Source organism: Caloenas nicobarica, chromosome Z (genome assembly GCF_036013445.1).
Source record: "Caloenas nicobarica isolate bCalNic1 chromosome Z, bCalNic1.hap1, whole genome shotgun sequence".
Classification (NCBI taxonomy): domain Eukaryota; kingdom Metazoa; phylum Chordata; class Aves; order Columbiformes; family Columbidae; genus Caloenas; species Caloenas nicobarica.
Window position 1 is genome coordinate 6032598 of NC_088284.1, and position 144179 is coordinate 6176776.

Sequence of the window (144179 nt, forward strand, 5' to 3'; positions counted from 1 at the left end):
TGAAATAATACCACATGTGGCAGAAGAATTTTTAGGGTCATATGTAGGGATGATAAGAAGAAACTGAGAAAGGGATAATATCAGAGAGAAAAATTCTTAATCTCTGTTAGACCCTGAGGTCATATTCATGTCTAATTTTAAACTGGATATTTGTATAGATGGGGATGAGTGAACTGGTTGGTACTGGGCAGCACAAATTAATAAGGTTTTCCATGTCTAGTTCCTCTCATATTCTCCCATATATTTAAGATACTTCTGTTTCATGCGTTATAATATTTCTTGGCTCCATGTTCTAACCAAAAAGGTAATAGTACAGCACCCACCACATGACAGTACTTTTCAGCAAGTTCTGAGTGTTGTTATAGTAGAAAGAAAAGAATAAGGATCTAACTTTGCTATTTATCCAGCGTATGCAGGAAAAAGAAAAGGAAACAAAAAAAAAGAAAAAAGAAGGAAAAATCAGAAAAAATCCAAGTAAAGAGCAAAACACTGAAGCGCCATCCAATGTAAATCAAGTAGAAGAAAACCGACATACTTTTCTGGTTCCGTCTTTAATATAACCTGCTTTATACACTTCAATTTCCTTTCGTATTCCTTCCCTTTCCGATCCAGTTTAGTTGCAGGGCTTCTCTAAGTACTACATAAAGGTACTAACCAAGTGACTCAAAGCATATAGGGTTTTCTGCAGATTGAAACCAGTCCTTCATTTCAGCAATACCACAATAATCTCTACCAGTGGAGGTTTAAAGTCATAATGGGTATAGCTTTGGCCCTGTCACCTTTTTCATGGATAACTGTTGATAGAAAAGGTCTGAATTTATTGACTTATTTCACTGAAGAACAGAGGACTGTAAAAATAACACTATTGTGTAAAAAATACAGTTTACTTTTTTTTTTTAATAAAGAAGTTTAAAAAATAAACATTTACAGTGAAGCAAAGCTTTCAAAAGATACTTAGAAATACTTGTACCAGATTGTTAGACTACATGTTATTCAGAATTCTCTTTTCAAGCCGAAATTGAAATGGAAACATAAGTAGTATTTTTTTTTTTAAATTTTATTTTATTTTCACAAAAGAGATATAGTTTTCCCTACCTAGGATTTTTGATGCCTACTTAACTACTGTCATCCTCTTCCTCATGTAAGTCTTAGAGAGATTCTTTTAGGAAGCTGTTTGTCTCCTTACCACATCAAGCAACCAGAAGGAGATATTATTAACACATATTACACTGGAGGTGATCTTTGCTCAGCTGTCTCCTCACAAAGGGCATCCCTCAATGCCTGTTTAGTAAAACTTGTGAAGGGTATTTGGAAAACAGGTATGGGTTGGAGGAGGTCAGGAAATCCATCTCCTTGACAAACATTAAACAGTGTATTCCAGTCCGGGACATCTTCAACGAGATCAGGCTGCTTAGAGCCCCATCCAGCCTAGCCTTGAATGTTTAATATTTTTTTCTTCTCCCTAATGTTTGCTGCCTGATCTGGTAATTTGTCATATACAGAGAGGAAAAACATGACGCCCACCCAGTTTATTCTCAAAAGTATAAAAAGCAGAAACTGTTAAGAAGAAAGCCTGATGCATAACCTCCCCTTCCCACTCTTTTCTTCCCAATCTCCGTGTCACATAATCCCTCACAAAATCAAAGGTAATGGATATAGTTGTCGCAGTTAACGTGTCTCTGCATCTTAAGATCCTCAAGTTTGTGCACAACTTACTTGTGCAGTTGATGAAGAGAAAGCTTTCTTTGAATACCTGCAGGCAGAAATGCTGTCAGACTTATTTAGTGCTTAAGTGTAAGCACAAAGTAGCGTAAAGTTAGTTGACTCCATCAGCTACCCTCAGTTGCACCCAATGTTCTCGAGTCATAGAAGGAGTGGTCTGATTTGGTAGCTAATTCCAAAATTTCAGTTTTGAGCCAGGCACTAACCCAAAACATGGCCTTGGGCATGTTACTTAAACTATCGTTGCCTCTGTGCTACTATCAACAAAATGAGATCTTCCTTCTCTGGGGGAACTGTGAGAATTAATTAGCTTGCATTTGCCAGAACTTCTGAAGTGCTAAACAAATGCTGATTAGAATAATTTTACAGGCTTCAGAGGACCGCATATCTCAAGGGATCATGTGGAGAACTCTCGATGGGGAAGTAATGCAGCACACTCAAAAATGCATTTGCAAGACTTTAGTCTATGTTTCACTTGAGTGGATTCATATTTTAAAATCTTATGGCTCTATTCTTTCTAACCCTGCATACTTCATATCGACTTGTGTTTAATCTTGCATGCAGAAGGTGAGGAAACTGTCTATAGAGCGGCCTTCCTCGCACCCCTAAGGAATAATCTATGCTCATTGACATGGCATGTAACTGCAAAGACCAAAATAGCCGTGTAAAGAAAAGAATGTTAAGACTTCCCATGGGGAGATGAAATGGGGAAGAGTAAAGTCTTGACCAGAGCGCATGGGGTTATGGATGTGGTCACCTATGAAAGGGCAGAGAAGCTACTGTTGATTTTTGTGTTTTTGCAGTGCGAGGCTGGCCTCGGAGAGCATCTCAATTGCTCAGCATTTCCTCCCGCTTCCATCAGGCTTCTTTGCTCATACAGTCCTAACAAAGGAAGGCTTATTAGCTCAGACTGCGGAGCAGTGCCATCACGGGCCTTTGGGCATGAGCTGGATGACATCTGGCAAACTCTGAGTGGGGACAAGGCAGGCTGGGCCTCCCTGGGTGCGCCAGCGCAGGTCCACCCCAGTGCACCCAGCAGCCTTGGAAAGCACGGGCAGGAACCAGCACCATCACACGCCGCAATCATCGAGACTCTCTGGGAGCTACTTTTTTTCTTTTTTTTTTTTTTCCTTTTTAAGTAAAATTAAACCATAGTAGACTTTTGAAGTTACCTAAATTCGAATTAAATATAGCCATTTACTTCATTCTTCTAAACCACCTCTGTATTGCTTCTCTTAGCCTGGTTATTTTTCCAGCTCTCTAAAGGTCTGGGTTTGGAGAGTCAGGACTTTTGAGTCATTGAACACTATGGGATTTTTGGGTTTCCCATAGCATAAGTTGGGGATCAGAACTTGCCCTTACAAATTAATTTAAGAACATGCTTTTAAATATCTGTCTATTACTTTCATTTCTTAAAAGGAAGTTACCCATGGCTTTCCAGAATCCAGCTTGTCTACTTTGTGCCCACCCTCTCCTCAAACTGCAGGGGTAGGACTGTCCAAGATGTAAGATTCAAATGTGAGACACTGGAGAATCAGAATCATTCCCAGGTTCTGCTGTAATCAGCCAGCTGCAGGTTTGCCGAGTCCCTTAATCTCTCTCTGCCTTGATCTTTGATCTGCAAAATCTGAACAACAGTGCTTTCCTTCCTCACAGACCTAGTGATTAATTCAGAAGAATTCTAAAATTGTAAATTGTTAAAATGCTGTAGAAGTTTAAATGACTGTGGTTTTTTATTTTTTCTTTGTTCTAAGTAATATTTTTTTCCAAATGCAACAACTTGTTAATAGTGAAAGTGACTAAAAAAGGCAAATGCAATATCCTTTATTAAAAACAAACAAAAAACCCCCACAAACCTCAAACACTTTCCTAACTATAAGTTTTGTAATAACTCAAGCTTTATGTATGAGCTTAGTCTAACACTCACAGAAAAGAATGGACATCTTCCCACTTGTTCAGGATCAAGCTCTGGGAAAACAAAAATCATGCTACCTAAATAAATAATCTTATTTGTGGTTCATTCGTAGACATTTTCTAATTTTCCTTAAAGAACAGGAAGATTTCCATGAAGAAGAGAAATTCAGTCCTTGCTTTATTGTACTTACAGGCTCAGGAGTGAAAATTCTTTTTTCAGGCACAATGTGGATCTGTAGTCACTACCCAAGAGGCTAATGGGATGACACACACCCTGCTGTAACCAAGAATAAAATTCATCCCCACATTTTTAACAAGTTTTTTTCTGAAGAATCGTTAGTATTCATACCCCAGAGCTGCTATTCCTTCCTTCTCTCCCCCTTCCAGCCTTCAGCTGCTCAGTACATGATAACTTGTCCAGTGTCTCTTGAAAAACAGCCTTTAGACCTTGCAGTCTCCTTTCATGTATATTTGTTGGTTGTTTTTTCTTCTTTTTTTGGAAAGTTCCTCCTTAATGAATTTTACTTACAAATAATTAATTAGAAATTTAGGAAAGCAGCCCAAATCATTCTTGAGAAGTCTCCTCTGCTGTTGTGTCAGAATGGCCTCTGGGTGAATGTTACACCTGCATTTTATTTCGATAAATTGTGCTGAGCTGTATGTGCACCTTAAAAGACGATGTGCTTTGCAAGTTGCGAATGAGCCCTTACGCATGGAGGGCGGCAGGGAAAAAAAATTAGTCCTCCTCTTTCTTCTCTGTGACTTATTTGACCTTGAGACTTATAATGGCATCTCAGACAAAATGAACATAATCTAATGGACAGCGGGGAAGAGGGAACGGCTGGGTACATCTGTCGTATTACTGGGCTGTCTGAACAGTCAATGAAGCAGGTCCAAACCATAAGAGGCCTGTTCAGTTTAGCTCCAGGGTCTGCAGACAAGGAGCACAATCATTTATCTTTATTTACTGAACTCTGCTTTCTGTTTAAAAAAAAAAAAAAAGAAAAAAAAAAAAAGAATTGACAGGTTGACAAAAACCCAACTTGGCGATGCCCACTGCACTGAGATAAATGCTATTCATGCTGTGCAAAGACAAGGACAGCTTCTCATGCCCTTTCTCCTGTTCCAGTAGGCACCTATTATACAACGAATAAAAGCAGCACAAGACACCTGTATACTGCTCGCTGTACTCGGCTAGTTCAGCTGCTCTAGGAACAATGTTGTTGGGCTTTTTTTGTTTGCTTGCTATTCTTCTTTGTGTTTCTTTGGGAGATACACATAGAAATATCAGAGCAACTGATATTTCAGAAACTTAGGGTTTCACTTTTTTTTCTTTTTCTCTCTTATTTTTCTTTCACTTTCTATTTCTATCTTTTCCTCTTTCTTTCTTTCTCTCTCTATGTCTCCTTCTTTCTCTCTTTCTTTTTTTCCTCTCTACTTGCAAATAGATCAGAACAGAGAGATGCATCCCACAGAGACTCGCTGTAATAGATAAAAGGAGCACAAACCTCGGGGGAGGACGGTGGGCTCTCTTACAGATGCTGCATTAAAGACCAGTCAAAAATTCTGCTTAATGACCTATGGTGCTGGTTTCACCTGTATTTTTGTTTGCTGTTGACAAAACATAAAAGTAAAGACATGAAGGTTGTAGAGTCAATTCTGCTCTTGACTAAGGAGATGAAAATCCTTTGACTGCCACCCTACTTCTCCTTCTTCAGACCATTATAATTAAGACCAGAAGAGAATCACAGAGATTTATATTCAGGAGGGAGGTGGCAGTTTTTAGCACTTATATTCTGAGGGGGAGATTTCCCACGGTAATGGGAGACATGAGGCATTCAGCGCTCACTGACCTTCGCTAGAAGTTGGGTATCCAGCCAGTTTTTCTGTATTTCAACCTCCCCCTCCCCCAGGGTGATTGATGGCTACCTGGATAACTAAATTCATGCCTGATTTTCTGACTCTGCCACAGGTGACTTTTATGACCTTCCGTAAGTCACTTCATCTCTGCAAGCCACATTTTCTGTTCTAAAAATGGACATTGGCAGGCCATTGACTATGGGCCAGCATCACCCCAGACCTGTGTTGGTGAGCAGTTGTTCCTACTCATCATCTCACAGGCTTCAGTGGGACACAACTCATTACTGCCACATCATGTCCCCGGGCATGGGTAGATGTTCAATCTGCCTGTCTGGCTCTTTGGTGCTGCCAGATCGATTATTTCCAGGTTTGTAGAATTTCTCCAAGTCTTTAATCTTATAACACCCTTGTAAACATGATATAGTTTTTCATCATTGTTATTATTTAAGTATACAGTACTCCACATCATGAATGTTTAGTAAATATGCATTTACAGCTGACTTATTTGCAAGTTGCCCCTAGTAAGCCTGAAAGAGGCTTGGAGGCTGTGATGAGCCTCCTTGAAAGAGTTAATTTTGCAGGCAATATGGCTTGCAATAATTCAGTTTATTTTTTTATTTTTGCCAGGCAGGATGTTTCTCTCCCACCTCCTTCTTTCCTTCGTCCATTTCCCCCTGCTTCTCTTTCCTCCAACCCTGATTCATATGGAGCTGGGAAGAGACAGCTGGGAAGAGTTTGAGCAGAGAGGTAGGATATGTATCTGAAACTAATTTGAATAGTTTGTGAACCGTGGTGTCCATAGGTTTGTGATGCCTGGCTGTGTCAGCTGTGTCAGGTTATGTCATGTTGTGGAGCTCGGTTTGACTGATGCAGCTGGATGGGACCAGGCTCCAGCCGACATTGCAACAACCCAGGAAAACTGAAGAGGTAATTTTCTGAGAGTGCGCCTGAAAAACTAGGAACTCTTCATGAATCCAAACGAGTAAATATTTCTGGTTTGCCTGAGCTAAAAGGGAAGCAGCAGCACACTGGCAAGCTCTGTCCACTCAGAGCCAGTTACAGAGGGCATTGCCAGGCAGTTTAGCTCATGTAGAGCTGTGATTTACCCCCTGGTCAGCATCATGGGCCTCCCTGAGCAAGTCCTGGGCATGGGGCTGACAACCTTGCCCCGGCGGAACAAAGCTGCATGCGGAACAGCTCCCTCGTTTCTGTTGTGTGGGTATTTTTCAGCATTTGGCAGCTGATTTTAGAGAGCATTGAACTTCTGTACAGAAGCAAAGAACATGTCCCAGCAGGCAGCACCTAAAAAGAAATAAATAAATGAGAGAGTCATCTACTCCATATAGCAAACCCCATTTTCATGAGGAGCTATGTTTCTAACAGAAAGGAACATTTAATACCTTTTATTTACACTTGAGTAACACCCAGTAGCCTCTGTCACGGAATCAAAGATTTGAACGTGACTTGAAGCCATTGTTGCAAAAGGCAGGGTGCTTCCTTCTATGGGAAGTGATGTGTTTACTGGTCTTCACTCAGATTCAGTAGAGTTTGCAGGAAAGACTATTACTTGTCAAGGACAAGACAGAATGCTCTAAATGTGTAATTTCCTATTTTGTTATAATATAGGGGGTGTTGAAAGGGTGATGAGAAAGAGTTCAACAAAACCCCTCTGCATAGCCATGTCTCCATTTCTGCATCTGTAAAATGCTAAATGAATAATACCAGCAGGATACGAGAGAAAATTATTAAGTTCAGTCTGTTTGCTAGCAAGCCTGACTCCACAAGTTTCAGTGAAATTATCCCCCTCTACAACAAAGCAGTATGCAATTCAAACACATCCCCAAAGCAAGCATAGAACTGAGGAGCAGTAAATATCTCATAACAGAAACCTTCCATATATTCCTACAAAAGAGAGTGCAGACTGGGCTGTCACTCATTTCCTCTTTAGATATACAGCATATCTGGCAATGGACTAAAAAAGAAAGGAATAGAGCATACTTTACCTATTTATAGCTGCCTTTAAACCCTTGGTCATTAGAGCATTGAGAGAAAGGGAGAGAACAATAGTAAAATATTTTTGAAATTCAAATTTATATTTTAAGAATGTTTTTTCCACAGATAAATAAAATTATTTCATTTTCCTCATACTGTTAAAGATAATTTTAACAGCCTCACCCTAGCAGAAACAAAACACTTCACAGAACAAGACCCTCTAGAGACAGGTAACACATATCTACAGTTATTAATCTTCTATAATTTGATATAGATATTTGACGTATATATATATATCTCTACAATTACAGCTATGCTCATTTTAAGAAGAAAAGAGTGTTTTCATTTGTTAATGTCTTTTGCCCATGCAGAGTCTCCAAGGATAAAGATTTTAGCATCTGTAGGTAAATCTGATTCTATTATCATGTGCCCTTCAGTTCTGAGTCAATCTCCCTGATAATCTCTCTAAAGCTGCCAGTTCCTGTTCGTGATGCAAAGCAAAGATGAGAGAACTCAGGCAGGCTGTGGATGGAGCCAAAATCATGAAGAAACATTAAGAAGAGGTTTTTCTCTTGCCAGGATATGGCTCTGATTGAGCAAATTGGTTAAGCATGTGCTTAACTTCAAATACATCAGATATCCTTTTGCACTTAACTATGCACCAGCTTAAAGTTAAGCACATTTTCAAGTGTCTTTATGAAGGGTACATGAAAGGGGAGGGACAGCACTGATGTCTAGTTGAGACAGACATTCCTAATGAGCCATTAGATCTCAACTAGCACTGGAAACTTTTTCCTTCCTGTGAAGCTTAAGGATTTATGTGAAGATTTTTTTTTCCCTTAGTAATTAATTTGGACCCCAACAGCGTGAAGATAGAAAGAAAAGGACCCTATTAAGACTTGATATTAAGTTAATAGCAGGTGACAGTGACTTCATCAAAAGCCCTGTGCAAAACATCAAGTAGATGGAAATTTCAGTTCTGGTACATTACTCAGCTGAGTATCATCAGACCTGCTTATCAGGGTCACAAAGATTATTTGTACATTATAAAAAGGACCTGTCCATCAAAGCCAGCTTAAAAAAAAATGCTGCTTTCCATTTCAGATTAATACAATCAGACTCAACTAGGGGATGATCAAACTAAATAAGGGGACATTTTCCTAATCCCGCTAATGAAACTAACCTTTCTTTCAGGGTTCACATCCATTAAAGGATGCCTCTTGGGTGTGGGGTTCAGATACTGAACACTGAGCATTTCACCTGCTTATGTACTCTTGCGGTAAAGGAAAATTGAGCAACTGGGAAAAAGCTTTGCTGAGTATCCTAAGAAGAAATGCAAAAGGCTGAAGCAGCCATCAAAAGCAGAATGGAAACTTGTCTTTACTCTGACACATTCAGTCTTTAGGAGTAACTGGTAAAGGCAGTGACTTAGAATTAAACACTACTGTTGGTTTTAAATTCTAATATGTAAAAAGGATTCCTCAGGTTATTAGTCAAAAATGGCAATTCTTTAAGAACTGCGTTAGAAAATTTCAAGCTACTTCAGAAACACAGCTGTTCTGCAGTCAGTCCTTGCTGCTCCACTAAGTCCGGTGGTTGAGAGCGTTCTGCTTCTGCCCTGGAGATGTGCAGCCCTGCTCAGCTCAGTGCCCACCTCTGCTCCTCCTTGCCTCTTCTGGGCAAGACAAAAGTGACTTTGAAGAGTTTGGCCTCTTCTTGGCACATGCGCTGAGCACGCCGCCTCTGGCAAACCTGGATGTCAGTCCATGGTGGCACATCTCCACAAGCAACTCGTCCCTCTGTTGGGGCTATTCCCAGCCCAGTTCCAAATGTGCTGGTACGGCAGTGTGGTGGTGAGCCTGAGCAGTCCTGAGGCTCTCACTAGTTCATGTGTACTGAGCACCCTGTGGAATGACACGAAGTTATAATTGAAAAATTCTCTCACTTGGAGAGAGCCTGAATATCTCTGTATATTTTAATGTATTGTCCTGTGCAGACACCCCCATCCTACCCAGACTTTTCAGAAGGAGTCCATCCAAGAAGAAGTGCACCCAACTCCAGGAGTTTTTTCCCTTAAGGCACCAATTAATGCAAACATATTTTGCAATATTTGACTTCTTGCTACTTTGGTTCCTTTTTGTCCTGTGCAACTCACTTATTGTCATCTCACAGAACCTGTAGCAATTTCCTGACCTTCCCTTTTATTTTCTGGTCTCAAAAACAATTTAGGTTTGTTGAAAATGTTAATTCTTGGAGAAGGATGGTTTTCATCTGTGTTTGTGTGTCCCCTCATGCCACAAGGTCCTGTACATACACCTGGAGTCCTGGATACCCTCATATTAGCACTTTGCCTTGCTGGCTGTCATTTTTGATAGCTTCGCATATTACCCTTTCTTCCAATTCTTGCAAATGGATTATTGTTGAAAGGCATTGGGCTCGATGGACTTCTGGGCTGATATCTGCTAAGGCTGTTCTAGTGTTTTGACCTCTGTGTGTGCCATATTGCAAAGTGAACACAAAAAAATGTCACAGGGCTCTGTTAAATATGGCATATCTTTATCTCTATCTTGCTTCTGCCCTTCTGTGTCACACAGAAGCCAATAGGACAGTTCTGATTAATACAGTAATTATGTGGTTATTAAAAACAGTAATCATCCAGGAATTATCCAGTGCTGTAAAAATCCCATAGACAGAAAATATATGAACATTTTTAAATTGAGCATTACAATTGTCTGCATATGCAAGAAGCAAAATGACACATAAAGAATTTTTAAGATCCCAAGGAAGCACTCTGAACATGTTAAGAGAAAATGGTCTCCTCAATCAGGATGGAAGTTAGCACTGTGCAAGGAGCCAGATCCAGATTCGTCCTCTTGAAGGATGTTAGTGGTTAAGTAGCAGCTTTTAATGAAGAGCACCAATTTATAGCACATGTGTCGGATAGACTTGCACAAAATAGGGGCCATCTGAGGAGTTTATTCATCCTTGCATAGCTCCTTCATTTCCAATTTCTGAGCCTGTTTTAATTTGTTACCGAAGTAATCGCTTGCTCCAGCTGGAGTCAGCAGTGTGTTTTGTTGTCTATGGGCCTGGCAGACTGTTCACTTTGCATAGCATTCTGTAAAGATCACCTGTTCTGCATCTGTGATGGTTTTCCAGGTGCCAGGAGGTACTGTTTTCAGATGAGAAACAGCAAAAGGAATATGCAGACAATGCGGTTCTGCAGCTTTTCAGATCTGCATGGGTTTCATCAGCCACAAGCAACAGACAAAGGGAAAAAAGAAACAACCACGGTGAGTTAAGAAACGTAACAATGCAGCAAAATAATCTAGTTGCTCCTAAACAACAAAGTAATGTTAACTCAGCCATTTCTCAGATAGCCTGAGTTCTGAAAGGAACAACACGATCTCTATTGCCATATATTTAAATATGTATGAATTTCACACACTTCTACATAATTATAGATATTTGCATGCATGAAATACCTGTGCAAAACAACCTGTTTACTGGTTAGTTTTGAATTTAATTTAGGTCTAGCACAACTCCAATTACAGATCAATGGAGTGCGAGTCTACAAATAGCTTCAAAATAGATAAAAGAAACACTTTGCGTGGTCTTGCACAGGGTAGACCCTGAAAGCTATGCTACGGAGGACTTCAGTATAAAGATTGTAATCACCTTCCAGGTGAGGGAGAGAATGGGTCCCTGTCCTCAAGGATGGAGGGATGTCACTCCCCCTCTGAAGCAGGGAACTGATTGACAGTGACCTGAGTTTTATTTAGGAGGGGGTGAAGCTCTGTTTATCTTGAAACACAGCTTATCTGCACGATGTTGTGCGATGATCCCAGAGGAGGGGCTGCAGAAGCCCCATGTGGACACAGCAGCCAGCTGAAGGATTGTGTGGAGGGCAGCATGCGAATGTGGCTGGGCCAGTTCAGGGGTCAAGGCAGAGGAAAACAAGCCCCAGAGCAGCTGGGCTGGCTCAGGAGCTGCAGCAAAGGTTTTAACTGTGAGGAAACCAGTCTGAGGCAGGGGTTTTGGCAGAGTAGTTTGGGTGGGCTGAACCAGGAGGCCCAGACCAGCTCTGGATACCCACGCAGCAGGTGTGGAGCTCAGCTTTCGTTCAGTTTACTGTGTGTACCGCTGTCGCTGAAAGCACAGATGTGGACAGGCTGTGTCAGCTTCACATTCGCCATCCATCACTTCCATCAGCAAATCTCTGGAAGAACAAGAACGTATTTTGAAGGAATTTAGCCCCTGCTGAGCAGGCATGTCACAGGACAATCTTCATGACATTAGGAGCAAAAGAACTTTTGTAGGCAGACAATGCCATCAAGTGACCAGGTCATGCCTTTTAGGGTGTGTGTTGCTCTTCTAAGTTGATGAATTGTCATCAGTAAGGTCTAACTCTTGCATTCCAGTTGTGCTGTTTCTACAGATCCCCAGAAAGCTGACTATTCTGAGGATACAAGGAGCATTAGTACAGCTATCTGATAAGAAGCACATCTGAGAAAATGTCTTGGATGACTGGAGAGATCTGCTGTTCCTCAGCTCCAGAGGAAGATGCAGGATTTTATTTCTGACCTCGTGACACTAGCTTTGTATTAGTTTTTGAAATTTTAAAAATCAACCAAACAAAATAAAAGTGAGACTTCTTGGTGGTTTGATTTTGTATAGTCCCACAAAACAGGATCTGGACAGGAGACAGAAGCCATACAGGGCCTATGACTTTGTTTCTGAGGTGCCATTGCACCTAACAAAGGAGGCTGCTCAAGCCTGGGTCATTAAAACCTGAAAGAGCGGAAAAACAAGTCTGGGTATGCCCTTAATGACAGAATTTCAGTTACTTGCAGCTGACCTGATAGATTAGTTGGGAACTGACTACAGCATCTAGTCCTCCAGATGGTACTGGGTCCCACAACATTATCGTGCTGGCAGTCATGACTGTATCTCATGAAAAGTACAGATTTTTCAAGCTCTGTTTCTGAGGAGGAGCACAGGTAAAAAATTATATTTGAACACCTATGTGAACGACGCTGTGTAACAAACAGTTCCAGGGCTGGCCCTCTTGGTTCCTCTGTTGTCCACTTTCAGACCCTACCCAAACTATGGTACTCACAGTGCCTGATAGGGGCACCAAAGGACTAGAAACACAAGGAACAAATAGGATAACTGACATAGTTAAAATGAGTACATGTGGTCAGTCGCACCCACGGTGCTGGCAAGTTATGCCACTTTTGTCTTTGGACTAATTGCTCAATGGTTACTTGTCTTATGAAATCCACCAGGCAAGAATCATGCCCACTTTGAAGGTTGCATCTCTTTTCATAAAACAGGTTTTTCTAGAAAACACTGAGATGGACTAATGGCTGGCAGGTCCACAAGTTTTCACTGGCGAAACAAAAAATCTTGTGCAGTACACTATTTGGCATGAGTGTTTGAATAAATCACATATAGTGAGAGTGAGTATATGGAGAATGCAATAGCACCTTTATATTTGGTGAAGCTAACGGTTAAGCACTGCTTTGTAGGCATGTGATAAGTGGAAGAGGAAGATAACCCTCGAGTGGAAAAGCCATAAGTGAGTTTTCAGGTCTGTCCTCACACCTGAAGAGAAAGGTCAGAAGACAGAACAGCTATCAGCTGGTACACACCATAAACATTGTTTTTCTGTGTAAAGGTCTGCTGTATCAACTCTCAGACACCTCCTTAAGGGATTATTTCTTCTGTTTCTTTTTTTTTTTTTTTTTTTACAACCCACCATTTAAGCAGACGTCATGTTTTTTGAATAGGAGAGCTGCACAATTGGCGTGCTGGTCTTTTCAGACTCTCCTTACCTTCCTCGTCGCTCATTCTGTGTTGCTTTCAGCAGAGCTTCCGTCTCCACCCTCCCCTCTGTGGCTGCACCAGAGGGATCCATCCTCCACCCTTCCCTCCTGCCCAGGTTTAATCTCATTTAAAAAGCAGAAATTCAGGTCTCTTCTCTGCAGTGACAGAAAACAACTCTTCCTCCCCCTCCAAATCACTAGAGCTGGCTCAGATTTGGTCATTCAGAACAGAGGTAAAGTAGACAATAATAGATAAATGATATATAAGTAACTGATAATACTAATTAGGACTATTGTCGTTCAACCTCAGGCTGCGTCTCCAATATTTCCAATAGTTTATTGAATGCCAGAGCTTAACCAACACTTCAAATTTGCCCCAAAGTTTCTCTTTCTCTCCAGCTTCTCAGGTCACTACTGCCTGACACACGGTACATCAAAACAAAGCTGTTGTCTTCTCTTACCACAGAAGATTAAAGAAAGGGAATTTGGGCATTTTATTCTTTTATTTCTTTTATTCACCATTTTGAAATTGGCCTTGCTACTGAAATTTAGACATCCTTAATTTTAGAAACACTGAAATGCTTAAATTTGATAAAATAAAATGCTTAATTTCAAGAATACCAGAATCTGGCAGATGCTATAAGCTGTATTAAATAGAAAATAATAATACAATCATGGCAATATGGAATTATAAAGAAATATAGATGAAATATATAAGAAAGCATTTTGTTTCAGTACCTGCCTTTTGAGAGTGTTGCAGTTTTTACACTTTCCCAGAACACTTCTGATTTACAATGCAACTTTTTTTATGATAAGAAATTATTCTGTTGAAAATATCTGGCCCAGTTCCTGCCTGCAGGATAGAATCGTGAAGATAATCCATACTCTTGCTGGCAATTATATCTGAAGTAGGAAGAAATGACCAGGCATTGAGGCTGAAGTGCTGCTACCACCAGAAATAATTTTTCCAGGTTAAATTTGAGACACTTTGAGAGGACAGCATGGCAGAAATTGGCATTATTTTCATCCATACTGTGCAAGTTCTGTAGTTTGATAGAAGACTTCAATTTCTGAGGCTGTCATTTCAGCACCATTCATGAGTATCAGATTCATTAAAGTATTTTAACAGGTACCACAACTGCCTCTGAACACAATCCAATGAAGAGCAGCAAAGACATGCTTTGGTGAATTCGGCCAGGCATCATATGTCGGTAGTACATTTAGTCAGAAGCAGAAAATCGACTTCCTTCCCCTTGAAGTAAACACGCACCACATACACTGGTGATTGTAGCAAATTAAAGTCCTAATAGTGCCTGCCGGGTGGGCTTGTGAACTTGTAACCTTGTTGTTTATTTATCCAACTCCTACGACTCTCAATTTCTATCCACTCTTATTTTCAGGGAGCTTTACTCGTCTTCCTCCTTCCTGCTCCTCTTGCTGAGAGGCATCATTTTTCCCACTTTTGATGTGTTTATTCTCCTATTTGGTTAGAAATTGTTCCTCTATTTTTCTGTATAGTGTTGTGTATTTTTTAGCACATAAAATTAATTGAATATAGAAAGAAAACATTTTTTTTAGTCCAGCCTGAACTTCAGCCTTTAGAGGGACCAAAGCACAACTCATCTCTTTATTCCTCCTTCCCTTTGTTTTGAGAAGTGAAAAGTTAAGGTTAAAAATTTCTCCTCAAAGAAGGAATATTTTTGTTGGTTCTAATGTGAATTTACCACTACTCCAAACTCTAAGAAACCCGGAAATAGAATGAAATTCTGAAATAGTGTGTATTAATAAGATCCCTTGCCTGATATTTCAGGCCAAAATGATTGCAGTAAGTCCAAATATCACATGGTTACAGATAACACATGGTTACAGATATCACATGGTTACAAGGCTGTAGCTGAAACTAAACTTAATTTTTAATGTCAATAAATTTTTCAACCTTCTTGCAACATGAACAAACAGACCCCAATTCAACTATATTCTCAGACAAAAAACAGTGCTCATGCTCCCTGAATACACCCTGTGTGGCTGCAAGGAGACATTAACAGGCGAAGTGTGAACACATCTGAGGTTAGATCAGAATGTAGATTAAGCTGGGAGCTCTCGTAATTTCCTTTTTTCTTCAGAATATTGAAGAAGAGGAATGCAGTGACAACAAAGCCTTTTTCAGACTTTTTTTTTTTTTTTTCAGTCTCTGATGCATATTCCTTCACTTAAATAAAGGGAAAAGGGTGTGTGGGAACAGTATAAATCCTCCCTTAAATTAAACTGGGAACCAGTTAATATGGACAGAGGAGATGGTGCCTTATCTCCTGTGCTGAGGGGCTACAAAGCTTCACCATAGAAGTACTAAATACTCCCTGACTCTCTGAAGCACCAGTTGGTACGGAGGAAGCTTCCAGGACTGATAATGAAGAACTGTTCTTTTTAATGGTATTGGCTTAAATCAAAGGTTACAATGCCAACGCTGTTGAGTCACTTGTGCCAGCCACTGAAGTAGGGAATTTTTTGTCTGAACTCGCCAGAAAAAGGGTTAAACTGTGATGTGGCTGTGCACAGGAGGAGTTTTTGCGCCAAATAACTGTGTTTTGTAAGTGGTTCAGGGCAAAAGTAAGAAGAGAAACTCTCAGTTCCTTTCCAATTTTATGATAAAACTAATTTTATCCTTACACCTGCAAGCTTTCCCCCCTACCAGGTCTCCATTCCCTAGGCGGAGAGCTAGCAGTGCTCATAAATGTCTCTTAAAATAAAAATTTCTGTTCCATTAAACATATGAAAAATATGTTGCATTGAATACAGTTGGTTTGGGAAATCTGTTTTTATCCATTCTAACCAATCGTCCATACGAACTGCAGCTGCCACCAGTGGCATGGAATCTATTTTCTGCTGCAAGGTTTAGGAACAGCGATTTTCTTCCAGAAAATGTGGCCTGGAGATAACCAGCATGCTGCTCCCAGGTCATCAGAAGCCACACGTCAAATTCAGATTTTGTCTTGGTAAGCCCTCTCTTCCCTAGAAAATGACTTTAGGTTACCAAGACTGTATGACCTGGTCAACCTTTTAGAGAGTGGTTACAAAGAATCATAGCAAATCTGGGGAGACAGCTGACAGACATCCCAGAACGGGAAAATTCTGGCAGCCTTGGAAGTACCAAGCTGTGATGTCTATGGCCATGTGTCTGTCAAGGATAGCAAATTTTGAAGCTACAGCTGTGATGCACAACTTTCTTAGTTATTCTAATCTTGCTTTAAATGCACTGTTTTCTCTGTGATCTTACCAAATGCTTTTGATACTTTGAGTCATTTTGGAAAAAAAAAAACGTGTCATATTAGTTTTGCTTCAGACGTGGACGTCATCAGCCATACTTACCAGACACAAAGCAGCCATAACACACCGATGTCAGTGAAGTTGCCTCATGTATTTTTGCCAAATAAATGTTCAATATTGTTCAATATTTGCAAAGAGCTTTGAAGACAAAAAGAGGTCTTAGGTTTCTATGACAGATGTGTACTCTGCACAAATCCGATGCAAAGCTCAGGTTCCTGATAAATTACCAACTCTAGTTCTAGGGCAGCATTTCTCTACTCCTTACAAAAAGAGTGCAGCAAATTTGTTGTGTTTTATCAGAACAGCAAGGATCAACAGACAACTAGATACAGTGCCTGTCTTTTAAACAGTGAGATTGCTGAGTGACATTTTAGGCTCTATCATTTACTATTTTTAAATGATAATGAAATGAGAATGTCAGTGTAATCTTATACCAGAAATGACCATGAAAATGGTCTCAGAATTGACATCCCCCTTGAGAAAACACTTCTATTTCAATCAAGGTATTTAAAAATAGAGGTTTTCCTGAGATGCCAAGGACCCCTCATGTTCCATTGACTAGAAAGGAATACGAAGGCTCGAGCACTTCAAGTTTGTTCCAAAGTCACCAGGGTCCACCCAGGTTAAAAAGAATGAGACTTATCCTTCAGTCTTTGTTCTTCTGAAGGAAAAAGTAATCATCCCATATTTATATCTATTTTAGAACCTAGATTGAGTTGTTTTCAATTGCATCCCTGACAGCCTTCCTATAGAAGCCAAGGGCTAAACCGTGAGTGCTTTCTCAGCACTTAGGTACTCTCTTCTGGCACCTCAATGACTACAATGACTCCTCAGCCGCATGCTTTTGTGAGAGGTACATCTGCGAATGCGGATAGAACTGGGGTTTCTTCATCTTTAGTTATGAGTGCCATAAACTACTGAATCCCCTTCCTAAAAAAGACTGTTTTTACAACTGCAGACTTAAGCACTTCTCTCTTCCTAAATAAGAAATGATACAATTTGAGGCAGTTATAGCTGACGTACTGCTGTATCCATCATCACATGCTCTGCTGTGTAAGAACTTGGAGGGAAGAATCAAAAGAAATTGGCAAATAACACCTTCGAACCAGTCTGAAAGAGGTGGTTGTACACCTGATTGGCATATAATCTTTAGAACTCCTTGCCATAAGATATTATGGATGTTAAATATTTCCAAGGTTTCAAGAAGTTATTGGAAAAGTTTCTGTTTTCCAACAAGTGTTGGAAATACCTGTCAGTGCTCAAGGGGCATCTAGACAACATTGTCGTCATATGGTTTAGTTTTGAATAGTTTTGTAAGGAGAAGGGAGTTGGACTTGATGATCCTTATGAGTCCCTTCTGACTTGAGGTATTCTATGATTCCGTGATTCTAAGTGCAAACTGAACAGTAAATCGCAGGCGACAAGGGAGCTACTCTGAAGAAGTGTTACTATATGCTTGCTATATTTCTTCACTTCTTCCCAGGTATCTTCTGTTATCCCATATCACTCTATTATCCTATTCCATCATCCTCTGTTATCTGATACTGAGCTAGATGGATCCTTGACCTGATCCAGAATGGCCACTTTTATGTTCATGCCATCTAAATGTACATATCTGTAAAGACAATGTATGTGCTAGTTTCTTATGCAGGGACAAACTCAAACCAGAGGCTCTAGAAAAGGTTAAAAGTAAAAAAAAAAAAAAAAAAAGAAGTAATATATTTGCGTATATATATATTTTTTTTTCTTAGCTTGGTGACCCACTCCTAGCCATTTCTACTAGCAGGGTGTTTTTCATGTCAGCTGCCTTCTCCAAGCTTGGAGAACTGTCCTGATCTTTGTATCAAGCTTTCCACTGTGGGGTCCAGAGCAGCAGCAACAGCTGCAGGACTTTATGGAAAAAGACTGCGTGTTACTGAATGCCCCTGAAACTCTTCCTCAGGGCCAGAAAGGTGTTTCTTCAAGCTCCCTGAATAGTTACGCAGAAGTCTGGCCTCTTCTGAAATATTTTTCAGAGCCTGACTTCCCTTCCTTCCTCCCTGCAAAGACACCCACTTTCTCCTTGCTCTGGAAGGTGCCAAGGAAACATGGTTTTATCAATAATGGATAGAACTGTCACCTGCACCTGCTCTGCACCCTTGACGAATGTCTTGCAAGGCAGAAACCATGGCCATTGCTCCCCCACCTACTCAAGGCGGAAGGGGAACAGCAGAGCATAATGTCTTCTCACTCCTAATACCTCCTGATATTGATTCAAGGCCTGGGTTGTGCAAGGGTAGTTCCTCCTCTATACAGGGGGCAGGGATATAGTGTAATCACAGCACAAGCTGCTGAGAGTAACTAGTCATTTCTGTTTTAAAAAACACAGTCATTCTGTTGTCAGGGATTTAGTTGAATGCTTTCGGGGGAAAAAAGAACACAAACTTAGAACACTCATTAGTATCTAAACCACTGGGGCTTTCAGGGAAATTAAGAGACAAACCATTGACTTATACTAAAAATGGCAGCCATCCAGTGGGCATTCTTGAACCATTCTTTACAGTTCCTCACTCTGGATAGAAAAAACCTGATAATTCACTGTGGAAAATGCAGCTTTTTCTGTTCTTTGCTAGAGGATTTTACTCTCACAATGTCTTGTCAAACGTGCTTTCCATCACTGGAAAAGGGGTTAAAGTTTTCTGTTCTCCATTCAATCACAGAGGTTTATGAAATAGGAAAATCAAGGAAGAAAAGATGGGGGAGATCTATTAGGTTATTTTGTGCATCCCTTTGCCAAGGCAGGATTGCTCCCTGGAGTATATTCCAAAGTGCTTTGTCTAGTCCAGTTTTAAATGACTCAAGAAACCAGGCTTTCACCACTTCCCTTGGGAGACTATTCTGCAGTCTAATAGCCCTCACTGCTAGGAAAGGCTTTTTTCCCTAAACGTCAGCCTTTTCTTTCCTTAAATTCATCCCATTTGTCCTAGTTATAGTCTCTTTGAGTAGCTTAAAATTCCTTTTCGTGCTTAAAGTTTAAATTCTACCAGTGCTAGACAGTAGTGTGCTTACTCCTTCCCTGTTTATCTACATTAAATGTCTCTTAAAGCTAGAAAGACAATTGTGATGGCAGAGAACTAACTTCTAATCTTCACACAGTGAATTGTGCCTGGTATGACTTTCAGCAATCTACTTAGACCTTAATTTTACTCCCATTGGAATGAATAGATTTTTCTCATTGATTTTATCTCATACAAGGTGGCCAACACGTGTTATAATTTTGACATGAAGATGACAAGGTGCTCAATGAGCACAAGATATTCATAGCAGAGATCCAAATGGATCTTCAATTTCTTTATTTCCTTGTCTGTAAAAAAAAAAAAAAAAGGGCACAAAAGAAAACTCAAGAAATTATTCTATTTATTCTTTTTCCATTTCCTCATTAGCATTTTGCGTTCTCAAAGAGCCTGCAAAGGAAAATGAATGCAATGTCTATAAAAGTCTATAAATGCTTTTCTAAGAACTTCAGAATTTACTGAGATCCTGTAATAGACACTCGTGTGGAAGGAGAAAGTATTATCCTTATTAACCTATCCTCCTGAGGAAAGTTAGTGAAGAAAGAAGCCATGCAGGGAAAACTATTTTAAATATGCTTTAGGGTGAAATTCATGCGCCATGTAAATCCCTTTTAAGCTCAATATTGCTGGTCCTCTGCACAGAGGTGAATATCACCCCAAGGCCTTGTCTATCAGGGGACATCACACTGGTTTAACCAGAATCGGTTTTAAACTGGGTACATTTCAACCTACACAAAGACTTATATTGATATATGTGGACTTACCAGTCTCAGGTTACCTTAAGCTGACTTTAAACACTCCTTTAAACTGAAAATGAAACTGTCATACAGTGTTTTGCACCACTTTTAATCTAAACTTTAAGTTACATGTGCATGACTTGTCTGTATAGATATTGCTTTAGTTGGAAATTCAGAAAATAGGGAAGATTTCTTATCTCACCTCACCTGAAAGTAAATGTCATATGTGGTTTTAATAAAAAGAAGCTTTATGATAGATTTTATGACCAGAATCTTCGCCCTCATCAGCTTGAGCCTTCTTTTACAACATTTGTTTTTTGCCCTTTCTAAAAAATGAGCAATGCAACCCATTTCAGGTTTGCAGTAAGCTCTTGATTCTTATTTTGGTTACCCCGTGTATATCCAAAGTCATTTCACAGGCTTCAATCACAGATAGAGTCCAAAAAACATCCTTAGGTCATTTATTCTGTAAATGAAACTACAGTTTTTCCTAGTTTTTTTTGGTTCCATTTTCTATGGAGTAGTCAAGGATTTATTCAAAATCATGTGATCCCTAAAATAATCATTATTCCCTATATTATGGCTAGTATTATATCCCATGCACTTTCACTTACAGGCATGTCTGTCAAAGGGACCATTTTTCAGCCTCACAGCTCCCATGGCTCTGTCACTTTCTTACTTACAGAGGCCCAAAATGGAAACTATTTTTCTTTTCATTATGAGCTGTCACTTTTTCATCTTGGCACTGTGATGATAGACTTCCATTCATCTTCTGTATTACCTTTCCTGAAGCCTCTGACACAGACTGACACAATGCAAAATGCACGAGATCTCAGAGCATACGTTGGCAATTTCTGGGAAAGGCACTTGCTTGTCTTGGTTTGTTGTTTTCAATATATATTGAAAATACCAAGCTATATGATGTGTTGGAAATGTTAGCAGGGGATTCTCTGTTTATTATGATCATTACAAAGCAATGCTCTCACATTCCAAGTAGGAGCAGTTGGATTCAGCACAAGATGCTGTTACCTTCACCTTTTCTAAGGGCTATGAGGAATAAGTTTACCACAAATGGGCGTTGATGTAAGCAGATAAAAAGGTCATGGCCATCAAGACTTCATGCAGTGCTGAATGTTGTAGCAACCAAGCCACCGTGGTATGGTGGGTCCAATGGAAACACTGGGAAGTGTCTGCTTAAACTGAAGTGACTGAGTTATTTTGAGAAAGAGGAATTATTTCAATTAGCCTTAGAGCACAAAAATCAGGGACTCATTCACATGCAGTGAGACTATGTGAAACCTGGGGACAACCTCGCTCAGCATTTGTGTTGAATTTGTCACCATGATTTCTGAACCGTCAGTGTAAAAGACAACATAGGGACCTATAGTAATGATATTGTAAGGTACACATTCTCTCTGCATTGTTTATGCATGGCAGCCTTGAAATCCATCCAAATGCTGGAACACCTCCTGTCCTCACGTCCTTAGTAAAGCCAATGTACAAGCCACAGCAATGGAGGAAGGCTTGGATGCAACTTTCTGCATCCCAGAGATCCTGGGCTCTCCTGGGTTGAAAAGTCATTCCTCTGTGTATCAGGCTATGATTTCTATAGTTTCTGGCGGTATATTAGCCAAACTCAAAATCTATCCAAGGCAGAGTTGAACGTCAAAAACAACCACTTTCCTATTTTTGTGAAGTGGGATAATAGTATCTGTTATATTCACACCTCCCTCATTAATCAAATAGTCACTAAGAATGACTTGGTGAGGATCTTGCAGAACTTGTGTGATCTGTGGATCTCTGAATCTCTTTGGGTGATTTTTTAAGCTGTCCAGAGCAGTCAATGAAGGTTATATCCACAGTGGTAGACACAACAGTTCCTAGTACAGCATTTGGGAGCAGTATGGGAGCAGACTCATATCCTCTACATTACAGGAATGCAGGGTTGTTTTCTGGATATGAACTGGAGTACTCCAGTTTACTCCCTCAGAGATGAAAACAAGCAGTGACCTGGGAAGAAGAACATTCTGAGACCGGGTCTCTAGGCAATGCAGACAAGGCTGTATTAGTTTGGTCTTTCCACCCTACACAGTTCTCCTTTGTATCTTCAGACAGTGCCATGTGTTTTCTTATTATTCTCTGGGAGATCATAACATATAGTCTCAGTTTCACACTGTAAGGACACCACTCTAAGGGGCTGCAATAGTATTTTAGATACTTTGAACAAAAGATAGAACAGAAACCTACAAACGCAAATTATACCATGGAGCTATAGGACTGCAGATGGGGCCCACAGAAGATCTATAAATAGTGTGGACATGGCATGTAGCTGTAGAATGGGGGATGCCTTTCTTTCACGTAGATGTATATCACTCTGAAGCACTTGTACTGGAATTCAGGGAGCACAGTCTGAGGTGTAAACCTTTTGCAAATTAGATGTAGCCTATGAAAAGTTAGACTGTTAGCTGTCTTGAACTGTCTACTCAGATGTTTATATTTCCCTTGAAACTTAAAATAAGTGCAAAACATAGAAAAATAATAATATAAAACACTTGCCTCTCTTAACACAAAATCAAATAAACTCATAGTTTCCTAAACAGATAGTCATCTAACCTCTCAAAAATCTCTCATGATGGAAGCTCCACAACTTTACTAAGCAAGCAATATTAATTCTTCATATTCTCTTCTACTAAGAAATTTAATCTTACTGAAACTTAAGCCCATTTTTTTCTAGTCCATGTATGTGGAGAACAAAGGTCCCCCTTCCCTCTTTGCAACAGCTTTTCATGTACTTGGAGAGTGTTAACATTTTCCTCTCAGCTATCTCCTTTTAAAAAGCCAAACAAATCTATATCTCCTGTTTTTTCTTTTTTTTCCCTTTTTTTTTGTTTTGTTTTGTTTTGTTTTTGTTTGTTTTGTTTCATTTTGATTTTCATAGGTCATGTTTTCTAGACCTTTGATCATTCTTGTTGTTAGCCCTTGGACTCATTCGAATTGTCTTACAGTTTTCTTGAAAACAATATTTCAGCACAGGACATAGCATCACAGTAGAATAGAACAATGACAATGTGTCTTTCAAACTATATTGATATCTTCTATTCTTGCTTTTGTGTGAGCATAAAAGTGTATGACTCTGTTCATATTTTGTTGGCTTAAGATCTAAGGATAATAATGCTTACATGTGAAAGGGTATTTTGCCCTTCAAGGACTGAAACTGGAACTTCACATTTGTTAAATATTCTGATTATTTGTAAGGGTTTGCTGGTCTGGCAAACAAAGTTGTATACACAAGTTCCTGTCCCTCACAAGGCCCTCCCAAGGCTAACAGGCTGATTCGTTATCTCACCTGTTATACTGCATAAACTACATTATTTTAGTCAGAGTTCCTAGTGGTGATTACTCTATATTAATCGCAACTTAAGAAACCTATATTTTACCCAGGATATGGCTACCAATAGATAACTGCATATGAAAATGAAAAAGTAGAACAGAAGGAGGTGAATAAAGGACAAAGAATGGAAGCTACAAATTCTAGCACTACTGGAAATTTCATTGAATATTCTACACATGAATAAAGAAGTGTAAGCTACCTCTCAGAAAGAACTAAAGAAATTTGAAGACTTTTGATCTTAGTAAGAATGTAACTTTTGAAAGAGATGGGTTTCACAGAAGAATTTTAAAACTTTGGAGAGAAACTCTGCATCCCTTGTAACAGAGCAGAGGAAAAATTTCATGAGTGGTTGGAATAATTTCAGAGAGTTCAATGAATCTCCAATGGGAGATCAGATTACAGTAGAAATCAAAGACTGAAAATGAGACAAGAGTCCTAGAGCACTCTGACCTAAACTTAGAAAAAGCCATTAAAATGTATCAAGCTAAAGACATTAGCAAGACAAAAATATAAGTTTTGACAATGAGAAAATAATATAAACTGATATCAATAGATGTAATATATGACCACAAAAAAAGTGAAAAATCTTAATGAAGGACTGCAAAGGCCAGGGAAAAAATAATCATGTGTGTTCAGTCTTTTGTTAATAGTTGTTTTATTTATAAAGATCAGAAGTGTTTTGCCTAAGTTCTCAGATAAAGACTGAAAGTACCTGGAAGGAAGGCAATGTGTCTGTTGTGCAAATGACTCTTGGGAATGCAGGGCTTTGAACAGAAAATGAGCTCTTCTTGTTTATATTATTTGGAGGTTAATAGAGCTACTGAAATTGCGGCAGAGGATTTTGTGAGAAAATTGGTCACATTGAGTATGGATAAGTAGAATTTACATTTACTCTGGAGAATCACGTCCTCTGAGGTGATGGTATGTGAACTAGATGTGAAAGTTTAACAATATTTCAGAAAGAGAAACTTTCATGATGGTCTTTGTAAATGAAATGTGTGAGAAGCACTGCATATGTAGAAATGAAGAATGTATCTGGGAGATGGAAAACTAGCAAAGGGGACATTTGGTCTGAGAGTGTAAAGAATGCAACAGCAGTCATACATACTTAGAATCGTAGAATCATAGAATGTTCTGAGTTGGAAGGGATCCACGAGGATCATCGGGTCCAAATCCTGTCCCTGCACAGGACAAACCCACAGTTCACACCATGTGTCTGAAAATGTTGTCCAGTCTCTTCTTGAACACTGTCAGGTTGGGGCTGTGACACCTCCCTGGGGAGCCTGTTCCCCTCTGGGTGAAGAACCTTTTCCTGATGTCCAGCCTAAACCTTTCCTGGCACATCTTCCTGCCATTCCCTCGGGTCCTACCATTGGTCACAGTGAGAAGAGATCAGTGCCTGCCATTTCTCCTCCCCTTGTGAGGAAGCTGTAACCGCCATGAGGTCTCCTCTTAGTCTCCTCCAGGCTGAACAAACGAAGTGACTTCAGCCACTCCTCATATGGCTTCCTCTCCAAACCCTTCACCAACTCTGTAGCCCTCTTCTGGACACCCTCCAGTGGCTTTATATCTTTTTATCCTGTGTCCCCAGCCCTGCACACAGCGCTCCAGGTGAGGCCGCCCCAGCGCAGAGCAGAGCGGGACAATCCCCTCCCTGCCCGGCTGGCCCTGCTGTGCTGGATGCACCAGGACACGGGTCCCTCTTGGCTGCCAGGGACACTGTTGGCTCACGTTCAACTTGCCATTGACCAGAACTCCCAGATCCCTCTCTGCAGGGGTGCTCTTCAGCCTCTTGTTCCCCAGACTTGTGACTTGAGAGTGTCTACATTGCAGTTCGATGTGTGACTGTGGTTTTAAGAAGTTGCTTGTAGCAGGCTATAGCCAAAACAACCTAACAGTTCAAGGACTTACTCAAATTCCCATCCATGTTTTGCAACCTCTATCAATAACTTACTGACTATAACCAATCAAGGTCATTCAAAGCCACTAAGGGGTGTACATGAGAGCTCCACTGTTGGCTATCATGTATGGATATCTCTCACTGTCCTATAAGAAGGTTAGCTTATGCTGTTCAAACTCATGCTTTGGGCTTCAGAAGAGCTTGCAGAAAGAAAGAGTTTCCTAGTTTTGCCCTTCCAAAGGAATTCTGCAATTGTACAATTAAGTACAAATAAGTAGTTCGATGGGATGCTGACTTCCCGGAGACATAGAACAACTTTGGAATACAGGTGTGAAATTCTTTATGTTTACTTATCCTGTTCACTGTTATTAGAGCTGATTAAATTTTGATTAAATGTGAGAGATGTATGGCTTCTCTTTATTTTTGCATTAACACATGAACTGACAATTGCACCCTCCTTTGAAATGTACCTTGAAATTCAAATAAAGCATGAAAAGGAAAAGGCATGATATGCTATTATAAAGACTTCATTTCTTCATGGACTGAAAAGTTGCCAAGTTTAAGGAATGATGCACCTTAAAGTCAGCCTGAGTTTGATAATTGGCTTCAAATAGGAAAAGAACATGGCTTTTATATTTTCATACCATACCTCCTTAGAATTTATTTTCTTAATTTTTGTGATACATAGATACAGCTTCTATTACCTATCTCATTATGGGACTGTCTTCTCCAAATATGTTTTTTCCAAGTTGCTCAGACATCACTTGATGATTGTTTGCATCACAGGGATTTAATTGGTGGCATGTCTGCAAACTCCCTTATTTCCATAACCCAACTTATTCGCAACACCTGCTGAGCTCAATGATGTTCCTAGCAGATCCAGTACTTCGATTATGCAGGTTAAGAACCTGGATGAATCATTCTGCTGCTTACTTCCATCTGCCTAACCAGATTTTATTTTATGGTAGACTGGAAGAAAAGAGAAGGGTGTCAAGATATGGCTGGGATGTACCCCAAACTACAAAAGCAAATGTTTGTGTAACTCAGTCTGTCTTGTCCTCTATAGGCAGCTTATCTGTTAATCTGTTTTGGATAAACAAAAAAACACAACGACAACAACAAAAAGACATACAATGTCTACAACTGCTGAAAAAAATACGAGGGGCAGTTTTTAGCATGTTTATTGAGGCTAACATAGTAGTTTATGATACATATATACAGTCCATGAGGCCTAGACCCAAACCACTTATTTTGTGTAGGCCACTGATCTAATATTGCAAGACAAAAGAAAATAACTTCTTCCTTACTTTTAGTTTTAATAAATGAATATTGGCTTCGGTCTTATTATACATCCAGTCATCAGTTCCAGAGTCTATAATCCTTTCATGTGCTCACACGTAGTTCAAACACTGGTTTGACACTGAAATAAAATAATGATACAGGCTGTGCTCGCAGCTATAAGGTCATGGACAGCTCTCCTGTGTATGGAAGGAGCCAAAATGCCAAAGCCATAGCTGGTATACAAAGTATGGGGTTTATTATGGGCCATACATTTACATTGTTAAATAAGTCCCTGCTTAAAGAATTAAAAGTTAAGTTCTCCCATCTGTTTGTTTTGAAGTAAGTATATAGATTTTCTTACTTATTTTCCATGATTGAATATGCTGCTGAACACATAAAAAGGTTCAAAAGGTGGACACACACACACACATGTATATAAAATATATAAGTATATATATTAGCAGTACACTTTATTTTCATGTTAATCAACTCTGGAGAAACTCAGAGAAGAGTTATTTAGAAAGGCAGATGCTTATTAAACTTTGACTTGCTGGAAATTATCCCAAAAGTATATTTAAACTTGTGAGATCAGAGTTATTTGTGATTCTGTGTTCCCAGTTTGTCTTTCTGGAAGATGAAGAAATTGTTTTGGCTATTTTAGGGGAGGCTGAGATGTGCAAACCTGTTTGGTTTTGGTTGGTGAAGATCCAAAACCTAAAATAATAACTTTCTCACACTGCTTTTGCCACTTCTATTACAAAAGCCTGCATCTGAATTCTACTTAAATAATTCTGTATTGCCTTGGTATCATATATAGGGCACTAAAGTATGTAGAAGAGGCAACCAGGGAAAATTTATTGATTATGGAGTGTCCACGGTCATTGCAAACTAAAAAAAAAAAATTAAAAAAAAAAAATTACAGGCTGCCCTCAGTTAACCTGTGTCAGTGGAAGGTAAGGGAACATGCCAGAAGTTGACGAGATAGGCGGAACTAGGGCAATTCTCATTTCTCAGGACTCATATGGTATGAAAAAGAATAGCGCTAGGATCTAACGTTTACCTTCAACTGGGAATCCATACTTTATTCCAGAATACAGATAAACCAATGTGAATTCAGTCCCCATAACCCTCATTTGGTATTGCCCAGTGTTCAGGAATTAAGTGATACAACAGTAGATTAGATCTCCCCTCTTTTTATAAAGAACATCAAAGTCCTTGTCTCTATTTTATTAAAACTATAAAAAATGAAATGTTATTTACTATTGGTATGACTGCACAGGCAGAACTACAGTGATGTACATTGTACTGGAAGAGCTTATTTCTCCTTCTTCTATGATCATAGAAGTCTGTAAAATAATACATGTGAAAGTGCATTTGTTTTCTTTCAAGACACAAAGGAAGGAGGTGGGGGAAGGAGTCCTGCAGCAAACCATAGGCCCAAGGGGTAAAGCAGGAAACCAAACACATAGCAAGATCAAAGGATACCTTGGAAGGACCAACGGAACTTGCACTTCAAGCAGTCAAGAAATTGAAGCTGACACAAAGTCGGTTAAATAAAGTGCAGAGCTCATCTGCTGTTGGCAGCAAAGGGTAGTCACTGCTGCTTTTCCACTTGTAAATAAATTTGTGTGTGTAACACAGAAACAGAAAAAAACACAAAGAATATCCTGCCACTATAAATAAAACTCACTGCTTCACACAAGGGGCTGTGTTTATATCATGGAAACTCTCAGGTCAGCCTCAGCTGCTGCACAAGTGTAATATTATAAAAATAGCAGGAAGACAAGAATATAAATGTGGAAGGGGAGGTACATCTTCTGTTGCCAGCAAAAAATGTCTTCAACAGATTTAAATAAAACTCTTCTTTATTTCTTGACTTTGTCAAATTTCCCAAAGGAGCCCACTGTAGTGGAGGTTATCAGGAGCAGTACAACAGAGGATGGTGATCAATGGGTTTATATTTTAGAGCTCTGCATTCTCTTGATAATTGCACTGAAGCTCACATCTGTACTTCTCACTATATATGCACAAGGTGCAAAGAAGTGACATATCTCTATCCTGTTGAAAACATGTCTTTTTGGGGGAAAGAATCCACGTTAGACTAGACGAGAAAGTGAACAACAAATTGAGATGTGGCTTGGGCACCCCTGGAAATGTGGAAATGCATAGTTTCTAGTCTTTTCTTCAAATATGTTCAGGCATTAATTAATTAATTGCTGTCAAAACCAAAAAAGTTCTCAAAGTTGTTACAGCTGGAAATCACATCCATTCCACCTTAATTTTCCAGCTGCTTTGTATCAAGAATCCAGGGTTGTGGTTCTAAAAATCAAAGTACTTTTTTTTAGTTGCCCAGTTCTTTAAGAAGAAGATCCACCTCACTTAATGTTAGCTCTTTATGCATGAGATGGGGATTTAGTAAATACAGCTGGTAGAGACTACAGTACAGGCCAGGTGACAAAATGCAAGTTTCCAGTTTAAGATTGAAATGAAGATCTCTGAAAACTACGTATCAAGTCTGTTGGTTACTCCTGCGCTGAATATAAGAAGAACCCATAGGGACATCTTCAGATACAGTCACATATACTTGAGAAACTAATATTTCATGAGATTAATCCTACCCTTGCTTACTCAGAGCTAGCTGCTGAGGCTCCTTCTTTATGGAGATAGACAGTTACCATCTGGAGGTGGGTGAGTCCATTCTGCTGACTATAAAAATAACCTCAGTAGTTGTTAAGGCTTAACACCTACATCTCAGTATCTTAAATTTAGGTGAGGTTAAAAACCCTCTTGTTAAACCAGATTCTTTGACCAAAACTAGAGTGGCACAGTGTGAAAGACAAGTAGTTCAGCAAACTTTTTCTCTAGCTTCATACAAGGTTGAGCTAAACTTGGACTACACTTTGGGAGAAAGAGTTCAGGCATTTACTGTCTATATAAGCCAGACATATTACTCAGGTTATCTGGAATGAAATGGATCAGTTATCATTGATCACAATCATAGATACAGGTGTGGTGTGTCCAAATCAAAGCGACGTGGCTGAATCATCAACATTCATGTCACTCTAACACAGTGGATATGCCAAGCTACTTGGCAACGACAGGTTTGTTTTGACAGTTTTTGTTTATTTGCTTTGCTTCTTTTCCTGCTTCCACAAAGAAAGCAGAAAGTTTTGGGGGTAAATAGACTTCTTTGCCTGGCAGCAGACCAAAAGAGAGTACACAAAACAGGGCTTACAGGCTATTAAGATGATAATTGCTTATAGAACTGCTAGAGCATGGCATCATTTCAGACTAGTCCACCTGAGAAATTCAACTTCAGTAAGCCCAAAGAGTGACTGAAATAAATTACGAGATCTGAAAGATTCAGAATTGCATCAAGCCTAGATGAGCAAGAGGAAGTGAATCGGATAAATACATTAATACACACATGGTGACGGATGAGGCAGATGACATTTTATGCTCCTTTAAACTGACTGATGAAGATCAGACAAATTAGAAATAGCTGTGGACAAGTTCAAGAACGTCTCCTAGTGTGAACTGAAAGGGAATCTTAAGGAGAGGATATCAAGCATATGCATGGAAGGGGGAAAAGGATTCCGCAAGAAAATATTGTGGTGCCTTTGAAAGGTCTGGAGGGACATATAAGACTGCAAGGTGAAGTGAGACACCATAACATGGAAAGTCTGACAACAAGGATAAAGACAAGGATTTTTCAGAAAAGGGAATTAAATTTACAGTTTAACATAAAAATGCTTTGTAAAAAACAGTTTGTGAGAAGCTGTCAGAGAATAGCAAGACATGTTAGAAAACAGTAAGACGGTTCAACTAAAGTGCCTGGTCCAATCAGTGCTCTCTACAAAAGAAAGCTATATAAGGAGAGGAAGTGTGACATTATTTGTCCTAGGATCTAACAGAGGTTTAGAAATATTACACAGAAAAAAAAAAAGACCTTATTGGAAGGACATTTTTATTACCATTGGCTAGCTTTATAGATGGGTACTGAGTCACGGAGTGTTCTAGTGACTTTCGATGATCAGCCCGAATGTGGAATCCAGATGGCATTTCATTCATAATCAAGTTGTGGCATTTTGGCTCTGTTCCTGGATCATCTGAAGGTATGACATTCTGCTGCACATTAGCTAGGAAGAAAATATGCTCCAAAAAGGAAAAGCAAATATTTAAGGAAGTTAAAATTTACTTTGTTTGAAATGTTTGCCACACTGGAATTCCCTTTCAAGGAACATACATGAATTGTGCTTGTATCTACCACTGTCTTAAATTAGGTATAGTGGCAGTCAATCCAATAGGCTTAGAATAGTTCCCCTGATATTTTCCGCCTGAAACCTTCGGATTCTTTCTTAAGAAAATTCTGATAATCTTTTTCTTTTGCTTTTCTGTGAACAGCTTAATGGGTTAGTTACTGTACATTTGGAATACAGGCATTCAGGTGAATCAGTACCTTTCTGTGTCTGGAGACTTGGATTAATAGAATTCAGTGCCGTCCACAGAAATTAAACCAGGTCATGTGTAGTGGCAGCAAAATAAATACCATATAACAGCAGTTGCAGTGGACAAGACATGGCCTACCTGTCTAGTCAAGCAGGAGAAAAGACACTGCAGCATCATGTCAAGGAAGCAAACTTGAGGCATCAATTCAGGAAAAAAACAAAACAAAACAAAACCACCCCACAAACAACTGACGACTTCCTTCTGAAATATCATGTCATTTAATCTTTCATTTGCTTTTTGAATTAAGATGCTTTCCTTATTCTGAAGACTCACCTGCTCTACAGTGAGTGCTGGAAACAATCTGACCCATAGCCCAAGTCCCTATCTTTTCTACAGAGCATGAAACTCTTTTCTTTTCCTTTTTTTCTTTTTTTTTCTTTTTCTTTTTCTTTTTCTTTTTCTTTTTCTTTTTCTTTTTCTTTTTCTTTTTCTTTTTCCTTTTCTTTTTCTTTTTCCTTTTCTTTTTCTTTTTCTTTTTCTTTTTCTTTTTCTTTTTCTTTTTCTTTTTCTTTTTCTTTTTCTTTTTCTTTTTCTTTTTCTTTTTCTTTTTCTTTTTCTTTTTCTTTTTCTTTTTCTTCTTTTTCTTTTCTTCTTTTTCTTGTTCTTGTTCTTTTTCTTCTTCTTTTTCTTTTTCTTTTTTCTTTTTCTCTTTTTCTTTTTCTTTTTTCTTTTTCTCTTTTTCTTTTTCTTTTTCTTCTTCTTTTTCTTTTTCTTCTTTTTCTTTTTTTCTTCTTTTTCTTCTTCTTTTTCTTTTTCTTTTTCTTTTTCTTCTTTTTCTTTTTCTTTTTCTTTTTCTTCTTTTTCTTTTTCTTCTTTTTCTTCTTTTTCTTGTTCTTGTTCTTTTTCTTGTTCTTTTCCTTTTTCTTTTTCTTTTTCTTTTTCTTTTTCTTTTTCTTTTTCTTTTTCTTTTTCTTTTTCTTTTTCTTTTTCTTTTTCTTTTTCTTTTTCTTTTATCTCTTCTCTTCTCTTCCCTTCCCTTCCCTTCTCTTCTCTTCCCTTCCCTTCTCTTCTCTTCTCTTCTCTTCTCTTCTCTTCTCTTCTCTTCCCTTCCCTTCCCTTCCCTTCCCTTCCCTTCCCTTCCCTTCCCTTCCCTTCCCTTCCCTTCCCTTCCCTTCCCTTCCCTTCCTTTCCCTTCCCTTCTCTTCCCTTCTCTTCTCTTCTCTTCTCTTCCCTTCTCTTCTCTTCTCTTCCCTTCTCTTCTTCTCTTCTCTTCTCTTCTCTTCTCTTCTCTTCTCTTCTCTTCTCTTCTCTTCTCTTCTCTTCTCTTCTCTTCTCTTCTCTTCTCTTCTCTTCTCTTCTCTTCTCTTCTCTTCTCTTCTCTTCTCTTCTCTTCCCTTCCCTTCCCTTCCCTTCCCTTCCCTTCCCTTCCCTTCCCTTCCCTTCCCTTCCCTTCCCTTCCCTTCCCTTCCCTTCCCTTCCCTTCCATTCTCTTCTCTTCCCTTCTCTTCTTCTCTTCCTCTTCTTTTCTCTTCTTTTATCTTCTTTTCTTTTCACTCCACTCCGCTGCTCTTCTTCATTCTATAGGTTTCCCTGATTGGTATCCAAAGAATGACAATGAAACAAATCTTCATCTGCATTTTATGAAATCATGACACCTTGATATTACTGCAATGGGACATTTCACAGGGTACTGTGAGGGCACTTTTTTACCACTGACACAGAGTAATGCAGTGGTGTTAGACATGCAGATCACAAAATTCAGGTAATTATCACTGCCACTTGCTTTCCTGAAGATAAAAATATTAAACAACACCATTTAAAATGCTGGCATGCTTCTGAATGTGTCTTTTTAAAGTAGTATCTGATATTCAGATGAATTGCATGAGAATTATGAGAGTAGGGAAAATTCCAGTTACTCAGTAAGATAAAAAACATTAGAGGGAAAAATATATTATGAGTAGAGTAATACATTCTATTTTGTTGAAAAAAAAACCGAAAAATCACACATTCTTCCCAACTGTATCATCTGTAAGAGCATTTGTTGTGATAAAACATAACTTTTATTGAATGTCCTTTTACTTCAACTTGATAGTGGGTCAGTAGTGAATTTCAAAGGCCATTTAGAACGAAAAGGGGTTTTTTTTGTTGAAAATGGCTTAACCGTTGTAGTACTTTATTTTCTGCTCCCTTTTTTGGACTGAAGTTCTTCCCCAAGTTTGTCTTGACTCCATAAATAGCTTCAGACTTAATAAAACTGTATTTTTTGAGAATTTGTTATTAAGCAGAAATAAAAGTAAACATTACCCTATCTATAAATTCTGCAGAGAAGACTAGAGAAATTATGTACTCGGAACTCTTGAAACGCAGATATATTTTATCTATTTAAATTCTAATTTAGATGTCCAAATTTATGCACAAATAAATGAAAATCCTGAACATAATCTGAAGTTTTAGTCTTGTGATACTTAAAACCATTCTAAGGAAATTCGCTGGTCTAATATGGCTCGAGTTGCCATATGTCCTGTAATGTATGCATACTTCATACTTGGTTTATCCTAGACATTAACTTTAGAACTTATTCTAGATACAGTCAGGATCTCTGGTTAAAGTATTCTAAGTGAGGGTGACAGCAACACTTACTGTAAAGTTCCCACATGATTTTAATAATAATTTTGACAACTTGTATGATCAAGCTGAAATTTTCTTTGCTATATGGCTGTTCATAGCTCATTTTGCTTGTCTATGTATGTATGTATGTTGTTATTATGAAATTTCTTTGTGATTCTTTATAGGTCTTTTTAAAATGAAATCATTTTCTTTGCAAAGAGGGTGTCTTACAATTTAGCAGTTGCAATAAGCAAATATTCCATCTTGACTTGAAATGCTTAAACATGCTCTGATCTGGATGCAGGGAAGCACAGCTGACCAAAAGGCAGAAAAAAATTATGTTGACATGAGGAGTGAGATGATGTGGAGCTAGAGGAGTAGGAAGAAAGTGATTTATCTGGGCTTTGGTGTGATAGAGAATTGCAACGTGTTGGAACACAAAACCAACCTGGAGCATATCATGAGTATGAAGAGGATATTGTGACTGGGTGTAAAGTCTGGCTTTGAATATGGGAGGCTGAGACAGGTGTCTGGGACAGACAGACATTGAAGTGATAGAGGAGTGCAACAAAAGGAGCAAGCTGAAATTCATTGCATAAAGAGTGTTTGGAAAGAAGAAAGGGATAGGAAGAACGGTTCACAACTTGGTATTGGGGTGCTGTGGACAGTCACAGGCTTTCATAGTCCTTGACCAGCCTCAGTCAGGATCCCCACCCAACCCTTGCTTTCACCTCAGCCCTGGTCCCCAGTGCCTGTGCTGGTTTACCCTCAGCACCTGGCTCATCCCACTTCTTGGGGCAGTCTCTGACCAGTGGAGCAGCAGAGGTGGAGGCTGTGTGAAAAGGTCTCAGAAATGGTGATGACCATGTCAAAAGGACTAAAAGGAAAGACTAGGGAATGTTACTCTCATATAAAAAAACCACACCCTCAAAATTAGATAGGATTTTTCAGCTTATTGCGTTATGCCTCAATATCCCCACCTATACAGCACATTGTTAGTCATCTTGTGAAGATAAATAAATTCATGCCTACAAAGCAGACAGATGGTATATTGATGGGAACTGCTGAAAAGCTTGGGAAGAAATAAATGATTCTCTCTTCAAAATAGAAGTTGAATAATAGGTAGTAAACATATCAGGAGACTGTACTTTTCTTTATGAAGAAAAAAGGTAGCATTTAATAAGTACTCACTAAGCAGGTACTCTCTTTTTGGTAACAAGAAATGCAGCAGGGAATAATTAATATCATACCAAAATGGACACAATTAAAGAAATGTCCTGCCTTAATTCCTTTGCTTGTATGTTTGTCACATATTTGCAAGCAGACTGACATATCAGCTGATGTTTTTATTCACACCTTCATCCTTAAAATATGGGTGAGTAGATATTTACATATTGTTCCCTATTTACAGAAGTGAAGTATGACACTATATAATTTGGCAGGTATGAAATTTTTTATGATCTACCAAATGCAGTGGGAACAGTGCCTCTCCCATGATGAGAACTTTATTCCTCAGAGGAACTACAGACCCCTGTTATTATAAAAAAACTTTAGTCTCTGTATAAGAAAATCATATTTGGATGATTAACAAAGTATTTTGTTGAGTTGATTAAAAAAGAAAATGCCTTTTCCTTTGTCATGTTTTCATGTTCTCAGTAAACCCATTTGAGCAAGCCTATAGCTTTGGAGAAACTTACTCCTCAGGTCTGTAAGTTGCCTGTTGGAATCACAGAGTCATTTAGATTGGAAAAGACCTTTAAGATCATTGAGTTCCACAGTAAACCACACTAAACCATATCCCTAAGCACCACATCTACACATATTTTAAACACATCCAGGGATGTTGACTCAGTCGCTTCCCTGGGCAGCCTGTTCCAAAGCCTGACAATCCTTTCTGTGAATAAATTTTTCCTAATATTCAATCTAAACCTCCCCTGGCACAACTTGAGGCTGTTTCCTCTCATCCTAGCTCCGAACTTGCGTGGCAGATCTGAACCAGGATTTGAGCTGCCTCGCAGATCATTTGGTCAGCTCTAACAATTGTTTATGCAAAATATTATTCTCACCTTAGTCTGACATAGAAAGGAACACAATGAATTGTCTTAACTCGGTACAGCTCATGTTTAAGAAATCTGTTTTTCCTCAGGAGTCTTCTGACCTTAACTGAAATGGCTGAAATTACTCAGGGATTTTGTGTTTCATTGTCATGGTCCATTCGATGATGGACTCATGATGGTTCTTTTACCTTGATCTCAAAGCACAAAATTAAGGCAACCAAAATGCCAAGGAGTTATAATTCAATCATACAGTATTACTTTATTAATTTGCCCGTAAAGCAGCATGCAATAGAGAGAGATGGAGAGAAAAGGAAAGGTAAAAGGAAAAAGGGGGAAAAGAGGGTTGGTTACCACCGAACGAGTCCCACAGGTGTCCCTCTGGTCTCAGGTCTCGTGAGAAGAGTCCTGCCAGTCCTCCGTCGTGATCCGGGATCCTTCGGTGGGGAGGTCTCAATGATGTCCAGTCAGGAATCATCTTTTATGCTTCTTCCCCCCTCCTCACTCCCATAGATTGAGGCCAATCTCCACCTTTTTCGCGCAATCCAGACTTAACTGTGCAGACAAAAATTGTCCTCGCTTCGCTTGCCAGGGCCCGTCTGTGCCTGCGCCGCCACTTTCAGGGGTCTCTTGCTGGTCCATTGGGTGACCTCAAGACCCTTGGTGAGCCTTTGTGCATGCTCTTCTTTCTTGGCCTTTGTTACAGGGAGGAGGTGGGGGGCAAGTCTGGCTCAGGCAACAGGTGAAAATCCATCTTCTGGACAGCAGTTATTGTCCCCAGGTTGGAGAGACCTTCGTAACCCAATTCCTCTTAGGAGGTGATGGGGCGAGTTTGGCTGAGGCAGCAGTGAAATCTACCTTTAGCTATTGTTTCCTGCAGCCCCCAGGCTGGAGAATCCTGTGCAACACAATTCCTTTCTTCAGGCCTCTCTCCAAGTCATTGTCCAATTTTTTCTATCAGGGCATCTGTTCTCGAAGTCTCTGATGGCAATGTTGAGGCAAAAACTGTTCTTTGGACCGACTCTTACGTTCATACATTAGCTCTTCTCAGTTATTCAGTACGCATTCTCGAGCATGTTTAAATAGTCAGAAAAATCATATCAGCTTTCTATAGCCTCAGCCTTTTCTAACAATTGCTAGATTATGAACCTCATCTGGTCTAAGAAAGTAGCAGCTGAGTCACACGAAGACCAAATTTTCCCTTGGGCTAATTTTATATACCACAAACACTTGGTTGAATCATTACTTGGATATATTGGATATGGTATATACCTGCTCATACATGGGTAAAATTGACCATTGTCATTGCTATGAGTGACTGGTCACTGTGAAGAATGGGGCTGCAAATAAAGGCTTTTTGTTTCTTTATATGTGGTTTCAAATTATTTGTATATTGTATTAAATCCTAAATTTTATAAACAATTTTCATTTATCTCAAATGAAATTAAGCAAAAATGGAAACCAGCAGAACCTTTTACTTGCCATCCACCTCTTTTGAGGTGGCATCTTTCCTGCTTTTCACTTCTGAACTGCTTTTGTTGATACACAGCCTTCTTCTTTTCCTGTTTGTGTCTTTAGGTGTTTGCTTTATTTTTTATTTTTGTTTTTCCTCCTTGAAATTAAACAGTTTATCAAATGTGATAATGGGTGGACTCACGATATAAATAGTTAATGATGCTGTTGTCTTCAGAGGAATTCTCTGGGTGTAATATCCCCAATCTTTATGCAACCATACACTTGACTTGCACATTCCAAAGCCCTTCACAAAGGGCAATGCTGTTACTTGTCTAAATAGTACATGATTACCTCGGTTAGTTTTGTGGCTGTGGTAATGTTCATTTTATGAGCTCAATCTGGTTCTGAGCCATCTGAACTTGAAATTCCAGATGCCTTATCCCTAGTAGTACCAGCTCATATACTGTGTACACATGTGTACAACGAAGGCTGCATCTGAAAGGCTCAGGTTTATTCTCAAAGTCACACCATGCTTTCCTTCATTTGCACACCTCATGGGAAAACATGTATGAGAATGTGGAATAAAAAGTGCTGTTGATAGGAGCTCTACACATTCAAAAATGCTTTGTTTATTATAACAGGAAACTACTTTGTTTTAACACTTCCTTTATTCACCACCGAAGAAGTGACTTCTTACATTATTGTTGCATTGCCACGTGACACACAGAGAACAACAAAGATAATGGAACAGGGAACTAAAGCTGCCTTGAACTATTGCCTGTTTACCCAGTAGAACAAAGGAGTAGGCGTTAGAGTTCCTTCATTTACCATAAGTGTGTCTTTGAGCTAGTCAACTCTACCTGCCTGCTAACTTGGGGATAATAAAATACATACCTACCCCACAGGGATGCTGGGATGCTTAATGAACTAATTAGTACTGTTCAGTGCTCTGACGGGAGGTGTTACCTGTACTTTTGTTTAGAGCAGGTGTAGCCAGCACTTTATCTATTGCCTGAGAAAAAAAACCCAGAATTTACTCCTCATTCAGGACATTTTTCCATTACTTATATCAGCATAAATGCTCTCAAGCCAAGCATCAAAGTGATCACAGTAAGAGTCAGTGACTATAAAGGTGAATATAATCTGCCTGAGGAGTGTGTGAGTAATCATACCTTTCCATGGATGTGTTTCTGTATGCATTTGGCCATATATCACAGTACTGTCACACAGTGTTGAGAAGTTGCTGCTTTCTATACAGCACACAAGAAGTGCTTTTGCAATGCATATTGCTACTTCTTAACTGTGGAGGATAGGAAAAGATGTAGATCTGTACTGGAAGCTGCAAGAGGAATTTAAGTAACTAGGTGGTAATTCCTCTTGTCATGTGGCAAAGACACTGAGGTCAACCCTTACTTCTTATAAAATGATAAGAGGTCTGTAATGGCAAGGAAAGGTCTCAGATTTATCCCTCATCCAAAAGAAAATGGCTCTAGTGACACATAATGCCCAGGCACAAGCTGGAAGATTCATTCAGAAGTTAGCCACCCTCTAAGTCATGAGAATCATTACAAATCTCTTCCATTTATTTGCAGGTTTCTCATAGAGCTCTTTTTTATTGTCGTTGTTGTCGTTATTATTACCATTATTATTGTTATTACTAGTTATTCTTATTATTGCTAGTTATTATTATCATAATTATTACTGTTATGTTAGTACCAAGTTTTTGATAAATTCACTTGATGTTAGGTTCCTAATCTAAGCCATGGACAGTCAATACAGAGAATGGAATCTAACGCATTATTCAGTTCTCCAAATATGTCTGTTTTAGGCTGAAATGAATGATGTTCTAGACTTCATTGACTGTTTTGATTAGTATTCCATTGATAATACAGCAAATTTATATCACTTGGTCAAATACAGATTTGTAAAATAGATATCTAAAGTCTTGCTCCAAAACTGTATTTCCTCCAAGTGGGAGCATACTGCAATAATTATTATACAAACATTTTTTTCAGTGTAGCCTGATCAATTTGAAATCTCAAGATGGAAACACCAGAGATGCTGGATGTAAGATTGATTCTGTTTCTATCCCAGCCTGTGTAGCCCACAGATAAATAAAGAGGCAAAACCTGGCAATAGAAAATCCCTTCTGAAGAAGAAAATGCAGTCTAAGTAGTAATGTGTTTAGATATGGTTCACATCGTCTATCCCGTACACACTCTGTGAGATATTGAGTTTAGCTCCAAGTCCTTAAAATAATTTATGCACCTAACTTTCATTATAACTTATGTGAACTGTAGGAACATAACTGAAGACTTGTCCCTTCACTTGCTCTATCATTCAGATCCTAATTATTAAGATAACAGCTAAAGCAGTGGTATTAACTCAGTTCTTACCTCATACAGTTTCATGGATCTTTGAACTCAAACGATGTTACAATGGGGTAGGTAGATGAACACACCTGTTCCACATGGGAATCTCCTTTTTAAAAGCATAGAAACTATAAAGGTTGAAACTGGGATGAGGCTGGCCTAGAAGTTGCATCTCTACAACACAAATGTACTTTAATAATCACAAAATTGTTATGCATTTTTGGAAAGACACGTGGGCCCTGATACATCTAGTATAACTGTTGGTATTTTGCTGAGACAGACCAGGTGGGACTCTTCTGCATCCCCTGGGTAGGGCAAAGGTCTGCCAGTAGATTTGGAGCTGACCCAGTGTTTGCATTAGCCACTGTAAGGAGGTAAGTCAACTCTCTCCACTGACAGATGAGGAAACCAAGGAGACTACAAACCTGATTCAGTTTAGTGTCCAGGGCCAGGCGGTTTGAATCCAGAGTCGGTGACTCATATGCACACTAATAGCCACACAAGTTTACTTTGTAGTACAAGGATAACTTCACACAACAGTATGGCAGGGGATGACTAAGGCTCCCTTAAAGACTCTCTTGCATATTTTGGTTTGGAGACAGGGCTGACAGAAAGCCTTTTGAGTGGGTCTGAGCAGAGTTAATCTCCTGCATCTCTCAGATATTCTCGTGTATGATTGAAAGCACTTTTATAGACTTTTAAAGACTTGTACAGATAAAGAAATGTATTGATTCCTGTGCCTTCTCCATGGCATGGTAGGCTTCTTACCTGAGACCATTATCCAAAGTACTGTCTGCAATTAATCTTCCGGGCAGTGTGTGATCACCCAAGGCATACGGGGCTGAGTTTCAACTAGATAATGGTACAGGATGGGGGTGTAGAGGGGAAAGAAAGAGGAACACCAATTTACCATTTGTTTGCTATGCCTATCAGGAAAGAGATGAAGGCAAAGATTGTTTGGGGTCCAGTGAAGTCAGGGTTTCAGACAGGGTTAAGGACAAAACAGAAGCCCTTCAGACTAAGTATTAAAAATGAATGTATGTCTTTTCAATGTATTTGTACAGGAGGAAAGAAAAAAAAAAATAAAAAGGTGAAACATTCCAGATGCTTGCCTGCAGTAAAGCATTTCTGGCTGTTAGTTCCAGTAGGTCATTACTGCATTAATTTGGTGTTTAATTAAATGCCTGTGCAACAGACCATTTATTTGTTATCTAATATTAGCTTTAGTTCTTATCAATTAAATGCTAGCTGAGGGCTTGATTCACTTACGTTTTATGTCCCCTTACACTCTATTTTTTATAAACAAAAAAACAAGGACTCTGCACAGAGGGAGGATTTACACATCCAAATTTCGCAGTGTGCATAATGCAATATGCTGAAGTGCTTAGGCAGAAGGTGCTGAAACAAAGGGAGATTATTTTTTTAAAGAAAAAGTAACTTAGGCATTTTGTTTTCAAGCAACATGTGGAATACTCAGTTAGGAAAAAAAAATTCTTCTTAGAGAGTGTTTCCAGTGCTGGTCTAAGCCGATTTTTTGGGGTATGTTTGTGATTTTTTTATTCTAGAAAGTCTTAGAACAATGTGACTTTCTACTGGGACTTATTTCAGGAGATCCGTTCTTCTTCATCTCTTCTCAAAGCAGAGGAGGCTTTGCTATTTTTTCAAAAGCTGGGCTCTGTCTCAGCCTCAACCTCTGCCTTTCATGGATACTTATTTTCTTGTAGGACTTAGAAAAAATCTTTATATTGGATAGTCACTCATACTGGAGTTTTTGCGCTACTTATTGTTATAATAGTTACACAAACATTGTGTTAAATCGAAGTATTGACGAGCTTATCAGAAATATTTGGCTGTTATCACAAAGAGTAAGTTTTCAGAAAGCTCTGAGTCCAGGGGCTCCCATTGAGAACAGCCAGCTAAAGCAAGCCTTGAGGACTAATTCAGATGTGTGTTCATGGTTGGAAGAGTGTCTAGAAGCTTGCCTCACTAAGTATTCAAAACAGAGTTACTATACCTCTACTTGCAAAATTAGGGCAATTGAACCTCTCATATGTACATGACTTTCTAGACAGTAGCATATGTGCAGTCCCACCAGACTGTCTTTGCATACAACACTGAATTTTTCCAAACAGCCCTGATCATTTTGGTTTGGAGGTTTTGCTCATCCTGTCCTGCAACTGGATTTTAGGAACACACAACTTTGGGTTCACAAGTGCCGTGATAGTAAATGTACAGGACACTACTGCTGCTACAAAATGAGGATGGCTGGGAAAATGCTTGCACTTCATTTCTTGCTCAGTCCACTACATTATGCTACATAACCTGTTAAAGTCTGAGCGTTTGACAGTAATACCCTGTTAACTGTTTGAGGAAGACACTTTTAAAAATGTAATTATTAAATTTTATTATCAGAGTGCACCTTCTTGTAGCAGGAACATATTTTTACACCCAGTTTGGATGGTATGCTGTGATCTGTAATGCAATCTAAATGAATAGTCAGACCTATCTAGCTATCTTAGAGTCTCAAGAGTGGTGGCCTCTTTTTTGTCTGTATTTCTTCTGTGATAAATGTTGAACACAATTTTAGAATTGAGGATTTTCTGCTTGTTTTTTCTACAAGAAACTGTTTGAGTCTTTTCAAAAATGTGTTACATCATACATCTAAAACAAATTTCCTGTGTTTTGTATGAAATTCATTCATTTAATGAATTTAAAAGTGATTTTCCTAATAGGCATGGTAAAACCTAGCAAAATAAAATTATCTCTCAACAACTCAGTGTTATTAAAGGTGGTATTCAGAAGTTAATCACTATAAAATTGTTTACTGTAATTTTAGGACAGTCGCTTAAGAGGAACATTTTAAAAAACACAATGGAAAATCAAGCTGTATTCTAAACGTGATCGTGTGCTTTACATAATGGCTTACAATGTCATAGTTCAAAAAAATATATTGCAGTCCAAGCACTGGAGAAACATGGATAAGCCAAAACCTTTTGGCTTGCAGAAGATCAATTTGTCTTCAACATTGTTGTCATATTATTATTTTGGTTTCATAGAACTGAATTCTTAAACAGTTTGCAGGAAAGTAGTTGATAAAATTAGCCTATTGCATTTGCACAATTATTCCTGACTACAGTTTCCAGGCATATATGGTTGCACAAAATACCGTAATTCAGCACAGGATGTGATCAAAACACAGCACTTAGTTTCTGTTGACACCAGTGAAGCTGAGAAGCAGGATCACCCTTAGGAGGTAGATGTTAGTTCATCTTTAAAGTATTGGAAGGTATTATACAGTACTCTACATAGAGTTGAATTGGATCAAATAGAATTGAATCAAATCAACTGGAATAGCTGTCTGGCAGGCAACAGCAGATGTTTACATGATTTGCTCAGCTGAGATCCAAAATCTGAGCCACGACAGTGACTGAGAAACACCAAGCAAGGTCAAATCTTCAGGTTCTTAATAACATTTTTATGAGTACAGCCAATAAAATTGTCAGATCAATGGGGACCATTCTGTGTATAGAATCACAGAATCACAGAATCACAGAAAGTTAGGGATTGGAAGGGATGGTTTTGTGTGGCAGTTAACAAAGAAGAAGACAAAGCAAATTAACAAAGTATACAGAGAAAAGGAGTACTTACTGAAAAGAACTCAAAAAGCAAAACTGATAAGGCAAGTGGGACTGAAGTGGAAAGATTTGGGGCAATAAAAAAAGTGGATCCCTGGGTCTGAAAAATGGGGAGAACAGAGATGAAGGCTCAGGAATAGATGTGGAGAACAGGCAAAAAGAGGAAAACTTAAAATCGCCCACATTATAAAATACTGATGAAAAATACATTCATAAATGTAGAAAGGCAGAATGAAATGCAAAAGGAAGCCTGAGCCCTCACTCTCCCCTCCAATGCAAACTCACACAGGAGCAGACAGAACCACGCACAAGGAGAAGTTAATACAGAGGACAGACTGCACAAAGACAACATTTCAATAGCAGAATGAGTGGGAGACCTCAAAAACAGGGGAAAAAAAAATGAAGATACTTTGTAGAAGGAGCTGAATGCTCTGTATTAAAGGGGACTGAGAGAGCAAAAAAGCCCTTTACTTCATCTGATGAAAGTCCCTAGTGAAACAGATGCAGTGAGGAAGGGAATATAGGCTCCAATTAAGGTCTGACATGAAAGGACCAACACGTCTCCCTTGTGAGCACATCCAAAAGGCAAGGTGAAAACATTTCAGGGATGGAAGTTCAAGGCGGTCTACTGTGTCGAATCTCATTAGGTCCAGATGGATATCAAACTGGTGGATGTTTTCAGAATTATCTGTGTCAAATTGTTGACAACTCTATGAACTAGTGACCCTTTTGCTTCCATGCACTGAGTATAATGTCACCTTCCCATCCCATTTGCTGGTTTTACTTTCTTGTAAATTCTTACTATGGGGTAGTTAATGTACCCTAAAACTCTGATTAAAATCCTGGTGGATTTTAGACATCATATTTTCACTATGAGGAAAAGTAATAGAATTTAATGCTCACCTCACACACCTACTTCCCAACAAAATTTCTACTTGTTCTTCACATAGATGAGCTGATCTTATTAGCTTGCTTCCAGTGAAATATATAAGCAAACATATGCCCCACTTCTTTGAAAGGAGTCAATGAAGAGAGCAAACTGAAACCTTAAGTGTAACTAGAGAACTGAAGCTCTGCAGGCAGAAGTGGAATTTAACTTCCTTCAACTTACAACAAGTTTAACTTTCTAAGAGCAGAGTAAGTTTTGCTGTTAGTGTCAAAGAGCAGATGAAAGAAAATAGGCTTCATTCGTAAAATCAAGGAAATGAGTGGCGTATAAAATATTCTCAGTGCAAAGGCTGTCATTTAAAACTCACATAAACAGAAGGAATGAAGTATGAATGACTTTTTACATCACATATTATTTGCACGAAGATGTGTTGCATATAATTTGAAGGGCTCTGCTGTTCTTAGTAGATTGGTCTTCAGTAAAGTGTGGCACGATATTTGTGCTCTCAATAGAGAGCAACACGAGTGTAAACTTTCATCCCCACTCCATGCTGCTGGATCCCTAAAAGCTCTGATCTGAGAAACCTGACAGCTCAGGTATGAAGCAACTGGAAGTCGGATTATCTCCTTTGTCCTTGTTTCTTTATCTGCACTGTGCTTCCTTTCCAGATTGTGGAGGTGGAGCGGGTGGCAGGAGAGGAGCTGTGTAGATGATGACATCAAATGCTGAGATATGCAGATACCAATATGCATACCAGACATGATAATATGTTAAGGAAAAAGGAAACATAGCATGCCTCCATACTTACCCTTCCTATCGCACTTCTCATTTAACTGGTTTTAAAGAAAGCAAGTCCATGTCACTCTGAATTAGATCAAGATAAATAAGTAAAAAAATAAATAATTTGCATTTGTTTTTATTTCACAAGGGCTCTTTCCACAGATGAAGAAATTACTGTTCCTTGCCAGAAACATTAATAACACTTTTCTATCTCATCCTCACACTCCATGCTCCATGTGGCTCTGTTGTCCATTACTCCTTCTGAACCAACTCACCACCAGTGCTTTAACAACTTTGTTATTCCAAGAGCAATCGCCCATAAAACGAAGATAACTAGTCCCAACTCCCAGCAAGCTTTTCCTTGTCAATGAGAGATTAAAAATAACGGTTGGGGCTGTACAATGGTATTTGCAGCCAACTTTACAAATTTTTATTCAGAGCATCTGAGAATTTTTACCCTTTTCTAATCTTCTGCAATAGCTTGAATTTCCCCTCATTAGGTTTCATTGTGGAGAGGACAAAAAGGTGACATATGCCTCTTCTGCTCAGAAAATATATCATTAAAATAGGTATGCAGGTTATCATACTGAAGTAGCTCCCTGCATAGGCATATTGAAAGGATTTTAGGTAAGCTCTAAAGTTAAGAATATGAAATATTGCCTCTTATTTTAATGTTTCCTTACATAAACCACCATGCAGAGCCAGAAGGCAGCTAAGGAAAAAAATCCCAACTACAGATCAGCCCACATCCATAGGTTTCTATTAATGAAAATAAATATATATATATTATTGGGATAACAGTGCTGCAAAGTTACTTCAGCTTTGTCCATCTGTTAAGAAATAAGCCATGTCTGTTCTGACATCCTCTTTTGAAGTGATTTCTCTACTATTTTTAAAATCCCTCTCAGATCAGGCACACAACTGGCAAGACATCCATAATCTACCTTCTAAAAAGCTCTTAAAAAACACATAGTTTATAAAGACTAAATTCAGACCAAATTCCAGGCTGTTATTCACTGTAGCTCAAAACCCAGTGTAGGCATCACATTGACCTCAGTGGTCTCCAGGTAAGTTTATTCATTGGTAGATTTGCCAGGGCATATTCAGACTGACTTGACATTTAGCTCCACACCTGCAAAGTGTTCATATCTCAGTACAAGCACTGAGTTATCTTGATTGAGTTATTTAACACACTGTTTCTAAGAAAGTTTTCTGCTTCTGCTTTCTGGGTATGTCAGATTTCTGCAGTCAGCTGGTCTCCTTACATTTTAAAAAATAAATATGGCAAGGAGATTGGGGGCAGGAGGCAGAGTGGGGAGAGGGGGCAAGAAGAAGTAGTAGAAGAAGAAGAAGTAGAAGAAGAAGAAGTAGAAGAAGAAGTAGAAGGAGAAGAAGTAGAAGAAGAAGAAGAAAGAGAAGAAGAAGAAGAAGAAAGCTAACAACTGCAGGTTATCATGCAGCATTAGAGAGGATTAGAAGAAGGAGCTAAGAATTTCAGTAAACAATATTTCTTCATTTTAATAAATGGCAAATGCTGGCATGTACTTGCCAACCACATAGGACTATGATTTTTAAAAACAAAGCTGTTTTAATGTCTCACAAATCATCTTCCAATTTTCGATGAAATGTCAGATATCCACTGATCACAAGCTGAGTTACTTTCTGCTGGTCCGAACAGTTGATATACGGCACAAAATATCTTCATCTAAGTCATATAAACCTCACTTATCCAGCAAACTTTTACCACTGAAATTTAGAGATTAATTCAATAAGGATAAGAAATCTGGATCAATTGCTAGAAACAGCAACTTGTATTTATGACTGTTCAGTAAACACATTATCTTTAAAAGGGTTTGGTGAAATACAGTAATATGTTTGTTTGTTTTAAAAATCAGAATCATAAAATCTAAAATTTATTTTCTCTCTGTGCAGAATTGAACTAGTGCAAGTTATAATGAAGATGAACACTAGCTAGCTATTTCACTCCAGTGTCTTACCTTCCGGCTGTAGACAGCCTAAACAAAAAGCTCTCTTCTGGATTTTCAGCTCTGTGTTTCATACCTGGATACTTTGTATTAGTCTAAGCTGAACCAGAAATCCATAAGGAACAACAACGTGGATGTGACATTGAGATTAGATGAAGACCTTTGATTTGGTTAATTGAATGCAAGAAAATCCTATAACGACATAAAGAGCAAAATAAATTCTGCACCACCATACTGAGATATCACCTAGGCTTCCTCAAGTATCTCTTTTCCACATAGTCAGTGTGTATAGGTTGTGGAAGTACCAACAAAATCAGAAGGCTGACGTATCTAGAACTTAAAATGACACTGAGTACACTCGAAATTTTGCTGATAGGACAAGAGCTCTTTTACTGATTGATTGACACTGACTTTTTGTCCTCTCTTCTCAAGGGGAAAATAAGGACAAACTGATACACAAAACAGAAAACCAGAAATGCAGAATAGTGACAGACATTCAGCTAACAAACTGAGTCTGTCATAGTCCAAGATACAGCCCTAGGGTTAGGTTACCTTCATGGTCTACATCAAATAACTCTGCTGTCATTGAGGCACATGTTTTTGACTGTCATGAATCATATACATGAGGCTCAGGTGAAGTGACTTGTAAACATTTACCTGTGACTGAGCTTTCTCACTGTTGACGGATGGTACAAAGAATAACAATACAGCCTTGTTCCATTTTATCCAGGATTGAGTGCAATTACTGCATGGTTATATTTCCAAAATATACTGAGAAAAATTACACTGAATGTGAAATTAACAAAAGCTTTTTTTTTTTCCCCCTGTATATTTTCATTACATTTCAATGAACAAAAGTCATGGTTAATTGCAATGAGGACAGGAGGAAACAATGTGAGGATGCAGTCTCAAATTGTGATTGCACTTTGTTAGGGAATAGATTGCCTTAATTTATTGGATTATTTGGTAGAGTGGTCCTTATAACTTGTTTAGAAAATGCTAATGTAGAACTCCTTAGCATAAGTAACTAACTTTACTGTGAACTTTTGAACTTTTTGCCTCATTTGGCAAGAAAGACCCCAGAGAATGTTTAAGCTAGAAGATAAAGGAGCTCTTGATCATCGACAGGAGCTACATCCCTAGAGATAAGTAAATGAAGGAATGTGGTATCCAAAAAGAAGAGAAACAGAAAAATGTTTTGCTTATTGCAAAGGCCTTATTTTTCTCCCCAGCTGCAGGTGCAAAATAGCAACTGAAGGTCAGGACTTTGATTGACATCTAGTCTGGTTGGTAAAAAGACAAAAGACTACTCACAGAGGTAAGAAATGGCGCACCTGATGGAAAGATCCAATGAGGAATGGGTACACCCCAGAGTCTCATTTTACAATTGACCTGAACTGACACGTGAGGGGTGAGAAGCTTAGATTTGAAGTCTATAACTCCCCAAGGTTTTCTTTATTTGAGGTCCCTTTAATAGAGGCAGCCAGATCGAGCTGCTCTATGCTGTACCTTATAAAGAATTTCTGGAATCCTTGGCTGAGTCTCTGCTTCATGAAAACTATCGAAAAGAAAATTCACTAACAATTTAAGTATAGAAGTGAAATCAGGATCTTTTGAGAATCACAGAATCACAGAATCACAGAATCACAGAATGTTAGGGATTGGAAGGGACCTCAAAAGATCATCTAGTCCAATCCCCCTGCCAGAGCAGGAAAACTTAGGTGAGGTTACACAGGAAGGCGTCCAGGCGGGTTTTGAATGTCTCCAGAGAAGGAGAATCCACAACCCCCCTGGGCAGCCTGTTCCAGTGTTCTGTCACCCTCACTGAGAAGAAGTTTCTTCTCACATTTAAGTGGAACCTCTTGTGTTCCAGCTTGAACCCATTACCCCTTGTCTTACTGTTGGTTGTCACCGAGAAGAGCCTAGCTCCATCCTCGTGACACCCACCCTTTATATATTTATAAACATTAATGAGGTCACCCCTCAGTCTCCTCTTCTCCAAGCTGAAGAGACCCAGCTCCCTCAGCCTTTCCTCATAAGGGAGATGCTCCACTCCCTTAATCATCTTTGTGGCCCTGCGCTGGACTCTCTCCAGCAGTTCCCTGTCCTTCTTGAACTGAGGGGCCCAGAACTGGACACAATATTCCAGATGAGGTCTCACCAGGGCAGAGTAGAGGGGAAGGAGAACCTCTCTGGACCTACTAACCACCCCCCTTCTAATACACCCCAGGATGCCATTGGCCTTCTTGGCCACAAGGGCACAGTGCTGGCTCATGGTCATCCTGCTGTCCACCAGGACCCCCAGGTCTCTTTCCCCTACACTGCTCTCTAATAGGTCATTCCCCAACCTGTACTGGAACCTGGGGTTGTTCCTGCCCAGATGCAAGACTCTACATTTCCCCTTGTTATATTTCATTAAATTTTTCCCCGCCCAACTCTCTAGCCTGTCCAGATCTCGCTGGATGGCAGCACAGCCTTCTGGTGTGTCAGCCACTCCTCCCAGCTTGGTGTCATCAGCAAACTTGCTGATAGTACACTCAATTCCCTCATCCAAGTCATTGATGAATATATTGAACAGTATTGGTCCCAGAACTGACCCTTGAGGCACTCCACTAGATACAGGCCTCCAACCAGACTCCGCCCCATTGATCACAACTCTCTGGCTTCTCTCCTTCAGCCAGTTTGCAGTCCACCTCACTACCCGATCATCCAGTCCACACTTCCTCAGTTTTGCTGTGAGGATGCTGTGGGAGACGGTGTCAAATGCTTTGCTGAAGTCAAGGTAGACCACATCCACTGCTCTGCCATCGTCAATCCACCTTGTTACGTCTTCATAAAAGGCTATGAGGTTGGTCAAACACGACTTCCCCTTGGTGAAGCCATGTTGACTGTCCCTGATGACCCTCTTATCCTTGATATGTCTTAAGATGACACCAAGGATAAGGTGTTCCATCACTTTCCCAGGGATGGAGGTGAGGCTGACCGGTCTATAGTTGCCCGGGTCCTCCTTCTTGCCCTTTTTGAAGACCGGAGTGACATTTGCTTTCCTCCAGTCCTCAGGCACCTCTCCCGTTTCCCAAGACTTGGCAAAGATGATGGAGAGCGGTCCAGCAATGACTTCAGCCAGCTCCCTCAGCACCCGCGGGTGCATCCCATCTGGACCCATGGATTTATGGATGTCCAGATTGCTTAATTGCTCCCTAACCCAGTCCTCATCAACTGAGGCAGACTCCTCCATTGCCCTGCCTTCCTCTGGGGCCTCAGGGGTACGGGGCTCCTCAGGACAGCCTCCGGCAGAGTAGACAGAGACAAAGAAGGCATTCAGTAATTCTGCCTTCTCTGTATCTTCTGTCACCAGGGCACCCACCCCGTTCATCAGTGGGCCTACATTGCCTCTGGTGATAGTTTTATCTGCCATGTATTTGAAGAACCTCTTCCTGTTGTCCTTGACCCCTCTCGCCAGGTTTAACTCTAAGGAGGCCTTAGCTTTCCTAGTTGCCTCCCTACATCCTCTGACAACAGCCTTATATTCTTCCCAAGTGGCCAGCCCCTCCTTCCATGATTTGTAAACCCTCCTCTTCCACTTGAGTTTGCCCAGCAGTTCCCTGTTTAACCACACAGGTCTCCTGGCTCCCTTCCTTGACTTCCTGCGCGTCGGGATGCACTGATCTTGAGCTTGGTAGAAGCAGTCCCTGAATGTTAACCAACTATCTTGGGCGCCTTTACCTTCAAGCAGCCTTGCCCACGGGATTTCCTCCAGCAACTGTTTGAAAAGGCCAAAGTCGGCCCTGCTGAAGTCCAGGGTTGCAATTCTGCTCGGTATTCTGCTCCCACCACAGGAGATTCTGAACTCCACCATCTCATGGTCACTGCAACCAAGGCAGCCCCCCACCTTTACTGCTTCGACCAGACCCTCCTTGTTAGCGAGGACGAGATCCAGCAGCGCACCTCTCCTAGTCGGCTCCTCCACCATTTGCATCAGAAAGTTATCGTCAATGCACTGGAGGAACCTCCTAGACTGAGGCTGGCTGGCTGAGTAGTCCTTCCAGCAAACATCAGGGTAGTTAAAATCCCCCATAACAACCAGAGCCTGTGACTGTGAGGCCACGCTCAGCTGCCCGTAGAAGGCCTCATCAACTTCCTCACCCTGATCTGGTGGCCTGTAATAGACACCCACAACTGTGTCACCCCTGCCAGCCTGCCCCTTAATTCTCACCCACAGACTCTCAACTCGCTCCTCAACCGCACCTGGACAGTACTCTATACATTGCAGTTCCTCTCTCACATAAAGAGCAACTCCACCACCTCGCCTGGCTGGCCTGTCTTTCCTGAAAAGGGCATAGCCATCCATGACCACATTCCAGTCATGTGAGCTGTCCCACCATGTCTCTGTAATTGCCACCAGATCATAATCTCCTGACCGAACGCAGGTTTCTAACTCCTCCTGCTTATTCCCCATGCTGCACGCATTGGTGTACAGGCACTTCAGGGAGCGAGCCGAGTACACCGATTTCACCCTAGGGGCCTGGGGGGCCTCCCGGTCTTTATTGATTCCAGTGTCCTGCCCCACTGATGCAGGCCCAGCTACAACCCCATCCCCCTTCAAATCTAGTTTAAAGCCCTGCAAATGAGCCCTGCTAATTCCTGTCCCAGCATCTTTTTACCCCTGTGGGATAAACCTTTCCCACATATCACTGACCGGACTGGTGTCTTATAAAACCAGCCATTATCAAAGAACCCAAAGCCCTGCCTGTAGTACCAGTCCCGAAGCCAATCATTTACGGACTCAATTTTTCTATTCCGTCCCATTTAACAAGAATTAAAACAAACAGCAACAAAACAGAAACACTGATGTCTAACCAGAAATAATATAATAATCAGAGTGTTTGCTTCAGATCCTTGTACATTATAGATCCCTATGCTACTTGTTATGACATAAGGAACTTGAACCTTCTGTCCTATTTTAGGCATCTTCATATGACATATGATTTTTCGTATGTAGACTGCTCAGACATCAATCAGATGTCCAATGTGGATCCCGAAGGATCTTCTCCTTCTCTTTCTCTCTCTCTCTCTTCTTGTCTTTTATTGGATCAACATTTCATGTTGACCAGTTCTTTTCATCTGCTTAATGTGAAACGTGTAGGGTGGGTCACAGATTTTCCTAGATTTGCTGTTAAAATCATACTACGTCATGTCCAGGTGACTGGAAACCTTGAAACATGTGATGTTAAGGCCAAAGAAATACTCAGCGTTGTTTGGGAAATATGTATTCATTTGTGGTTGCTAAACAGAGATGTAAAAGAAGAACCTTAACCAACTACTTCAACTTTCATTCATCTTTTAAGTTGAACTCAGATGAACAGTGGTTTTGGAGTAAAACCAGAACATATACGTTGAAGACACTTCTGCCCAATACTCAGCTGTTCCTTAGAGCAACACATGTCTGGGGGTTTGACATGTTGAACACAGAAGAAAACACTCAAGAAAGGGAGCCAGATTTCGCAATTCAATTACTGCTTTTGTGGTGGACTTATATGTGAAATTGGGTCATCCCTTTCAAAACTTATAGTTTAATATTTAGTAAGATAAATGGTTTCCTAATGACGTTAATTAATGTACCAGAGAAATATTTAACTCTAGATAGAACTCCTTACATTTTGGTGACTAAGTCATGCTCTTGTATCCACAGGCACTTTGAAGGTACAAGTCTTTTACCCAAGTGTCAGAACTGTGTGACATTTTCAGATCATCCTCCCTCCTTCCACCAACTTCTTGCTGCCTCTCCAGAAACGCATCAATCTTCTGTAGATTTTCTGTCCCATGTTTACATCCCAGAGCTTAAGGAGTGTTGGAACTTGCTCTAGGTAACTATATATAAGCAATCAAAACTTCCAACCAGTGTTTAACTATCTTGACCTACATTCAATTATACTGAGGAAGTTTCTTGCCAGAGAACTCCTGTAAGGTTTAAAAAAGGTACGTTTCTCATTGTTTGACAGATGTAAGGACAGAAAAATTAAGATTATAACCTTGCTTAAAGAACTTAGTTGTTTATACACTTTTAAGACTCTAAAACTAGAAATTTATGATTAAACTAAGATTTTCAGGCAGATCTTCCATGGTCAGTCCAACTATGTTCTACCTGAATTGATATGTGGTCACATAGCACTGACGTCAGTGGATATTTACACCAGAACACGTAGCTGGCTCTCTGTTTTGTGGTAATTTCAGAGTCTAAGTGAAGGATTGTTATTATGACATTATTTGAGTACAATATTTTTCCCTAAAAGATAATAATAATTTAAAAAAAAAGTAAAATAAAATGTTATCTCTTTATTGCTAAGACTCTGTGAAAATGAAAAGTATTGATTATTTTGTCATTTTTGCTGGCAGATAAGAAGAATCTAGACAGACAATAATTCAGAGTGTTAGAGATTTTGTGCAGGAATTTATTGCATTTCTGGCAATGCAATATTTAGAGATCTATGGGGATTTGTTGAAGTTTTATTGAAAAAACAGTTGGGGTGTAGGCTGGTGTAGAAGTTTGTTCTTTTTGCAAGAAATTCCAGGATAGAAACTGTCACAGAATACTGTACTGACAAATGTGTTGGGAAGGAACACCATACACTCACAAACTTCCCTCGGTGGGGAAACCTGTATTATAAAGAGTGGAAGTGACATAACTGCCCAAATATAGAACAGTAAATTTCTGAGCTGGGTTTTGAGTTCTGATGTCCACCTCTTGATGCTTTTGGAAAAATGTCTCTCTGTTTAGTGGTTTACTTCCTCAAGTATTTTTTAACAGCAACCTTAGGAGCAGAGCTATGATCTTGGACAGGAGCCCTTAAGTACTTGTTTCCCATGATTGGAATAGTGTTCTTCAAAACAAAAATGCTGGAAGAAGTGTTGAATGTGTGTGTGTGAGGGAAAGAGGAGAGAGAAACCTAGAAGAGAGCATCACCTCTAGATCAGATACTCAATTTTAGGTTTAATTTCCTTTGTCAGAGGTTGTTCCCTCATGTATAGCACATGAAATAGGTACAGGCAGAGATGTGAGAGCATCCACCTCAGATATCTGCTAGTTGTTAGCTGAGACAGTACGATGTTTTGTTGGAACTTGCCTTCTGCCACCCTAAGGTGATTGGATATCTAGTGATACAAAGCTACCACCTATCAAGGTCCAGCCCAAAATGCTATAAAACAAATATGAAAATATAAGACCAAGTTTTATGACATGCATTGTTTTGCAGGCAAATATTCCATTGCGGATTTGAACAGCACAACAGAATATAGGTGCGTAAGTGTCTGTCTAGTCCTTATCCATTCAATGTCCTCTCTTCTTTCAGATACCTCTCTCCTTCCAGTTTTTAATATTTGGAATTATTTTTATGTTTGGTAGCAGCAGATGGATCCTAAATACCTGCAAAGTCATTAGTTTAATAACACGATTGGTAAGTACAGTCATTCTCAGTGAAGGGCAACTGTTAACAATTATCTCACTAATTTCACTGTGTAAATGCATCGTGTAAGCCACGAAGTCTGAAAATCATGTAATATTTGTGAATATCATATTCATTATCAGTAATACAGACATCCTTATTTCTTCTTGACCTACATGTAAAAGGAGAGAACAAATACCAAAAAAAAGAAGCAAAACAGAAAAAAAAAAGGAAACAAAGAAACAAACAAACAAACAAACACAAGACCCCAAAGTCTTGACTTTTAAAAATTAATTATAAAATTAGCTGATGAAGAAAATTAATCCAAACTGACTTGAATTTGAATGCTGTCAGATGGAGTAAAAAGTGCCCTAGGTATATAAACAAGCTTTGGTAATAAATAACAATGTAGGAAGCCAAGGGGAAAGTGTTTATAAAAGGAATTTGTGTTTGGTGCATTCTCATTTGGCAGTCTCATTAATGATTTAGAATAAGGTGTAAACACCATATTCATGATTTTAGGGAATGCGAGTGTGCTACAAATGCCAATAAGAAGAGACAGAAAAAGAAAACAAGAAGAGTAAATCCATGAAGAGTCTGCTTTTCTGTGCATCCGTGTTTTAGGCTAAACAGAAACACTCTCTTCTTCCATGTCCTTAAATCTACTGTCTTAATGTCCTCAGGTTCTGTTCAAGTTCTCCAGAGCCCTCTTTATGTTTCTTAAATTGAACTTATCCATCACAGTGGTTTGTGTGCCGGATGGTCAGTGCCTTTTAGTGGACAGATGTCTAAATATAAATGAGGAAATACTTACAAAAAACCAAGATCATTGCCAACAGTAAATTATTTCCTATAGTAAGCAAAATGTGTGGGCAATAGTCAAAAAGAATTGTTGAAAGTCCTGCAGTAGAAATGGAGAACTCTGGGGTAGAGCACACTTTTTCTGCATCTTGAGATATGACCCAGTAAACATACAGGGCTATTTCAGTCTGTTTTGGACCTGAAAAACTGGTCAATGTGTTCATCCCATTCTTTGCTCACTTTTACATAACAATTGTTTGATTGTGAGGCACTGTTCTCTGGCGTGAAACATTCACTGATTATAAAGCAACTCTTTCCCTAAGGTCTAAAGTTGTCTGATTTATACAGATATGTAAAGCTTTTATTAAAAAAAAAAAAATCTACATCTTGATTGCATTTCTTCCTTTGAATTCTCTCTTTGACCTTTTCCCTATCCTATACTAATAATGTATAGGGTTATTTTAATCTTTGGCAGATTCATCTGCATCTCATTAGTAAAATTGTTCATTGAATAGCAGAACTGATGAAGACCAATGTTCTTTGGACCGTGTCGTTTTGTCAAACTTACTCTTTCCTGATTTTTCATGAGATAGTTTGAAATACTGGTTACGGCTATCCATCCTCAGAAACAAGAATCATAATTAATCCCTAAAAGAATTTAGAAAAGGATATTGATCACATTACAGATGACAGCTGAGATGAAGGACTAGGGCAGAAAAACTTGATCCGTCAAGTGTCTTCAATGACACTGCAGATTTGTACTGCTCTGTCAAGGCCTGCTCAGAAACACACTGAAGTCAATAGAAAGGGACCTATTATTGTTGATAATTGCTTTTAGATATGACTGAAGTGCTGGGGGAAGGTAAAAATGGTCCTTGTTTGATGCTGCAACCTAACTGCTGTGTCTAGATGCTGATGGTTCCTGCTTAATCTAATTCTTATCTTAAAACAAAAAAAATCTCTGCCCATCCAGCACCTTTCTCTCTTTCAGAATGTTTCTACTCTAACTGCATTCCCATACAAGGATTAAACTCATCTCAAAACTCTGTTTTTCTCTCTTACCTAACTGACCGAAAATTACTTTTCTGTCTGTGCTGATTTATTTTCCCATTTTAGCTAAAGAACTTATCTTCTTTTCTGCTTCTCTGCTAACACTTCTTGTTGCCTGCTCCTTTTAATTATTTCCCAGTCTTTCTGCATGAATCTTTATTTGTCTCCTGCAAAATTTTCTCACCACTTCTGCCCAGGCTCCTCAACTATCTCCAACACATTAACACCACAGTCTGTACTGTTTTCCATGTTCAGACATGTCCGCAATTCTACTGTTTTGTTGATTCTACAAACATTACCAAATAATGTGTTTTCAAAAGACCTGTTAACAAAATTTAACAGGTCTCTGTACATTTTTCCTCCTATGTGTGTATATATATATACACACATACACACGTACACATATTACATTTACATATATGTGTGCCTATGCATATGTATTCTCATACTGCACACACACAGTTTGGAGTCTTTAGTGGATATTTCAAAGTAGTGGAGAATATTATAGTATTTTGATGGACCAGTTTTTTACTGAAATGTTACAAGTGAAACTGGAGAAGCATTAGGAAATATGCCACAGGACCCTACTCTGATTTTGAGGAGGTGTGTGGATCTAGAGATGGACTAGAAGAATTCTAGCATCTTTTACTCTATGCAAGTTTATAGTTATGTTACTAGCTGTATCCATCCAGATTACATCCACACAGAACTAAAGCAAAAGGGACCTTACGATATATCTTCTTACTGAACAAGAAATGAACTCTTTTTTTAAAAAAAACCAACAAAACAACATTCAAGAAAATATATTTGTCTTAAACTTGTATGGCTTTTCATTTGATACCTGAAGAACTTACCAGGTATTGAACACAGATTTCACTGCTTCAAAATTAAAAACTCATTTTACTTGAGCTAAGGAACAGTGAAATCCTAAAGCTTTTTAGTAAAGGGATTAAAAATCTACTGACTAAGTCTTGTTTAGCTTGTGTAGAATTAAGTGTTAAGTGATTTTTTTTTTCCCTAGGTTGCTGCAAAGTTCAGAATTTAGTCATGTGTTTATTTGCTTGTTTTGTATTTCAGGTTGCATATGAAAAGCCTTAGAGGTTTGTAACGGAACTTGGAAGCTCAGTGGCAAGTGTTCCCTGCTATTGAGTTTTAGTGGCTGACTAAAGACAACCATGGTCTTCAAGCCTGTACTGGTAGGTACTGCTGTTTTTCAAGGATGACCCAGCTGAAGTGTCACTGGACAGCGCTCTCAGGAGTTGGAAGTGCTGGTCTGCTTGGTCTGCATCTTATCCAGCTTTGGGAGCACCAGGCTCAGGAGTGCTGGGAATGAAAGACACCTGCCAGTGTAAAGCTCTCATCCTACTCAGCTGCCACACTGTTATGGTCTTTGTGATGCATAGCCAGGGATGTGGATTGAGACTTTTGGCTGGAACATGCCAGAAACACCTGGAGGCCCCAGGTACTTTTCTTGCACAGTGGAGGAGGCATTTCCCGTTTCCTTCTCTTGATGTGGCATACTGACAGCGGAAAACCAACTTGTAGGGCTTCCCAGGAGGATCCTTAAGAAGCACGATTCTCTCCAGTAGGCTAAGGAACAGCCACTGCCAGGCTGCAGGTCAGAAACTAAGCAATCCACTTGGAGAAGCAGTTAAAATTTCCCTTGTCCACTAGCAGTGACACCTGTATCATCAGTGTTTTTCCATTATCAGAGTATCCTCACCTTATGTTATGCTGGTTAATGGAAAGTTGACCGTAATAGTGTCTTTATTTTTATTGTTAGAATAAGCACTTAGACCTCCACAAGCTCTTAGCTGAGGATCTCTGTAGTCATCAGAAACCTCTTCCAGTGAAATAAGGAAGCCTAATTACAGATTGGGAAAATGAATCACTGTGAGTTTAAGTGTCCTGCTAAAGAAAATATGGCAAGACAGTGACAGAGCCGATAACAGAACCTGGGAGTGGCGGTCACCTTTCCTAATCATTTGAAACAGTCCAGGAAAGGTGAAAGATTGTATTTTATGGAACAAGTTAAGACTGAGCTTTATATATTTAAGAGGAGCATTTTAGGATGTGGTGGCTGACACAGCAGGAAATTGCATTCAATGGTTTTGGAGGTCCCTATCAAATTTTCCCTGTGACAGGTCATTCCATTATTGCTCACTAAAGACTTTCTTACACCTTTCTCTGAAGCATCCGACACTTAATTCAGAGATAGGATATTGAACTAAATGGATCACTAGTTTGATCTATTATGTCAATTCTTGTGTTCTTAGAGACACAAACAGTATGTAGGGCATAGGTTTTCTTTACTATATACAAAGTCAAATGTAAGTGTATATACTGACTGTGGGAAGGGAGAACCGGCTGAGAGATGGGGGAACCTTTTGATGCTCGCACCATTTTATGGCTGTTCAAGAACTGAAGCAGAAGTTTACTTTCTAGAAGAAAGCCCCATGTTCACTGTAAATACTGTTGGCCATGTGACATCACCGTATTCTTCCATAGGCAGAAGTCATTTTCTTTCGTGTCTATATTTGATTTCAATTAAAAGAAGACAGCCTGCTTAATCTTTCCTAAAAGTTGATATGGTGTATACCTGAGTGAACTGGCCAATTTCTCTCATAAATTATGTATAAAATCAACAACTGCATTCTCTCTCAGAAACTCAGAGGAAAATTCAATTTCTCTTTTAGCTTATATTTTTTCATGGCTCTTCGGATATTCATTTCATATTTTCTGCTCATTTTTATAAATGTCTTATTTATTCAAGCTCCTCGTAGAGGAAAGTAATGCCATGCATTGCTGATTTTATTACTTTGGACAGTTTACAATATCTCTTCAGAACCTAACATGTTAATTGATTTTAAAATTTCTATAAATTTCAGCCATGCTTTAGTATCGTACATACTGATGCCAGAGGACTTTTTGAAATGTCTTCTATGGCCCCAATGGAGTTTATATAGATGTGCACAGCTTTTCTTTTCCTTCTCTCTTCCTAGGAGAGATGTGAGGGGAATAAACTGCCATCATCCAGGCTCCTGTCTAGAGACAGTGGCACAGGGTCTAATTTAACCATGTGATCCCAGTCCTGTATTCTGTCTCTTAAAAGTGGGGATGTGCACTTAGTATTATTACACCCCATATTTCTTGTTGCTCAACGGTTAACTCCATGTTCCAAACACATGATTCTGCAGCACTTCAGGCTATAGATCCTATATAGTATAGGTACTATATATTTTATACTAAAATACATGACTATGAACTTTATTGATTGTGTCTGCAGTACACAAATGTCAAAAAAACACTCAACTCTCAGTGTCCCTTTCCATTGTGCAATGGTCCCAAAGTAAAACCTGGCAAGAAACGGTTGAGATGAAGTTCATCCTAGGTTATTGCAAACCCTCAGTCCTAATTACAGAGAAAATTTCCCTGGGACATTACAAATATATCAAGTTCTGTTTGACTGGAAGCACAACTGACTTAATCTGGGGCTAAAGATCTGCAAATGAGTGAGGAAACAATTAAAGAGCATTCTCAGGGATTTTTTTTAAGGAAATATTCCCCATAGAAAATACTTCTTTTTGTTTGTTTGTTTGGTTGGTTTTGGTTTTTTGTTTTTCTCCATTTGAGTAACCTACATTTGCACACAGTATTTCAAGAAATGTTTACGTCAAGAATAAAACTATTTCCTTTATTTCCCATGTGACAAACACAGGCTACTCTTACATGGATAATTTCAATATCATGTAGCATCCAGTGTGTTATGTCTGACCATGATGATATCATAGAATCAAAAATCACAGAATGGTTTGGGTTGGAAGGGAACTTAAGGGCCATCTAGTTCTAATTCACCTGTCATGGGCAGGGACATCTTCTGCTAGACCTGGTTGCTCACAGCCACATCCAACCTGGCCTTGAACACTTCCAGGAATGGGTCATCCACAGCTTCTCTGGCAGCCCGTGCCAGTGCCTCACCACCCTCATGTTGAAGAATTTCTTCCTTATATCTAATCCAAATCTCCCCTCTTTCAATTTAAAGCCATTACCTCTTGTCCTATCACTACAGGTGCTGCCAAAAAGTCCCTCAGTACAGCTTTCTTGTAGGTCCCCTTTAGGTACTGGAAGGCTGCTACACAATGTCCCTGGAGCTTTCTCTTCTTCCAGTGGAACAACCCCAACTCTCTCAGCCTGTCTTCACAGGAGAGGTGCTCCAGCCTTCTGATCAAGTCCTCTGGACTTGCTCCAACAGGTCTATATCCGTCTTATGCTGGGGTCTCCAGAGTTGAACGCAATTTCTATGTATGTGTATATAACACATATGTATACATGGCATTTTTATTGTACGATGATACTATTTACAAAGAAAAGGATTGATACAGGTATTGTTGTTACAAAAGCACCAAGATATTTTACTCAAACTTTGAGCTCTAACACAGCTAAAGCATAGAGTAATATGGGTCGGTCTTGCTATTTTTTTGTAAATATTCAGCAAAGTATATATAAATCATATGTATGAAGAATCACAGTTCTTCTGTGATTTTTTTTGTTGTTGTTTTTGTATGGTTTTAGGATGAGGTTTTATTTATTTGACATTAGCTAACTAGGTTCTCAGTAAAATATTTTACGAAAGAAAATGTGGATTAAAAGGAAAACACAGCAAATTAAGAAGATGGAGGTGTCATAAAGTAGCCAGGACTCCGCAGTTAGCTAAAAGCCTGGGTGGACACCAGGTCAGGAGCCCAGATAAGTCCAAGTGGAGCTACCAGATCAATCTCCATAGCTTCTGTACCCTGGTTAGGCTTCTTATGGATATCTATTATCTAATTATCCTGATTTCCTCACATGTAACGAACCAGTTGTTTCTTCCTGTGGCTCTGGCCTGAATCTATTTGCATCTAAGGGCTGTTCTGCCTTTAACGAAAAGGGTTGTGACCCTGTCCTTTGTAGGATTTCTAAGACTACATGAACACATTCCTTACACCTGTAAATGATCCACCCAGTAAAGCTCAACTTTCCAGTATGATATCTAGTAGGAAAAAATGTCTATATAGGCCTTTTTGCACAGGCTGTTTTTAGCATATATCTAGCATTACCACATCAGGATGTTTAAGTATTTCATTTGCATTGTATTACTTAATATTCCTCTTCCCTTCCTTCCCTTCTGCAGATGAGAGCAGGGGGTTAAGGAAGACTTGATCTGTGCTTTCAATATCAAAATGTGCTTTTCAACTGGCAAGACAGGAAGATGATTTCAACATTCAGTTTCTACACCTTCTCTTAAGAGTATCTTCAATTTAATTAAGATTCTTCTTTTATCCATGAGTGATGTATTGGCTCTAACATCTACCTGCTGATATTAAGTCACAGGTTGGCCTTTCCTTTTCTTATTTCATGGATTTGCTTTCTCCATTTGTTCTTCGTTGACCTGGCAAATTGCTGAATGCAGGGCTCCTCGCTGCCCATAAATATCATCGGTCATACCACATGATTCTGGAGTCTTTATTAGCTTGATTTCTGTCTTTGGCTCTCTTTTAGAATAGAATTACGGAATTTGAAGGACTTTTTTTTTTTAAACTCTGTCTTGATTACCACCTGCAGAACAATTAATGTATAACTGATTTATGTTTTTTTGAGGCATGAGAGTTATGCAGAGCATGGTAGCTCAGAAGGTAGTGTTAGCTATCCACTTTTCCTTTGTACAGAACATTACCTGATTTTGTGGAGTTTATTCTTATCTTGTAAAGGGTGCCAAAAGGTGGTAATATGAGCTGCATTCAGGTCTACATTTATCCGTTATTCTCAGAAGTAAAGTTATAAGGAAGCTCTCCTTTTGGATGCGTGTCACTGTTCCCCTGTGAAATTTTAGGATATCTTCCATGTGAAAATAATGGAAAGAACAAAGTCTCTTGTGGACTTTCTAAAGTTTCACTGACTTTTGTTCTTTGTGTGACACAACATGCTTTCACTGGGTTACATGTTATTGTTTGGTGGTGGGGAAAGAAAAGGGCATGGCAATGAACATGGTAGTGCACATGTTGTTTAACTCCCACAGATAAATAAACAAAAAAATAACCCCCCCTGCAAGAGATCAAATCAGGAAGAATTACATCTTAAAGCTAACCCTTTGGAGAAGCACATGCAAGCCCTTCTTTTTAGGTCTCAATTACCTCATTTTTGCTTGTTGATATGCTTCTTGGAGGCCCACATTTCTTACAGTGAGGGAAATTTCAGCTATTGCTTAAAATCAATTTGGTCTTAAATTGACAGGCTAAAAAAACAGTGAAGCATCTGGGAAAAAGGTGAGTTACACCGGCAGCTATCTAAGATTATTACTGTTATTATTGACAAAAGGGCTAATCCAGTATATATTAAAAAATAATTATTAATATTTTCACAAAACATTATAGTAGTAATATCAGAATTATAGTACACATTTTTGAGTAAATAAACACAAAACCAAAAAATGTTTCCACCAGTGGCATTTAGAAATATTTTACTGGATTTTATGTATTTGTTTTCTTGGGGTTTATTTTCCAAAAAGCAGTGGTAGCAGGAAGGAAAAGCTATTTTATTTTGCCTTTGTAGGCCTGAGCACACATAAATGCATGGAAACCTGATACACTTTTGAACCTTGAGAATATCACAGTGTTTTTTGGAGGAGCAACTTTGTAAAACTACTGTATTGCTATCAGGTTGTATCTCGGGTTTCTTGCCCAGGAGAGCTGAAAGCATGTCTGAAGAAAGTGTAAATATGACCATATAGAAATCAATTTTAAAATGGAAACAAACACTTGAAAATTACCCTAGCTTCTGTCTTTGGCTGGAGAAATTCAATCTATGTCTTGAAATTCAACTTTGTTCTGTTCAACATGTCCTGTTTCATCCCTACAAAGGATGTCCTTTATAACTGACTGGAATAGTAGATAACCTTCATCATTTCATAGATATGAAAATTCATTGTGTCCTCCCCATTTTCATAGAAGGATCATGTTCACTACAGTGAAGTATCAGGATCTGCACCCTTCCAGAGGAGCAAGGGGACTTATTCCCAGGAGCGTCACAAGAGATCATTTACACGTGCACTTCTTCTACTTGAAGAGGTGTTTACTTTTTTGGTTGATGGGTTAGACAGATTGAGTACTCTGCAGGTAATATAATAGGCATTTCCCTGTAGGACATTCATAATACCACATTTCAACTCGAGCTGGACTGTTTGAAGAATTATGCTGCAGCAGGAGGAATTTACAGCGGCATTGGAAATAATGTCACAGAAACCAGTAACACTCTGATCCTTGCGTGTGATGACAGAATAGCCAAATTAGATCTCTGCTTCTCTGGAGGTGATGTATATGGATACCAATGGCTGATAGCTCTTTCCATGGTCACTCAGTCAACCCAGCTGTACTCAGACATATGGGTTGGGAAAAAAAATGTTTCTAATGTCATGAGTGGAGCTAGATCAGAGCTGTTTTTTCCTTCATTAACACTGGAAGAAACAGTGGCATGGAAATGGAGGATAAAGATACTTTAACTGCTCCAGGTGAGACAGATTGGCTGTGTTCATACCAGTAAATTCAAGTGTGCCTGAGCGCTGAAACATGATGACACTACTAAATGACTGGATTGTTTCCTGGCATGAATATGGCCCATTTCAATTTGAAATCTCTCAACTGGTTTGGAAAGTGATACCGTTTACTAGCATGAAGGCAGACTGCTCCGTGCCAGTTGGTCTCAGAGCCCAGGAACACTTGATTTACTAGTACAGACATACCCTTTGGGTCCATGTGCTGTCTGGGACTGGACTCAAGTTAATAAGTCCTTCACTCAGACCTGTGCTTCAGTCCACCTGGTGCCACACTGTGCTGAGTGAAAATAATCCAGGATTTCACTCTTGTAGCCTTCTGCTTCAATCTATTTTGCAATGCACACAGAGATGTGATACCAGCTACAAAAATTGTCATGCCTACTTCCCTGCTGAAACTGATGCACCTTAATGATCACAGAATTGTAGAAGCATTTAGGTTGGCAAAGACCTTTAAGATAATGATGACAAACAAAACTTGTGGAGGATTTCAAGCTCCAAAGTACTGTTTAACACTAAAAGAAACCTGAACTTTCCTCCTACACAGCAGCCCAGGGTAAAGGGCGGGTGGGTGCCTGACTCCAGGCTGCCAGAGTGCTCACTCCTCACTGATTCCACAGTATTGTGGGAACTTGCCTTCCTTTCCTGGGGGTGGCTCTGCTGGTGACCAGAAAAACTTCTCTGAGAATGTCTGATGCCATTTCAGGCCCCAAAATAGAGGTTTTGGGTAAATGCTATTATAAAGCACTGTGTACTCCCTTTATGAAGAAAATTGGGATGAGGGAGCAGAATGAAGTAAGGGATTACAAAACGTCTCCTATTACCTCTTAAAACACAATGAATTGATGCAACATGAAAAGACATTATCAGGAATTCTGTAGGCAAAGCCACCAGTGAAGTGTGTTTACCAACTGGTAAATGACTGACTGTCTATCTGGGAGGTCTGCACAAGTTGCACCAGCAATATTTGGACTGGAAAGTCACTGTGCTGATTTTAATCAAATGTGCACTTCTCTCCCATCTGCCTTGGGAGGGTCTGGTCAGATAATTCACATTATGCTGGCTTGGTGAAGCTTTCCCTGACAGACGCATCATGCTGGGTGGATGTGATTTTTACAGACAGGCACCCCACCTTTGCCAATAGCTTTCACTGCTGTGAATTCGCTTGAAACGGAGCTTGCTCCTTCTAATGGAAGAGAACTGGGATGGTGCATTGAATAAATATAGAGCCACTCATTACAGCAGTACTGACCTTGCTTGACTAGAGTGTGCTGACGCTGTGGCAGGGTGCATCTGAGATTTTCTGCTCACTGGAGAAGAGTAGAAGCACACAGGAGAAATGTCTTGTCTTCCCTATACAGGCCTCCAGGCTTAGGACTTAAGGTAAATTCTTCAAGGAACAGTTAACATGAAACAACATACTATTTTTTTTTTTTTTTTTAAGGGTTGTAGCTAAAGTAACTATCAGATCTTTTGTTCTACAGACCTCATCTCTATTCCCTTCAGTTCAGCAGAGAGCATTAGGCTTATCAGTCCCCATCCTCCTATACACACAAGACCCAGGAGATGCTACTGCATTGACTTCATGGCCATCTTGGGAGCAAGAAATGTTTTGAGACTAGAATAACGACAAAATGGACATGAAACAGATGATGAACAACTGCATCTTGATCACTACAAAGCTCCCATTAGGCATCATACTGGGGATTTGTCCTTATTAAAATTTGATGGGAAGACCAACAGATATGAAAAGTATCCTGAATATGCTGTTTTCAAGCATCAGAGTTTTGGGGTTTTTTTTGGTTTTGGTTTTGGTATTTGTTTGTTTGTTTGTTTGTTTAATGTCAGCTCCATGATTTTTATAGGACCTGACTCTTCATGTTAAACTCTAAAGGATGCTAATGCTGCTTTCCCATTGGGAAAGAAAAGCCATGCTTATCTGCCAAGGCAGGTAAGGCTGCTGCTGCTGGCACTGCTCTGTGTGAGTAACATTTACCCCTGTAAAAAAAACCTTGTGCTAACCTTCTTCACAGGAAAGAATTTCACACAATGCCATCCCTTACATCATGTTCACACCTTTCCAGCTAATCTCTACCTGATGTGGATTTTTCTTCCTCTCCCTCTGCAGTTAATAGGCGTTGCTAAATGATGCTGACCAGAGAATTCTGCTGAATGTCCTGCTTACCGACTGAGAAAGGAAATGTTTTCTCATGATTTATCATCATTTCCACTCATCTCCCTGTATAGGAGAAAAAAAGCAGCACAAGACTTTGTATGCATATTCTAACAGTCCTTAAAGGAGTGACTGAGTGATACAGCTAAGTATTGGCACTGTGAGGGGAAAAAATAAGTACTATCTTCACCCTTACTATTGGTTTGTGCCCTCTAAGAGAGAGTGGCTAACTCACATTTGCTGAAGGGTTTCTTGGGATAAGAATGTGCATGCAGCTACAAGGGAACTTCTGATGCTTTGTGAGTTATAATTTTGCAGTGGCTGGTTTGTGTGTTGGAGTCCTTAATGACATCAAGGCAGAATAACTTCCCAAATGGAAGTTACAGAGAGTGTTGGAGGCAAGGATGCTGATATAAAAGTGTGGATTGCTGTTCCAGTTTTCCATTAAAGTGTAAGTTTGATGAAGCCGGGGTGTGTATTGCTTTTGGGCATCTGTCAGAGAAGGAAGTGAAGGCCTTATGGAGCGCTGGAGCATGTTATTGGCAGTATTGTAGGTAATACGGTGGTGGAAAGGATTGCACAATCTGCTTTTACACTCTTTTAACGTGTTCATCTAGATGGGTTGTGTTTTGCATTCACTGAAAGAACAGGGAAAGAAAAAGGGATGGATGAAGTAAAGAAAAATACAGAGATGGGAAGGGAAGGGAAGGGAAGGGAAGGGAAGGGAACCTGAAACAAGGTCCCACATCTGCAGAAGTGCCCCAACCACCAGGACTAATGGGGTTCAGCCCATCTTCTGAGACTGGGCACAATTTTAAGCACCAGGAAACCAACATGCATTTAGCCTGTTTCTCACTGACTGCTATGTTTCCCCAAGGATTGCTAGATAATCCTATCAATACAGAAATCCACTGAAAGTCGCTGCATTTCATTTTGACCTTTCTATTCTCTCTTTCTGAAGTATTTCGTTCCTCAGACTGCAAGGGGATAAGTCTCTAGCTGAAGCTAACTTCGCAGCATTTAATATAACAAGACTGATAATCATAAATACTGTAATCACAAGTCCAGCTCCAAAAGGCTTCAATGAGAAGGACAGACTGAAGGAGAGGCAACATTAACTTATCTCAGAAGTGTTGATCAGTCTATCAGATTTTTAATAAATAAATATCTGATCTGGTTCCTTGGTGTCCCAAAACCAAAATACTGTTACTTTGTAGAAAATAAATGCAAACTCAGGACGTTATGTCAAGCAGACAATGATTTATCTGAGTGATGTTCATTTCTATTCCCTTTATCAGGAAATGTGATCCATACAGTTTTAGATAGTGTCACTACTTTTTACTTGCAATTCACATTGGAATTTTCTTTTCTCAGTAAATAAATTAAGCAACAATCATTTTAATTAAAAAGTTACCTACGGTCAAAACATATAAACTTGTGAATCTAATAACTATTATCATCTCTTAAGGACTGCAAAGGATGCTAAAATTTTAGAAAAAAGAGGATCAGGGAAAGTTAATTGTTAGAAAGAATGCTATTAATTTTGTAATAGTCTGCAATTTTAATAAAGTTCTGGTTACACATAGATGCCCAATTACACCGTAAAGGGCAGTTGTGCTCCTGGATGTACTATCATTCAGCTGTGACATAAAACTGAGGTGCTGACCAAAAGTGGTCATGTCTGTTAGAGTTGTCTTGGACCACCAATTAAATGACATTAATTACTCTGCCTCTGAAAATATCTGTGTAATTACAAAATATCTGTGCTAAGATGTTCTTATTTTTTCTTCTAAGTTTTACTAAAGCATAGATGATGATTTCACTGAATTTTGAGCAATTATTTCCTAAATAAGGCAGGCTGGAAATAATTGATAGTTAGTTATGAGGAGACATTAAACAGAGGGTGTTAACTTAGAGATATAAATATTAAAAGAAACTGTAATTTTGCCGTAGAATGTGTGTGTGACTTTCAGAAGGTAACACTTAGAGTCAGTTTTTAGATAGAGTTCTAGGTTTTTTAAATAGGCCTTTCCTTTGCACAGCAAAAGAATGAGGGACAATGGACAGAAGTTGTAGCAAGGCACATTATTATTAAATATAAGCAAAAAATCCTTCACAGTAAGAGTATGCTGGAGCACAATCTCAGTAGCATTAGGGAATCTCCACTCTTGAAGATATTAAAAAGTAATTGGGAAAAGACTCTGAGCAACCTGATGCATGAGAAATGGAGGGATGCTCTTTGAGGAAGGGACTAGACTGGTTGCCCTCCAGATGTCTCATCTAAATGGAATTATTCTGGAATTCTGTGATTCTGAACCTACAGACTGCCTATTTCTACAGTCATTCTGGTGCCATGCAGGAGTTCAAACTAGCCAGGCATCTCCCTTGCAGACCAGGTTCAAAGTGCAGCTGGTTCACACTAAAAGGACCAAACTCTTCTCCACAACAACATCCCATAATGTCTTTGTCGATTTGGGATAAAATAGATTTCGTTGCAAACCTGATTCCAGGAAGAACAGAATTTTTAGGCAACTTCCAGTGAATAATGTAGTTTCTGAATGCCTTTTGTGATTCACTGGTCTTCACTATGTTATTAATGTAACTTTTTCATCATGGAGATGATGAACTTTCTTCTGCTTACCTAAATATTTTGTTGGATTTGGCCATGAGTCTCATTTCTTTCTCATAGCCAAAAGAGGTCTATATCATTTCCCTTCTTTAGATGCATGTAATGAAGATTCTTTTATTTATTTGTCTACTATTTTAGACATTAAAATACAAACCGGCATGCTAAAATATAGCTATAGAATGATGAAAAATGTGACACAATTTTTGAGATTATGAGAAGAAACAATTGCATTCAGAATATGTAGGAAACCTGTATTATTTAAGGGTATTATTCGTATGTACTTAATCTTTTTTTTCTTCTCCGCCTCCCTCCTCTGAAAAACTCTCCTCCTTCTTTTTCTATTCCTGCTGTGTATAAGTACTACCTTGCTGTCTACCATTGTTAGGTCTCTGTAGGAAAAAAGGCAATTAATATTTCAAGAAGCCTCCTTGTAAAATAAAGGTTAAATCAAGAAAAAAAATCACAATATAAATAAATTATGAAATCTGATCTTGTTCTGGAAAAGTTAGTGTCATGTAAATGTAAAGTCGGCATTGTAGCATTTTCAGGTTGCCTTTGAGAGTTGTAAGGTATATACCTGACGGTCTAAGTTCATCTGGTTTTTAGACAGAGTTTTAATTCTTGTAAAAAAATTGCTATTGTTCCTCTATTTTTAATAAAGTCATAGAATCATATAATAATTTGTGTTGGAAGGGACCTTAAAAGGTCTAGTCCATCTAGCCCATCTAGTTCAAAGCCTAATCTCATTACTTTTGTGGTTATTTTTAATAGCAGTTAGCTTTTGCACTGTGGATGTTCTTGCAATACAAAAGAAAGCGACAGAAACTTAAAAGCTTGATTCAATAGAGAAAGGGATGCAACAAGAACAGTGATAGGGCCAAAGCTTTAAATTAGAGAATTAATTTTTCTCCAGCACCTTAGACACCAATATTAAGAACAGAAATATTTGGTGACATGTTCAGGGACAAATCCTCTTGAAAAGTGAATGAACAGACAACATTGGACAGTAAAAGTGACATATAAAATATATTTCAGGTGTGGGGTACATCCAAGACAAGAAGCTGGAGCTCTGGCTCTGCATGCAGCTTTTTGAAGACATCACACACAGTGCCCTCATCCTGTGACCTGAACAGAATTTGCCCACAGAGTCTATTCGTCTTGTGTACAACTCAAGAGATGAGTTTAAGGAATACCCAACATTTTCAAATTTGGATTCCCACAAGTAATGGAAAAATGGGCTCTGAAGCTCTTTGGGTTGAATTTGTGAGTTCTGAAAAGAGACCTAGGTGCCATGTAAAAGTGTGTATACCTGACTTTGAGAAACTATCTTTGAAAATCGTTACTTTTTTCTAAATAAAGTGAAGAAAAAATGTGTATTCTCAGTGTTTATTTCTTTTTAAAAAGACCAATCCTCCCAATACTGTGGAGCAAAACAATAAAGTATTCAAAAGGTTTCATTCAGAGTAACCTTATGTTAATAAATTCCATATAAATATTAATTCACAGAAGTTAAAGAAAAAATACAGATTTTTTTACCTTTTGAGAATAGTGTTTAATGATCTTCAAGTAAATGAATTTGGCCAAAAAATAATCTTGCACTTATTCCCTGTTTTCAGAGCAAACATGAAGAGGATGTTCAAATATTATTTAATACCTGAAAAATAGTCTCTTAATTAAATTTTTAATTTTAATTTAATTTTAATTAAATCTTGGCTGTAATAAAGAAAGGGCAGGGATGTTCTAACTATAAAGAAATAGTATGAAGTGCACCATCCATCTAATTCATCCTTACACAGAATTCAGCAAGCTTGGTTCCTGGGCTGAATGCGGAGTTGAGAGTTTTATATTAAACATGACTGTGGAGTAATTGGAATTACACGTGCATATATTTGGCCCAACGACTTTATTAACTTCCATCCATAAGCAGTTGTAGAAAATAATATTGTCAGCTGTGATTATTTAAAATGAAGCTTGCTTTCTGTTTTGGGATGAGAGATTTAAAAAAAAAAAAAAAAAGGTCTGTACCCAGGTTCTGAAGACTGTGTCATTCAATTTCAATTAAAAGTAATAGAAAAAAAGATATATTTGTTAGTCAATTAACAAAATATGAACTGAGCCCCAGGCTTGGGTTCTGCATCTTTTCTTTTAGATGTATATTTTCTTGCATTTCCAAAACTGAATCAAGTGTTGCTGTCACGTCGAAACTTCCCGTCATTTGGAATATTATTTTTATGCAGTTTTTTTAGTTTTTTATCATCACCACTATGACAAGAGTTATTTTTGGTGCTTGAACGACGATGAAAGAAAAATAAATCTGAAGAGACTGGAAGGCTGGTACCATCTCATGTAACTTTGGAGCTCTGTGACATAGGTCCGTATTTCTCAGTAGTCAACCACAGATGTAGTTATGTCTCTCTTTCTCTCCATGATGAAAAGTAGGCACTGTCAAGCTCTAATTCATCTGAGCCATCACAGATATCTACCTTAAAATGATACAGACCGCTTTCTGCTAGTGTCTGTTCCTCTGCTGAAGAGAAATGAGGGGCATAGATGAGATGTAGATTTTGGGCCTCTGAACATCTAGTTTTTAGTTAGATGAATCCCAAGGTGTTTTCCTGATTTTACTGTTACTGTAGTACCTGCGTGCCCCAACTGAGATCAGGGTTCTGCTTTGTGGGTGCAGTTCCTAAGAATAACAGGAGAACCTTTATGTTGAGAAGAACTGACATCTTAATAGAGGAGATAAACAAAGAGAAATGGAGATTAAATTATCTGCTCCAAATTAGTGGCAAAACCTTGGAGAAAGCTAATGTCCTGGTTCAGACCCGAACTATAGAAATACGTTGCCTTGTGAGACGCAAATAACTAAATGCATGGGAAGGCTTGCATTATGCTTGTATAGTGTTGGTGTATGATGTTTTGCTATTAATAAACTTCATGATTAGTGAAATTTTGTTACTGAGTGATGCTAACCATAACTAGGATTCTTTCTTCCAGGCACTGTGCATACATAATGAGAGACAATCCCTTTGAAGCAGTTTTTGGGTCCACCATCATCCTGACAAAATATTTGTTCTGTGGGTGGTCAGCAAGGAGGAACTTCTGACCAGAAAAGAAGTGTGGCTACTGAGGGAACAGGAAATCATGGACTATGTTGAGCAGCTGACAGGTCAAGCCAACTGGTGGTGTGGCCATGAAAGGGCCTGGAAGTGAATGGATACTGGGAGAAGATGGAGTTCCCCTGTGGTGGGTGGGAGAGGAGACAGTTTAGGAACTGGGGACACCGTAGTGTGGAGGGGGGAAGGCTGATGTAGGGAATTGCTGCCTTTGATTGACAATTTAATAGGCAAGTATAACTGCTGATTATATTGACAGAGCTGATATACGATAAAGCATTAAGAATAGCCAAAATCTGGTGATTTACTAGTCACAACTAGTTGCAATAAATATAAGAAAAACCACATGGGAGATGCAAAGGGTATAAAAACAATCATTCTAGGAAATGTCACACCAATTTACCACTCAGTTTTCAAGAAAAAAATTACATTTATGTCCAGAATAATTACAGAGTTGCACTCAGGAATCTCTAAAAATTATGGATACGTGATGATAGAAAACGTCAGGAGAGGGGAAAAAAAAAGAAATAAAAGAAAAAAAGGATGAAAATAAAAATCCTTTGTCAGCTGGTTGATACTTACAAATCTACAAAAAGTATGGGAGGAGAGTGAAAAAAAAAATAACAACCCAGGTTTGTATCTTTATTAGAGACTCAAAATGTCACATATAAGCAAGGAATACTACATAAAATATTAAGCAACTCTAATGCTGACTGGGAAAATTTATAGAGTTCGAGCTGTCTGTCTTAAATCATGCCCTCTAGTTATCTGTGCTTCATCTCCCCTAACTTGCATTATCTGAGGGCAGTGCAAGTTTTTAGGTCTGTGTATTTATAAAAAATTTACAAAGGACTAATTTAAGTACTACATTAAGATATAGTAATAATAATGATAATAATCTGAGATGCATGCAGAGCCAAACAGTAGTTACAAAGATGCAGGTCTTGTTTGTTTGCTTGCTTTTTAATGAAAACTGATGTTTTCACATCTAGAAAAGTAATTATTTCATTTTTTTTCTCTATCTGTTATGAAGATATGTAGCTCTATATCATAGTGGTTGAAACTAGTCTTTCATTACAGCTTTAATAATGGTGCTCTGCCTGCCACTGCTAGCAAAATCAAGTTCACTGAAGTATCTTACTAACTTACGCTTGACCAAAGTATATTTTTTTTTCCTTCATTTTTCAGTTTCTTTCTTGGAAAAAACTCATGCAAAATAGGTAGGGCACCTAAGTTATGTGAGCGTGGCAAGGTAATTTCATTTTGTGTGTTTATTCCCAACATTCATCTCACCCAGCATTCAAAGACTCTGAAGTCCCCATAGAAACCCAAGATTTGGTGATATCTGGCACTCTTGCCATATTTAAAAGAACATTACGTGGCTGTCCATGGGTTTACTGTTATCCAAAACAGTTTAAGGCCCCAGTTAGGATCCTAATCTTTGTCACTTCAATAGAATGAGTACAGTGGGCAATACATGGCCAAGCAGGGGACATCACACAATTGATAAGACTGGTTGGGAGGAAACAGGAAAGGGAACACAGGTTTACACAGGAGAAGGAATTAGTTTTTGAGTCAGGGCATGGGCAAGAGATCAATGACACTCATCTATACCTATAGCAATTTCTTCCTGAAAAAAAAAACCCACAACAAAAAAACACAAAAGCCCCAAAAAATCCACCACCACCAGAACCAAACAAAACCAAAATGAAACACAAACAAAAAAAAAAAATCCCCAAACACAACACCAAACCAATCAGCCAACCAAAAAAACTGCCATGTTCTCTCCTGCAAGAGAAAGTGTTAAGGAACAGCAGGATGGAAGCCAAATGGAAGTCACCAACATATTGGTAGTGATGAGAGCAGTGGAAAACAGTGTGTAACTTTTAACTTCAGTGAAATCTGTGTGAGGGTCTTGAAGCAAGCAACTAGAGATCTTTTAAATTTTTAACTAGTGGTCTTTTGAGTGAAATAAATTGTTAACAACTCCCAAGTTCAGGTGTCTAATTCAGTTAAAACAAAAATTCGGTACAAATTGAATTTGTGAAGTTGTCACTCTGCCATATATTTAGGGAAGGAAAACTGAGATGAGAGGCAGAATACAAGCAATGAACACGTGAAAGAGCCCTCCTCCAATTGAAACACAGCAGAGAACTGCAACATCTTCTCACCATAGACTGTTTTGGAAGATGTGTTTTGCTTACAATCGTTTCCAGATGATAACTCTTGTAAAGTGTTCAGAATAGACAGCTCAGTCTCTGTCACAGTGAAAACTTTGATGAAACATCAATTTGACAATGAAATTCTGATGTTTCAACTCTTTGTTTCTTTTTCTGGGATGAAAATGAATATAAAAATGTTGGACTAAAAATTCTTATTTTTGACCAGCTCTTCTTTCTTACTGTTCTTTATATTCATTCTTACTCAATTATGCTATAGAAAGATGAAGTTCCTCAGTGTTTACATTGTGCAAGCACACAAAGAGACTGTCCCTGCTCAACATTTCTTTAATCTCAGTGATTTAAATATTAGAAAAAAAAGGAAATATTATTATTATGTGGATTACTGATGAGGAAATTGGATTAATCAGTTTAATTTAGAAAAAGCGATACAAAAGCAAAGCTGTGGCAGAAGCAGAAACCAGTTGCCACAAATTCTCCTCACTGTTCTGTGTTCAAATCATCTCTTTTTATTTTTAAAATCTAAGTTGACATTTCTAGCACGCAGACAAACCTGGAAGATCCCTCCATTAGCAGTAGAGCCTGAATGTACTGCCTGCTCAATCCCCCATCAACTCCAAGAACCCTGTGCCATAAATCACACAGGGGTGGAAAGAGACCTTTCCTGTGGGCCCTATAACACGTGGAATTACCTGTCTTGAGTATTTTCTTGTCTCCCTTAAATACAAAATGGTGTTACTGGGTAACAGGGATTCACGGAAGATAGGGAGGGAAAAGAAAAAAAAAAAAAGACAGGGTACCACCCCATTTTGTAAACTGGAAGGACTTCAGCTAATGCTCCATAAAAACTGGCTTAATATACAGTTATTACAAAGCTTCAGTTTTTTGACAGATTAAGTGCTATTAAATCACTTTGCTCTGAAGGCACTAAAAGGTCACAAGATGAATTAGTTCAGGCCGCCTTAGCCTACTCCTCAGCACGTTGCTGTACTTAGAAGAGAGAGGAGTGAAAAAAAAGAAAACTGAACTGGAAATTATGACCCTCTAAATGTCTACAGGATGCGAAGCTGTGAAGAATGACAGTGGCTTGTCAAAAGCAAGCAGATGGGCTTTTATCAGCTTGCAGGGTAATTTTCTTCCCTTTTTTCTTTCACTTTTTTTTTTTTTTTTTTTTTTTCTGGTAGACTTTGATCCATAATGTTGCATTCTGCCCTTTAGGAAAAATTTTCCGGTTGAAAAGATCAGCAGGCATAACCTAGTCTATTGCTTAGGACATGTACTCAGGTTGGATGCAATAATTTTTTAACGATATAGTTGGAACATACATATTTTTTAAAGTGGCTGCTTTAATAGGAAAAACTTCCTTTCTGAAGGGGATTTCATATGTGTTTTGGTAAAAATGGCGTCTTGTGCCCAATAGCGTTAGATTTTTTCTGTTTTTCTGAAGGTATTTACACACTGAAAGCAGACAAAGACTGTAGGCGTGTATTGTTTCTAGTACTGTCTTCTCTATACAAATTGATCACTCTGCCGTGAGTGAAGTCATTCCAGTTTTACAAGGTCAGTGTAAATGAGATCAAAACTGAATCCCTGATGAAGCTTTCATTAAATCACTGATGCATTTTTGGCTTCAGCCACAGCAGGAATGGCTGCTGCCTTTGGGAATTATATACTCTGTTAGGGGTTTAGTTTCACCCCAGAAAGCAGAAAAATTCAGTACTCAAGAACATTTTGTCCTTAATTCACCCTACTGGGGCCTCAAAGTTGTCGATCACACATTGTATTTCTCTACCCAGCGTTTGAGAACAGCAGGGGATCTTTACATTCAATAGGCCATGAGCTGCATTACTTCAGCACAATTGATGAAGAAAAGATGGATCAGTGACCTTCGCTTTTTGGATTTCTTTACATTTTTATGGATGAATGTCATGACTGTCACATCTTTTCAGGGCTGTTTTTTCCATTATCATCCTCAGTTTTTTCTTTCCATTTTGTGGATCTAAGCCTGGTTCCCTGCTCCTCACTAATGACTTGTTCTCGACATCTCAGACAGCGCTGATGCTTTTTGTGCTAAGTAACTTATTTTATAATACAGGACAACCTTGACTCAGCAAAGTATTTAAATATGTCCCCAACCTGAAGTATACAAATTGTGAGAGTAAAGTCAATGGAAAACACCGTGACTTAAATTTTGACTTGTGCACTTTGTTGTATTGGGTCTTCCTGTGTATTAAAAACCTTTTGGTATGACGGCACCTCTCCCTCAAAGCTGTTATCGATCATCTGAATCGATCTTTATCACAGATAGAGGAGTAATCAGGTAAACAAAGAACTGCTGAATCCTCGGTCTGAAAAATGAAAAACATAAGGGTTGTTTAAATGAAATAGTCCATGCAGCACCAGCTTCCTCTTCAAAAAACAGCCCAAGTACTCAAGCAAGTAGGCGTACATCACCTTAAGTTAAGCACATTTGAAATAACATTATATCAGCTCCATAAGGACTAAGGTGAGATCAAGGACAACCTAAGACACAACTGAAAACACCGGCACATAAAGACTTAGCTTCTAAATCCAGCTGTCCCAGTAAAGCTACTTTCTGATCCCAGTTTCCAATAACAGGAATTCACTGGACAGACATTCATTCCCTTATGGAAACAACGCCGACATTAAACCTATATTCACTAAGAGAGGAGATTTGTTCATCTACAAAAAAATGCAGTAAAGTTATAAGAGATATGCTGAATGAGGAATAACTTCCATGAAAATTCCTAATTTCAGTTGCTTTTTAAAAGGAGGGTTCCTGAACACTAATAGCTTGAGGAACGGAACATTATTTCCAACTGGATTATAACTTCTGGTGATAACAACATTCAATCTTTATTTATTTTCTACTCGCAGAAGATCAACACTATCAAGCACTGTTTCTTTGAAAATGATCCCTTCTATGTAGAGTCCTGTCTTCTAGCAGACACCTAAGGATTGACTCCACTGAAAACCTGAATCAGAATTTCCTAACCACCAACTGGATGCTTAAAAGCAAATTCTGACTTCTCTGATGATCACTACAGTCAAGCAAATGAAATTACAGTTGAATAGCACCACAAAAGGGACAGATGCTTTTGCCTAATCATGAGACTCAATTTATAGTCTACTTGCCTAAAGATTTCTCTTTCCCCATTAGTTTCAATGGCATTCAACTCTTGGCCTGACTAGCAATATATAATTCACTACATCTTTTACAAAATTAATCAGTTGCGAATTAAAGTACTGTCAAAACAATACATACATTAAGCTTTCCTTCTTTCAAAACAAATGACAAGAAGAAGACACTTTTCCAGTAGAACTAAAGAACGTTTTTTGAATGGGTTTTGACCCCTTTTTTAAAAATAACTGTTGAGGCTCAAGTAAAACTAAGGATTTTCCATGGTGAAATTTTAAACTTTAATTGAAAATAATTAGTTTGGTCCCAGATGTCACTTAAAACAAGCAAAACTTGTGTCTAGATTTGAAGCACAAGCACTCAGTGTATAAACCATAAGAAGGCCATATTTCCAATCACAGTGCTAATTCAAATCAGTTAAAACTGTAGCACAAGGTCAGCCATGACACCTGGCATTGAATGAAGCTTATCAAGACCTTATCTTAAAGTTCTGATAAGCCTTATGTAAAGAAAATCTGGGCATGAGCAGGCTAAATGAGTAAGAATTGGGCAGTAGTACATCAGCAGTACTGAAGCACCCTGCCTGGATTGATACAACTTGCCTATCGAGGTGGTTAATTTGTACAGTTGATGGGCTAATATGGAATATTAGCCCCTGTTCCTGCCCTGAGCCATCACAGCCAGGAGATCTGAGTTGCATGTAAGTTTTCAGAGATGAAGATACTCCCATGGTTGCATTGAAAACCCTGTTAACGTCAATATTATCTGTTTCTCTGCTCATCTCTTCAGCTGATGAAAGGTGAGATGGGGGTAAGGAATGGAAATTGCTGAAAAAGGTGTAATTTTTACCTTGCTGTTATCCATTTTAAAGTCTGCGTGTAACCTATTTCATTTTGTATTTCTCCTCATAATCAATGGTACAGAAGTTCTGAATTTTGACAAATATTCAGTTACTGTTTTAATCCACTCCAGGAGAAAAGATTTCAGAAAGTAAAATTAAGCTTGTTCAAACTCTTCTGCTCTTGAAATGAATTCCACTTCTTGCAAATGGGCAAAAGTTTACTGACTGCAAGAGAGATGGATTTTCTCATTAACACTGTGGATATTTGACATAGCATTTTTGATCACAGACCTCTTAGCTAGGTAAATGTTAGTCAATAAAGAAGTTTTCTGAAAGATTGCATACCGGCTTGTATGCAGACTGCCCACTGCCTTTAAAAAAATCCCTCTACATGATATTATAGCAGTGATTAAAATGTGGCAAAATAGCATACACAAGCCTATGATAACCATGGCAAATCATGCAACTAGGAACATTGAAACATGGAAAGTGAATTAAAAAACAAACAAAACTAAAACAAAAAACAGGACAAAAACAACAAAAAACTAACCCAACAAGCCAACCAAACAGAAAACACAAAAGCACCACCCCACATTTTTTAGAGCTTGAAGTGACTAATTACTTCAGGTGAGATCTGTAGAGAAAACTGGTGACAAACTCACTTAGGCTGGCAATGTAATCTAATATACACTATCTTGTATGTAATTTTCAGTTTTTTTCAGTTCCTCCTCCTCTCCACCCCACCATAAAATTTGTTTTAAAAGAACCCCAGTCTGCCAGATTTTGCAAGTTCAGTAGCCTGTTTACCAGAGCAAGTACAGTGGCATTCTCTTAACCGGGATACCTTGGAATAATCTGCCCACAGGTTTCAATTTTATCAACACACTGAATTAGCCACAGCAGCTCATCCAAAAATGACAGTGTAGTGTTTCTTGGGGGCCTTACATGTGTATACACAATGACTGATCTCCCCCTGTAGCCAGTGGAGAACAGAGAGTATTTCACCTTGTGCTTCAGATCGTGTAAAGTGGTGGCAGCTCTGAATAATCTCTGGTGAGGAACTTGCTTCTCGCCATTGTGGCCTCAGAAATCAACTTCAGTTGGGTTTAGCCTTTGTCAATAGCAATTTGATCTGAAAGCAACACAAAAGCATCAGTACCTGCATCTGCACAAGATACTTAACACTCAGTGGAGAACATCAGCAGCTTACATTGAGGCAGTTTAAGGCCGGTGTTCTTTTGCCTGACATGTCCATGGAGAGAAAATAAGAAAGAAAAAAGTAACATTTCCATTGATAGGACATTATTTTTGGATTTCATATTTAGTTCAACAATCTTGTTGCTTTACGTTTCTGGACTCCACTTATTTGTTCCTCCTTCTTTCTCATATTTCTGTCTCTAAAGGTTTATATCCTCATTGTTCTACTTTTTTTCTTTGTTACATTTCCAATCCTTTCCCCCCTTTTTGTTTCTCTCATATTTTTAGCAATCCTTTTCCTTCCTTCCCCATTAAATAACAAATAGAAGAAAAAAATAACCAACCAGATTATTTTTTAATGCTAAGGTCATTTGCTGTGTAAATATCATTCCTAATTAAATTATAAGTTCTCTGAGGACTCATGCATTTGAAGAGTATATGATTTGACTCCAGTCCTGATTTACCTCTCCAGGCCTAACTGTAAACTGCAATTCCTAGGAGCTTATCCTATCATAGGTCTATAGGCTACAAACTGATATTTCTCTTAACAACAAGGAATGATATACATACAAAAACAGGGGCTTTGTCAAAATCTCTTTACAGTATGCCTCTTAAGTTACTTCTTAAGATAGAGAAAATACCAGGCAAGTAGATTGCTTAGCATTGTTATCAAAAAAGTATGCACTCATGAGGCAGTTTTCACTTCAACAGAGTGTCAAAATAAAGTTTTCTTTGTTTCTTTATGAGAAAGAAAAGCAAAAAAAAAAATCTTTGCTTTCTGCATGATCCTAGGCATCACTGAAGTCAATGGGAATTGAGAGAACCCAGCTATTACAGTTTTTCTTGTTATTTTGTCTCACCCTCCTGGCCTGGTCTTTTGATTGTCTCTGTATTTTGTAGCTGTCAGTAGGATGTTAATGTGTTATGACATGCTCATCATATCACAAAGGAAGAGATGATTCATCTTGAAGATCAGACCTGCCATATAATTACACATTGACAGTAACAAATCAAAATAAATTATTCCTTAGAATATACACGCACCTTAATACACTGACTGCACATGAGCACATGTGGGCATGTGTGTGTGTTGGGAACAATAAAATAAAATTAAATTAGAATTGCAAGGAACTGGTAGTTGACATATTTCAAAGATAAACTATTTGAAATAGCTTATTTTTTGACAAGGCAGCTCAGAGGTCCTACATCTCCCCCCTTCACTGCATGTCAGATTTGCCTGTGTCTGAAATTTCTGGGTCTACCATAGTTCACACGTACACACACATGCATACATACACATTTCTCCTGAGGAAAGACTTCAACTTTGTGGCAAAACTGAAGAAAGCATGTCAGGAGGCTGTCGGAAAAAAACCCAGCTTCTTTCCTACAATTGTTTTTGGACTCTGTCCAAAATTCACCTCCACTGCCTTTTACTCTTGACACGTTTTCCCTATGGAGTAGAATATTTTTTTATTATTATTTTTTAAACAACTGACAGATTTTAGGTTGTGCACCTCCATTACTAATCTAAGAGTCCAAGATTCAAAGAGCAGTGACTCATGTCGATATTAAATAAGCATGGCATTTGAAGGCAACCGTGGGCAACTTTTTCTTTTGATGCTATCTTGGGATTTTTTTTTAAAGGGTTTTATATAAGACATCAAATAGTTATGAGGAATGTGGCTGCGCTTTTTATAACACAAGAAAGGTTAAGAGCAGAAATCTTTATAGACATTGTAAGAAGTTCCAGGGGACCAGAAAGCTCTGTGGACTCTGAAGACGGATTTCACCTTCAAGACTAGGATTCAAGTTCACCAGAGGAATCTCAAAGTAACAAGTGTTTTGATCTCAGCTCAGTTCTTCAGGGCTTTGTGTGTGTGTATGTGTTGGTTTCTCAGAAAGAGCTATATTTTGCATCTAATCTAAAGAGGTTAGTTCCCTATAGATTAAAATTCAAATGGCAGGGAGAATACTTAAAGCTTCTCTGTAGTTTGAACCTATTTAAAGTTTCTGGAAGAACTCACCTGCTTCCAGATATCTCAGCTTCATGAACTGTTTTTAATTTGCCTTAGTGCTGCTTCTCTTTCCTTAGTATTTGTTTAGTTGATGTTAGTGTTAGTTAGGTTGTTCCTACCTCTCCTGTATTGCATGGTCAAACATCCATAATGAGAACGCACAGGTATCTTGAGACGAGTTTGAGTTTTGGTGTAAGGAAGAGAAGAATGAAAGGAAAACTTTCAGCACAGTAAATTGTCTCCATTAAAAGTGACAGGAAGAGCAGGGCCAGTTCATGCAAGCAGAACAGAATCTTGAAAGTAGTCCGTGGACCTAATGACCAGTGCCAAAGTAAGGACAGGCAATGCATATAGCATCTATATGCAGAATAAAGGAAAAAAAAAAAAAAAGGAAGAAAAAAAGAAAAGACTCTGAAAGGAAGAGTAAGTCTGGTAGAGAATAGAAAGAGTGCTTCAGTCAACCTATGAATCACTGTTTAAGCAAGCATAGTCTTAAGAAAACAAACACGAGAAAAAATGTCCTTAATAAATTAATTGCCTCTGAACAAGACTGCAGCCAGCACAAGGGGAAATTAGGGATGGTACAAAGGGACATCATTATTTAGCCATTTTTTAACCTAGGAGATTGTTGACTATATGAATAATGATAGCAAACAAATACAACCAAATTATCCTACATCTTGGCCATCTCAATATCAGAGAGGATTCCCATATTTATATTTGACGTTTGAATTTATACATATATTTGCTAAACCGTTCCTTTCATATGAAAAAACATAGGAAAGGACAAGTTAACAGAATGGATTAATACTTCTGAGCCTACCTCTTTGTTTTCCTGTGATGTTGTCCTCTTCAGACTGGTCCTGGTGGTAAGAGCAGCACCATATCAAATGTGATTTTTCTCCTTTCACTATTTCTAACTTTTACTAAACCTTTAAAAGGTTCAGAGACGTGATGAACATTGAGGATATGGAGAAAATGGACACCAGCTATTTGCAGACCAAAATCAGCTCTCAAAATTCAGAAGTTGGAATAGGTAGCCTGACTTAGATGAACATCTAAACATCGATACACTAGAAATCAACTATATGGTGATGCAGTCATGTTCAAATATGAGAAAGGTGTTTAGAGTATGACATGCTAGATGAACAAGTACACCACATGGAGATGAAGACCTCAATTCTGTCATCCAAATTAAAGTATCGGATGCCTATTGACATGCCCCCGGTTATCCTGCCTGGTGTCCAACAGCCACTCTATAAGCTACAGATATCCCTGAAATACTATGTCATATATTCAAGTATTATTTAGATATTTTGCAGATTGTAAGCTAACATTGGTAGATATATATTTTTAGGCTACTGAACCAAGGCCAGAGATTCTTCTCTTTGATTGTAACATAAGTCCGGTATTACATGCGAATGTCTACAGGTAGAGTAAATTTTAACTGCAGTTATGGAGTTCTAAAGAGGCGTTTAGGTGAAAAAATGTATTTCTGTAATGGGATAAGATGGACTACTCTCTAGATCCTGTTGACTGTATCAACTAGATCTTCAATTATAAAAGCATCTTGGAAAAACAAAGTGCAGTAGTTTCCTACACTGACACGACTTGAATTTAGCTGCTGTAATCTAAAAAGTATCCCACCTCTTTAGAGTCTAATTTGTGAGACCAAGGGCTAATTAAGTTGCTTAAGCATAGGCCTCTAGTCTCATTTCAGACAACATGGGCCATCTGAAACATCCTCCTTTGTATATGTGACAAACATGACTAAAGACTATATGAGAAGCCCCATAACTTTCTGAGGTGGCGGCTGATGGTCAGGTGAGATTTCCAAGGGCAGATCACATGGTGCTAGTCATCTTTATAAACATCAAGCTTCAGATGGCTGAACTGCAGTCAACCAAATGTCAACTGCAAGTGTCCTAGTAGAAGTGGTTAACCACCAAGAAACAAAGAAAATTGTCAAGGAATGATGCCTGGTTGTGGTTTTGGAAAATCACATTGGTTCTTATTAATGAAATAATCAGTGGTCCCTGGTTATGAATATGAGCTGCACTTAATAATGAAAACACAATATTTTCAATATGACCTGTGTCAGAGGCAATATTAAGTTGAAAAGAAAGGTGGTCTGGGGGTTACCATTCTCACCCTGGAACTTAGGAAATACAGGTTTAATTGCAGCTTTGCCACAGATTCCTTATACTACTCTTTTATTATTTGTGTTACTGTAGACTCTAGTAGATCTAGTCATATTGTAGTTTAAGTTCTCTGACCTTTAGTTTTACAGCCCTAGAAGTCAGAATCACATGTTTTTTTTAATTGTTTGGTGTTTATCCTGCCATAGCAGCAGTCTCCTGGGAGGCTGCAGTGTTGGGGAATGCGTATTCTGTCTTCAAAACACTTGAAGACGGTGCTGGTTCTGGCATGGTGAGATGCATTACTGTATCCCTGTTTTGTTTCAGAAATGTGCATTTTAAGTTCCCACAAAGAACTTGTGGGACAACTGCTAATGATCTGCAAAAGAAAAATGACATGATAACACCAAGATACTAGAAATAGTTACACTGCGGTATATTCTGACACAAGAACAGTTAAATGGATAGATTCAGGAGATAAAAAGAAAACAGCAACTCTGAAAATTGTAATTGTTGACACAATATAATGCAGATGTTGGCAAAACTGTGTTCCTGGGGAGAACTGAGTCAGTCCACACACCATCTGACCATTCGTTACACCGTGGAAACCTTTGGAGTGCATTCAGTACAGCAAGCACAGCACTGTTCTAGCTGATTAAGTTGCACCCTGTATTTCAGGCTCTCAAGGCCACGAGACAGAGATGCCAATTTTAACAAAAAGGTTTTTCTGCAGGAAGGAAGCAGGGTATTATTATATATTACATTTCTTGACAAGGCAACTGGAAAAAGTGGCTACACTCTCTCTGACGCAGTGCCAGCTTGTTGGCTGGGTATGAAACAAAGGGATGTAGAGGTTTTTCTCTGTCTTCAGAGTATCTGGGAACAATGGGTCTGGGGGTTTACCAGTGTGTCTATCTGTGTTATGGACTGAGAGAATGTCTTAATCTATGGGGTAGGTGCAGATGGGTGGGTGCAACACAAATTTCTGCTGTTTGAGTTTTTTTAAAAAAAATATATATTTTTATTTTTTCATGCAGAATGAGACCAATAATTTTGGCACTCTTAGAGGAGACAGGACACCTCCTTGTGTGAATGATTATTTACACAGGTAGATGTAATAGAAGGATGACCAAGGATTTCCTTCTACTTTTCAGAAAGCCTTTATAACCTAATGGATAAGGAACTAACCCTAGGGAAAATCAAATTTGATTCTGGTTCTTTCTGTGATGGGTGAAGACTTTAGATGCTCTGTTGTTTTCAGTAGAAGGACAGTTTGGTCAAAATCTTGCTTTCTGTTTTCTAAATCATAAAGGTGTTCTTCAGGCATATTTTCAAGTGACTATTCTCAACACTGTGGGTTAAGAAAATTACTTGAAAAGTAAAACAGAGATTTTTGCTAGCTCATATAATTCTGAGAGCTAAAATCTCCCTGCTCCAAAAAAAACCAATCTGCTCCAAAAAATGAGTTACAGTGAACACCGAGTTATATCTGCATATCCACTTTCAATGATCTTTCATGGGTTTAAGTAAAAATTACCTTAACATTATCTAAAGACAAAGAAGGGAATTCTGATTATCCTTTTAAAGTATATGTTTTCTTTTTTATTTGTACTTGAAATCTTAATTTTGGAAATGAAGTGTTTCAGCTACGCAATGTGTTTTAAGAATGATCTTATTGATATTTCAAGTACCATATGCTGTAAAAACTTTCTTTTCAAATAACTCATAAAATTCTCTTTTTTAATATAGATTTGTACAAAGCCTACTCTGTGGTAACCATACAATAAAGAAACACCCTCCCAACAAATAAATAATAATAAATATCACTCATGAAGTTGTCTGAACCTCTAAAGCACTCTGGCCTATAACAATCCTTTTTCCTCTGGCAACTGTTGCTCTAGTGATGCGTTTCAACACACTGAAAGAACAGCTTATTCTTTTGACATGTTTTTTGTAATATCCAGGATTGCTACTGCTTCAGTGGTGTATTATTGTAATACTTTATCAAAACAATGCCTGCCAGGAATTTGTGTCCCAAGAGAAATTTTATGTAGTTCTTTTAAATGACAAGAAAGAAAGCCCAGTTTATAGAACTTCTCAGCAATCCCTACATAATCATGGACACCATGGAGTCACTGTAGCTAGCAGCCTTTCACAAGGTTATTTTATCACTTCATTGTAAATGAGCAGCCCAATCGTACAGAAGAGTCACTGAGGAAAACACTCTAAATCCTTAAAGTCTGGGAATCTTTCTGAGATGTCAGATTCCCAAGGCTTTTTAAAAAGAGAATAACCATACTGGTTTTCATCTCATTATTAAACAGGTTCTTCAGGAAGAATGAGAATGTTTTGCCCTAGACTCTTCCAAATCCAGCTGCTTTCAGCATAGAGACTTCCTTACCTGGAGGCAGTTTGTGTATCTTTAAGAACCATCAGCAGATTTTTCTTCCATACACTTGAACACTGTCCCCTTGAACATGTTGAAACTTTTATTATCCAGAGCCTCATAAAACCAGTGGAAAACAAACTATATATTTCACGACTTGTTAACGTTCCATGAATCTTTTACCAGTTCTCATTGTTACTGTGATGAAGACACTAGAGATACACACAGTACATGGTTGAACCATCTCTGTTTCCAAATGTCTAAATAAATTTTCTCTTTCATTCTCTATTACTTTCTAATGATTTCTATCATTAGATTTGCTTTTTTTGACCGCTGCTGAGCACCGAGCTGACATTTTCATAAAACTTTCTATCATAACCCTTAGGTCTCATACACAAATGGTAACGATCATGTTGGAAGAGTGGCATTTAAGAACCTACATTTAACCTACATTCAAATGATGAAATACCTAACCTGTATGAAAATCAAGTGTGGAAAGCTTTCACTGGTAAAAACTCTAAAGGCATCGCTGGCACCTGAGGTTTCTCTGCTGGGTATGCCAAGAGTCAGGAGCATTTTGTCTAGTTCAACCATCTAAGGGACCTAAATTCATTTGGATCCCGGATGTTAGGCAAATCTACCACTTTCTTAACTGGAGGACTTAATCATACACTAACAGGAAGACACAGAATTCAGCACAAGATAGAGTGTCCATGGTAAATTTTAATATAAATAAATAAATAATTTTAAGAAGTGCCACTTTTCTTAAAATAACTGTAAGCAACAGAAAGCCAGGAATAGCAGAGGAGGGCATTAATATTTCCCCATCTTCAGGTGTATACCTCCACATTTTCCTCAGGAAAATGACCTAACACTTAAGAAGAAGCTGGGCTACAGGGTCTGAGCAAGTGTTTCTGTATTTCTCTCCCCACTTACTGCTGGATATGAACTACTATGTATATGCAAAATAATAAAAAAAATAGTGAAAATTCATAGATATGTATATGCTTCCTCTCATGCATATGTACATACATATCTATCTGTATATTCATTACATGAGAAATGGATTCTACAGACCAGTGGAGATATCTTTAATTTGAAATAAAAAGAAACTCTCTTCCTTCCCCAAAACAGTAGTCCAGTGATGTGAATAGCTGTGTCTAATACATTTAAATCTGTTCTCAGCAGGTGGCTTTTCATGGGTACTCTAGGTGTATTTTGGATGCTTAAAACTCTTGCAGACACACAAGGGACTGAAACAGATACAGGGTGAGCATGAGATCAAAGGAGCTGCGGTATTAAAAATCCAAAAGTTCGATGTAGTTTTTGGTTCATATACCATAGCCACTTCTACCTGTCCATTTTGTGCAACATATGGAAACAGATAGATATAGATATATAGGTATAGAGAGGTATGGCTATAGCCATAGCTAGGTACAAATCACAGAATCACAGAGTCACAGGATGGTTGGGGTTGGAATGGACCTCTGGAGATCGCCCAGTCCAACCCACCTGCTAAAGCAGGTACACCTAAAGTAGATTGCACAGGAATGTGACCAGGTGGATCTTGAATGTTTCCAGAGAAGGAGACTACACAACCTCTCTGGGCAGCCTGTTCCAGGTCTCTGGCACCTCAAAGGAAAGAAGTTTTTCCTTGTATTCAGGTGGAGCCTCCTGCACTTCAGTCTGTGCCCATTGTCCCTCATCCTTTCGATGGGCACTACTGAAAGGAGTCTGGTCCATCCTCTTGACATCCACCCTGGAGATATTTATAAACATTGATGAGATCCCCTCTCAGCTTCTCTTCTCCAGGCTGAACTGACCCAGCTCTCTCAGTCTCTCTTCATAAGAAAGATGCTCTAGGCCCCTCATCATCTTCGTAATCCTCCACTGGACTCCCTCCAGTAATTCCTTCTTAAACTGGGGAGCCCAGAACTGGACACAAAATTCCAAGCACAGCTTCACCAGGGCAGAGCAGATGTGCAGGTCAAACCCCTTCGATCTGCTGGTCACACCCTTCTTAATACACCCCAGGTACCACTGACCTTCTCGGCCACAAGGGTACATGGTTGACTCATGGTCAACCTGTTGTTGACCAGAACTCCCAAGTCCTTCTCTGCAGTGCTGCTTTCCAACACGTTGACCCTTAACCTGTGCTGGTGCCTGGGGTTATTCCTCCCCAAGTGCAGGACCCTACACTTGCCCTTATTGAACCTCATTAGGTTCTTCTCTGCCCAGTCCTCCAGCCTGTCCAGGTCACGTTGATATAAATGCAGATATAAACATGCGCTGAGCTTTGTTGCAGGTATTCATGGAAAATCAACATGGACCAGATTGCCCTGTCAGACTGCTTAAGAGAGCTTTTTGAAAATATCCAAGAACTATAAATTATGTTAATTTTCCCTTAAGATATCATTGCTACACCCTGATATTGCAACCTATAGGTCAGAGGCTGGTGATTAGATTCACTCATCCTGATATTATACTTCTAACATAATGAAAAGACTTACAAGGAACAGGTTCCTTCATAGTGTGAGTCCAGTGTGAGTACATGTAAGAATCTAACCTCGTAGGAGCAGATTTCTTTCCATTGATAGGGCAAGATGTGAGCAGGTTTCTAAGTGTGACTTCTTTCCTGCACTTAAACTCCACTCCACACAGACTAGCTTCCAGTAACAACTGGTACCAGGGATGATGATTAAAATGGGTAAAGAAGCATGAATATTTATTTTAGGACAACATCGTAAAAGCAAACTCAATTCAAAAACAAACAAACAAACAAACAAACAAAACCCACAAGGACCCCCAAATCAATAGCAAAGAACTCATGGATAAGACTGTGGGACCGTGTGGATACAGCAACTGTAAATCTTCACATTGCTTTTGAATGCCTGTCTAAAATATGTTTCAGTTACAAACAATAATTGGGTTCAATACAAATATAATGGGATAAAATGTTATGGTCTGTGATATACAGGAGGTCAGACTAGCTGCTTTAATATGTCTCTAGCATTAACCTATGAATATACGAATCTATGAAAAATAAATCAATATTAGGGGGAAATGCTATACAACTACTATCATTGATCAGCCAATTTCTGTTGTAAATGTCTTCTCAGTTTTGCATTTTCTTTGTGGAGCAATTTCTCCTGATGTATTGTTACTAAGTCACTCTACTCTTCTACTTCTAGCAAGTACATTCATACTTGCCTCCTGGTACTTTTCTGAGACTCTGGTAGTCTTACCATAGAGTTCAATGGAGGCTAAGAAATGTTGATGAGACCTTTTAGAGATCATGTCCTTAATTAATGTTTTTAAAGCTATTTAAGTGTGTGTGTATGTGTGGTGGTGACAGATTCTTTAAGAATCTTGGCTGTCTTTCCTCATATTTTTTTATCTTCTTTCTTCATTTTTTCTTTAAAAATTTGACGAGTGAAAGCCGAGTAGAATTACTGAGTTATATATAATAACTCACTCCTGACATACTTGATAGCTCAGATTGTCAAGGGACAACAGTTAAAAAACATTACCCAAACCAAGCATGGTCAAATATATAAAGAACTTTATAGTTTCACTGCATGTGACTATATCTGAATAACATATTAATAATATTAAGTTATACTTTGCTACTTGCAAGTACATATGTGTTTATATGTGTATATATGTGTATATATATGTCTATGTATTTTCAGTTATCTTCAGCAGATGTATACAAGTGTACCTTATAGCTACTTAGGGACAAACCCACTAGCTTCATAACCTTTAAGATCGGTTAATCATTCAAGACACCAAAATGACTACAAAGATCCTAATCTGAGTCATTTAGAACTTGCCTTAAAACAAATATAACTATACAACTGTCAGCAACATGATTGTTTACTTTGCTTCTACTCATAAAATGCATAAGTCTCCTGCAGGATGATGAAGCGGTAATCTGTGTTTTTCCACATTCCAGCACAGCTACTTTTCATCCTTTTTCAATGGCATCCTCGTCGTATTTTGGACGTCCTTGATACAAAAGCCTATATCTAATTAAGACCACTGAAATGCAAAATAATGTTAACAAAGGGTCGTTTACATCTTAAAACTGAATAAACTGAGATTCTCAAAAGTGCTATGAACTATACAAGCTTCTACTCCTGGTACAATATCAGCTTCAACACTTAAGTCAACTGCTTCAGAAAGATCTTTGAGAAGGATGCATCTCATGAAATGTTCAACTAGATTTTCTATTCATAGCAATTGCCACAATGATAGAAGGAACTTCAGAAACACCTTCAAACACTGTGATTTTTCCTCCTAAAGAAATCTGCAAAACTCCTGGATCTGCAATAGGACACTTTTCACTGTTGACAATGTACTTGAATCCAATCTTCTTGGTTGCCTTGATTACCATGGGAGTGCAGGTAAGGAAAATGCGGAGTCATAAAAGTTAGAATGAGTCAGTTGTCCAGTTCGTGGTTAAAAGAGGCCGATAAAACTTGGTAAAACAACCTTGCATGAGACCAATTCACTGAAGCCGCCAAAGTAAACTAAGAGAGACAAAACAAAGGGCACATCAACATAATGTACATATTGTGAGGATCCTTGAAGGTCAGAGCATGCTCTTTTACTTCTTAGTGACATATAATGCCAATATTTGTCAGATCTTGACGAAGACCAAATCTCACTCAGAAAAAAATGCACTGCATGATATTTGTTCTCAGACCTCTACCTTTGAACAGCCTTTATTGTAGACACCTGGCTATGAACATAGTTTATAGCTAAAAAAAAAATAAAGTCTGGGTTTGGCACTACGAGCAGAGAGAGGGCTTCCACTGTTATATTTTCATGTGCTGTTGAGTTGAAAGTGCTAATGAATGAAACAACCATGCAAAGGATAGGAGTGCTTTCTTTACATAAGAATCAAAATGAATGGCAGTGGTGCTTCCTTTTCAAACTGATCTAGCATTCTAACCCACTCATGAAAAAATGCTGCCTATATGGCCATAGTATTTCTACCTGTGCATAGATGTGTACCTGTAGCTGTCAGGCTCCCATTTCCTAATTTTGGAGCTCATTAGCCACTTTTATCCAAACCTGATCAGGGAAAAGAGTCTGGAAACTTTAATGAAAATAGTTGGTCTAAAAAGAAGCATGAAATTGTTAATTTCCTCAGCAAAGGAAAAAATTCAGACTACCTTCAGCCTTTCCAAAATTAGAGAGCCCACTGAGAGAAAACTAATACAGATGTCTTAAACAAATGTGATTACCATCAGAATATGCATTAATCCTTCAATCCAAAAGCAAACAAACCAGTTCAACATATGTCAGAGACACCCTGACATCAAAAGGGATTTGAAGATGAGGTCTTGGTGGTCTGATGCTGCAAGTTCCCTGGCATTTACAAGAGCTCAAGATTTCATGTTATTTAGGTCCTTTGTTAGAATTTTGCTGTGAAAATTAAGAACAAGACACTTAAAAATGTAATATAATCCATGTCTATTGTGTTGTGTATAACTGATATCCTTTCATTACTACTGGTTAATTAAGAAGGAACTCTACATCTTATCTCCAGACCCAGTTTTGGAAAGTACATTAAAATGGGTATGACAGACAAGCAAGCATGTATGATGGCGATGGTAAATTTTCCAGGTTAACCTCGTTTCATCATGAGCCATGATCAGTGTTTTGTCATTTCAGTTCAAAAATTACACACAAGCATAGTAACATGTAACTGACTGATGTCACTCACTGATTTATTGTTTGCCCCTTGCTTCCTCTGACTAGCATTAAAATGTTCCTTTCAACCTCTGAAGCCAAGCAGAGTTGTTCATTACCTTTCAGATGCCACACCAGTTTAATCACATTGATAGAGGGCTATGCAATCAAAGTGACAGTTCAATGATGATTTGCATCATGCCTGACTCATTACTTTGTGAAGGATTTGGCATGCCAATCAATGGAAAATGATGTGCAATCCCTTGAAAAATGACAGTAATCCATTTTCTACCAATTGGCAAGAGAAGTCCTTGACAGACTTACAAGTTAGGGCCAAAGCCAAATATTATTTGGCACTTTATTCACTTTGTTGCCATTTTGCAAATCTTGAGGGTATTTATCAAAGCAGAAATTTTATTTCTTTAACGTTAAAATCCTTATGCCCTGCAGGATTTCCTTTCATTTTCCAGAGAAGCCTCTGAATGTACAGATGTTCTGTGTGTTCGTGTTGAATTGAGTTATGACATCTAATGCTTCTAAATGAACATCATCAGTTGATAGCATTCTGATAATACTAATAACATCCTGTGACAAAATTGCTAACATTAATTCTTACCATCCTTCTCTAGTTCCTGGAGCAATTACCTTTACCTTTCTACAGAAAGCTTTGCACAACTCCTTGACACTTCTTTAGGAAGATGATGGATGGAGCTTTCGTGACATTTCTGCATTAAGGACCAGCCTTCATTGGTCCAATGTTCCATTCAACACCGATCTTTATCATACACTTAATTCTGAGTTGAGGAGGAGTGTTCAGGTGGGATTTAAGGAAAAACACAGTGTTGCTGTAACTTTGAGAGTATGGAAAGTGGTGGACATTTCTCTGAACAACTCAATGGCTGTGAAGACAGGGCTGAGCACTCTGGACATCCCACATGCAGATCCTGGTTCACGTCTGGGCACAGGCACGAATGGTGTTTTGGACTTTGCTTTGTGTTGCACTGGGTCTGCATGACTTTGAAAACAAAGCGGGCTGTTTTACACAGGCTCCAAATCCCCAACTAGGAGACCACGTGAGCTGCCAAAGAAAGGAGAATGTCTGTCTGTTATTAATCTTAGCATGGGTTAAATTCCTTCTGAAATGTCAGTCTTTGTTCATTGACTTTAAAGACATCCAAGGTGACCAGGTAAATCTCTGATTCCATGTTCTTTTAAACTGGCAGTGCAGGTACAAATGCTTCCTCTGTTTCCTTTACACTGATCCTAACTATTTGTTTCTCTTTCTGTAGTGGTAGTTCAGTCCTGGTCATACAGATTTTACTGAGGCTGTGTTTACTAATCTAAAAACTTCTGAAAAAAAATGAATAAAGAAAAAATCTGGTTTTTTTTCTGATGTTGCAACTTGTTTTTGAGATGGATCAGTGTTCTGCTTGAGGTGGTTTTTAACTCCACAAATAGTCAAGGTAGTGTAATTAATATGGCAATTCATTATGGTGTTGCATCAGGAAAAAATAGATAATAGTATGGTGTATCTGAGAAGAGTATTAATGTTGAAATGAAATTTATGCTTAGATGAGATATCTAAGCATATATGGTGAGATTAGTTTTGCTGAGAATTCTTTTCTTTCATCTTTTTTAATGAATATTCTTTTAGTATGAGTACACATAGGGTTTATTTATGCATATGTTAAGTCTAAACCAGAAAACTATATTCTGTCATTCATACAGGAAAATGATCTGTTAAAATCTGTTTATTACTGAGAAAACTTGTGTATATGCGTATACAGTCAGCAAAATGAGCTATATGCACTCTAAATATGGTATTATTTGATTCTCTGATTGATTGTTAAAGTAGTGAGATGTTATTCTCTGCTTATATTCACTTGCTGTCATTGGTTCACAAGTCTTTTTTTGACATGTATTATTTTTAGGATGCTGCTCTGCAGTGATGATTTTAAAATAAATATTATCAGGCAGGTTTACAAAACAAGTGAGTAAGGGAAAAATATAATTTTCTCAATTGTAGACAGTTATTGCCACACTACTTTCCAACATAAATAATAGAAACTAGTCTGAGGTTTGCATTTTAGGCTTGGTATATACCTCAACAAATATTATGGAGAACACCTGCAATTTTTTTTAAAAGAAACTGGCAAAATATACTAAAGTTATTTTTAAAATCTAAGCATTTAAGCCCAGCAAAAGGAGCAAAAAGAACAGAACTTTTATAACCTTAATAAGATTTTTTGTCCAAAACATACACAGCTGATTTTAAAATTAGAAACTAAAACTTTTTATGAGAAGGAATATAGAGTTTCAAAAATAAAGTGTTCAGACCATAGTGGTGGCTCTTTTTGTTTGGTTTTGGTTTGGTTTTGTTTGTTTGTTTGTTTTTTCTTTTCCCAGTTATACCAGGAATCCTATTCTCAGAGGTAACAGAGAATCAACCATGTGTAACACAGTTACAAAAATGCACATACAACTCTAATGTTGACAGCTATGGTTCGAGTACCCACTTTGTTCGGTTCAAGTCCAGGCTGTATTTCCCTTTCCCACATTGCAGCTAACTGCAGGGTTAGTGGGAATTTAAGACACTTAGGCTTCTCACATGGTGTGGTTTCTGTCTTTCTTCAGAAAAAAAAATCTTCAAGACAGCTTGTATTTTCCTGTTAAAATGTTCAAAATGTCTTTAGGGCAAAAAGCTGTTTCTTGCCTAGCTCTTCATGTTGATTTATTCAAATATATAGGTCCATTCTGCAAGGGTTCAACTTATACATCATTGGAGATAAATAATGCTGCAAAGAGCTTATGGTATAAACAAGCCAGATGAATGGAAAAAGAAAATATTATCCTTGCATAATAAATGGGAGATTGAAAACAAAGAGCTTGCCTAAGGAAGTCTGGATGACTGCTGAACTTGAATATTTTTATCCAGAATTCTGAATCAATGTCTCCAACACAAAACTGTCATTCCTTGTGCAAAGTCTGTAACCCTAGTTTTGATATACAGCTCAAGCTGGAATATTTTGAAGAAAAAAAAATTACCAATCTATTCTGCTCAGTCTGTCACCATGTCATTCATTATACAGCTGAATTCTGATTTTGCATATTGGATCCATCACATTGTCACTGATCCAACTTGAGCACTTTTGTTATCTATCCTCTTTACCAGATGATCATAACTTAGTACAGAAATCAGAAGCAATATGTATTGGTTGAATGATAACATTCATTAAATCTGACCAACTTCCCCAAATTTAGGAAGGCTCGGTATTTCACATCCCTGACAGGCAGCCATAATGCCAGCTTAGTGTGGTGATGTGTATTTATTGCTCAAGCATTACAGAAGACCCATGCATACATCAAATACAAAGCAGGAAAAGAAAAAAAAAAAAAAAGAAACAAATTCTTTGCATAGTCCAATATGTATTTGGAGATTTATAACCTGCCTTCATATTTTTGGATACATTTGCCAGTACCTTTTCTTTTTCAAGGTCTGAAATGCAAAGGCATAGGCAGAAATGGAGTAGTCAAGGACAGAATGTGAACCACCCCACTCCCCTATTAGAAAGTAAGGAGTATTGCTATTCTGCATAGCCAGAATATTTTCATGTTGCCTTGCATAATCTCCCTTTGATTCTCCTCTGTAAATGGGTATTGACAAGCCAGAATCCTCTTACTCCAGCAGTTCAGAATTGCAGTGTTGGTGCAGTTATGTCTCATTTTAAGCAAAGGAAAATAAATGACAACAAAGGAATTTGTAAATCAATTGAGTACTTTTGCTGATATCCATCTCAGGAATACTGCAGAGCAGCAATGTTAAAAGAATATGGAAGAAAATACACAGCATTTGCTACTTATAATTCATATTTTTCATTATCAGTCTTAGAAATGTTTGGAATGTAGTGCTGTGTTAGCATAATTATTTGATGTCTGTATTTGAGAGCCACTATCACAAGGGTGGTGTTATTCACATAGAGATTGAATGAACTTTGAGTGTTCCTGGAGCCTTAAAACTATACAAAAACCAAGCAGGTTTACTTTTAGTTTTCTTCCTGAAACAAGAAAGTCTTGTAACTGCCCTGGGAATGTGGAATTTCAATGTTTCTAGGCTGTGAATGAAGCCCAAACATTATTGCTTATTATTAGATCTGTATATGAGGCAATCTGTACCCCTCTGATTATGAATCACTACAACCACTTCTGTGCCAGAGGTTTCCCAATTCACAGGAGGAGATTCAGAGTTTTGACTATTCAAAACGTGTATTATAATCATTAACACTGAATGAAAGTCACTTCAAACTCTTCAAAGACCTTAGTTACAGAAGACACGCTTAAGATATGTTATATATTTCCCATATGATTCTTGGTTTCATTGGATTGGATTCAGTGACAAAAGTAACACTTGAAAAAAGGATTCAATTACCAACACAGAAGTGGAAAGAGAACACCAAAATCCCACCAAATTTAAAACTAAAGAACTGAGTGACCTCATCAACTGATAGGAAATGGAAAGGTGTGTCTCTCACCCCTCCAGAAAAAGCAAAGAAGAAATGTTTTCCTGCTGGTCTTACAGGGAATCGATCTGGCAAGCAGAAGAAACTTGAGGTCTCAGTTTGGTTTTGGTATCTTTGAACTAGTGACTTCATGGCTCTCCATGAGATGTCCCAGCCTCTGGGCTGTGCAAATATTCAGTTCCATCTCCCACCTGGTCGACATTTCAGCTCTATCTACAAGGGGGACAGCTTCAGCAGGAGAAATTGATATTTTGCTCTATCTAAAACCCTAACCTACCTAGGAAACAATTTTCTTGACATCCCGCTTCAACTATCATGACCACTGGGATGCTGCCTTAAGCAATGGAAACAGTTTCACATTTTCTGTCAGCATCTGTGTTTTTTGCAAGGGTCCTTCAGGTTGGAAAAGCACAGACAGAACTGGAGGTGGTGAGATGGATGTTAGATGGCTGAGCATGGTCAAGCACATGTGGAAACACTGACCACATGTGCAGAGTGGAAGTTGAGAAACTGGGATATAGCAGCTGTGGTGACAGTACAAGCAAGTTACACAGCAACTAAGCAGATTTTTGTCAGTCTGTGGTCTCGTGATTGGTTTTATTAAATGCCAAAGTTCTTTCTACAAATGTAGCATCTTGGCACAAGAGGTGCACTTCCCAAGAATGTGATGTGTGTGCTTGAAATTATCACTGTACTCTATCACTGTTTCTGCTTGAGACAAATATTTTAAAGGCACTGATTTCAGATGTATAACCAACGTTATACTAATTCCAGATATACAAAAGCATGCTCAGGTTTGGAATATGAGAACACGCTGTTGACTTTGGAGAGACTTGAGCACCCCACTGAAATTGAGGCTATAAAATAGAAGATATTGTTAACATGACTTTAGTTTGGATTCAGAGTAAATGTTTGTTCTGTCATTGTTATAAATTTCATTCAGTAAAATCAGTCATGCAGCTATCAGTGGATGAAGAAGAAAATTGTATTTAAAAATTGAGAGTTAAATCAGAAAATCAAAAGTTATGTAGAGGCAATGTAATAATAAAATAATAATAAAACCCCCTGAAATAAATAACAGCCAACCAGAAATAGAATTTTAAAACATAATTGGAATTAAAAGAAATAAACAGGTTTTTCCTTTATCTAATCTATCACTTGAACAGTAATATGATCTTTGAATTAAAACATGTAGTTGGATGAGAACAAATCCATCCTTACTGTGACTCCATTAACACGAAGTGTTACACTATGTGGGCTTTGGCAGGAATATGCATAACTACCAGAGGCAGGAATATAATTCAACAATGGTCCAAATCCCATCAATGACTCTTATTCATTAGCTGGGGCTGGGTCTAGGCCCCAGCAATTGTAGACCTCAAAGAAACCTGGAATAAATTGGTGGCATTACTCCTGTGAAAATCTGAGGAAATGCAGAGAAATTAAGTAATGTATTACAAAGAAAATTGGTGACAAACTTGTGAACTGATCCTAGCTCTGCTACCTGTCATCTGCCTTCTTAAACACAGGAAAATCTGCCTGCTCTCTCGATACCCAGGATGGTTTCTCCCAGCCTCTGTTTGACTTGGATATTTAGACTGCTAATCCGGCCGCATCGGGACCATCCTTTGCCAGGTGTTTATACAGTGTGTGACATAAAATGCCCCATCTTGGAGGGGGCTTCATGGCTACAGTGCAAATAGTACTAATAATATTAATAATACTGCCAATAATGGTCTGAAAAGTGGTGATGTAAATATTTGCTTTATAAGCAGTGGCAGCGTATGTTAAGGATGGAGATAAACATTTGTGTCAGGCAATGGAGGTGTTTGAACTAGGATTTTCAAAACCTGAAAAGGTGCTGTCCCTGCAGTACCAAGACGCGGCAAACCACATACATTTTGTAAATACCCAGTGAATTCATGGAATGCTCCTACCTGTGAAACTCTACTTTCTTGCCCAATGTGAGCTGTACCACACATTCACTCTAGGGTTTGGCCCATCACCCTTTGGTACCTCAATTTAGCTGCCTATAAGACAGAAACAACCATGTTTGCATGTAAAAAAAAAAAAAAAAAAAAAAAAAAAAAATTAATTTCTTTCAGATGTTTTTCAAATGACTTCATGACTTTTATTAACAAGAAAGAAAATAAAAGAACTTTTAATTTACCATCAAAGTAGAACAATCTCTTTAAATCGCATTCAATTACTTCTTGATGGGTAAAGCTCCTTTTTTCATCCCCATCTCTGGATTCTTTTCCTTCCCATATCAAAATGTACTCTAATTCTTCTACTGTGAAGCTTTAAAAATAAGCTTGGGAGTCATAAAAACTATCCCTCTCTACAGATTCAATAGGCAGCCTAATAGAAAACAATTATCTTGAACAATAAAAAGACCCAGTAACATTTGGGACATTAATATTGTCATCAACGAGATGCACCTCATCATTGCAAATTCCTGTGCAAGCCAGCAGACCTGAGTGTTTGTGGCATCTATTTTGCACACGCTTTACACCATCAAAGGTCAGAAAACATCTTAAGACACAAACTTTTGTGTAAGCTAAGCCAGCAACAGAAACAAGAGAGGTTTACTGACTACTCTCTGTTGTTCCATTTTACCCTAGTTTCCATGATACACTCTTAATAAAACAAAAGGGAACCTTCTGAGAAAAATATCTCCCCATTTTATAATGTAAAATACAAGCAATTTTATGAGCATTAACACTGATTGGCTTCCATTAGCCTCTTGCCTTCTAATAAAATTTATGATACCTTTCAGAAGCACAATTTGATAGAAAGTGAAGTGATTACACCCTGCTTAGATATCTCTCCAGCATCTATTCCAACAATAATGCGGTAATTTTATGCATGAAATAGCACAATTGGCATAAATAGTTATAATACCGAGTGCTGTCTAAGGAACCTGGCTGCTGGAAAATTAGAAAGAGCTTCACACTTTTGAAACAGGTAATTAGGATTTCTCTCCATGCTCATAGGAAGCAGACTGGAGTTTCGTTTTATATTTCATGTTTCATTAAAATATATGTGTTAAAAATAAATGTTGAATTTAAAGCTGCACAGATTATGAGAATTAAAGGTACAGCACTACTGCAGAAGGTAGAGTAAAATTGGCATTCTTAACTTCTAATTTTGCCTCTGCCAAGAGTTTTAACACTTTCTGACAGGTAAAACAGGTTTCCACTGTTTTCAGAGTGTTTAATTCAGCAATAGCTGCATATGGCTGTGGTCAGCAAGATGAAGTTTTACTGATGTAGAGTTATGTCCCTGTAACTAGTCAGAATTTTAATTTTTGCCTGCTCAGAAAAGTGGATGGCTAATGATACAGGAAGCTCTTCCAAATTGGCAGTTTCAGGGCACATCTCCCTGACCTACCTCCTATTTATCATTTGGTTGATCAGGACCCATCTACAATGTTTTTCACTTCCCACCCCAACCAGGAGTGTCCCCCACATTTGGGGGCAAGTTCCCACTGCTGATTCTGTTTAACCCATGCTTTAAGCCAAGATTTTCGCCTTGCTGTCCCATGCTTATTGTGGCTAAGCAAAAAATATATCAAAATCTTAGTAAGCTACTATACAAAGATAAGAAGAAAATAGCAGCTTATTTTTCCTAAGACTGGACTTCTACCTTACTCCTCTCTTATCAGATCAAATTACTCATTATAACACTGAGGAACTCAGTAAGTTCCATTTCCATTTGCTTTTATTAGATTAAAGACAAAAGTGAATGCTTTGGTCAACCTAAACGAAATCCATTGTTTGAATCAAAATTCCTGTTTATTTTCTCATCTTGTCTGTAAAATTTGGATATTCTGGTGACTCTACTTGTGAAAGATTTTTCTGGCTTCCCTGTGCCTGTTTTATGGGAACTTGCCTAGCTACAACCTCACTGAAAAACAAGCAAGCTGGGAATGACTGTGCCTCAATTATCACTTAGACCTGCAAAATCAAGGCCTATTCATCATCGTTCAGATTTCCCCTTTTGTGAGGGTGCAAGGTGCATTTCAATAGACTGATTCGGAGGAAAAGTTTCTTAGTTGTAATTTTTTTTTTTTTTCACATGCCAAGGCTGGCTTTTTATTCAGGACAACTGCAGCAAAGAAGGAAAATAACTACTTTTATGTAATAGGCAGGGAGATAATACTTCCTAAAGAAACCATCAACAATGAGGAAACTTTATTATCATTTTCTTGTCCACACTCAAAATCTCAAAAATCTGACTGAAATTAAGTACCTGCTGTACAAAGAAAAAAAAAAATCAATGCATTTAAATCAATAATAGAACTGTTTCAGTTCCACCGAAGAGGGAATAACTCTTCTGCTAGAAGCTGCAATCAAGAAGACACTTACTCAAAATGTTCTTGGTCAGTAGAATTTGAAAGACATGTATTACAATAATGTTAAACTATGAAGAAAAAGAGGATTTCTGTGTGTGTTTCTATGCACACACTTGACTGTGGTCTGGTAAATAAATTACAACATAAGAACCTCCCAACTTTGAAAATGAGAGCAGCATTTCATAACGTTGGATTAAAATCCAACAAAGTAATCTCCTTTCAGTGCCTTAGATTTCAAAATCTGATTGCTATTTTCCTTTCAGCATCTGTAGGATCCTCATGGAAAGCAGGGAAGGTAAGACCTCAAAATGAACAGAAAAGAATAAACTAAGAACCTTCATGAAATAGCTAACTTTAAAACAACATGAGGGAAAAGAATAAAACAAAGTGTTCAGCCATACTTTACACACAAAGCAATGAAAAGCAGGAGTAGTTTTTCCTTTTGCAGTCCATCTATAAAGATTAACCGTTCTCACATTTGTTAATTAATGAATAACATTTTATTGTTTTTCAAGTTGTGTTTTCTCAATGTATCTTTTTTTCTTTTTCTTTTCTTTTTTTTCTTTTTTTTTCCTGTTTTGGGCTTGTGGGGCTTTTTGGTGTTTCTTTGTTTGTGTGGTTTTGTTTTGCTTTTGGTGTGTGCGTGTGTTGGGTGGTTTTTTGTTTTGTTTTGTTGCTTTTGTTTGTTTGTTTGTTTTCTTTTTTAACTCCTCTCTCTGTCAGATATGCTTCAGCACCGATTTCATCAGTGCTCGGTTGTAAGGAACAGCTTGAAGAGCTTGAACCTGGCACAGAGCAACATCTGTGCCTTAGTGTCTGCAGCTCAGCTTGGAGGGAGACAAGGGTTTCTCTAGACATCTCAGGTTGTACTCCAAACACTCACACTCTGTCCTGCTTGGGACACAGCCAGCTTCCACTTAATGCACAGTACCTCTTGGTAATGTGCCACTGAGAGAGACTCCAGAGAATACATGAGAGCTATATGAATTATTCCTGGGGAATAAATTATTCAGGAGACTTAGCCTTTGTTCCCCGAACAATTCCTGATTACTATGAATGCGATAGTTATGCATAAGTATTTACCAAATAGTTTATACAAACAAATTGCAACCTATGGATAGTTCATGAATTATTCACTCCAACTGTTTATTCTCTGTTATTCCATAAATTGTGTTGTCTCCCTAAAATCATAAGTTCCCTGATGGGATGACTAAAAAATTGCATCTCACTACTGTCCCAGTGGATAACTGAACTCTTCAGAAGAGGGGAATAACATATAATAAGCAGCAAACTGATTTTTGGGTGATAAAGCTGGCTTATAAGGTTCCTTCCCTCCTCTACTCCTGACTCCTCTTTTTGTCCTTGTTCAGTCACCAAAATTTATCATATTTGCAACTAATTTGGCAACTACACAATTCTGAACATGTGCGTGTTATGAGCACTTGCTTCTGAAAGTCTTCAACAGCAGCGTTTTGGGACTAATACTTGCAGGTCTGACTTTGAGCATAGGAAACAGAGGCAGCTGTAACACTCTTGTTTTGTAATATAATATTGCCATTTCTGTATTGTTGTTGTTGTTATTGTTAGTGAAAGTTTTCATGTGTGGTAGTATTCTCTGTCTCTGTGCAATTACATCTGGACTAATAATTATTCTTAGATTAAACTGATACTATCTTAATTTTACTAACAGTAAATTCTTGAATTTATATATGTATATATATGTTTACTATTTGCCCATAAACAAGATTTTGAGCATAACAAAACTGAGAGATGGTCTCAATACAAAGAGACACTTTCAGCTGCACCAGAGGCCATGGATCCACAGGAAAGTGAGAAAAAGCACAACTAATGATGAGGAATATCCGTCCAGGAGTACTGAGTGAAGGAGAATGGGTCCATACCTTTTGTTGTCTTTCATCAACTTAAACGGGTTATGAAGCTCATCTTTCAGACAGTGATAAATTACAGTGAATGTTGAATGTGAAGCTATGTTACTCTCAGAATATTTTTTTATGGGCAAACAGTAAATATATCTTAAATATAAAGCCAAGAATTTATTGCTGGTATAATAAAATCTTGTCTAATCTTCATCGGTCCTGACCTAATTAGTGTGGAAAAAGAAAGAATACTTCTATGCAGAAAATGTTTCAGCACTAACAATAATGTTGTTGAGACTGTAAAACACACACCTCTGAGTTCCAATCCCCTTTCCCCAGTGTTACGATCATCCACCTCCCACAATGCACAGTCCCAAGGTCAGAGGTTTCATCTTAGTGGTGCTGGTGTCAGGGGTTATGATGAGTTTTCAGCATCCGGAATTCTTTGCTCATAGGAACACAATGTTGATGTTGATGGTTTCTTCTTCTTGGCTTTAGGATCCACTTGGGGTCATTCTTACATGCTTGCCAATACTTTTTTATACCTTTCTCTTTCTTCATTGATCTACAGCGCCACATCTGAATGTACTAGATATGGTACCTTTTATCTACACTAGATATCGTATCTTTGCTTCCTTCATTGCCCCTAAAACTAGTTTCATCCAGTTCCAGGTCTATAATTCTTCAACTGACTGTGAGTGAGTTGTTTGTAGCCTTGCAGTCTCCAGTGCCAGCCTGTGACCCAACCTCTTAGCATCTCACACCTGTGCACCACCGCATCACATTGCCGATCCACACTTCTCAAGGCCTCTGCTGTCTGACCAGAACTGTATTTTTCTACACTACATTGTGTTAGAGTTGTAAAACCATGGTGGTAGCATACAAAGATTAAACAGAAATAAAGTTAGCCACATCCATCCCTAGAAAAATTGCAGTTACAGCTAAACCAAGCTGCAGCAAACAACAAAGCTGCAGGTAGGTCAAGAAAAGTTCAGACAGAGCAAACCTAACAAGCCAGACCTGAGTCCTTGAAAACTCAACACAAAGCTTGACGACTGCTACCAGGACTGGCAATATGACATTACAGGGCTATGGGGTTACAAGCAGATGCTGCCACCTGGGAAAGGAAAAGGTCAGGACAGTCTTGCACTGCTGTTGTTGTTGCTTTTGCTTTGTTTAGATTTGTTTTGTTTTATTTTGTTTTGTTTTGCTTTTGTTTTGTGTTCTGTCAGAGAAAGTTGTCTTCATGTGCCTTGCTCCAGAAATGCTTAAAATTCACTAAATGCCTGACAGTTTTTTGGGTACAAGCACTTCTGTAGCAGGTACAGTTTCAAACTCTCTTACATGGACAAGTTATGAACTTACCTTACACATCTGTGCCTTGAAGGTCTGGAAAGTAGAGGTGAGTCTGTTAGACTGGTCCAGTAAGTCGTCTATAAGGAAGTTTCTACCTCAGCAATGTATTTGCATGCCGAGGGAGCTTAAAGAGTACCTTTCTTCTTAAGAGATACATGTTGACAGAGAAGGCAGTATAAAAAAATTTATGTGCTCCTTTACCTAAGCAAGCCACAAAACAATGAAGACAAGAAAGCCAGAAAGAAAGAACGTGATGCCTTATCCAAAAGGGAAGGGCAGTCAGCAGGTTGATCACAAGACTGTCTCTTCTGTATTACTTCGTACTGTCTGAGAGGAAAGAAAACTCATCCTGGAAACCACAGAAGCATCACTTGTTAAATTAGTTGTCCATGAACCAGCCTGACCAGAACAACAATGATTGTCACAACCAGATGAACAAAGGATAATGTCTCCTAAACATATACAAGTATCACAAGTGACCTTTCCTTGACTGTTTCTTATGGGAGATTATTCACAAAGAATACTTTCAGAGTACAATGGTATGAACAAAAACTTTAGAGGAACCAAGAGCAAAGCTGATGGAAGATGGTTCCTTTCCTAGACCTCCCTGTTTAATTTTAAACACTGTATATAAGCAAGAAAAAGTCTGTAAAACATGACCAGGTGAATTTAGCTCCTGGAAAAGCAGTGTAGCTGGTTGAGACTTGGAGTGTAGCTCATTCCTCTGGAGAGGAATTTCAATACAGACGTGACAGCGTGTCCTTTAGCTTTAAGTGCACCGCACATTTTCAGGGGCTGTCCTTAGGCACAAGAGGTTGAATTTGATTTCTCTCACCCAGCTTGGCTCTGTCCCCTGATGCTATGCAAAGAAAGCGTGCAATCTCCTATCCAGATTCATCTTGCATTCACCCTGCCTAATTTTGCTACTGGAGTGACACATGCCTCTTCCTCCAGCAGCTGGTGGGCTCATCTGGCACAATGTGCAAACTGACTCTCTCTTTTGTTTTCCTCTTGCTCCCCTTAATAACTTTGCCAGCCTTTTCCACACGCTGGCGATGGATGTCATAGAAATGCCTATCAGCGCACAAATTAAGCAAACACTTGGGGTGTCCTAAACAGCTTTGCAAAGTAATGTCTGAGATGCCAGCGGGGTTGTGTCTGAGTTAGGCACAGATTATTATATGCTCAACAATAGATCTTATACACAGCTCTGGATGAGGAACAGGAACCCGAGCAGGTTGCTGGCCATCTGAATTTTACTTGCTGAGTTATTTCCCCTGATAGAGTCTTCAGTCACAGCCTGGCAGCTGCCTCAAGCACTGCCAGAAAAGTCGCACCACTTTATTAGCATAACTAATGCCACTCTGAAGAGGATCTGCAGATATGGAAATCATTCAGCTTCATATGAAATTTCAACATGCCATCATTTAGGCTGTACTGCCAGCATCACTTATGAGAACGGCTACCTGCAGAGGCTGTCCTCTCATGTCTAGAAAGGGCAGGAAAAATGAACTCTCACATCACCTCTTCCCTCCTTCTGTCTGCATTTCACCCTGTTAAAAGGACACAGGGAAACAATATTCCTGGTGCTGTTTTAAGGACTAAAAGCAAACAAAAAAATCTCAACGCTTGGCTAAACAGAACAGAAAGATGCCTGATAAACTTCTTCAAGAAAAGTCAAGAGAAAGAATTTTAAAGAGGGGCTTCCCTGGTTAAAATATACTGCTAGGTCAGAGGAAAGAGGAGAGAGGATTCCTACCTTAAAAATAAAAGGAAGAAGAAAGTAAAAGTTTTCTTTAAGTGGAATTTCAAACTGCATTATTTTTTCTGGACAAATTATATTGCAACACAACATCAGCACTTCCCGTCCCTCATTCATACAGTGAACCACCCAATCTACCATGTCTGTGAGCAACTGCAGCCAAAACCAGCTGATTCCAGAAAAAGTCTAAAACTCTGTGAATGTTCCTAATTGTGACAGATTGAGGTGTACCTGACCCTAGGTACTGATCAGTTTATGCCCTGAAGGATGAGAATACACAGCTCTTGTCATTTTTATCCCACCTAGCAAAACTGCATATGTTCTTTTTCATTTAAAAATGTGCTGAGCTTCTCTCACTCAGCCTCTCTATGTCCTTTATGATGATGCCTTGGGCAGGCCACATCTGCATTTCTGAGGGGACATTGAATACAAGGAGAGAAGAGAGCAAGAAAGAGGAAAAAATGGACAAATCAGTGGATGGATTCTCAGTTTGCAATAAGCCACAGCTCCAAAGCTCTCCTTGTTATAAGCACTTTTTTTTTTTTCCAATAGCAAGACAATGCTGAAAAAAGCAAGTTTGCAATCAGAAAATCCCAAGCACATAATAATGAGATCGAGGAGAGGTTAGGTTTAAATGATAGCACATATTTTAAGGCAAACTATTTGATACTAGAAGGATCTGGGGTTTATATTTCTCTGAAAACAGCGTATGTGACCATATGTCTAGTTACATATCCTTCAGTTGCTTACTGGTGTTGCTGTCATTCTTGGTATATGGACTGTTTATGTATGTACATGCACTCCAAGATAGCTGAGGAAGCCCTACCATGCATATGCTAATGTGTTACTTTCACCTTTCTTTACACTAATCTGTGGGACTAACTGCCAAATTATACCACGGAGTTAGAAGGACTTGGTAGGGGGATTTATTTAGAGGGAAGGAAAAGTCTGGGAGAGTTATAAACATGAAGTTTTGTCTAAAGAGATTTTAAGAATAAAGTATTATTTGTGTTTCCTAGGATGAATCTCCTGGTACTAGCTACTCTAAGATACAGTTACATGGATCAAAATTTTTATCTGCTACAGCAATTTCTATTCTCTGTATTGGAGAGTACTTCCAGCTGCTAGGGTGGAACTTTCTCCCCTTTGGTCTGTCAGCTACTACTTGTAATAATCTGCTTGCATATTGCATGAGACCATCAGTGAATGCTAGCACAGACCATTCCCACTCATTCCCATTAATGCCATTGTCACTGTTAAAAGATCAGCCCTTTTGCAAACTGCTGCTTTGAGTCCCTGCTTGTGGCTTTTGAGACAGGGTTGGGGATGCTCTGGAAGACAGAAACCACTGATTTTACTGACAGAAAAGTTTTAACTAAGTCTTAGAAGCATATAAATTAAAAGCTATCAAGTCATGACATCAGTTTCTTTGCCCATTCAGAATTATTTATGATACAGGTGAATTTATTTCCCTACCCTTCCCCAGTGTCATAAGTATTTTACAATGATGGTTGAACTATGTTGCCTGGGACACTTCTTTTCATCCCTTCACTTAGACTAACATTTTGTTTCTTGGAGGTCCCTCCCAGGTCAAGAATTGAAAAACTCTCTGTTTCTGACTTTCAGAACTCCAAAACATTCAGTTACTTCATATCAAGTTAGTGAAAGTTTCTCCATAACTTCAAAGATCTGATTGTAAATATGATTACAAAAAGCAAAAGCCAGTTTGGAAATATTAACCTTTTTTTTGAAATGTTATTTTTATTTACATATTGTAACCAAAAGATCTCAGATAAGCTAGATTAATCCAAGCTTATGAAATACTGAAGCCACAAAGGAAAAAATATAGTAGCAACCAATTCCAAGAAACAATATCACCAGAAGAGTCAGTCTAGCCAGAAGGAACAAGAGAAAATGGATTAAAAAAAAAAAAAAAAAAAAGGCACTGGAAATACAGAAGTTAGAAAAAACTGCAGCAACAGAGGAATAGGAAAATGGTATTAAATCTGAAATATTAGCATTCCCTATCACTTTATAATAGATATCTCACTAAGGAGAAGACAAAAACCTGCATGCACTTCGTCTGGTGTCTTTCCCCTCAGTTGCAGGACGGGGTGCCCAAGGTGCTGTGGCAGATCTGGAGGAGGATCCTGCACCATCTGCAGAGCGCACACACACACCTCTGCCCATCTGGAATGAGGATGTGGGGGGAAATCAGGGACACAGCAAGGACTTAGGCATGTTCTTCTCTTTTATTTGCTTCTGGAACAATCCTGCCCTTGAATGGGAGGCTGATTTAACTGAATCCTCTTGGTTTAGCTCCAATGGGATCCCGCTGCTTCTCTGCAGACTGTCAGTCATGAACTGCTTTGGACAATTATTGGCAGCTAAATCAAGAACTTTTTTCACCCATTCCTCTGCTCAGCTAGAGGAATGCAGAGACTGCCCGAGGGCTGAATTTCAAAATGTAAATTCAAACGTGAATGCAGTCCCATTACAGGTTCGGTGCGCAACTTGAAACTGGGAAGTCGAAAGCCACCACTTTGTAGGGGTGAGGCGATATGGATTCAGTGTCACGAGAGAAGCCTGACGGCTTGGTTGTTGCACTGTTTCACAGAAAAAAATTCAAAGGCAAGTGCAGAACATTAGGTGACTGATTATATTTCTGGTTCTGCTGTTCATGCAGCATTGTGACTTTGGTGAAGGCCGTTAAAAGTCACTGTCTTACACCACCTATCTGGAAGTTAGGAAAAAAAAAAAAAGTTGCAAACCTAGGCCAATGAAATATCCTTCATGAGACCAAAGATCATTTATTATTGTTATTATTATCATACTAAATTGAAACATTCCATGGGAGATAGGTGCATAATTGATAACGATGACCTTCACAGCAAACTACAGACACATTTCAAGCTAAGCAACTGGTCTATAGTTATTGATGACATGTTATTGAATTATTTATTACAGCCTGAATGAAGGAAATTATATGTGCTGTTGAAAAGTAAAGTAATACCATAACAATGGAAATTCTTAGAGGAGAAGTGCTAGGTTTCATACACAGAAAGGATGCTGAAGAAATATGCATTGTACGTAATTTGAAATGTGAGGGGAGGCTACCAATTAGGCAAATTATTAAGCCTAGTAATTTAAAAAGAGAAAGAGAGGGATGGAGGAGAAAATAGGTACATTAACAAACCCTTACAACAGATGGCAAATTGTCCTCAGATCCTCTCGCAGTAAAAAAAAAATATATATATAAAAACTTTCAAAGAATATTTTATATGATGAAATCACCTAGAATGCACTCACTCTGAGGACTCAGAAAGCTATCTAGGAGACATTCAGCTAAATTATTTAACAGGATGACAAGAAAGAATTAAAGAAAGAAATTTTCCTATCTAAAAGTTAAGGCAACAATCCACTCTGTATCCACTGTTAAAGCTCAGGGTCCAGATGGTTGCCCAATAGAATTTTTAGCAAACATTTGGAGAGATAATAAGGCCTGTAACAGTAGATAATTATTCACTTCTATATGGCTCAGTGCTCCCCTCATCTACATTTGTTTCTATAGCAGGTTTTTTGCCAAAAAAGAAAAAAAAAAAAGAAACAGACCCTCAGGTTTTCTTTTTTTTGTGGTTATTCTCCCTCCTCCCCCCTGGTTTGTAATATCGTCTCTGCTTTCTCAATGCAGACGTCAAAATCCAGATGTCTGCCATCTTGCTATCCATGGGCCAACCTTGACAACTTCCAAAAAGGTGAGCCTGCATTGAGTACAATGAAATTTGATACTTTTGTTAGTTAAAAATAAACTAAAATTAAATATTGAACATGAATTCAGGTATTTTATTTTAACTCAGTCCATAGGAATAAACAGATTGTATACCACAAAGGCAAGAGAAGTTGGTGGTCTAATTATCTAAAAACTAGACATACACTACTGTAGTTTGGAAACAATATTATGCTATATAGTCATGCTTCAATAGAAATTGAAAGGGAGGGGCTAGATCAGAGGGTTCACTAACAGAGATTATCTCTGTTCCTTCCAGTAGTTAATGGGGAAAAAAACCCTGAAATCTGTTGTTCTAAATCCTTAGGTGTAAAACCTGCAGCAAGATTACTGAAGTCACTCTGTGTTTTCAGCTATTATCTATTTCTTGGTCTGTAAAAACACTAATGTGAAATATATGTGTCATGAACCAAAACCACAGTGTTACCATCAGCACAATGAAGTACAGAAGAAACATTGTTATATTAATAGTACTGTGACAGTGTCCTAGATATTAGTTTATTTTGGGGTTTTTTTTCTTCAAAACAAAATGTGCATATATGAAGTGTGAAGATGCTGATGTCTGTGGGAGGGTCATTGGAAAGAAAGAAAATCTTTGGATGCTGATGCACTTTTTTCCTTAGTTGCATACTGCTTACCTAAGAAGCCAATAGGTAACCGACTTCAGTTTTAGACATATTTTAGGAAACAAACTTAGGTGAGTGAACAGACTGGAGATGTGCTTTCCTTGTACTGAGATTGAACTGAGCCCCAGGCTCAGATTTTCAGCTGGTGTAAACTGGCACTGTTTCAATTAAACCAATGGTGCGGCACCAATTTGCAGCAGCTGATGGCCTGACCCCTTCATTCTGTCACCCTCTCAGCTGCTAAGGAGTGAGAAGGCCATTAGTCCAGTTGTTAGTGAATCATCTGGACAAGGCACTAGGAAGAGGGTATTGCATGAATACATAAAATGACAACTAGCAAAACTAAGGGGGTGGTGTGCAGAAGACATCAGACCTGAAAAAAAAAAGGGACAGAAGACATCATTCAAAGGAAAACTGAGGAACATAAAGAGTTCTGATTTACCAATATGCTTATACCCTTAAATAAATAAATAGATAAATAGCTATGAAGGAAGAGTTAAAACAGTGATGTTATGAAGACCAAAATTTTGGAAAGTTGGCAACCGATATAGAAGAGTTTAATTTCCTCTTTCAGTTATAGTGAGGATAAATTCAGCAGTCAAAACTGCTTCTGGATATTTTAGTTTGAAACACAAGTCCAACTCCCATGTCCTTTTTCCCTGGGTCTCTGTGCCCTGGGCTGGACGTGTAGTGATTATTTATGCTGAGCCTTCCTCCCACCTTCTGCTCCATGAGGCCAGAATATGGGTAGTCACCATCCTGGTCATTTACACCTAGCCCAGTGAACTTATGTGATATCTGTGATCAGAGGTCTCCCCAGGTCCCCAGCACCCACCACGTAAGCCTGACTGACTCTTTCTTCAGATCTCTTCAACTACCTGAAAGGAGGCTGTAGCGAGGCAGGGGTGGTCTCATGATGATAGTATGAGATGAAATGACCTCAAGTTGCACCAGGGTAGGTTTAGATTGGATAGTTGAAAAAAAATTCTTCCTGTAAAGGGTTGTCAGGCATTGGAACAGGCTGCCCAGGGAAGTGGTTGAGTCACCATCCCTGGAGAGGTTTAAAAGACGCATAGATGAGGTTCTTAGGGACATGGTTTAGAGGTGGACTTGATAGTGATATATTAGAGGTTTGACTCAGTCATGCTAAAGTTGTTTTCCAATGAAAACAATTCTATGACTCTATGATTCTATCATCTCTACAATATGGCTTTTCACATCTGTCCATGCAGGAAAAATCTCACCTCTCCTCTCACCACCTTGTACCTCAATTTTTGTAACATCTCTTTTATCTGGTGAGAATGCTGCTGACAACATTTTTCTTGATGGACAGCCTGGACTTATCTCTCTTTCTCCTTCATCTCTCAACCCTCTCCCTGTTGTCTCTCACATCAAGTGCAAAAGATAGTCAGCTCAGGATAGCTTCTGTACATAATTTCTCACTTGCTGTCAAGAGGTTAATTTTGACCTCCAGTTGGTACATGGTGTTTAACCTGCATCATCAGCTTGTGAAATTTTCAATCACTTTGTGCTTTCCGCTATACTTATCCTCATGGGATTTCATTGGCCTTTCCTATAAAAAAAGAGTCATAATATCTCAGCAGTCTCCTTCAAATTCCTCCTTAAGGCTTTTATTTACCATAACACCTTTACAGAAAACCTGTCAATAGATTAACAACAGCAATAACTGGTAGTGTTCTGTTGTTCCTTGCATTCCTAAGGGGCTCTTTAGGTTTTGCCTTTCTCTTGCCCAGTATTTTGGGAGTAGGGACCATTTTTTTGTTCCATGCTTATATAGCACCTGCCACAATAATGTGCTTCTGTAATTAAGGTGTCCAAGACTGTCAGTAAAAGAAATAATAATGAACACCTCAGGACTGTCAAAGTTGTTCAAATCAGGTCTTTCTGTCAATATCGAGATAAACTCAATATAACTTGATATTCACAGACATGGACACACTATCTAATCACTGAAATCACGAGTCTTTTCTAAAGGAATGGAGGGAAAAACAAATAAACATAAAACACTGACTGAGGTATTGCATGACTGAAATTATTGCTTGGATGCCTTTGATTAGTGGTTAAGCTGGGAGAAGCAGTGATCTTCCTTAGAGTTTCAGTCCTGCAACTAGATCCACCTGGGGTATATAGCTATAAATATTCAATTCATTCAGCATTTTCTTGTATTTCCTGAATATCAGAGCATCACAAATCACAACATAGGAAGTATTTTTTTCTGCACTGACTATAGCACTGGACATTTTTTACCATATTAAGGAATGTGACAAACTGCATTTGTTAACTAAATTCTGCATATAACTCTAGCCAAATTCAGTCTATGTATAAAGAAGGACAGGAGTCATTGTCCTCTGTAAGGATTTCATTAACTTAGACCTGCAGTTAAGCTATGAATGATGCAGAAAAGTGATGAGGTTATTCTTATCTGACTGACAGCTGAGTCAAACCCCAGCACTGTGCTAGACAACACTCTGACATGGGAATTAAAATATTTGGTATTAGACAAAGCTTTGAGCACCTGGTTTCTGACAGTTAGTAACACTTCTCTTGCAAGACTTTGAGACATCAACCCTTGTGATTTGACCACTTCTGGAAATACTCTTTCTGCAATGTTATATAGGTTACATCACTTTAGACTCCATTTTGGTTGAATACAGACTTTATACTGCTGCTTATGTTGCACCATAATTGCTGGGGAAAGGAATCATTTGGCACCATCATCTTTTAGGACTGATTGTTGGTGCTGGTCCTTTCACACTGGAGATGATCTATCCCATTTCCCAGTACGTCCTTTCAGAAGGCAGGGTAGATTCCCAACAGAAGGCACAGGTTCATCTGAGCATGCAGATCTGTCTGTTTTTCCAAAGAAAGTCTGGACTCCAGATCCAGCTATTAATTTTGAGCACAAGATGTGTCCTGCCTTCCACTTCTCAAATCACAGAACTGGAAACATTTTTATTTTGACGGCCACAGAGATAAATAACAGAAAGGGATCCCAGTGCAGGCATGGGTGTCTTCTGACCGACACCAAGAACATGCTTCTAGCCCCATATAGTTGGTCAGACCCACAACCCAAAAGAGATGGGATACCTCTTAGTGTTCCTTTAAAACAAACACTTGGTCACTCACAGGTGAACCCACAAAGGTACCAATCTGGTGGCAATATGAGTCCTTGTGAAATGACGAAGTGTTTGTGTCACCTTATTACTCTCCCAGCTACACCACAATTACCCCTTGAGTGAACTGCAGTTGGTGCCGGCTGTAATATTATGCGGGGGGTATATATACATATGTCCATCCATATATGTTAAAGTTCTTGTAGTTTCTACATTAACATATTGAAGTTACTCTCTGTTTTTTGGTTTTGGGTTGGTTTGGCGTTTGTGTTTTGTTTTGTTTTTCTTTTTTTTTTTCCTTCTTCTTCCTTAACTGCAGAGATTTTTTAGCGTATGTGACACACGGTTTGGCAAAAGTCAGAGCAGGACAGCAGTGTTGAGGAAAGCAATAGCAATGTGTGCTGAGCGTAAGGCTACAGCCAAAAAGCAGCTGTCAGTGGACCAGTAACAGATACCGTTGGAAGGCAGAAAGCCCACACAAGAAGTGGCACAGAGTAACTCATGTATGGTAACACACAAAAATGACCAGGAACTGTGAAGCTTAGTTCCCTAGCCCCCCGGCTTTTAATTCACAGATTTCATCCAGTTCTTTTCCAAACTCTAATTGCTTCTTATTAGTAAAATTGAACTTGTAACTGTCTAAGCAACATTTCTTTAGGCTACTTACTACACCTTTAGGTTTCTACATGAAAACGAGAGGCAGGTTCGGATAGCATCTTCGTATTCATGGTCAAGTTTTGTGCCAACACTGAACTTTTTGAAGTGAGAAAGAGTTCTCACTCCTAACTTTGTCATTAATTTTTTTAATATCTCTCACTCATGGCTTTTAGCTGAGTGCTGAAGCAAAATAACCCACATAGCAAGATAGCAATGATTTCTCATTGCATTTCTATGCCAAGTTGACAGAAAGAGTGAAGGGATGGCATTCTACCCCTCTGAGTTTCACCTCCCTCAAATGCTAGAGTGCTGCAAAATTTCATGTTGATCCAGCAGGTACAAAAGTAGAAGAACTGGGAGAGTACACTCATGTTTAATGAGCAGTCTTTGCTCTCTTAGAGGGATGTCAGCATTTCTAATCCTGAACAACATCACACACTGACCAAAGCTGGGTGTTCACAGAAAGGCACACAGCTCATTTAATCAAGTTATTAATTTAGTTAGTATTTGGTTCAATAAATACCTTCCTGACCTCAACTGGTGATAAGCTTATGCCCTGAAGTATGGTTTCTGTCTTATCAATGAAGGAAAGATGGGTACAGATGGTTTTAAAACTATCAAGTGTGTATTCTGGAGATAGATGCAGTGAGGCAGAGGAGCCCAGTGGTGGCACCTTGGTGTAGGTAGAAACAGCACCTGAACCTGCCTCATTGCCGTTGTCTTGCAAACACCATGGCAGAAAGTGGAGCTGCTAGTGGGTGGGAAAAAACATCATCCCTGTTCTGAGTGGGTTTGGCTGGACAGTGTAAATATTTTTTTCCAGACTTTTTGAGCATTTGCCCTGGAATATAGTGTACCTGCCAGAGAATCACGCTTGCCTGAAAATGTACAACAGACCAAGGTGATATAACCTTCCTGTAAGCCATACCTATACCATCTATACGTTTTTCTATTTACTGAGTAGTCTATACTGAGTAGTCTTTCAGGCTGTTTAGAAAGAATGGAAAGTGTCTTGAAATGGCTACATAATCTGAAGGGCAGTAATAAATGAAGCTTGTTGTTTTTGTAATACTGCACAATGCTCATCATATTTCCTAATAATTTCTGTCTTCTGCAGTTGCTTTCAAGTGGAATGTGAGTTTTCTCAATCATGAGGTAATTTTATTGGGATCCAGGGTTCCCTTTACTATGAGGTCGTTTTGACATCAGTTATATTTATATGTACTTTTTTTTCCTCAGTGATGAAAGAAGTTGTTGTTTGATTGCTTGAGTTTCAACATGATGAGGTCAGTGTCTTTGCTCCCCAGTTATGAAAGCAGGTAGGAGAACACTTTCTTGTATATTATCTCTAATGAGGAGAGCATGAAAAATAAGTCTAGGACTCCAGAAGGACTCTCTATTAAAGCAGTTGTCATGAAAGTCCTAGCAAAGAGAAAGATGAGAACAGTTGCCTTGATCAGCAGATGCAAAGTGATAACTTTCTTGTGACGATGGAAAGGCATCTCATTTTTTCAGGCCTTATGAACTAGTGAGGAACCTTGCATAGAGTCAACAGAAAAGTTGCATAGATATTGCAGTGGGAAAAATGGGCATGTATTGCCTCATTGAACAAAGGTGATCACCCAGATGATATCAGCAAGGAAGGACAGTTTCCCTTTCTTCCGCAGCTCAGAAGAAGGCATGTGCCCTGAAATATTTAATATTTGCAATCACTGTGGATGGAAATAAACAATACCTCTCATCTTTCTCTCTCTCCCACCCCTAGTCATCTAGCAACTCTCATAACTGGCATATGCTATGGCTGAATGACCTGGCTTCATTCACAACTAAATCAGTGCTAAAACAGTCAGGATGATAGATAGCAGCTTATCAATAATTGAAAAGAAAGGCTTAGAGATGTCCCATTATCTGAATAATTAATGCTGCACATGGGCTTTGTAATTCCTTAATAAAACTGACTGATTGATTTGCTTAATTAATTCCTTCTTTGACAGTCTTATTGCTTTCTTTGGAGACAGGGCTGGGAAAAAAAAAAAAAAGAAAAAAGCAGTAAAAAGAAGACTCAAAATTAGGAAGGAAAAGAAAGATTTAAAATCTTTCATAAACTTTAACCCTCCACTGGAGGATAGAAAAGATATTCAACAGTTAACTTCACCTTATAACCCAGAATCCCCCCAATCTCCTATGTCTTTTGTCAACCACAAAAATGGCTCCACAAATGGAAATATTGACAACAGAAAATACACCCAACAGGTTATTTCCACCTCCTTTGCATTTCACCTCTGTTCATGTCCCACTGCAACTGATCAAACATTATGATAAACCGTAAAGTGTCCCACGACCACACCAGTAGTAAACTTGGCTGAGCCTTAAACACTTTTGAATAAATCAATCTGAATGAAATGTTTAAAGCCCACTTCAGTTTAACAGCAATAATTACTTTGAAAGTTGGCTGCTTCCACCACTGCACTGCTCTGTCATAAATGAAATACTTCCTCGGGTTGGAAGGTTTACCTTAGGGAAAAAAAAGTGCTGGCTTCAAATCAACAGGCGCTGTCAGCTTGTTGTCTCTACTTTTTTTACTTTGTTGTTGGTTGTATTAAGCTTACTTAAATTGCTCTGACACTAATGTTGTTATCTGGCGTGAACTTCTTCAAGTACCAGTGGGTTCACCCTTATACCAGCTCCCTGTCTGGTGCCAGTCACTGGATAAAAAAACTATGTATTTAAGAGGATCAAAGAATGTGCTGAGAAGGGCAGTCACTGAAATCTGGCCATAAGGGTCACATAAGCAATTTCTAAATCTTGAACACTCTCAGAACATGATTTACGCTTATGTATCTGAGCAAAGGTTCTGATCCAAACACATGTTCTTTGCTATGTAGTGGCACAGAAATGGCTGGTGTGTATCTGGCTACACACAAAAACGTATTGATCCCTAAAATTTGGAGACACAATTTCCTAAAATTTGACTGCATGGGCCTGAACTAGGGATTAAACAAACTTATTTTTATAGATGTTCCCCTTTAACCTGGACAATACCAACCCAGACCTCAGTCAACGGCTGCTGCTAAAAAGGTATTTGTCATTAAAATAACATCTTACATGGAAAGTTTGATGATTCAGAGTTGCCTTAGAGAGATTACCCCTTTATATTCCTGTTTTCTAGATAGAGAACTGGGCAACCACCAACTGCATGAAGTTTAACAAGGACAAGTGCCAGATTTTGCATCTGGGACATGGCAACCCTGGCTGTACATACAGACTGGGGACGAGATGCTGGAAAGCAGCTCTGCAGAGAGGGATCTGGTGGTTCTGCTTGTTGGCAAGTTGAACGTGAGCCAACAGTGTCCCTGGCAGCCAAGAGGGACCCGTGTGCTGGTGCATCCAGCACAGCAGGGCCAGCCGGGCAGGGAGGGGATTGTCCCGCTCTGCTCTGCGCTGGGGCGGCCTCACCTGGAGCGCTGTGTGCAGTTCTGGGCAACACAGGATAAAAAGATATAAAGCTGCTGGAGAGAGTCCTGAGGAGGGCTCCAAAGTTGGTGAAGAGTTTGCAGAGGAAGATGTATGAGCAGCAGCTAAAGTCACTTGGTTTGTTCAGCCTGGAGGAGACTAAGAGGAGACCAAGAGGAGACCTCATCGCAGTCTACAGCTTCCTCACAAGGGGAGGAGGAGGAGCAGGCTCTGATCTCTTCTATCTGGAGACCAACGATAGAACCCAAGGGAATGGCAGGAAGATGTGCCAGGGGAGGGTCAGGCTGGACATTAGGAAAAGGTTCTTCACCCAGAGGGTGCTGGACACTGGAACAGGCTCCCCAGGGAGGTGTCACGGCCCCAACCTGACAGTGTTCAAGAAGAGACTGGACAACGTCCTCAGACACACGGTGTGAACTGTGGGGTTGTCCTGTGCAGGGGCAGGAGCTGGGCTCGGTGATCCTTGTGGGTCCCTTCCAACTCAGGACATTCTATGATTCTCTAAGGAATACGACAGACAGTGAAGTGAACCTGCTGAATAGTGGACAAAGTCAACAGGTTGTCTGAGCTGTGCAGACTTGGAAGGCCAGCATGTGGACTGTGTGAGGGTGCTCTGCAGAAAAAGTGTAGATTGCTGTGCAGACATGGTTTCTGGTCTAATTTCTGTTACATGCTACTTCAGAGATCCTTACAGTACGTTGAAATCTGCAGTGCAGACATTCTTATATTTTTTAACTGTAGAGGTAATTATCATGGGAAAAGGGAAATGTGTGGACAAGACAACTCAGATCAATATTCATCACAGTAACTGCATTGAAGAAAAGGACAATATTTGGCTAACAAATTTTTCCACATGATAAATAAATGCAAGGATTCTGTTTTTTTGAAGGTGGGTGTTTTGGGGGTTTGTTAGGGCAACTTTAGAGTTTTACTTAGAGGCTGGTCTCTTTGAGGTGAAAGAAAACAGAAGGGTGAAAGACATTAAAATGGAGCAGTTTGATCATTGTTAAAAGCTAACATAAATTTCAATTTAATTGTTTTTGGTTCGGCTGATTGAAATAGCAATGGGCTAATGGAATGTTGTATTTCTTTCTGAATCAAGGCACCTATTGAGAGTGAAGAGAAAAATTATATAGGCTGAGATGAACATTAGTGTTGAAGGCAGTTCTGACCCAGGCTCTCAGGTGTTTGGAGTATTTCTAGTTTTGGTGTTGGTACTGCATCGTTTTGTGATGATTTCATGAAACAGTCAGGATTTTTTTTCTGAGGAGCAAGTCTATACGGCCCAGTGTGTACATCCAATCAGTTATTCAAATCTTGTGCATGTGCAGAGTATCTGAATCTCAAATGACACATTAGATTGGATGCATAGTTGAGGGAAACAATTAGCATAAGGAATGGCTTTCTTGAGACTCATGATGAGGTTTCCAGGCTTATCATAGAGAAGATTTTGACACCACCAAGACAACTCGTTTTCAGCAGTTCTTCAGCTATATAATCCACCATCCCTCTACTCAGCATTTCAAACCAGAAAACCACCAAGACTTACGATTTCAGCATCTTTCCGGGCCAGTGTCTGACATCAGCATTATTCACAGCCTGACATGGTCAAGTCAGTTATTTCCTTCTGCCTCATTCGTTCAGGATGGCAGGACCCCTAGAAGAAAGGATGGACTTTTTAAGCTAGACAGTTCTCACACAGAAGGCGGAGTCTGAAAATTTAACAATCCCTTTAATAAGATTGCTTCTCTATCCTATTAATCGTGTCTCCTGTAAATGTTATGATGGAAGATATAAAGCATTATTTAAGCTGCATGGTTTGAAAACAGCTGCAGTATATTTTATTTCCAGTGAATTATTTGCAAGTGTTTATTTATTTATTTTCCCCCCCCATGGAAACAGGGATGTCCAGGCAACACAGAGATATTTTGCTTACACTTCTCTTCCTCCTGCCCCTATGTTAATCCTGCGGGGAAGCACAAGAAAGTACTTTGTTGTTCTGGACTGGATTTCAAAGTCTAGCCCTAACGTAATGCAAAATCCTACGTAAGTGTTTGCAAATAGCTTCCATTTACTTTTCCGAGTAAGCTTCCTAATTGAAAAGTAACATTTAATACTAAAAAAAAGTTTATAAATAGTATAAGACAATAAACCACATTTGAAATACCAAACTAAATTGAAAACAGAAGTTAACTGTACCACACGAGCAGAATAGGCTTCCATCATAACGTTTTATATACCTGGGCCAAATACTTTCCTTGTAGTTTTTGCTGTGAGAAAGTGTCTCAGAGCACGAAGCCCTTCCGGATCTCTCTCCAACAGAGTGGAGATGTTTGCTGTGGCCTCCAGCTCAGCTGTATCAACAGATTGCACAAGCTCCCTGACTTTGCCTTGGGTTTTTTTGGCTCATGTAACCTGTGTACACAGGCATATAGAAAATTGGGCTCATTACCTCTCTCATGGGAGGCTCTACTTTTAAATGAAGAATGAAGCTAGAACAACAGTTGGTGTTACCCAAAACAAAGTTCATGCTGGAATCCCATTCAAAGAGCAGACAGACATTTCTGAAACCATCTTCCATGTACATACTTAAAGTCTTCCAAGGGGCTGACTGTTGGGTCAGCTGGCTGGTCCAAGATAAATGACAGAGTAAAAACCATGCTGTCTGCTTCTCAGGGCTTCCTATTCTCCCCATTTCAGATGAGCAGCCTTGTCCTGCTCTCTGCCTTCTCCTCATTGCCTCTAATTTTCAGTCAAAGGAAAATTTTTGCAGCACAACTCCTATGCATTTTATTAATATATAGTTGCTGGAATGCACTGTGATGCCTCACGGTACTGTATATTTTGTCTAAAAGTTATTACCTCTGCACATGCTCATAAGAGACTTGGCAGTGCCTGTAAAGGAAGCTTCTGTCTCAAAGACACAGTACTTAGCATAATATTTTGGGAGAAACTAGTCATCCATCTAGTCCACTGGTATGATTTTGCTTTCAATGAGTTGAATATAAATATGAAGTTGAATACCTACCAGTGGAATTACACTCATTAAGAAGAGAAAAAAACGAAAGCTAATTTTCAGTTTACCGATTAGGATGTTTGTTTATGTTCTGCCTTTAAGGCATCTTGTAACAGCAGACTATCATATTTTGGTTTTCACGAACCTCTGCAGTACAGAACAAAGATGGTGTTTGCAATTTTTTCTTAATGAAAAAGATCACCATTACATTAAGTTGCACTTTGATTGTATTGAAATGAAATGTCCACTCCAAATAAAATATTAATCTGACATTTTAGAGTATGCATATGTATGCATGTATACGTATATATCTGAATTAAGAGACTTTTAGCATGGTGTGTGTATATACTTCCAGACATATATACTTATCTATATTTGCATGAGCTGTTTGCATACATGTGATTATTTTCATATTTATTCCCTCTCATCTTTTTCTTTTTTTTTCCAAAAACGTATTTAACGTCAAATTTGAAAGAAATTCATACAATGAGAGCCAGTGTTTTAAAAACAGTTTATCAGGCTATGAGTTGAACTTTCAAGAAAATGTAGCCTTTGTATTTGCCAAATATGATCAAAATGAAAGCTTTTTCTAGAGGTGAAAAGAAATGTAAAAAATGAAAAAAGTATCATGTTTCTTCACTGTATCGTTACACAACTTACAGTTGTGTGTGACTAGGAAGTCTGCCATCTTTTGAAGAAGCTTTATTTTTTAAAAAGAAAGGTTTCCCAGATTTCCCATGTAGCTATATCTCCATTCTTTTTAGTACAGGGGAATAAGCCTTGAGAACTTATAAATAACGTAAATACATAGATTGTGTTGTGTTGTGTTGTGTTGTGTTGTGTTTTGTTTTGTTTTGTTTTATTTGTTATTTGTTTGGTTTTGGTTTTGGTTTTGTTTTTTTTTTTTAGAATTGTTTTCTGTGGGAAATAATAATGCAGTTCAGCGATGTTAGAGATTTTATGGATGCCATGTATGAAATGAATGCTTGCTTAATTGTTTGTGGCATATAAACATGAGCTGAAAAATGTAAGATCATAGTAGCTGCAGAGAAGCTGAACTTAGGGAAATAGAACTGATATTCTTGTGCTTTAGCTGTGGGATAAGCGTTTCAACTGGTCATGTTGGGGTACAGGGTAAAATTATGTGCATGCAACAGAAATGTGTGGTCTACAGGGTTACTGGAGAAATGGTTTCAAGAACTAAGAAATACGAAGTCTGCCTAAGTCTGCTATTCATCTGAAGCAAACTGGATCTTAAGGAACAAGTAGCTGGACAATATGTCCGCAACCTATGAAAAAGACATTCTCTTTCATACCTAGAGGCAATACCTATGGGTTGATCCATGCATTCATGGTTTTACTTAGCTATTAAGGACACCACATAGTCAAAACGTGTGACCTGGAAAATGGTCAAATATAACGTTTATGAAAATGTGATTTAATGGCTAAAGTACATACCATAAAATGAGGATAGTCTGAATATGTGCTTCGTGAATAGCAAACATCCCCCTGCATCTTTAATAGACACGTATCAGAAGATAACCAACATGAAACCAGCTCACAATATCCAGATATCTGTATGTAAACAGTACTGCTATATATAAAGAGTACTGAGACATTAGTGACTATAGCTAAGTTCATGAAAATGAATCAGCCTGTCAGGTAGGCTTTAGACACATATGTGAGCTTCTATACTTATCTGAATCCAATCTTTTTAGTTTTTACCATTGTCAAGAAGAGCATTGATCCATATCACATTTCAAAGTAGAACTGCACTGAAAATTCAACTGAAAATTAATAAAGTTTGTAAAGCCATAAGTTACTCTCCAGCAACACTTAAGAATTTCTGAACTGGTGTTTATCGAAATACAAATCACTGATCCTAAGTCCCACAGCCTTCATAACCATCATTTAAAAGTTAATTGCACAGACCAATCATCTCACTCTCTGAGTATCTGCCAGTTGAGAGTTCTTTAGCTTCTGGTATTGATAAATTGCTCTCATCCCTTCTTATAATACATTCCTTATGTATTGCAGACAGCAAAGAGGAATTAACTGGTTTCAGGGGAGTAAGTTTCATAGTCTTACTGCACATGTTCACATGCCATGTAAGGAATGGAGCAACAGAAACCCAACAGGTTGCACTGCCCATGCCTTTCTCAACACAGAACTTCTTCTGTCCTGTAAGGTTAATACAGCCTGAGGCAGTTATGGGTTTGCTTATGCTCCAGTGTGGAAGAAAGCAGATTCAGGACAGTTCAGATAAATTCTTCATCCCCCAACACTGCAGAGAGCAGCAAAGTGCTGTGGTCAGCTTTCTTCTCCTTTTCTCCTGCAGTCCCCTACTCTTACATGAACCCCTCACCACAAACAGGAAGAGTGAGATTAAGCTCTTAGTCCAGGTTTTCGCTGATTAGAAAGGCCTCCAAAGCAAGCGAGACAATCCTTAGGCCTTTCGTTTGTGTTGCCCTCCCTGGGAAGGGCAAAGGCTGTTTTATGTAAGTTAGATTTGAACCTGGTTTATATATACATTTTACTACCTTAATCTGGCTGCAAACCGATCATCCTCCTAAATCTGAGTTTCCTGTATTCTTTGAAACCTCTCCTTGTGCCTTTGGGAGATGTTTTTCATCTTAACTCCTCTAGTTTTATTTCATTTAATGTTTCTCTTCTTGACTGGCAAAGATCCTCACAGTAGATGAGTGAAGGAAGCGTTATGTTAAGTTAAACGATGCCACTGCAGCACTAAAAGCAACACAGCCCATTACAGAAGGATCCAAAAGTGCCATAGGGAACCCGGAGACTAAGAGTCTGTACTGTCCATGTATTGATTGCTTTCTCCTAAGTTATTGAACAAAGAATATATTATATTAAGACTGTAGCAAATTACGGAATGTCCATTAACGTTCCAGGACTCTGCATGGATAATACTTTAGGTTTCTTTAAACACTGGAGATCTCAGAAAACACAGCATATTTTTTTCTTGTTTTTAAGACAGGGGTTTTTGGGTGTTTTTTTGTTTTGTTTTGTTTTCCACAAGAAATAAAATCCCTCATAATGTATATCATGCAGCAAATAATTATTTTGAGCAAACATATAATCTTAATCTAATTATAAATCAAGTTGGCTAGGATTTCATCTTATATTTTGCTCAATTTCATATATAAAAAAACCCTTATCATATTAATATCATCTTATCATATTACCATTAACAGCATTAAGAGTTTTGCTTATTGTTTGCATCTAAAAGCTTTATTCACACATCACAATTTCACTACATCAAGGGTACAATAGGGAACAAAAAACAGACTCACCTCAAATAGATTAGGGTATTAACTTAACAAGTAACAGCCTGATAGACAAATACAAGAAAATTACCAGATAACGTTTATGAAACAGGAATGTTATAGCTTCCAAGTAAAGACTTAATTTTATTTTCAGTAAAAGCTGGAATTAAATGTATCCATTTTTTCTGTTAAAAGCACAATCAACTTTAGACCTAAATTTTGAAAATGGGCTACTGATTTTGGATGTTTTTATTTCCAGGCAGATAGTCAAGCCTGCTTAAATGAGACGGATTTTCAGCACATGGGAATAAAGTCAACTGATAAAATGAGATACTCGAAATTACTACTCATTTTTTCAGAATTCAGGAAATACCTGTTAATGAAAGTCAGATCACTTGATCTTAAGGTGAAGATTTAACTATCCGGAAAGTTACAAGTGAGTCCATTCAAGAGTTTGAAGGAGCTCAAAATTACTCCTTTGGGTTATTTTATGGATGACTCAATCTTTTTCATGCCTTTCTCACAAATGGCTTTACTTTAACGTTAGTAGTTTTGGGTGCATGTCAATTAAAAGATGCTTGTGTTATTTGTTGTATCTCATAGCTTAATAAAACAACAACAACAACAACAAAACTTTAAACCAAGGTGCTTTATTATAATTTTCTTTATTAGTGGTCTCATTTATGCTCGAAAAGTTAATGAAAGCATGCTTATCTTCCGCAGCATGCAGATAGCTCTGTTTCGACTTTGATGTCCTAAATAGAGAATTTCCATTCCTGGTTTAAAAGGGAAGTGAAGGGGTTCCCACCTCTCCAAGGTAACAAAAAACTGCAAGCCCAGGATTTAAGTCAGCTCATCTCTGCAGTTCGCTGCTCATTTTGAAAGTCTGATAGATTTCATCCAAATGTGGAGCTCTTTTGCCCTGACCTGCTCTGTGCTAGCCTCAATCTCCACCTTCTCCTCTCAACCTCTGCCTGTCCTGAAGAGAATTGCTGTGCTGTTCCCTCGATCTCTCCATTGAGTACAGCTAATCCTTAAAATTTAATTTCCAGTGACGCAAGATGAACATTTAACAGTCATCTCATAACACAAAGGTCTTTGACCTTATGCAATTTGTTTTCTTGGGAAAAACAAAACAAAACAAAACAAAACAAAACAAAACAAAACAAAACAAAACTACAGACTTACGTTCTTGAACAGGCCTTTTCTAACACTAAAGCACATAGTCAGCCACATACATCTTGAAGAGCTGTATAAATCCTCTGCAAAAGTATGTCAAGATTTCTTTATTGTCAGCAGTTACCTGACTTGGTTCCTTGTTTCTTTTGTGTTCTCCTTGTGGAGTCTTCTATAAGGCTTTTATGTGTAGCCAAAGAGCATTGCAGTTCAGAAAGGTGTTTTTGTCAGTGCTTTTCCTTGCTTTCAAGATAGATACTGTGCTGGGCCTCACTCAAGGTTCAGAAAAGGATGTGACAAGATTGCACTGGCTTTTTGATTTATGTCTTCCCTGGCCTATTGGTTCGTAGAGTACTAATGGACACTGGTGTAAGGAAAGGGATGACAAATCTTAGGACCTGTTGGCCAGGCAGAATTGTGCCACACGTACACTCAACTTGTGGCTTGATAGAAGACGTTTAATCTCTCTCTACTTAAGCCCCATCTGTAAAATGGATGTCAAGACATTGCTACAGCAAGAGCTGTTGTGAGAGGGAAAGAGGGTATAATTAATAGCTGACTGGAGGCTAGATGCCAAAATTCATCTGATGGTGGGTAGGTTCACAACGAATTTCTGACCTAGGGGACAAACATCAGTAGTACTTAATTACCTTAGTCCTGGAATAGAAAAAAGGCCCTGTATCATTAAGCAGCTGGGGAGGAAGTCTGTAAATTGGGGGAAAAAAAAGGAGGTGGACAATCACCTTTTTCAGTGCACTGAAGGGAACTGGCCACACTCTGCACATAAAGGAGCTCAAGCATTACAAGGCAAGTTAAATCCACAGTTTAATCCAGTTTCTTTATCTTTCTTTCAGGATTTTTGATACTATGTGTAGTAAGATCTGCTTTACCTGTCTGATCCTTTTTGTCTTCACTTTCTACTCCACATTTACGTTCGAAGTTTCATACAAGCTCTCTTCAGAAAGTTCGCCTATGTGTCCTCGAGGTCTTGATTCAAAGAGTCTCACCTGCCTGGTCCTACCAAAAATATTCTTCCTTCCTAATTGTCTCTAGTTTAGAGGGATCCCAAAACACAGATCATTTACTTTCCCTCCTAAAGCTGGCTCTCAGCGTTGCCATTTGTGATACAACTGAATCTTTCTTTGGTTCTGAAACTTACAGACTGAGTGGCCTTTCTCCACTATCTGATTCAGAAATAAAGTAATATTGTACCTAAGCATCCCTAATGCTCTCTGTCATCTCCTAGACAATAAATTTTAAAAAATAAATGGCAACATGTGTTAGAGTAATTTGGTAGCTACCACCTGATTATTATAACACCATGGTAAGAGAATTCTTCTGTATTTAAAAAATATATTAAAAATATAAAAAATTTAAAAAAGTTCAACCACTGCATTTTAATATGCAAAACCAAGCCAGTTTCTCCAATCAGCGCTAAGCAAATCAAAGCATTTAGTTGAAATAGGTAGTATGTTACCATGGGTTACATTTGCACCTCACATGTCTGCTCTTAGTCATCTGTCTCTCTGGTTGCCCCCCAGAACTTATGTAGGGTACTGTCCTAAAGCCCGAAATTCTCAGCTGAGGAAACTTCTGCAGTGGGTAGATGGGTAGCTGCAGATGAATACACATGCTGTCAGAAAAAGTTCTGTACCCTCCAAATGCATAGATCCTACTAGGTAGCAGAAAATCCTATGACCAAAAGAAAAAAAAATTATATAAATAAATAAAAAGAAAAAGAAAAATGAGCATTTTACGTTAGCAGAACACAACCTTTACTTCAGAGAAAAAAATATTTCTGTCCCCAATCTTACATAAATTTAGGTGCTATCAAAATTCTGTATGCTCCTCTGTAAAGTAGGTGTTTTTCAGAGTCGTACAATCCCGAGGGTTTGAGGAAGATGTATAGCTAGGTAGGTACATGGGCACAACACTAGAGTTACTTTGAAATAGTGACACATTTAAAAAAAAGAAGCTTTTCTTGAACATTTTGTAGACATTTTGTCAGTCTTAGAAACTGGACTGTGTAGTAAAATATAGATTTTCTGCTGCCTCCGTATTCAAACAACAGTAATGGCTGATAATTTTCTGTCTTTGAGGGTTCAGCTGATGCAGAGATGATCTCTTAAGACTCAGCACTGCTGTCACTCAGGCTGAACCAACACTGGACATTTCCTCCAGAAAAGCCCAGTGCTGTTATCAGGAAAGCAGTCCAAGTACACTGTTCTAGGTAGCTCATAATTACTGCCACTTTCAAATCCAAATGCGTAACTCAGCATTGTGTTATCCTTTTGCTTTTTCTTGGTCTCAAGATGGACTCACCAGTATAACTTTGCATTCTTGTGGAGGCAGATTAAAAATAGGAGAACCTGCCAGGCAAACTCTATTGAACAATTCTCTTATAAAATGCTTTGCTACAAATAGCCTGTGCGGGAGATGTGAGAAATCCTGGGTTTTGAGTTTTGACTGTATTGTAAGCTGATTTTCCAATCCTATATTAAAATATTAAAATTGCTTTTGGCTTTTCAGCCCTTGGAGCCATGTAAGAGAAAGGATGATGCGTTTTCATCCCCAATGAGACTCTGGTTCACCCCTTGGCAGAATATAAACTTTATACAATCAGCTGTTCTAATTAAACTAGCATCAGCTCAACAGAATGTAATAGCACTCCAGCAATGGCCTTTTTTTGGGTTATTCTTCATGTTAGGGTCTGTAGCAAGTAATTACCCACATCATTACTGAAAGTAGTTTTAAGGCATCACTTCAGGAGGATAAAACAACTTTTTCAAATTATTTCCTTACTGAAATGAGAAAATGGAATATTTCCAGGCAGAAACATGGGTTATCAGGTGAATAAGGAAGGATATCAGTAAGAGAATTCGGTAGCAGGATTATTTCATTTTATTTTCCTTTTTTGGAACATTTTTGTGGAATAGAAGGATTGAATCATAACTTCTCTCACTAATCTCAGCATTCTGCTGTCTGATTTACCAATTGATATACTGTCGTAGCCAACATTGTTAAGCGTCCTTTACCATCCATGTTTTATATGTTTATTCCTGTTGTTTTGGTACTATTCTAGAACCTGAACAGATTCTTATGCTGTTACTTTATCCCACTGAAAATACTTCTTTATTTCAGACTTCTTTATCTCACTTCAGATATGTGAATGGGAAAGAAGGGAACAACTGCAAATGGTTATAGTGTAAGTTAAATCTTCTAAATAAATTATATAGAAAAATTAAAAGCTACTAGTATGCAGTACAATGCATATTTTATTATTTCCTCCTCACCATGTTGTTAAAAAATACATAACCTCTTGATGTATGTATATTTCCTTGAGGAAGGTGCTCTGTAGCTCTGAGGCAGGATAAGTAGCATGTGAGGTGGCAGCTGTAAGGTAACAACATGTTTTCCCATAAAAAGCAGAGAAAATGGGCACATAAATTCCATATAAACTGTCAGCATGTCAGCTATACTAACACTGGGTAAGCTACTGCCCTGCAGCCTCACTAACTTATGCACTTATGTTTTTCAAACAATACACTTCAAGAACTCGTATGGCTCCTGTGCAAGCAACACTCAGACCACCCACCTTCTGGCCACTTTGGCTGCCTTCCTTCCTGTGCGAAGGTCTGATGAGGGGTGAAAAAGAGCCATTGTTTTCTGTGGGTGACGTGTTCCATGGTGTCTCAGAGCAGCAGGTCTGCAGCAGTGCTGGGAGTTTAACCACGTTTTCTGACAGATTATCCCAATCTGGGATTCATCTCATCTGGCTTCAAACATCAACTCTGCAGACTTCTATGCCTGAGCAAGTCACCCCAGGCTCTGCAGTCACTTGTTGCAGTTAACTGAGGTGCTGAGTATTTTTAGGGAGCAATTCATCTGATCTGCTTTAGCTGTGTACTTTACCTGACATGCATCACACCTCAAAAGAGCCTAGGGAGTTTAACAGACATCAGCTATCAATACCTACATTATGAATGTCTAAGTTAGAAGACATAAATCAACTCCTGCTTATCTTTAGCCCTCTAAAATAACTGTTCTTCTAAGCTTTTTGTGGTTTTTGTTTGGTTGGTTGATTTTGTGGGGGTTTTTTGTTTGTGTTTTTTTTCTTGTTTGGGGTTTTTTGGTTGTGTTTTTGGTTTGTTGCAGGGTTTTGGCTTTTTTTTAAATTTTTTTTGGTTTTGTTTTGTTTTGGTTTTGTTTTTTTTCTCTTTTAGGAGCCTTATACACTTGGGCCACCCCAGCAACCCATACAAAACTATGCACCTCATGTTTCTTGTTTGCGAAGTAGGAATTCTAGAGGCAGCTTGTGTCTCCCTGGATGTAGAGAACTGGGATCTGGAAATTCTGGGGACAGAAAGATATGAGACCAGTTTTGGTGAACTTCATGCGACTTTCAAAACCAGTTATATTCCAAATACCACACATGGTGGACAGTTCAGGATTTTGGTGCAACTTTACATGAGCTGCAACCTCGCTATGACAAAGACTGGTGATAGCGTTTCATCAGGTCCATTTTCTGTACTAGCTGTTTCAAAAAACACTTCTTGAGGTATGGGCGAACAGTGACATGTTGACAATTTTACAGTGAAAATTTTTGTATTTTAAAAATCTTTCTTGAATGAAATGTAAAAATATATGCCTAAAGAAAGAAGATGGGAAGAAGAACCCTTTTGTCAAAGTTGAAAAAAAAAAAATTTTTTTCAAGTTTTTCAAATACATTTAATAGGACAGGAAAAATATTACCCAAGACCCCCTGCAATACTGAGGAATATTTACTGACCACTTTGGGTTACTTCCTGTATTCTGGGCTGTAGCACAATGGTCATGAAAGACAAGCAATGTCAGTTTGAGGCAGTTAAAATTTTTATATCAACAAAGGCAATGAAACTTTTCCACACTCAGCCTTACTCTTCAAGGTCAAATGTTCTCTTTTGACCTCTTGAAACACGCATAGGACTAAATTATACAGACATATCATTGTTATCATAAATACATTATGTAGTCCTATTTCCATAGTTAATGTAAGAGGGTCAGAGAAAATTTTTACTTGGATAAGGCGGGTCAGTAACCTGAAAAGGTTGAAGAACACTGCTTTAGATAGATAGACAAGGAAAGTCTTTATGACCTGATTTCCATGAACTTTAGCTGTTTCAAGTGCTGAGGAGGTATTTTAGTTTATGATACAAAACAAGATAGTCTGAATATATTTCCTTAGTTGCTATTGACAAGCTATTCAACATTTCTGTATATCATGTTTTCCATGCAAGATAGATGTTCAAAACAGTTTCTTTTTAATGTGTATTCATCAAGAAGGCATAGTGATTTCCTATTAGTAACTGATGAAGCAACACAGTCTCAAGCTCTAATGAAATCAAGAAAATTTGTTTGATGTCATGAGTGAGATGATCTTTCTGAATTCACTTAGCCAAAGTGGAAAGCAAAGCTGCTGATCTGTCTCTGAGTCAGGTATATTCTTCTTGCTCAGTCTGTACAGTCCTTTGTGCAACAGCTCTGGTCTTTGATGAAGGCATTTAGGAAGTCTTATGATGAAAGTAATACAGTGAGGGAGAGGAAGACAACATCATCACAGTGAATGACTACAAATCTAACATTTGCAAGTCCAGTCATTAGTCATCACTCTAATTGGTGTCTAAATTACAATTATACATTCATTTTTACTTATCTCTAGTTACATAAACAGTTGTGTCTTTTTTTATTATTATTTATAGTGTCTTAGATTCACAACTATATGCTAACATTAAAATATTCAAATCTCTTATCACTTTATTTCCTAATATCAGGAAACATAAAGCGGGTATGTTTATGGACTCCAAAGCATAAATGTAGAGTCACACAATAGTCACAATCAAAAGTTCACCTTGCAAATCCTCATGATCATGCAATGAGAAGCAAACCAAAGGTGGCCCCACAAAGGTAATTTATGGAAAGCATTGAAACAAAATATGCAAATATCTTTTATTATGTCATGTAACTTTCTTGATATCAGGTAACACAATACACAAATACAATAATACTAATTAAAAAGATAGGAAAAAATCACTGTTGGGTACAAAAAAGTGGCAGCTGCTTTTGAACCAGTTACCAGAATTCAGTTGAGGTGAGATTTATCCGCTTCTTTTTTGGCAATGGGGAGGTTGAACTCACACCCACAAAAGTGGCTTGTAAAAAATAAAGCAATTGCAAAAGCTGGATAAATTGATAGTAAACTTTGTACTTCTTCATGCTCTTAGGTTTGCTAGATAGGGAAATAGTCCTCATGAGTATCCTGTAATCCATTGACAGGTTTAGTTTCTTGTCTGAGGAAGTGCACGCAGACACGAAAAAAAAAAAAAAAAAGAGCAAAAGGAAAAATGACATATTCCTACTACAAGTTTGTGTCTGTGTTTTTTTTGGGTTTTCTTTTTTTTTTCTTTGAGCTGAGGGCAAGGTTTCATTTTAAGATGTAATTCAAGTTTTATGCAGATCTTTGGATGGATGTTTATATGCTTTGTCTATAGCTAAGCCTTCTCAAGCTGTGATCCCATCAGATCTCCTGGGGCACTTCCAGCTGTGATCCTGTCAGATCTCATAAGCTAAATAGGTTGGGCCAACTCAAGCTGTGATACTGTCAGATTTCATCAGTTAAACAGGTTTGGGATGAGTCAGTGCTTGAACAGGAGACTTGCAATGAACAGGTTGGTTTCAAAGGACATAATGGTTGTGATAACACCATGTATGCGCATGATGTTCTCTTTTCCTTTGTCAAGAAATTGATCTCAGGCAGAAACTTTAAATTTTCAAAATGTCATGCCGCTGAAAGACAATGCTTATGAAAAGGAGGGGATGTAACAGAGCCACTTCCCCAGACTTCGATACGAATAATGAGGTTGGAAAAGATCTTTGCTTTTTCTGTATGTGTGCCACCAGTTTCCCAGAAAGAAACAAAAGAAGCAGCACATCAGACAGGAAGGAATGGATGAGCGTGGTCCAAATCTTGTTTGGACAACAATGTGTATGTTGTTTTTACTTTTAGAACTGCATCATCTCCTGTGGCTCTGTCAAAAAGACTCAGTGCAGCTGAATAACGAATAAAAAACTGTCTTCATCTATGATTCTCAGGTAGTTTCCATTGTTAGAAGAAGACTTCTTAAGAATCATTTTACCTTCTTCCTTAACAAAGGAAGCTGTATCTCCTACTGGTGATATTCAAAAACTTCTTTAAGAATCACATTTGTGTTGAACTAATGTGGTGAAGAAAACAAAACAGGTTTCCAAGGTTTCATAAGTGAAGCATATTTATTTTGTAGTTCATTGTCCCACATTTAATTCTGAAACTAAAGGAAAAAGACAAAGAAAGTGGTGAAAAAAAAAATAAAGAAATCATCTCTGGAAGAAAAGGAAACTGTGTTTTGAAGTTTTACGCATTTTGCAGGTTTATATTGGTATTTTTTTGTATGTCAATATTTGTGTCTGTTCTAATAGATATTTGTAGCAGAATAATTTCTTTTCAAATCATTTTTATCACTACAAGTCACATTTTCTTATTATATGGTGAACTTCATTAAATAGATAAGGAAAAAGGAAGGTCTTTAAAATGAACTTAATAAAAAGAAGTGTACAATTTCAAAGAAAACATTAATTAAAATAAAATAGAAAGATTACAATAATAATTATGTCAAATTTTTTGCTACACATTTCTTTTATTAAAGAAAAGTATTTCTAATGAGGAAAACTGCTGTTGTTGAGCATATTCTGACCAGTTTTAGGAGCAAGATTTGTGCTGAAATAACCCACCTCAGTGATGAGCAGTTCCCTAAAAAATGGAATGGCTCCAAACAACAGAATGTGTCTTCTCAGATCCTGCTGCCTTAATGTAGTAAAAGGTAAGGATCTCTGAAGAAATATTATGTATACATTGAGTCCACCCCTTCTTCTGCCTTCAGTTGTGGTGAATTTCAGGCCAGCGTATTGTCTTTTCAGCACTTTTCAGAAAGCCTTACCCTGATTTAAACCTTACAACTTGTGTGTGTGATGTCAGTTGATGACATATCCTAGTGTAATTTAAAAGGTGATACATAACATCTACCCTTTGGGATGACCAGTGTGAGACTCACCACACCACACTGACAAGATCTAGCAGTGCCGAAATCTGCAGTCATCTGGGGTTCCCCTCATAGTCGGAGGAGAGGAAAAGGAAATCAGGGAATCATTTTTCTGGGCTATTTTGGACTGATGCACACAAAAAGTTCTGCTTTCTTTGTGTTGACTTTAAAGGGAGGTTAAGGGATTGGTAGAGATATAAATGCAGACATCTCTATTAGTGTGATAAATGCACCCATATTTTCCTCTGAGGATGCGCACCACCTTCTCTTTCTCATTTCACTAAATCCAAGAGGCTTTGTATGTCCTCAGCATATGCATTTGGCTTGATCCCTTGCCACTGATGAGGCAACAGAGGGAGAGAACCCCTTATTCGTAGTAAAAAATGTGAGATGTTGTTTTAAAGGGTTAGGTCCTGACCACTTTGTTGTCTTTCCTCCCAAGAAACTGTGTCTTGACAAGATGACCAGCTTTAAAATTCAATGAATGTCTGAGTAACCATCCAGGTTAGACTAGAAGGATATTAACTGCATCCCAGCTCTGCCTCAGGCTGCCTGTAGACTCAGGCAGCTCCTACCACCCCAGGTACACTTGCTTCATCTTCCCAACATCATCTTGGCAGCCACATAGGGTAGAAACTACCAGACCTCTTATCAGTGTTTGGATTTTATTTTACTTTCACACGGCTGCTAGGCTGCTATGTGGTCACTCAGGAACATGCGAGCTCAGCATGGTAGTCTGCGTTCCATCTTATCTGGCACAAGCAACTGATGCTTTGGAGAAGCCAGATGCTGTGACAGGGGGCTTGAGGCTGATAAAAATGTTTGAACACTACCCATGTGAACAAAGTTTTCTGCTTAGCTCTGCTTAGAAACACAAAGATGTTCTCCCCTCCTCTCTTTATTTTATTTATTTAAAAAAAAAAATGGATGCTTAGAAATTCAGAAATTCCCATTTGAAATATGAAACTGAAGATGGAGGTTCTAACGTTTGTGTCAAGATTAGCATGGTGGGTGGGAGGGAAAAGGAAATGTTTTCCTAAGGAGAAAAGCCTTCAGCACAAGAGAGTACATCAATAGAAATAGGGAATCTAAAGCATAAAGGTTAGCTTTTTTAAATGGCTGGTTACAAAGACTGCTCTTTGCGAAACTGGCCACAAAGGGAGCAAAGTGTCTGCACCAGAAAGTCTCAATGACCTTTTCAAAGAATTAGGTATCACTTTTTTTCATTGAATTATGTGTACATTTTCATGTATGTGTGTTGGGTAGTGAGCAATTTACAGATGCTGCGCAGTTTTTTATAAACTTGCTGAGTCTCTACTTACTAGAACTGAGATGAAGCTGCATTTTCTAATTCACAGTTAAGTTCTTAATTTTGAAATATTTCCTGAGCCAAAATGGACACAAGTAGGCAATATTTTCTCCCTGTATCTGTTACCAAGCAGATTCTGGAGGAGGTATTGTTGGGTTAATTCAACTTTTATTCCCATTTTAATTTACTTTTCATAATATATTCTTGTTGTCTTCTGTGATTTTATGTAGTATGTATTGTAGAAACAAAAGCCACATCTATACTAATAAATCATACATGCTTGGAACTGGGTTTGGACACCTACATCTGCTGGCACCAATCATTCCACCTCTTTACCAGGAAAATCTTTTCACCTCCAAAACTGGATGGCCACATCCAAACTGCTTATTGAGAGTCAACTTGACCTGTCTTGTCTTCCAAATAGTTCCCAGAAATTGTCTGGGGAAATGCTGATTACCTGATGCCAAAACTGTGCTAGGGACAATTCTTAACAATTTAACTTCATAGGCAATTGTTTTCTGGCATTTGTTAGCTGAGAAGTATGGGCATAGTCATTAAATTCTTTGGACTGTACTGCACTTAATTTAGTCAAATACCAAAGGAAGAACCAGGTCTTATCGTGTTTCCCTCTGAGGAATATCTCCCTGGCTTTATCTTCAGATTAGCCTAAGGACTGTATTCGCTATGCTGGCTGACAGTTTGGGATGATAGGAAAATGGTCCTGCACCTGTCTCCTACATGGTTCTCTGTAAGCAAAGCTTACAGTTTGAAATTAAAAAAAAAAAAAGTATAGTCAAGAAATGCAAGGTAAAGGCAGTAGGCATTTGTGAACTCCCCTTATGACTCTTTATGACCGAGGTGTGCATCAAGACTCTCTGAGCTTAATTTTATGCACAGGTAAAGCCACTATAACTTTGCTTTTAGAGAAAAAAAAAATGTTGTGTTCAGTAGATTATTCTTTATATTAGGGTTTTTTTTTTTTTTTGGATCCTGTAGGAGAAGAGAAAATGACCTGTTACTGTAGTCCAGCTCAGATGTGGATGGTTAAACAGATAAATCAGGAGAAAGAAATTACAAGTTATGGATTTTGTTGTTGTTGTTGAATTATTTCCTTTTAGGAGGTGAGTTGCTTTTTGGTTTTGTTTTTTTTTTTACAAGTAGGCCAAGTAACCTTTGGTTGCATTTTTCAAATCTTCTCTTTGTTGCTCTAGAAGCCTTTTTCCTTCAGCTAACAAAAACTACTGTTTCAACTAAAGGTAGTTCAAAGAAACTTTAAAAATTTACCTACTTTTCACATTGCCTTATTATAAGTAATACAGGACCACTAGTGTGATAGAAGATGTACAAACCAACAAGATGCTTAGTGTGATTTGAACAGAAATGAGGAGGCTTTCAGCCTGACCTAGTTGAAGATCTCCCTGCTCATTGCAGAGTGTTGGACTAGATGACCTTTGTAGGTCCCATCCAAACCATATTTCTATGATTCAGGTGGTTACATGAGTGGCAGGAGGGTTTCACATGTGCTTCTTACACACATTCCAAAACCCACACTCAGCAAGGTGCTTTATGTAGATGCTCATGAATCGGTATATATGAATCAGTATGAACTCATTCAGAGGTTTCAGCATCCATTTAAGACTTTAAATAACAGCATTTAACAAGCATAATATTTTAAAAATTGAACCTTTTTTTCCTTTGTATGTAGGAGCTCAGGTGCTTTGAATTCTGGCCATAAATTTACTAGAAAACATTTAGCACCACATTGAGAATGGTATTTGGATCTACACTTTCAAAACAAGTGAATAATTTCTATTGATCACCCTGGAAAACAAAATCCATAGATGTCAGGCATTCCCATATGTCTTGGGAATCTGGGTAGCTGTTTTTTATGGTAAGGCACAAATTTTCAATGCTGTTTTTGGTGGAATGCCAAATTTGGAAGAAAGTTTGTACCCTTCCTCCTGCCCCCCCAAGAGAAACAGAAAAGCCACAGTGAGTCCATTTTAAGTCAAAATTGAAATCTTCCTCTCTCTAGATATAAGGACCCCTTAAAATAAAATAAAATGCCACATAAAATGCAGTTCCTACTACAATATAAAATGTGCTTTCAGTCAGGCTCTCTGTAGCATTATCTCTAACTGCAGTGTAACTAAAAACTAATAACCTCATTTTTAATTAGCTGGGTTTGTGGCATTTTGCACATTCTCACAGTTGTTCTTTCTACAATGTATATCATTATTAACTCTAGATGTCTTCAAAGAGGTCTTAAAAATACTTTGCTTTCTGTCTTCTTTTCTTTCTCCCCAAAATTGTTCTTAAGCCCCTTATTTTGATTCAAAAAAAAGAAAAAAAATTCTGAAAGTTTTCTTAAACACAATATGAGCAATTCTGATTTCATATAGCTATTATTTTTGTCTTGCCATTATCTGAATTCTTTCCTCTTTTCTATTAATAGCTAATAGAATAGGAATATACTTTTAAAAAAAATTATGGTGTTTCAGTCTGACTGCCCCAAAAATCATTAAGGTGTGAGTTTAAAAAAGAAGACCACAAATATCACCTGTTTGTTCACTTGATGTCAAAATAGTACCAAGTAATTACAAAGGGAACACAATATGTCTTGGCTTTCAGTTCTTTCAGAGCTGTAACATATACTAAGAGCTGATATAAAAGGACACCCCAGGAGTAAGTGTTCGCTGCACAGCAGTGGTGTAACCAGGAAACCCTCTCAGATTACAACCCTTCATCACAGATGTCAAAGAAGAAGACATACTATACACATTTAAAGAAATTTCTAAGCCATTGAAAATCTGACCTGAAACCCACCCCAGAGAATGAATGGGTCATGTCACTAACCGATACTGTGTCTTATCAGCAAGTGATGCAGTCTGTGGCTGTATAGGCTCCAGCTGTGATCTCATCTTTCAGGACCTCCATAGAGCTGAGCACGGCTGTGGACGACAGCATGGCTGCATGGTAACACTGCCTTTTGGGGCTGGGAAGAAGCCAGTTGTACAGTGGAAGATATGCCTGCCCACAGCAGGGAGTTTGGAACTAGAAAATATGTAAAGATCTCTTCCAGTCCAAACCATTCTGTTAATCTATGATTCTAAAGGAAATAAAGGGTCATGACCTTTACATACTGAGTTGTGCTGCAAGGGTAACATGCATATTTTTGTAATTTTAAGACCATTTAAAATATTTCCAACTGAAATATTTCTTCTTTTTGACCAAAGATGAACACATTTAACAATTCCCCATTTTCAAATCCATGTCTTTATCTGTAGAGGGAAGTAAGGAGGACTGTTCACACCACTGCTTCTTTGGAAAAACTTTGTTAGTAATCAGTTAAATTTGTTGGTAACTCCAGCATGTATTTTTCCAGATACAAAATCATCGAATCGTTTAGATTGAAAAGGACCTTTAAGATCATCAAGTCCAAACATTAACCTAACACTGCCAAGTCCACTACTAAACCATGTCCCTAAGCACCTCATCTACATGTCTTTTAAACACCTCTAGGGATGGTGACTCAACTACTTCACTGGGCAGCCTGTTCCAATGCCTGACAACCCTTTCCATGAAGAAACTTTTCCTAATACCAACCTAAACATCCTTTGGTACAACTTAAGGCTGTTTCCTTTCATCCTATTGCTTGTTACTTGGGAGAAGAGACCAACACCCACCTTGCTACAACCTCCTTTCAGTAGAGAAAGATAAGGTCTCTCCTCAGCCTCATTTTCTCCAGGCTAAAGAGTCCCAGTTCCTTCAGCTGCTCCTCAAAAAACTTGTTCTCCAGACTTTTCACCAGCTTCATTGTCTTCTCTGAACTCTCTCAAGTACCTCAATGTCTTTCTTGTAGGGAGCGGCCAAAAACTGAAAGAGGATTTGGGGTGCAGCCTCATCAGCACTGAGTACGGTGAGACAATCACTGCTCTGGTCCTGCTGACCACACTAGTTCTGGTATCCTGTGTTCTGCTCTGAAGCTACATCACTAGGAAACATACACCTTGGTCTTTTAAAGGCTTGGGAAAAGGTCATGATTCAGAAAACACAGGGACAAGGATTTTCCTTGTCCTCTTAGGCTGTGTATGTTATGTACTTAGACTTCAGTAAAGGCTGTGACACTGTATCCCACAGCATTCTGCTGGACAAGCTGGCAGTCATGGCCTGGATGGATCTACTCTTCACTAGGCTAAAAACTGGCTGGATTGCTGGGCCCGAAGAGTTGTGGTGAATGGAGCCAAATCCAGTTGGTGGGCAGTCATAAGTGTTGTTCACCAGGTCTCAGTATTCGGGTCTGTTCTGTTTAGTCTCTTTATCAGTGATCTGGATGAGGGGATCGAGTGCAGCCTCAGTAAGTTTGCAGACAACATCAAGTTGAGTGTTGATCTGCTGGAGGGTAAGAAGGCCATACAGAGGGATCTGGACCAGCTGGATCGTTGGGCTGAGGCCAGTTGTCTGAGGTTCAACAAGCCCAAGTGCCGGGTCCTGCTCTTGGGTCACAACAACCCCAGGCAGCAGTCACAACAACCCCAGGCAGCGCTACAGGCTCGGGGAAGAGTGGCTGGAAAGCCGCCTGAGGGAAAAGGATCTGGGGGGGTTGTTTGACAGCTGGCTGAATATGAGTCAGCATCTACCAGGCGGCCAAGTTGGCCAACAGCATCCTGGTGTGCATCAGGAATAGTGTGGCCAGCAGGACTAGAGAAGTGATTGTCCACCTGTACTGGTCACTGGTGAGGCCAAACCTTGAATCCTATGTTCAGTTTTGGGCCTCTTACTACAGGAAAGATATTGAGGTGCTGGAGAGAGTTCAGAGAAGGACTATAAAGCTGATGAGGGGTGTGGAACACAAGTCTTATGAGGACCATCTGAGGGACCTGGGACTGTTTAGCCTGGAGAAAAGGAGGCTGAGAAGAGACCTTATTGCTGTCTACAACTACCTGAAAGGAGATTGTAGCATGGAGGATGTCGGTCTTTTCTCCCAAGTAGCAAGTAATAGAACAAGAGGAAATGTCCCCAAGTTGCACTAGGGGAGGTTCAGATTGGATATTAGGAAAAATTTCTTCACAGAAAGGGTTGTGAAGGAGTGGAACAGGCTGCCCAGGGAAGTGGTGGAGTCACTGTCCCTAGAGGTGTTCAAAAGGCATATAGATGAGGTTCACAGTTTAGTGCCAGAGTTAGGTTATGGTTGGATTTGATGATCTGAACGGTCTCTTCCAACCAAAAAATATTCTATGATTCTTTGAGGCATCTCTCTACTTTTTATTATGGAAGGTAGATGCTCAGTACTGGAGGTGACACTGTTGTAGCACATCGAAATTTTTCCTTCCACAAGTTGATATAGAAAGTAGGTAAAAGAAAGCAGAAACTCAAGAAAATTGTGGGAGTTGTCCATGTGACCAGTTTTATGCATTTAGCTCTCATAACCCAGTTAAGATATTGAGTCCTAGAAGACACTTAAACAATTTAATCCAGAGAGTGACTCAGTATATAAACTTTAGGTTCCTCTCCTGAACTGTTCTCTCGGAGATTTTATCTCATTCCATATTGGGAGTTTAATTTGAATGTCTAACATTTGGCAGCATCTGTAACCTCTGCATAGTTTGTCAAAGCAAATCTCATAAAAGAGACATAGGTTCTTGAATTCAAACCTTAAATGCAGTGAACACATATTTTTCCTCCTATATGTTTTTCCTTGGAAGAGCTATGCTTCCAGTAATTTCTGTGATCTGTACAATGACACTTAGATCCATTTGGTCAACATGCTTTTACAGAAATGCAAGATCACTGTCACAGACTTAATTTAATACTGAAGAACAATGGAAAAGTATCTGGGGAATACTTTGCTCATAAAAAGCTCAAGCAAATATGTTGCTTTGTAGTCTGCTTCTTTTTCATTCCTTAGCTCTCACTGACTGTCTTCTATTTCTATCTCTATGTTCTTCTTCCTTTTTTTTTTTTTTTGTTAGATGGACTTATAGTCCTGTTTTTAAAGTGTCCTTGAATAGATTTCTATAATTAGCAATTATAAATAGAGATATAGTCTTGGGTTATGAAGTTTACTTTTATTGACTGCAACAGAAGGTTTAAGTTCAACTTCCCCTTATCTGATTATATTTACCAGAACTGTGGGAATTCACTGTGCTATAAAAATGGACCTTGCTGCTAGCTGGCATACCGTAGAACATTTAAATAAAAACAGCAATGAAAACCCAACCAAATATTATTTATGTCAGTTAGATACCAATGAAAACTAAGGCTTTCAGGGGTAGACAGGATCGATTTTTAAATTTTTTTTCTCTCTCCTTTTTTTTTTTTTTTATATGACAGAATGACACACTCTTCACTCAGCCACTCAAGCTGAAGAATGACTGAAGAACCCTGTGAAGGTCAAACACATTTTCACCCAACTGATGCTCTTTTAAAACTGACTTAACCCTCCTTGTGCATTTCTGCACAGCATGGAAGTTAGCTTTGCAGCTCCAAATTAGGGGAAAGTGCAGCGAGATCTTCCTTTTGTAAAGCTCTTTTGTATTAAGCAGAACAAATTCCCCATAAGCAGAACTGTAATTTGCACATTGGAATGCATTCTGCCTATAATGATCTTCCCGGCAGAAAGCACTGTCATTTCACAAATGGCCCCACAGTGCTCCCCAAAGCTAAGGAAAAGTATACAGATACAAACTGAGAAGGAAACTACTACAGGCCCTGATCCTGCGATGGACAACTAGGGTACAATGAGGATGACACTATCAAATCAGAGAGATAACACTTTGCTCACAGTATGCAACAGTACACATGGCAGTGTGAGATAGAAGGAAAAGGAGACTTGGATCCACTGTGGGCCAGCAGAGAAACATGTCACTTATGTGTGTATCTAAATCAGTTTCAATTAGTGAACTCAGACCACAGAATCCCATTTTTTCAGAACAGAAATAGGAGAACACCTAAGACATAGTAGATACAGTCCTGAGAAGTCCCCAGATCCCCAGAGATGCTTCCTTGCTTTAAATTTCTTGGCTTCCCCATGCTTTCAGAAGAAAACAGGGATCGAACTTCTGTTACTCCTAGACCATAACCATATAACCATAGACCATATGCTAGCCATAACCAGATGACTGGTCTTTTTACTGCCAGCCTCCTATTTTGTGAACAGGAAAGCTGAGATACCAAGGGGACCGGCAGCCTTAATGGGCCTCATGTTAAAAGAATTCTCACTGGAAGAAGGATGCTGTTCTTTAAGGATCTCCTGCACAACTCATCATGCTCCACAGTTTTCAGGTTGCACATTTGTCCCCATAATATCTATCAGCACCTTGAAGAAATAGCTATGCTATATAGCTAAATTCTCAAACATACGGTGACAGTGAGCGTAAGAGAACCGCTGCACTAAGAGGACTAGTGACAGAACATTGCCCTGTAAATCCCACTTCTGCCCAATACAAGTTTTTCTTGCCTATTAAGACTGTATTCAGTTCTGAGACGACACCGTCCCTCACAGAAAAAAAAAAAGTCCCGCAAATTAGGACAGTGAAAAGGGAAAAGAGACTTAGGCTGAAGTTTCTGGTTGGATATGGACATTTATGTTATGTTTTTTGTGGTTCCCTTTTAAATGGTAAAAGATTTCTGTGGAGAGGATGTAGAAGGAGAGTGAGATGAGAAATCAAATGAAAATATATAGAAACTGAATGCAGTCAAAAAGGAATAAACTGTGTTCTAAGAAAAGGAAACAGGAGAGGAAGTGCTACAAAAGTATACTTTACAAGATGTCCATTCTGATAAGGATTGCTCTGTGCTTCGCACTTTATTTAGTACTACAGAAAAAAGGCTTCCTTTTAACTTGTGAATACAAAAGGAATAGTAAAGAAAGGGATATTATTTTCCATATTTGTTGTGTTTTAAATTATCCTTGCTAGTGTGTGGGGATATATACAAAATAAAAATCTTGAAAAATAAAAATCAGAAAAAAAAAACAAACCAGAAGTGTGGCTTGTAAAAGCTTAATTTTCCCTTGGCTACAGGGTCCTGTGATAAGATCCACGACACCCAATCTAGAGATCTGTAAAGAGAGTGGAAGTTCTGCTCAGTACATTTTGTGTATCCTAACATTTGAGAAATTTCAGTTCGCATCTCCAGGTCTAGGAGGCTAGATCATGATTTTCTTGGGCATGGGCCATATGTTTCCCCCTTGCCTCAGTTTATCAGTTTTAAAATGCCTGTGATTATCTCAAATAAGTTTGAACATTTAACTGCAGTTCCAAATTTAGAAGTTTAGTGGCTATTGTTATAGTGAGCAGAGAGATGGAAACATCTTCTATTGATAATTCAGTCCTTTGATCGCCCCACTTGCTGAATGTTCTTTAGTAAATTCTGTTGACTCTGTCTATTCCCACTGGCTTTAGCTAAGCTTAGCAAATTCAGACATAGTGGCCCTAATTTCTATAATATTAGAGATCTGCATCTCTCCTACACCTCTTCTTTTTGAAAAGTGAACAATTGTACCTTCCCATACTGTGAAGCAGCCAAAACACGAAGTGCTCACCACCTCATTTCCCTCAGCACACTCGTCCTTTTCACAGTTGTGTCTCTCCACAGTATCTCTCGGCATGAGAAAACATCAGGGAACTTAGAAGACAAAATGTTGCATGATGTCTTTGCAGTGCAGAGAACCTTCCACCTGTAACCTACTTGTAATGCAGTGAGTTTTCATGAACGTATTCTAAGGCTTCTGTTGCAGTGCCTTTACTATGGCACTCCAAGTGCCCTTATCCATCTTACTCTGTGGGATTCTGACCTGTTATGTCCAGTTTCTTCTCCAAAGTCATTGCCCTTGAACATTTAAATGATCTTGTTCTTCCTCTGTCTCTTCACCATTTTTCCTTGTAGCTACTAGTCTATACCTCTGTGTCTAGATCCATTCACCCTTCACCTTATAGGTTTTAGTTTGCAGTTTCATATTAAAACAAACACAGCTTAGCAGATAACAAATAATAATAATTTTAAAACCCAGTAAATATTATCAATAATATACATGCCAAAACTTAATGGCCAACTAGTGTGCAACACCTGCCCCTAATCAGGTGTGCTCCACCCAGCACCTGTACTGTCATAAACAGTAACTACCAACGGGGAGACCGAGCAAGGCTTGATGTAAAGTATAATTGTATGAGGAATAAACCAAGAAAAAAAGTAATTTTTGTCATTTTCAACTTGATCATTGTCCCTACCTGCTGCTCTGGAGAGGATGACCAGAAGACGAGGCTTGTTTGGTTAACTCATCACTTTTCCTCCCACCTGGACATGGAGGAGAGGGTTTCCTTTTCCTGTTTCTTTTCTCCTTGCTTCATCCCCTGTCTTAAGGCAACTTTGAATTTTATGTGTGCCATCATTATGTATGCCTTCTTGAACTTTCACTGTGAAGCAAAGGAGGATGTATCACAAGCCAGAGCTGGATAAAGAGAAGGCAGGAGAGAAGGCAGGATTCTCTCTCCAGACCATTTCATGTCCTTTGTTTGACTTGAATCATTAAGCTTGTACCAGAGTCACATATTTACTGGGGAAACAGAAGACATAAAATAAACAGTTTATCCAAAATATGAGGAACTTCCCTTCTTACCCACAACCTGAATCAGTAATGTGAACATGGCGGGGTTGTCACATCTCCAGTCAGACTGTTTTGCTGATGATTCTTATTCAGCCTTCTTAAAACTTCTTAAACTCTTTGTCACCTCTTGGAAGGCTGTACTGAACATTTTAGAGACGGAAGTCCAGGTGCAACTGTATCTCTGGAAGGTATAAAGGGTACCACTGAGAAGTATTTCAAAATTACAGCAAGGTCACGTGCAAAGGCAGAGCAATGTTAATGTGGGACATATTTAGAGATAAGGCTGGGGAAGACATGTTCAGCTAAGACTCATTATAAATTTTACAAAAGGGTGCGTTTTTCCACTAGAAATGCTGATTTCTGGAAGTCAATTCCATGAGAATGTGTCAATTAAGATAAAAATTCATTTTGAATTAAAAAAAAACCAAGTAAACATTTACTTTAGAAAAAGAATTTTTTTTTATTTAATCATAATGTTAACTAGA